Genomic DNA, 144,179 nt, shown 5'->3' with positions numbered 1-144,179 from the left:
CATACAGGTCCACAGTTCCTTGAAAGTAACAGCACAAGTGGATAAGGTGGTCAAGAAGATATATGGCATACTTGCTTTTAGAAGTCAGGGCACAGAGTATAAAAATTGGCAAGTTATGTTGCAGCTGTTATAGAACTTTAGTTGGACTACATTTGGAATATTATGGACAGTTCTGTTGTCACACTACAAGGAGAATGTAGAGGCTTTGGAGACAGTACAGAAACGGTTTACCAGGATTTTGCTCAATTAGGAGGATACTTGTTATGAGAAGAAATTGGACAAATGTGGCTCGTTTTCACTTGAACAAAGGATGAGGGATGACCTGATATAAGTTTACAAAATTATGATATGTATAAAATGGATTGTCAGTCTTTTTTCCCAGGGTAGCAATTTCAATTACTGGGGACGTATAGATTTAAGATAAAAGGGAGTAAGTTTAAAGGAGATGTGAGAGGGAAGTCTTTTAAACAGAGGGTGATAAGTACCTGGAATGCACTGCTGATGGTGGTGCTGGAGGCAGATACAACAGCCACATATCAAAGGTATCTTGATCTATATATGAATAAGCAGAGAAGAGAAATATAGGCTGCACAGAGGCAAAACGTTTTTAAGTTTAGAATGGTATTTGGCAGCACCGTCTTATTGGCCAAAGGGCCTGTTCTTGTCCTGTACTGTTCTTCGTTCTTGTCAGCTCTTTAAGACGTTAGTCAAACCACACCAGAAGTACTGTGAATAGTTTTGGTCCGCTTTACCAGGGAAGGGTATACTGGCATTGAAGGCAGTTCAAAGAAAGTTCATTAGGTTGATCCTGGGTACGGAGGGCTTGTCTTAGGAGGAGAGGTTTAGCTTGTAGTTAATGAAGATGAGAAGAATGAGGGGTCCTTATTGAAACATACAAAATTCTTAAGAGTGTGTGTCCAGGACTACAGGGCATAATCTCACAATAAGGGGTCATCCATAAAAGGCAGAGACGAGAAGAAATTGTTTTCTCTCAAAGGGGAGTGAATTTTTGAACTCTTTAGCACAGAAAACTGTCAAGGCTGGATCATAAGTGTATTCAAGGCTAAGATAGACAGATTTTTGATCAGTATGAGAACCAAGGATTACGGGGATAAGTCAGGGCAGTGCATTTAAGAATTATCAGATCAGCAATGATCTCACTGAATGGCAGCGCAGACTCTGGGGCCAAATCGCCTGCTTCTGCTCTTACATTTTCTAGTCTTACGGAAGCAGAGACAGAGACAAAGACAAAGATTTCTAAAGGAAACTGGATGGTTACTTAAGGAAAAGAAACTTACAGGACTATGGGGATAAAGCAGGAGAAAGGGGCTGACTGGACTACTGTAGATAGAGACAGCATGGATTCAATGGGCCATATGACCTCACTTCTGAGCTTTCATCCGAGACAGCCACAAATCTGAAAATATTAAATCTGTTTCTCTCTTCATAGATGCTGCCAATCCCGAGTAGTTCCAGTATTTTCAGTTTAATCTGACCTATAGCACACGGAACTGAAATACAATTAGAATGTACTATGGAATCCAGTAAAAGCACTGACATGATGATCAATGCAATTCCAAATTTTGCAAAGTAAACTAATAGCTTTCCTCAAGTAACATTTTGTGAATTATTTCTTGATTAAATTGGGAATTGAGTTTAGATATCCAAGTTTAGAAGAGATTAGAAGCTGGGGATGTTTTGGTAGTTAACAGAAAGTTCAAAGGTATGTTGAAGCATAAAAAATCCTAAACAGTACAGTAAGACAAACAATGTGTTTAACAGAATTTATGACAAAATAGTACCTTTGAAGATGGAAGACAAAAACAACCTTTATACAGAGAATGGCAATGTGTAGAAAACACTGTCAGACAATGTACGACGTGAACTGGTTATATCACCACTACCATCCAGAAGGACAAGGACAGCAGATACATGGGAAGACCATCACCTGCAAGTTCCCCTCCAAGCCACTCACTATCCTGACTTGGAAATGTATCACCATTCCTTCACTGTCACTGGGTCAAAATCTAAGAATTTCATCCCTAATGGGATTTTGCATCTACCCACAGCACATGGACTGCAGCAATTCAAGAAAGCAGCTCACCATCATGTCCACAAGGGCGACAAGGGACAGGCAATAAATGATGCCCAGCCAGTGACACCCACAACCCATGAGTCAGTAAAAAATAAATTAACAACTAAGCATTGGATGAGTACTGGAAACAATTTGCTCAGAGGCAGATATGAGTGTAGTGCATGCTGTTATTTTCTGGAAAATGGGAAAAATTAGAGGGCAGTAACAGGATGGTCCATTCCTGTCCTACATAGTCCCATTACATATGAACAAAGAAACAAAAGGTTGTGGGTGCGCTTGTGTCAAAAATAGCAAGTTAGGTTTCCAGTTTTTAAAAAACTTTTATATTCAAGTATCATACCTGACATACTGGCTTCGTGAAAATACTGAATCATTGTTAATAAATATAGGCTTGAGGGAAGAGGAAGAACTTCCACTGTTCTGTTTGTAATTAAACAGGAAGCGCACTTGAAGCTTTTTCTACAAATAGCAACCAAATAAAATATACTCCCCAAGTGATATTGATAAATCATACAATGGAAGCACTTTTCAAATGTATTATTTCTACATACAGATGACAGCAGATACACAACACCAACTGAGGCAGTCCATGCCACACACCTTCCTGACATGGCATAATATCATCATTCTTTCAGTTCCACTGGATGGCAACCCTGGAACTCCCTTCCTAACATTGCCATGGATGTTCCTGTGACTCAAGGGCTGCAGCAGCTCAAGAGCACAGTTCCCCACTACTTTCTCCAAGGCAATTAGGGATGGGTAACAAATGCAGGCTGAATCTGCCACACCAACAACCCACGAATTAATTTTAAAAACGCTATTGCCTGGGCTTTAAACTACAGGAACACAATGATAAACTAATTAGAAACAGCATAATAGTTCCCAACACCACACTCTACCCTCAATCCACCGAAGTCTACAATGGTTTGCTTTTGCTTAATGAGCTTACACCATTCTGAAAGCTACCTCTCTGATCAAAGTTGCAGTATCATATTTCCCTTCTGTTCAAATACAATTCCAACTAGCTGTATATGTGCAGCAACAATACATGACAGAATCCTAGAAATTTATTAATTGCCCACAGCACTGTCCCATCTGAAATAACTTTCCTTGCTACCGCCTGAGCACATTACCTCCCAGATTTGTCACGACTTCAAAACCTTCAAACGCAATGTCACATCAGATTTCAGCACTTTCCAGAGCATCAAAACCATATCAATAAAATAATTAATGATTTTCCCTGTTCCAACAAATGTGATGCATTATCCATCCCTTCCTTTCTGTTGGCTGATTTGGTCGAACATGCTGGTGTAATGAGCCTCCTCTGTCACTATGCTCACATGGGACTGCCTTCATTTGGCTTCAAACCTCCCTATCAGATTGCAATATGGCTTCTCTGCACATCCTGCCAAGTCCAAAGGGTACATTGCAAAATCCAGTTTCCAATCTCAATGCTGCCACTTGGCAATGATATTTATAAACATTTATTCAGCTTCTATAAGTACTTTAACTCCAAACTTTACATCTCCATCACAATTTACAGCTCTTGCTCCATGTTACAACTCATCTAGCATCAACGTGTCCTTTCATGACAGGTTGACAGGATAAACCACTGCTTTCACTTCCATCCACAAAATCCTTAACCCACCTCTCTGCCTTTCCGGTCGCCATATGGAGGATAAACCAAACAAACAGTCCACCACAGTTCACCACCTTTGACATTCTATTTAGCATTGATCCATATCTTGTCCATCACAAAAACCACCTCTTTATTCAGTCTGCTGTTGAAGTTCTCATTCTGCTTTTACAGCCTCTAGCCTTGGCCAGTCCTCTGATGGCCAACAGGCTTCCCGTCTGCATACTCCGTTACTTTCAGTTCATCAAAATGTCTACAATTAGGATCCTACTCCACATTAAACCCTGCTCGCCCAATGGCTACCAACAGTGCTGTGTACTTAGCCAGGTGGAACTTTATCACTAAATTCCATTGTTGCTCCATCTCCTTGTTGCTGTCCAAGGCCCTTCTTAAAAGACATTGCTTATTGCCGCTCAAGATTATATCAGTTAAGAGGAAAATGAAATGTTAAACAAAGTGGGCTTTTTAAAATTTTTGGCGATTAACCTTACATTCGCACAGTCGGAGGAAAAATCAGAGGCAAGCATGTGTAGTCAACATTTGTCATGGAATCACAGCATCAGCAGACATTCTCAAAACTGTCCTCTTTAACTAACAGTTTTTAAAATCTTTTTCAATGTGCCTCGAGATTTTTTTTGCTGAATGTTGCAAAACAAATGCAATTTGGTGGGTTTTTTTTTTAAAAAGTCAACAAGGATCACAAAAGCATATTTTCCATCCAATTAGTGTCAAAAGTACACTTCAAATCATTTGCTATAAAATGTTACAGGCTCCAAAGTTTTGATCTCTCCTTCAATCATATCAAATATTGACCTGTAAGCTGGTAAAATATTACAATGACATACTATATGGCATCCCCAACGTTAGCAAAATATGAAGCCTTCAAGGTAGACATGTCTGGACAGGACTGGACATAATTGTCATACCATCCATAAGGTTCTCAGCCACTGAAACCTGTTTCATCAGGCATTTCAAAACATTGTCAAGAATTGTTTTCTGCAACAGCTCTACCTTGGAATTATCTACAGCAATTCTTCTTAGTGAGTGAGCTGTAACAGTTGTGCAAATTTATTGGCAATGTTTGGACCAGCCCTTGACTCCGAGACTGAAACTCAACTTCTAGCCAGACTGACTCTTCAAGATCTAATCTCCAGACTGACTTTCAATATGACTGTTCATTTTTTATACTTTTTAATTGCTTGATGCTTCATCTCCTGTAGTTGGAATCCCTACTACCCTTGTATTGTTCACTGTTTCCTGGGTATCTGGGTCTTTTTGTGTGTTGCAGAACTTTAATGAACAGATAATTTGAAATCACGTGCCTGTTCTCTCTCATGTCTCCACAGGATTCCTGGCCTCCGGAAAATAGAAAAATAACACAAACCTAAAAATAGGCTCAGAACTGTCAACAAGTTTATGAATAATAGAACACGTGGTTAGCAGCAACAAAACAGATGTTTACAGTTGTTAGCAGCCATACAAGCTTCTCTTAGAATATAAAAGATGCTTCACATAACTGTGTTGAATGGTTTTTCATTTTGTATTCTTGCTTCCATGACCATTATCTGATTCAGCTCATTCTCTTCAGTTGGTTAACTGATGGATGCAAGAGATCCCAAGCTAGTTTTTGAATGGGGGGGGGGGCGGAGTTTTCTATGGTGTCCTAATCAATATTTATCCCTCAAATCAACCAATTCTCAGCTCATTGTTGTTTGTGGGAGCTTGCTGTGCACAATTTTTAAAAATTTATTATTTTTTGTGGAGTGTAGGCATCGCTGGCTGGCCAGTATTTACTCACCATCTCCAGTTGCCCTTGAGAAGGCGATGAGCAGCCTCCTCCAACTGCTGCAACCCTCCTACTGTGGTTTGATTCACAATTCCATTAGGGAGAGAATTCCAGGATTTTGACCCAGTGACAGTGAAGGAACAGCGATATATTTCCAAGTCAGAACGGTGAGTAGCTTGGAGGGGAACTTGAAGGTGGTGATGTTCCTACATATCTGCTGGCCTTGCCCTTCGATAGAAGTGGTTGTGGGTGAGGGTTTGGGTTTGGAAGGTGCTGTCTGAGGATCTTTGAAGAAGATTCGGTGCAATTTGACCTGAACAACCCTCAGCCCTGTTCCACTGAGCATCGGTGGTGGAAGGCATGGATACTTGTGGATGTAGTGCCAACCAAGCAGGCTACTTTGCCCTGGATGGTGTTTCTCGAGTGTTGTTGGGGCTGCACTCATCCATGCAAGTGGAGAGTATTCCATCACAGTCCTGACTTGTGCCCTGTAGATGGTGGTCAGGCTTTGGGAGACAGGAGGTGGGGGGGGGGTTCCTCGCTGCAGCACTCCTAGCCACATAGTCACTTTTATAATGTTGGCAATCCTTTACAAGTGCTTTATTGGAAATAAAGCAGTTTGGGACATGCCTGATGTTATGAAATGTGCTCTATAAATGCAAGTCTTTATTCAGATCAGATTATACAACAAAAATTAGAAGCAGGAGTAGGCAATTCAGCTCCTTGAATCTGCTCTGGCAGTTGATAACAATCTTGGTTGATCTCATCTCAGCTTCAGCTCGACGTTACTGCCTGCCCTCCATACCCTTTCAATCCATTACTGTATACATCCAGTACTGATTTTGTTGACATAGTGCAATAAAAAACATGTTACTTGCATTGACAGCTTCCTTTTAGGAGTTTGAGAAGGTTTGACTTTCTAAGCTAAAGAAATAAAGTTGAAAACAGACCATGGTCTTCATTAGCTAGATGTCAGAAATACAGGCAGTGCTGACAGAGAAGACTAAAGCAGTTATTTCATAAAAGCAACACAGCAATCTGAGTGAATACAAGTTGGACATGAAAATTCTGTCATTGTTGGGACAAGCCCATATTAGATTTCCCTAGATTGAGGGTTGTTCAAGTCAATTGCAGCATGGGAATTAGACCTGCATACCAGAGTTTAGGAGCCTGGAGTTTAAGAGTAAAGAGGTTATAGTGGAACTATATAAAATGTTGATTAGGCAATGGCTAGAGCATTGTGTATTTCTGGAATATAGCAAGGGCATATTTGCACTGGAGAAGATGCAATGGTGATTTATCATGATGTTGCCTGGCCTGGTAAGAGTGATCAATGACCAAAGGGCATAGATTATAATGTAAGGGGCAAAAGGTATATAGGGGATGTGAGGAAAAACGTGTTCAACAAGAGGGTGGTGGGAATCTGGAACTCACTGCCCTTAAGGATGGAAGAGGCAGAAATTTCAGAACATTTGAGTATTTAGATGTGCACTTGAGATGCCAAAGTATACAAAGTTATGGGTTAATTGCTGGAAAACAGGGTGAGAATAGTTAGATGGTTGTTTTTGACTGGCACAGACATGAAGGGTTAAAAGGGCCTTTGTATACACTTTAAATCTCTTTGACTCGATGACACCACATAACCAACGTGTCACAGCCAGTAACTAGTCGAGCATGCCCCACAGAGAACTAATGCCTAGTTATCCCAAAATTTGAACAATTAAGTTCAAATTTAATTTAATTGAACCTCAAATGAATTATTTTCAAAAACATCCAGCTTTCCAGGTTTTAGATGACCAGGCATACCATTCCCTCGATAATAAAATGTGAGGCTGGATGAACACAGCAGGCCAAGCAGCATCTCAGGAGCACAAAAGCTGACGTTTCGGGCCTAGACCCTTCATCAGAGAGGGGGATGGGGTGAGGGAACTGGAATAAATAGGGAAAGAGGGGGAGGCGGACCGAAGTTGGAGAGAAAAGAAGACAGGTGGAGAGGTAAGGAGGGGATATGTCAGTCCAGGGAAGACGGACAGGTCAAGGAGGTGGGATGAGGTTAGTAGGTAGATGGGGGTGCGGCTTGGGGTGGGAGGAAGGGATGGGTGAGAGGAAGAACTGGTTAGGGAGGCAGAGACAGGTTGGACTGGTTTTGGGATGCAGTGGGTGGGTGGGTGGGTGGGGGGGGGGGGGAAAGAGCTGGGCTGGTTGTGTGGTGCAGTAGGGGGAGGGGACGAACTGGGCTGGTTTAGGGATGCAGTAGGGGAAGGGGAGATTTTGAAACTGGTGAAGTCCACATTGATATCATTAGGCTGCAGGGTTCCTAGGCGGAATATATGAGTTGCTGTTCCTGCAACCTTCGGGTGGCATCATTGTGGCAGTGCAAGAGGCCCATGATGGACATGTCATCTAGAGAATGGGAGGGGGAGTGGAAATGGTTTCCTCCTGCACTGCCACAATGATGCCACCCGAAGGTTGCAGGAACAGCAACTCCTATTCCGCCTGGGAACCCTGCAGCCATATGGTATCAATGTGGACTTCACCAGTTTCAAAATGTCCCCTTCCCCTACTGCATCCCTAAACCAACCCAGTTCGTCCCCTCCCCCTACTGCACCACACAACCAGCCCAGCTCTTCCCCTCCACCCACTGCATCCCAAAACCAGTCCAACCTGTCTCTGCCTCCCTAACCGGTTCTTCCTCTCACCCATCCCTTCCTCCCACCCAAGGCACACCCCCATCTACCTACTAACCTCATCCCACCTCCTTGACCTGTCCGTCTTCCCTGGACTGACCTATCCCCTCCTTACCTCCCCACCTATACTCTCTCCACCTATCTTCTTCACTCTCCATCTTCGGTCCGCCTCCCCCTCTCTCCCTATTTATTCCAGTTCCCTCTCCCCATCCCCTCTCTGAAGGGTCTAGGCCCGAAACGTCAGCTTTTGTGCTCCTGAGATGCTGCTTGGCCTGCTGTGTTCATCCAGCCTCACATTTTATTATCTTGGAATCCTCCAGCATCTGCAGTTCCCATTATCTCTGATACCATTCCCTCTTCCTGTTTTATTGGCATTACAATACAATAGGTCAAAGTCATCACTTGCAAGTATGCTCAAAGGAGACGTCAGGTGGTCTAATCAATTAAAGTACAAACATCATATATGTAATGTATGGAGGAAGGGTCACTGGACCCGAAATGTTAACTGTGTTTTTTCTTTCACAGATGCTGACAGACCTGCTAAATTTTTCCAGCAACTTCTGTTTTTGTTCCCGATATACAGCATCCACAGTTCTTTCAGTTTTTCTTAAGTATTCAAGTATGTCTGATTTCATACAATCGTCTAGTTCAGCACAGCGTTTAGGGTTGTAGCTCAAAATTATTACTCTTATAGCAACATGCTCATTTTATATTAATTGAAAAAGATGTAGAGTGACATTTTAAATCACGGATTAAAATCACAGAATATCTGCAACAGCTTAACATATTTAGTGAAAGCAAAAACAAACATTTTGTTGAAATAAACAGGTTCTTCATCTTTCTCTTTTCTCTTCGGTTATCTCTACTTTTTTTCGCCAAAGGCATTGATTCATTGCTAAAATAACAATTGATGGGTTGGGGATCCAGACAGGAAATTTTCACTTGAGCTGACATGCTATTTGACTCAGAAGACTCTCAATCTTCACCCAGTAGCTTGTCACAGTCATGATTTTTCAATAATTTTTCAACAGACAATTTTCCCCTCCCAACACGGTACGTTTAAATAAATTTGAATTATGCCAACTGTCGGTCAGTATTTAAAAAGTGGGATTTATAACTTCCACTTTGAATCTGGTATCTTATGTTCATTGCTCATTTAAACTAAAAACTCTCAAATGCTGATTCATTCAGCTTGCTTCTAATGGTAGAGAAACAAAAATTACAAGAGTAATTTTGGCAAGAACACAATAGGTTTCAGATGTGCACATAAATAGCAAAATATATTGCAGTTTATATAATGCTTGGCAACAAACATTATGGTGAAAAAATCAATGTTTTAGTTTCCAAAGGCAGCTTAAAGAAGAGGCATGCTTAAATGCTTTATAAAGATCAGTAGAACCCAGGTAAATGGACAATAGGTTTCTTCTTTATAAGTAATGGATCTCATGGTTTTGCTTATTGCACAGGGAATATGGTTTTAATCCCATCAGCAGGAATGGAAAATATCTGGTGTATTCCAAGGATCTATAGTGGTAGAGGATTGCATATTGCCAGTCATCGACCTGGACAGAAAATGGATAAGCCTCCAGAATTTGGCAATAACATGATTAAGCTCTTGGGATTTGGCAATACGAAGGGATTGTACGGGCTCGTATTTATTATGTTGCCGAAGGTGAGGCAGAACTAGAACTAGGCAGGTGGTGGGAGGTATTTTATAAGATTTAACTCAATGATAAATTCCTGGGGCCTGTGATCAGCACAGGGAGCAAAGCATGGCAGCACTAGGTGAGTGCAGGTGGTGATTGAAGTCTGCTCACACTTGTCGGTAATTCTGCAATCTTTCTAAACAGTACGTTGGTGTCGTCTGCTTGGTTCGTGGAATTCTCTGTCTCTCACCGTATAGTTCAGATGTCACTCTCTCACGGATGTTAATAATTAGGATGTTCCCACTTCATATCAAGGAACAAAGTGTTAGGTGATAAAACCTTTCCTTTTGCATTCAAAATTCAACTCAAATTAGGATTAGTATTGACAATGCCTATGCTACCTCTTTCTCAATTAAAAACGCTTTCTAAAGCTTTAGTTATAAAACATTTGACACATGCAATCATCACAGCTCTGACTCTGTTACAATGCACTCTCTGTTTAAAGAAAACTTTTACTTGAATAAACTTTCTGAAATGTATTCTTAATTTTTCATAAAAGTATTTTGACAAACAACTGTATATATTTCCTATGGACAATACCTGCATGCAATGAAACCTATGCTAACAAGGACACCAAATAAGCAAGTGGAAAGCAAGACACTCAGAAATTGGTTCCCATAACTCAATCTGCTTCATGTCAGATGGCAACATGGAAAACTGTAACAGAAGTTCAGTCATGACCTTGCTGAGTGGGAAAGCAAGCTCAAAGGCCCAAATGGTGTCCTCCTGATCGTAATTCTCATCTTATATACATCAACTCCTATTTTTATTTACTTTCAGAGTAAAATGATACAGCACTGAAAAAACAAATAGCAGTGCAAGGCTGTCATAATTAATATATAATGCAAATATTAATTTGAACATGTATAGAACGCAAGTTCAGGAAAAAAAAATTTAGAAACTTCAGAAAACTTATAAAAATGATTTACAAAACCTTGTCAGTATAATGTTCTTTTTACCGCAATTAAATACCTGCATTGCCTTTGGGTTAACACAAAAGTGAATTGACAACGTTATTTTATACAGTGAAGCAAAAACATTTAAGATATAAAAACATTAGCAAAGTTAAAACAAGATAAAACAAACCGCTTAACCTTGACTTATGCCCATTAACTCAAAAAAATTCCGAAATAAAAGGCGAATAGGAAATGTTGTTTTACAGGCAAGTTTAGATCCCAGATCAGCAAAAACCCTTAAAATAAAGAACTTTCCCTTCCTTCCCTGCCAATAAAATTGCTGCGCAGCATGTCTGCCGGGGGAAAGTTATAGCTCCTTAAATCATAAAGCACTATAAAATAGCAGGATAAATTTCAAATATTTGACAACATCAACATAAAAACATTGGTCCTCTTGCAATTTGGCACAACTCAATATTTACAGCGAATGTTAAGAGTTACTATTACGCAGTAAACATTATTAATTTCTTGTTGCTTGTCCTACTTTTACCATACATGGGGAAATGGAATTAGCAACATTACTCTGACAAAGAGCCAAAATGAATACGACAGCTAAATGGTCTCCTGTGCTGTAATTTTTTCTGCGAATTCTTGTGTCTTACAAATAGTACAATGGGTGAAAGATTAAAAATGCACACAATAACTCTCCTGCCTTGCTTCCAATTATTGATTCATTGTAAATTATGCCCAAAATTGTACCTGCATTTGCTAAGGTTCCACAAAAATTAATTTTGCATATTGCTGAACGCACAATTCATCCTGTACCAGCATAATGCAGCAATTTCAAAATTTAATCTTTTTCAAACCAAAATTCTATCAGAAATTGAAAACAGTAGAAAACTGATCACCATCTGAGTAATTCAATGTTTCAAATTACACTGTGGGATACAGTTTTTGATGTTCCTCTTTAATTGCTTTTAAGAAGTTGGTGGGCTACCTTCTTGAACTACCGTAGTCTATCTGGTACATTTTTATCTTATGCACAAAGTTCTAACAGTGCTGTTCTGGAGAAAGTTGAAGGATTTTGATCCAGTGACAGAGAAGAGTAGGGATATTATGAGGAATTTTCCCACACCTTGAGTGATGTTGGTAACAGCAAGAAAGGGGAAGCCCTCAATGAGTTTTTTGCTTCGGTTTTCACTAAGGAAAGGGACCTTGTTGTGAATGAGAACTTTGAGGAGCAGGAAAACAACCTTGAACAGATCAAGATTGAGGAAGTTGATGTGCTGGAAATTTTGGCAACATGAAGATTGATAAGTCCCCAGGGCCAGACCAGATTTATCCTACGTTGCTCCGGGAAGTGAGAAAGGAGGTTGCTAAGCTGCTGGCAAAGGTCTTGGCTTCCTCACTCTCCACGTGAGTCGTACCGGAAGATTGGAGGGAGGCAAATGTTGTTCCTCTTTTCAAGAAAGGGAATAGGGAAATCCCTGGAAATTACAGACCAGTCAGTCAGTCTTACGTCTGTGGTCAGCAAGGTTTTGGAAAGAATTCTGAGGGATAGGATTTAGGACTTTTTGGAAAAGTGTAGCGAGATTAAAGGGAGTCAGCATGGCTTTGAGAGGGGCAGGTCATGGCTTACAAATCTTATTGAGTTCTTTGAGGAGGTCACGAGACAGGTTGATGAGGGTCGAGCAGTGGACGTGGTGTACATGGACTTGAGCAAGGCATTTGATAAGGTTCCCCACGGCAGGCTCATTCATAACGTCAGGAGGTATGGGATACAGGGTGATTTGGCTGTCTGGATTCAGACTTGCTTGGCTGACAGGAGGCAGAGAGTGGTTGTAGATGGTAAGTATTCTGCCTGGAGGTCAGTGCTGAGTGGTGTCCCGCAGGGCTCTGTTCTTGGGCCTCTGCTCTTTGTAGTTTTTATAAATGACTTGGATGAGGAGGTTGAGGGGTGGGTTAGTATGTTTGCTGATGACACAAAGGTTGGAGGTGCCGTTGATAGTATTGAGGGCTATTGCAGGCTTCAGCGAGACATGGACAGAATGCAGAGCTGGGCTGAGAAATGGCAGATGGAGTTCAACCTGGATAAATGCGAAGTGATGCATTTTGGAAGATCGAACTTAAATGCTGAATATAGGATTAAAGGCAGGATTCTCGGCAGTGTGAAGGAACAGCGGGATCTTGGTGTTCAAGTGCATAGCTCCCTCAAAGTTGCCACCCAGGTGGGTAAGGTTGTTAAGAAAGCATATGGTGTTTTGGCTTTCATTAACAGGGGGATCGAGTTTAAGAGCCGCAAGGTTATACTGCAGCTCTACAAAACCCTGGTGAGACCACACTTGGAACATTGTGTCCAGTTCTGGTCGCCCTATTATAGGAAAGATGTGGAAGTTATGGAGAGGGTGCAAAGGAGGTTTACCAGGATGCTGCCTGGACTGGAGGGCTTGTCTTACGAGGAGAGGGTGCCGTACTTTTCTCTCTGGAGAGAAGGAGGAAGAGAGGTGACCTGATTGAGGTGTACAAGGTAATGAGAGGCATGGATAGAGTCGACAGCCAGAGACTTTTCCCCAGGGCAGGATTGACTGCCACAAGGGGTCATAGTTTTAAGGTGTTAGGAGGAAGGTATAGAGGAGATGTCAGAGGGAGGTTCTTCACCCAGAGAGTTGTGAACACATGGAATAGTTTACCAGTGGTAGTCGTGGAAGCAGAGTCATTCGTGACATTTAAGCGATTGCTGGACATGCACATGGACAGCAGTGAATTGAGGGGAACGTAGGTTAGGTTATTTTATTTTTGAATTAGGATTATTCCACGGCACAACATCGTGGGCCGAAGGGCCTGTACTGTGCTGTACTTTTCTATGTTCTATGTTCTAAATGGAAAATAGAGTGAGAATGAAAAAGTCCGATTCTAAATGTCGAAGGATTAAAAAATTTAATTTTCACCTTAACGTTTCAAGTGAGTTCAGAATCTCATTTATGAACAACAATAACCTCTTTCCCAAGTATTTATATCTCATTAATACCTAACTCATCCCTTACAAACAGCTTGCAATTCCCCTTCCTGTCCTGAGGAATTAGACAGTGACAGCTTTCAACCTGGAAGTCAGAGTGATTGCAGTTCACTGCTTGCTTGAATGGTGTCCATCAATCTCCCATTCACTTTCTCTGTTCCAAAAAGATCAATACTAGCCTCTCCCATCTCTATCTAGCCCAAGTCTCTCATTTTTATACCATTCTAGCAAGTCTTCTCTGCTCCCTCTCAAGGTTGTTACTAAAACTTGATGCCATGAATTTGCCGTAAAACTTCTGCTGAGGTATAACTGCACTTTTATACAGATTTGGCAGAAATTTCTTGCTTTTCATTATTTATAAAGCTAGAGAACCTTTTATACTGAAACAGCCTTCACAATGTACACAGCCATCTACAAAACTTTGGTTACATGCAATTTCAAGTCCGTCTGTCCCTGCATCTTGTAAATTGTATCAGTTTACATTACCTCTACGCAATGTATGTACAACTGCTTTGTTTGAAATCACAAGCTTTCACAGCATGGCCCCTTTGTCAGGTGAAGTGAAAGAAAAGCACACAGGACACAGAATTAATGGGCAGAGAGATCAAAAGATCATACAAATGGTGCGAGTGGAGTTTCAAATAAAAGGTCCCTGCAAGTGACCCAAAGTGTTAGATGGTGTGCGTTAAGTGCCAACAGCTGGATAACAAGGGAAGGGATGACCTATAATCTGATTAAATGAAGCAGAGAAATAATTCAAAAATTAAAAATAAAGATGGTGCTGGAGACAAACCAAATGACTGGAATGACACAATGAAGGGACTGGGGGCATTCTGGCGAAGTCTGCCGATGATATAAAGTTAGTTGGACAGGCAGGTAGTACTGAGGAGATGGGGAGGCTATAGAAAGACTTAGACAGTTTAGGAGAGTGGTCCAGGAAATAGCTGATGAAATTCAAAATGAGCAAATGCAAGGATTCGCACTTTGGAAAAAAGAATACAGGCATGGACTATTTTCCAAATGGTGAGAAAATTCATAAAGCCGAAGTACAAAGGGATCTGGGAGTGCTAGTCCAGGATTCTCTAAAGGTTAACTCGCAGTTTGAGTCCGTGATTAAGAAAGCGAACGTAATGTTGTCAATTATCTCAAGAGGGTTGGAATATAAAAGCAGTGATGTTCTTCTGAGACTTTATAAAGCTCTAGTTAGGCCCCATTCAGAATACTGTGCCCAATTTTGGGGCCACACCTCAGGAAGGACATACTGGCCCTGGAGCGTCTCCAGCAGAGATTCACACGGATGATCCCTGGAATGGTAGGCCTAACATACGGTGAACAGCTGAGGATCCTGGGTTTGTATTCATTAGAGTTTAGAAGGTTGAGGGGAGATCTAATAGAAACTTACAAGATAACGTACGGCTTAGAAAGGGTGGACGCTGGGAAGTTGTTTCCGTTAAGTGGGGAGACTAGGACCCGTGGGCACAGCCTTAGAATTAGAGAGGGTCAATTTAGAACAGAAATGAGGAGACATTTCTTCAGCCAGAGTGTGGTGGGCTTGTGGAATTCAATGCCACTGAATGCAGTGGAGGCCGGGACGTTAAATGTCTACAAGGCAGAGATTGATAAATTCTTGACGTCGCAAGGAATTAAGGGCTACGGGGAGAGTACAGGGAAGTGGAGTTGAAATGCCCATCAGCCATGATTAAATGGCAGAGAGGACTCAAAGGGGCAAATGGCCTTACTTCCACTCCTATGTCTTATAAGTATTAAAGTCATATGCTGAGGATCTAACTAAAGTAATAAGTAATCCAAAACTGTACAAACTCATTGAGGTGGAGAGATCATAATTTATCTAGGTGATGGTGACAACACAAGTCAATAAGGAAGATTTTACAGATACAAAACAGTGTGGTGGGGTCACATGTAGCGTGACATGAACCCAAGATCATGGTTGAGGCCACCTTCATGGGTACTGAACTTCGCTATCAGTTTTTGCTTGGCAATTCTGCACTTTTGTGTATCGCGAAGTCTGCCTTGGAGGACGCTGACCCAAAAGGTTGGGAGCTGATTGCTCTTGACCGCTGAAGTGTTCCCCTACTGGGAGAGAACATTCCTGCCTGGTGATTGGTGCGCGGTATCAGAGAGTCTTCGCCATGTTCTTTACAGCCTTCAACATGTCATCAATAATGATAAGCATCTCATCAACATCATCCCTACACCCCCATTTCTCGCCTTCAAACATCCAAACTTTAAATAGACCATTGAGACACAAACAGCTGTAGATGCTGGAAGCTAGACATTAAAAACAACACTCTGAGCTGGAAAACCACAGCAGGTCAGACAGATTGAGGAGCAGGAATGTCAACATTTCGGATAGGAGCCCTTCTTCAGGACTGGGGATGGGGAGGGAAGCCCAGAGTAGAGTGAGAGGATGGGGCTGGGGGAGGGTAGGTGAGATGGAGATAGGTGGATGCAGGTAGGAAGTTGTTGCGGTTGGTCAATGGGAAGGGTGGACTGGATAGGTGAGTCAGAAGATGGACAAATGGGGCGAGGAGAGATTTTAAAGCTGGTGAAGTAAATATTCAGGCCATGGGCTGTAAGCTCCCAAGGTGAAATATCACATATTGTTCATCCGGTTTACATTTGGCTTCACTCTGACACTTTGGACTCAGCCATGACAACCATTATCTACAGTATCTCCATGGTCTCCAACAATGGTTCTCTCTGCAGATTCTAACCTCTACACACACATCCACGCATCAATATCTACTCTCCCCGCAGTCGACCCTACCCCAACTCTAGGCTTTCCTTTCCCAGATTTGGAGGGGATGCCTACTGTTCATAGTGCTCAGGAGGATCCACACCCTCAATAAACATTTTTTCTCCACCCTATCAGACATCAAAATCTGTAAGTACACCAAACTCTCTTGTACTTACCTGCTGATACAGACTCCTCAATTATTCAGGAACTTAAGCTTCTCTCCAACCTCCCCCAGGGTATCCCCGAAGGCATTAACCACACAGTTGCTCCAACCACCCCCTTGGATCACGCCGGCCACTTCCACTGACACCGCCAAGCACGAGATGGCCACATAACTTCAACTTCCACCCACTTGACCACTCCTGTACACACCCCCACTCCTAGTTCCAAATCTGCACCCAGCCCGAGCCCCAGGTCATGTCAGGTATTCACCATCCCCTCAGCAAAGGACTCACCTTCATCCTCCGCTGCGCACACGTGAACAAATTCCACACACACCTCGACATCAAGCTCTTTCCACCGCCTCTGGCTCTGCACCTATTTTTGGCAAAAAGAATCCAACTCACCTTCTGACAACCTCTTTCCCCGCTTCCAACAAACTCCATCTTCCTGGACACCCCCTCCTGGCCTCCTACCCTCCCTCGGCTTTTTCAGCTCCAACTGCAGCCACAACATCAATTGCCTGGATCTCTCCACTCCTCTCACTTACACCTTCCTCTCTCCATCAGAACACACGGCCCTCTGCTCCCTTTGCTCCAACCTCAACCTCACCAATAAATCCACCAACGGGGGGTGGGGGGGTGAGGAAGAGTGGTGGTGGTGGTGGTTGGGGGTGGTGGGGTGGGCTAGTATGGCCCACTGACCTCTACATCGCTAGATGCCAACTCACTGACCTCACCTCCTATGGTCCCCTCGATCATGACCCAACCTCTGGTCACCAAGCCATCACCACCCAAACCATCAACTTTACCACCTCAGGTGGTCTCTCATCTACAGCCTCCAAACTGACAATTCCCCAACCCGGCACCGCCTGTTTTTATCTCCTATCCGAAATCCATAAACCTGACTGCATCGGTGACCCATTATCCCTACTTACCCCTACTCATCTCCTCTTCCATGGACTGCATTCTTTCCCCTTCAGGCAAGGAACTTCCACCCTTCGTTCGAGACACGATCCGTACCCTCCACCTTTCCCTAGGTCTCACTTCCAACTACATTTCTGCACTAACTTTTAACAAGAAGTCCACCACTAAATAAGTGAGAGAGTCAGAAGGCAAACAAGCTGAAAAGGAGTATAAATTTAAACTAGCTAACATACCTCTAAACTGTAAATGTTTGGGTAACTGCTAAAGATATTGCAGAATATTCTTCTTCACCTGACATAAAACAGGCTCAATACCTTCCGATCTTCTTCAGTAATTATTCATATATGAATCGCTCTTACACTAACAATTGGTAAAATAGTGGAATTATTAGAAGCACGTGGTTTACATATGGCAACTTAGTAACTGCCAGCACACTTAGAAGAGATTCCTGACTTAGTGATTAGATTTTTTTAAAAGTCATATCTCAGATCAAGCTGAAATTCTATAATGATATTCCGAGAAAATATTTTACACAGTTCTAAAGGCTGTTTCAGAAAACTGGCTGCAGGATGATCTGGATTGGAACCTGAATTTTGAAGGGTACAGAACCACCACAGTGGAGGCTATTAGACCTGGCCTTACGCAATGAGATGGAACAAATTAATTATCTCAAAGTGATAGCATTTCTAGGTTGCAGTGGCCATAACTGATTTTCATATTCAGTTTGAGGAAGCGAGGAGTGGATCCGAGTGTGCTTTTCAAAAGTATTTTAAACAAGGCAATTATGAGGACATGAAAGCAGAATTGGATGATGTGAATTGGCAAGTTAGGTTACAGGATAGATAACAGAGGGGCAGTGCTAGGCATTCAGTAGGATTGCCAGAATATTCTGTAATTTATTTATTCTGTGCAAGAACAATTCCAAGAGACAGACGCACAACTTTTGGCTAATTAGAAAGGTTAAGGATAATATCAAACTTGTACAAAAAGCAAAAAACTATACAAAAATAGGAATATGGTCAAAAAATTTTTAAAAAGCCGAGAATGATCAAAACCAGAAATAAAACCAGATATGGGAGTTTCTACAAACATCTAAAAGAAGTTAACAAGATGAGCATTGGTCCTATAGAAAGTGACTCTAAAGAATTAATAATGGAAAACAAGGAAATCGCAAATGCATTGAACAGGTAGTTTGCAGCAATCTTCATGATAAAGGATACAAGTAACATCCCAGAAGCAACAGCAAATAAGGCAATGGAACAGAGGGATGAACTCAGGAATAAAATAACCAGAGGAGTGTAACTGATTAAACTGGAGCTATGCATGGAGAGGATCCCAGGCCCTGATGGGCTTCAGTTGAGTTAAAAGAAGTGGCTAGGGAAATAGTTTTTCATTTTCCAGAATTCCCTTGGCTTGGAGGTGGTTCCATTAGATTGGAAGATTACAAATGTAATTTCTTTCATCAGAAAAGGAATCAGAAAGCAGGAAACAATAAGCCCGTTACCTTAATACAGAAAATGCTAGAAGCTAAAGTTACAGTTGGGCACTTAGAAAATTTCAAGGTTATCAGACAGAGTCAACACGGTTTGTGAAAGGAAAATCAGGTTTAGCCAATACATTTGGAGTTCATTGAGGTAACACATGCTATGAATAAAGGGGAATTGGTGAATGAATTGCACTTAGATTTCCAGAAGGCATTTGATAAAGTGCCACTTCAAAAGGTTATTGCAAAAATAACAGCTCATGGCATAGGGAATAACATGTTAGCCAATCTTCTATCCAGGCTATCTGAAAGGAAGCGGAAAATGGGCCTTTTTCCAAGTTGGCAAGATGCAATGATTAGTTTGCCGTGTAGATCAGTGCTGGGATCTCAACCATTCACAATTTATATATAAAATTCTTGAATGAAAGGACAGGGGAATGGTTACCAAATCTGCTAATGACACAAAACTGGGTAGCAAAGAAAGTTGTGCAGAAGACACAAAGAAGCTGCAAAAATACTAGACAGGTTATATAAATGGGCAAAGATGTAGCAAATGGCATACAATGTGGGGAAAATGTGAAACTGCCATTTTTGGCAGTTTATTTAAATGGTAAGAGATTGCAAAGGTTATTTAAATGGTAAGGGATTGCAAAGCTGAAATGCAGAGGGATCTGGGCATTCTAGTGCATGAATCACAAAAGGTTAACATGCAGATACAACAAGTAACTGGGGAAAATGCACTGAATATAATTATAGAATCAGGATCATAGAATTATACAGCACATAAACTGACCTTTCAGTTCAATTTGTCCACGCTGGCGAGATATCCTAAACTGATCTAGTTCCATTTGCCCTATATCCCTGTAAACCCTTCCTATTCATATACCCATCCAGATGCCTTTTAAATATTGTAATTATACCAGCCACAACTTCCTCTGGCAGTTCATTCCATAAATGTACCACCCTCTGAAAATGTTGCCCCTCAGATCCCTTTTAAATCTTTCCTCTCACCTTACATCTAGGCCTTCTAGTTTTAGACTCCTCTAGCTTGGGAAAAAGACCTTGGCTATTTACCCTATCCATGCACCTCGTAATTTTATAAACATCCACAAGGTCAGCCCTCAGCTTCCAGTGCTCCAGGGAGAAACATCCCAGCCTATTCAGCCTCTCCTTATAGGTCAAACCCTCCTAACCCAAGCAACATCCTTGTCTCACCCTTTCAAGTTTAACAACGTCTTTCCTAAAGAAGGGAGACCAGAAGTGAATGTAATGCTCCCAAAGTGGCCTCAATGTACTATACAGCTGCAACATAATGTCCCAGCTCCTATACTCAATGTACTGACTAACAATGGCAAGCATGCCAAATGCCTTTTTTGCCACCCTGTCTACCTGTAACTCCACTTTCAGGGAACTATGCATCTGTACCCTTAAGTCTCTGTTTGGCAACATGCTTAGGGCCCTACCATTAATTGTGTAAGTCTGCCTTGGTTTGTTTAAATAAAAGAGCAAAAATATGATCTATCAAGCCAGATTTCAGATTCCGGGATTTGATTTACCCAACAGTCACATCAGCTGGGATTACAGCAGTAACATGAATTTTAAAATGAAAAGCTCTGACTCCAACTCTGTAGATTTTACATGAAAACGACAGACTAGCGACAAGATTCTTTAATATCAAATTGGCAATGATTTGGATACACAAACTCAAAGGAAAGTCAGTCAGATTGACAATTGTTTTTAAAAATGAGGATCATGTGAGCCAAGTAATAAAATCTGATTAGGTCTATCACAGGAACTGAATAAAAACATTAAATTCAGTTTGGATGAGCACAGGGTACCGTAAACTAAAAACAAAATGCGTGACTAACACCAAAAATTACAAATTCAGTGTGAAGCCATGAGATTTAAGTGTGTTAGTAGCTGCAAATTAATAAATCTGAATACTGCACTGTAACAATCAAAACAAAGGTGGTGTGGCGGTGGGGGGGGGGTAGAAAGTGGTGTAATTGTAAGTACAGTATAAACCAGAAACCCTGACAAATGCTCTGGGTCATTGGTTCAAATATCACCAGGACAGGTGGAATTATTCAATTCATCCGGAATATAAAGCCAGTGTCTGTAATGCCCACAAATGTCCTCGGTGCCTTTAGAGAGAGACGGACACCACAGTGGATATGATGCTTTATTTCCCCTCCAACTTTTTTTGATTTAGCACCTTCCCGCTCTTTCCACCCTCCTTCACTTTTGATGGCTTGCATTGCCCAGAGTGGGCATTCCATGTACAGGAAGTGTCTAATTGGCTAAGTGAATGATTTACTGATAGCAGTTAATAGTTTAAAACAAACAAACAAACAAACAAAAAGAGTCAGGGTAATTTGGTGGTGGGAAAGCCATTCAGTTGTGTGTAACAGCACTTCAGGACAGAAGAAAAATATATAAAGCCAGTCGCAGGGTGTGACGTCCATTAACTTATTATCAATTGTCGTAAAATCCGATCTGGTTAATTCATCCCATTTAGGGTCAGAACTCTGTCGCCCTTACCTGATCTGGCATATATGTGAGTCCAGACCCACAGCAACGAGGGAGCAGGTTGCTTAGTTCATGTACAAATAAGGATGGCCAACAAACACTGGTCTTTGCATTGATAACCACATCCCATGAAAAAATGAACAGTATATACTTAAGGCAGCACTAATCAGGAGAGATTCTGAAATTACAGAATGCACTGAAAATCATACCCAGAATAATGCATCTAGGTTTAATTTCCATATTATGAGTCAGGCTTGAAGACATGGAGGCTGAAAATACTTGGAATCTTTGGCCTTTTAGAATTATCAAGGGAATTTTATAGAGGCTTCGTAAGCCACTAAATCATACAAACAAGTCAATCCAATCTACTGCTCACATTAAAACAGGGTATGAGCTCACAATTTCAAATTATTGAAAGAGAACGTACATGAATGCAGGCTTGATTTGTTTAAGCTTTGATAGGATAAGGTAAATGGTATGTAAGACATTCTATATGGATGAGCTCAGTTAGGTCCAATGGCTCTCATTGACAACTGAATGGCACTGTGATACTACAAAATGGCAACATAAACAAACAATTTTATTTCTAAAGCAGCTCTTAACACCAGGAAAAGAAATCCGAAGGTCCTTCACAGGAGGGATGGGGGGTAGAGAGATACAAAGATGGGGGGAGGGAAAGAGGGGGAAAGAGAGAGATTGGGAGGATCAGAAGACAAAGAGAAAACAAAATTGTGGCCATTAATCGGGTTAGCCATGATCTTAGTCAAAAGATGGAGCACACTCGTGGGCCAAATGGCCTCCTCCTGCTCCTAATTTGTATATTCAGGTGTACGCATGCATCTTAGACACCTCCAAGAGATATTAGCTCCAGCAGCAGTTTCCCTCAAGCCTAAACATTCACCGTCTAGACAGCATAAAGTAATGTTTCACATTTCAACAAACATCCCACCACATATACTTAATTGTGTGGGAAATTTTCCAAAACATTTACTACGTAACCTCCAATTTTACACAAAATTCTTCTCATTCTGCAACTCACGTAGAATTTGTTTCAAGTGAAATAGAGCATTTGGAAGAAAATTAGGTTTGGAATTTTAAAAATTTAAACAAGTACTGCATGTCACATGTGTTACAAATTGATAAAAGGCACCAGGCCAAAAATGTAAAATAGGTTGAAAATAATTTTTTTTTAAAAACAAAGACTTGATCTGGAATAATGATTTTGTACTTCAAATTTTAAAAATTGGTCATTTACTAGCTTAAGAGTTTTCGGTTTGTTCCAGTTATTGCAAACTAAATTTGAGATTGGAAGAGAGTTAGAAGCACCTAATCCACATACCAACAACAGAAAAATATCATTAAGGTCTATAAATGGTTTTATGATGAAATCAGTCATCCCGATTCAACTCCTGCTAACTCTGTCAAAGCTGTTAAGGAATTTGGAGATCCTAACTGGATGGACAGAGGAATAGCAAAATATTCATACATTCAGCACCTTAAAAAAGGAAACGGTTATATCTTGCATGTTGGTTCATCAGGACTGGAAACCAGAAACAGATGTTTCTGCAATAAAAAATCGAGACAAGGGTGGCAGAATGAAGAAGGCAGAAACGAAAAGCTATGCAACCTGACTCCTATCAAAGATGGCATGACAGTTTGCACACAGATTTTCCCAAAATTTGAAAAGGGCAAAAAAAATCTGATTTACTCCAAAATTTTTGAAATAGCATCTGATGAATAAATAGGGATGAACAATCCCATCCAACCTGGGAAATGAAAAAGACACAAAAATAATCAAAGTAGAAGTTTAAATAGCTTCATGCCAAAGGGAGATTAGCTAGCAGAAGAACAGGGATAATTTGAAACTGGTTAGGGCAAAGACCTGGCAAGGTGAAAGGTGAACTATTACTGAAATTTTCTTTGGATGGAGAAATGTCAGAGGTCAAAAATGAAAGGTAGGAACGGGAGGGCAAGTTGAAGTAGAACAAAGAACAAAGAAAATTACAATACAGGAACAGGCCCTTCAGCCATCCAAACCTGTGCCGATCCAGATCCTCTTGAGGATGTGACTAGAAAAGTTGATGAGGGTCAAGATGTGGATGTGGTGTATATGGACTTCAGTAAGGCATTTGATAAGGTTCCCCATGGTAGGCTCATTCAGAAGGTCGGAGGAATGGGATACAGGGGAACTTAGCTGTCTGGATACAGAATTGGCTGGCCAACAGAAGGCAGCGAGTGGTAGTAGAAGGAAAATATTCTGCCTGGAAGTCAGTGGTGAGCAGTATTCCACAGGGCTCTGTCCTTGGGCCTCTACTGTTTGTAATTTTTATTAATGACTTGGATGAGGGGATTGAAGGATGGGTCAGCAAGTTTGCAGACGACACAAAGGTTGGAGGTGTCGTTGACAGTATAGAGGGCTGTTGCAGGCTGCAGCGGGACATTGACAGGATGCAGAGATGGGCTGAGAGGTGGCAGATGGAGTTCAACCTGGATAAATGCATTTTGGAAGGTCAAATTTGAAAGCTGAGTACAGGATTAAGGATAGTATTCTTGGCAGTGTGGAGGAACAGAGGGATCTTGGTGTGCAGATACATAGATCCCTTAAAACGGCCACCCAAGTGGACAGGGTTGTTAAGAAAGCATATGGTGTTTTGGCTTTCATTAACAGGGGGATTGAGTTTAAGAGTCGTGAGATCTTGTTGCAGCTCTATAAAACTTTGGTTAGACTGCACTTGGAATACTGCGTCCAGTTTTGGTCGCCCTATTATAGGAAAGATGTGGATGCTTTGGAGAGGGTTCAGAGGAGGTTTACCAGGATGCTGCCTGGACTGGAGGGCTTATCTTATGAAGAGAGGTTGACTGAGCTCGGACTTTTTTCACTGGAGAAAAGGAGGAGGAGAGGGGACCTAATTGAGGTATACAAGATAATGAGAGGCATAGATAGAGTTGATAGCCAGAGACTATTTCCCAGGGCAGAAAAGGCTAACACGAGGGGTCATAGTTTTAAGATGGTTGGAGGAAAGTATAGAGGGGATGTCAGAGGCGGGTTCTTTACACAGAGAGTTGAGAGAGCATGGAATGCGTTGCCAGCAGCAGTTGTGGAAGCAAGGTCATTGGGGTCATTTAAGAGACTGCTGGACATGCATATGGTCACAGAAATTTGAGGGTGCATACATGAGGATCAATGGTCGGCACAACATCGTGGGCTGAAGGGCCTGCTATGTTCTACCTTCTACGAACCTGTTGCCTATTTTCCAAGGATCTGTATCCCTCTGCTCCCTGACCATTCTTGTATCAGTCAAGGTACATCTTAAAATGACGCTATCATGCCCCCCTCTACCACCTCCGCTGGCAACGCGTTCCAAGCACCCACCACCTTCTGTGCAAAGAACTTTCCACGCATATCTCCCTTAAACTTATCCCCTCTCACCTTGAAATTGTGACCCCTAGTAATTGAGTCCCCCACTCTGGGGAAAAAGCTTCTTGCTATCTACCCTGTCTATACCTCTCATGATTTTGTAGACCTCGATCAGGCCCGCCCCAACCTCCGTCTTTCTAATGAAAATAATCCTAATCTACTCAACCTTTCTTCATAGCTAGCACCCTCCATACCAGGCAACATCCTGGCGAACCTCCTCTGCAACCTCTCCAAAGCATCCACATCCTTTTGGTAATGTGGCAACCAGAACTGTACGCAGTATTCCAAATGAGGTCAAAGTAATGTCCTATACAACTGTAACATGACCTTCCAACTCTTGTACTCAATACACCCTCCGATGATTGAAAGCATGCCGCATGCCTTCTTGACCACTCTATTGACCTGCATTGCCACCTTCAGGGTACAATGGACCTGAACACCCAGATCTCTCTGTGCATCAATTCTCCCCAGGACTTTTCCATTTGTCCTATAGTTCGCTCTTGAACTGGATCTTCCAAAATGCATCACCTCGTATTTGCCTGAATTGAACTCCATCTGCCATTTCCCTACCCAACTCTCCAATCTATCTATCTATCTATCTATATTCTGTTGCATTTTCCAACAGTCCCCTTCACTATCTGCTACTCCACCAATCTTAGTGTCAACTGCAAACCTGGCTATCTACACCATTCTCCATTTTTGGTAAACTAAAGGGGAATTCAAGATCATTTTTGAAGATTGAGTTGGAATGTTTGGTTAAACTATTAAGAACGCCCAAAATAAAAGAAAAATATTGCAGATGCAGTAGAAATAGAAAGTGGTGAAGAAACTCATTAACATTCACTCACAGGATATGGATATCTCTGGCTAAGGCAGCATTTATTGCCCAGCCCTAAGTGCCCAAAAGCACAATTAGGATTCAACCACAAGAAGAGCTGTGGGTCTGGAGTTATATGTAAGCCAGGCCAGGTAAGGGTGACAGATTTCCTTCCCTGAAGGACATAGGTGGAAAAACCCATATGATTCACTATCAACGATGGTTTTATGATCATCTTTAGAACCTTAATTCCAAATTCTTTACTGAATTCAAATTCCACCATGAGCCATGGAGGGATTTAAACCCAGGTCCCCAGAAAATTAGTTGAGTTTCTGAATTCATAGTCTAGTGATAATACCACTAGGCCATTGAGAGCATCAGAGGAAACATTTTGACTCTTCTTCAGAACAGCTGAAATCATCATCTTTGTTCCAATGCATGCTTCACCAGTCAATACAACTGCAGCTAAACTGATTGTGGCCTCAGCTCCACATTCCTGCCCACCCTGATAACATTTGATACCTTGTTAATCAGACAATTAGTAGTCAAGGACAGAACAGAAATATCAGACAGATCACTCTGAGATAAGTGTCTATGAAATGCTTCTGATTGGAATTGAATAATATACTCAAAATGACGGAGAGGTGAGCAATATAATTGAAAAATGAGATTTCAACAAGGAAAATATTCAAATAATGGGAAAAGATGTTGGTCCAAATATTCCGACAGCCAGCCATTGTTAACAGTGTAGACTGGAGTAGCACAACACAACCATATGGAATTCTCAGTGCAGCCAACTCCAGGGGGGACTATCTAGGAAACTGAAAATTCTGATAGGGAATCACTCTTCAGCAGAAACCCTCCAAAAAGGCCTCAGTCTGAGAATTCAGACTGTTCCAAATTACTTAAAACTTGATAAATCTTAAGCTTAACCCAAGAAATGTTAGAGGATTCAAAATCTACCATAATTCGTGGTTAACTATTAAATTGAACCCATGACTCAACAATGGCCCTTCAGACTACAAACTTGAACCCAAAACCACAAGCCCATAGGAAAAATTCATGGGATTGAAAGTTGACAAAGCCCCAGGATCTGAAAAATTTGGCTACAGCAATTCTGCAATGCTGTCTGCTGACTGAAATGTTCCAAATATAATCCTACTGTTTAATAAAAGGTGGAAGAGAGAAAGCAAGGACCTACAGATGTCATTACTAGGGAAAATACTAGAATCTATTATTAAGGATAGAGGGAGAGCAAAGGGGGTTCACCAGCCTGATTTCCAGCATACTGGATCAGTTCTACAAGGAGACATTGAAGAGAATGGAACAAAAACAAAGTTGCTGGAAAGGCTCAGCAGGTCTGGCGGCATCTGTGAAGAAAACAGAGTTAACGTTTCAGTTCCATGACTCTTCCTCAGAACTGATGGTGACTGAGGAAGCATTAGTTAATATGCAGAAAATAGGGAGGTGGGTGGGGTAGGGAATAAACAATAGGATACAGCCCAAAGAGAGAAAGACAGTTGGACAAAGAAGTTGCTAATGATCAGAGTGCGACGGTGAACAGTTATTAATGGGGACTGTTAGTGACTAACAACAGGGGGCGTATAACGGCAGGCTGTGTGTTAACAAGGCCTGGTATGTTGGGTGGGGGGCTGGGACATGGGAGAGTTTAGGCCCTAAGATTATTGAACTCAATATTGAGTCCGGAGGGCTGTAGGGTCCCCAGGCAGAAAATGAAATGTTCCTCCAGCTTGCACTGGCCTTCACTGGAACACTGCAGCAAGCCAGAGACAGATGTTGGCAGGGAGCAAGGTGGTGCATTGAAGTGGCAGGCAACAGGTAGTTCAGGGTCTTTTTTTGCGAGCAGAATGTGGATGTTCTGTGAAGCAGTTGCCAAGTCTACACTTCATTTCCCCCAATGTAGAGGAGACCACATTGTGAGCAGCGAATGCAGTAGACTAGATTCTGAGGAGTGCAGGTGAAGTGTTGCTTCACCCGAAAAGTACGTTTGGGCCCTTGGATACTTAGGAGGGAGGAGGTAAAATGGGCAGGTGTTGCACCTTCGCTGGTTACAGAGGAAGGTGCCGTAAGGCTGTAGGGAGGGGTTGGAGGTGAAGGACGTGTGGACCAAGATGTCCCGGACGGAACGGTCCCTGTGGAAGGCGGACAAGGGAGGGGAGCGGAGGGGAGTGTCTGGAGCAACAAATTGAGAGGTTGTGAGTCTGTGTGTCTCCAGCAAGGTGCCACCACCAGACACACTCCCTCAAGAATGGAGAACAAGCCTGTCAATCTTTCCTAATATCTGTATCCAAAAATCAATCAATTCTGGTATCATCCTTGTTAATCTTCACCCTAAATGCCCTCAAGTGGCCCCACAACAGTTTATAATATGGTGACCAAAACTACGCGCAGTACTCTAAGTATAGTCCAAACAAAGTTCAATGTTTTATGTAAATTTCCCACTTTTCAGCTCTATCTCTAGAAATAAAGATTCGATCTCTTTTCCTTTAGGGCCTTGCTCACCCATCCTGCATCTTTTAGTGACTTGAGTATATTTACTCAAAATCCTTTTGTCTTCTACTCAAGATTCAAAACTTTCAAGTAATAAGTAACCTCCTTATTCAACCTGCAAAACAAATGTACCCGCTCATTTACCTGCTTAGAACTTAATTTGCCAATTTGTTCATTTGTCCATTTGTAAATTTAACAACCTCTCAATTTGAAGGTCTTCTCAGCACAGGCTACACTCTGCCCCTCCCTAAATTTGGGTGTTATTATGAATTTAGAAATTGTTTTCAATTCCAAATCTAAATCATTATTGTAAATTGTAAACAGTGGTCCCAGCCATGATACTTCCCACCACCTTGGGCTCTGAATAACTCACTTTGACTCCTACTCTATCATAAAGTTAGCCAGAAATCCAGTTACTTGTCCCCCAAATCCACCTTTTCCGAACTTATTTATTAGTCTATCATGGAGCATTTTAGCAAAGGATGAATGCAGCAGGTGCAGTTTTTGTCATCTACGCTCTCTTATCTCCTAAAATTTAATACAGTCAAAAGATTTTCCCATCTAAAATCCATGCTGACTATTCCTTATATTTGTTGTCTCTGGATGTTCTTCTGTTTTGTCGGGCTACTTTTATTTTCCCTTGCCAATGATAAAATAACTAGTCTGTAATGTCCTTGACACATGCTGTCCCCATTCTTAAACATCAGAACTGCAACAGCTATCTTCCAGTCCTATAGCACTCCACTTTTTTCCTAAGTGATTATTCAGGAGCCCATATTAGGTTTATCAGCAAAATCGCAGTCCATGAGATAAAAGGAGCAGTGTGGTGCAGTTTTCGTGGAGAGATAAAAAATAGAGTTATAGTAGTAGCTGTTTTTCAAACTGCCATGAGGTGTACAGTGGAGTACTAGGACCGCTGATATCTTGATACACATCAAATGACTTGGAATTGGAGATACAGGATGCAGATGCACATAGTAAATGGACATTGTAAAGTGTAGTCAACACTAAGGAAGATTGTAAGACAGTTAAAGACATTCATAGAATAGGTAGCCATTAGGCAGATGCAAGTCAATGGTGAAAGCAGTAAAGCATGACATGGATAATGGGAACTGCAGATGCTCTCTGAAGAAGGGACTAGGCCTGAAACGTCAGCTTTTGTGCTCCCGAGATGCTGCTTGGCCTGCTGTGTTCATCCAGCTTCACACTTTGTTGTCAAGCATGACAGAGTTTCTGTACAACTAGAAGCTAACCTAATACTTGCAAATGATGTGATCAAGAATTAGCACATAAATGAAGAAGAGGACGAGGGATACAAAGACTTTCGCTGTAAAAGGCAGTACAACAGAATCTCTACTGTGTAGGAGCAGGCCATTCAGCTCCAAGTCCACACCACCCAAACCCATCCCTGTAATCCTGAATTTTCCGTGGGTAATCCACCTAACCTGCACATCTCTGAACACAATGGGCAATTCAGCATGGCCAATCCGCCTAACTTGGACTGTGGAAGGAAACCAGCTCGCCTGGAGGACACCCAGGCAAACAAGGGGAGAATGAGCACAGTCACCAGAGGCTGGAATCGGACCTAGGTCCCTGACACTGTGGGACTGCAGCACTAACCACTGAACCACCATGTCACATGGCCATAAACCTCACTATGAGCCACAATCATTATCATCACAGATAGACCTCAAATTATTAAAAAAAGGCATAATTGTAAAGCAAAACACTCCCTCTCAACAGTTTCCACTATCCATCTATAGAAAGAATACCCCGTAGTACTAGGAAAAAGAAAGAACTGTGGATGCTGAATTCAGTGTCAACACAGTTGAAGGAACGTAGCAGGTCAGGCAGAGGAGCCGGAAAGTCAACGTTTTGGGCTGGGACCACCATCATCCTGATGAAGAGTCCTGACCTGAAACAGTGGCTTCCCTGATCCTCTGATGCTGTCTGACCTGCTGTGTTCCTCCAGCTCTGCACTGTATTGATCCTGTACTACTATACTGCGCTATTACAGACCAATTCAAATGTATTTTGACATTCACATACGATAGTCAGTGAATGTCACACACATTCACAAAAAAAACCTGCAAGGCTTGTTTCAGGGCATCAAACTGCAGGGGTCACTAGCTGTACAATATAGAACTGACCGACTATTACTCTAAACTTCTTTAGTGAAAGCATCCTTCTTTAGTCACATGGCTTCTTCACTCCCATTTATTTCATTGGCAATCAACTGTAGAACACCTTGATTAACTTGTAATAATTGTGTCAAATCTTCAGTGGCTATCATTACACATTTGTATTAATTGAATTAGCAGATAGTGACAAAATCATTTCATTAAAAAGTTTCAAAGCTCTTAAATTTCTAGAATCAGATAATTATACATTCACCTATATTTACTTTACCAATGCATGACAAGTATTCCCCAATCATGTAAGTGCCTTGCAATCTAAGTGGTTTACTCTTCTCTGAACATCAGTGTTATTGCACCCATCGGTAAATTTCTCTTCCAATCAATAGGCCTAACTTTAAGAGCAGCGTAATGTGAAACAATGCCTCCAACACACAGATCTGGATATCACTATTTTCCAACTAGGAGTACAATTTTTAAAAACCAGAAGTTTTTAGAAAGATATTAACAAGGTTAGAAATCTAAAATCATGGCTTTCAAAATCTGAGATTCAGGTGACTAGTAAATGATTTAAATGTAATTTACAAAGTTTACACTAACTCTACATCACTACACACAACTGTTCTAGTTTATATTTCAGCCTGTAGGGATACAGATACAGCAAGTTGAGAAGATTTGTAGCTCAGGTTGAGGTTCTGGATGTGAGTTTGCCCGCTGAGCTGGAAGCTCAGTTTTCAGATGTTTCGTCACCATTCTAGGTAACATCAGTGAGCCTCCAATGAAGCGCTGGTGTTATGTCCCGCTTTCTATTTATCTGTTTAGGTTTCTTTGGGTTGGTGATGTCATTTCCTGTGTTGGTGATGTCATTTCCTGCTCCCCACCACCACCCAGAGGATGGTAGATTGGCTCCAAATCAGTGTGTTTGTTGATGGAGTTCCGGTTGGAATGCCATGCTTCTAGGAATTCTCGTGCATGTCTCTGTTTGGCTTGTCCTAGGATGGATGTGTTGTCCCAATCAAAGTGGTGTCCTTCCTCATCTGTATGTAAGGATACGAGTGATAGTGGGTCATGTCATTTTGTGGCTAGTTGATGTTCATGTATCCTGGTGGCTAGCTTTCTGCCAGTTTGTCCAATGTAGTGTTTGTCACAGTTCTTGCAAGGTATTTTGTAGAGGACGTTCGTTTTGCTTGTTGTCTGTGTAGGGTCTTTAGCTGTACACTAAAACAGCAGCTAATGAACTTAAAAAGACCCTATACAGACAACAAGCAAAACGAACGTCATCTACAAAATACCTTGCAAGAACTGTGACAAACACTACATTGGACAAACTGGCAGAAAGCTAGCCACCAGGATACATGAACATCAACTAGCCACAAACAGACAAATGGCAGGGGGGCGGGGGGACAGGAAATGACATCACCAACCCAAGGAAACCTAAACAGATAAATAGAAAGCGGGACATAACACCAGCGCTTCACTGGAGGCTCACTGATGTTACCTAGAATGGTGACAAAATGTCTGAAACTAACCTTCCAGCTCAGCGAGCAACTCACATCCGGATACAGATACAAAATAAATTATTGTTCCCATGGGCCTATTAGAACAAAAAGAGTGCACATTGCCATTTTGTCCAATTAAAGAATGGTTCAATTCGTTCTGTGCTTTCCCATCTGTGTCAGGTCAATATCGACCTTAAAATATCACTAGCAGCAGAAACCTTTATCAATGGCAGGCATATTGCTAGACATGGTGACATTATTGTGGAAAGCATCTGGGAAACCATTAAGCTTATTTGGAATAATTGAACTTTTATTAATCCTTAAAACATACAAATAAATAAACAAGCACAATTAAATGGATAGGTTACCAACAATTACGTTTGTAATCTTTCTCAATGCCAATTTTCTCAACTAATTTTGATATAAACCAAATACTTGGTCTTCAAAGGATTATAATCTATTTATTTTCAATCAGCTTAATTCTGAAACTCAATTTAGGAATAGATATAACAAATATTCAAGACAGCAGTGTGCAAGAAAATTTAACTAATTAACATACAAGACAGGTGTGCATCTTACTCATTAAATATCATTATTTCAGAATTCTGGAACATTTATTAAACTTATCAGAATCCAGAAAATGTTTTAATAAGCCCTTACAATAATATGGTGGTATAGCAAAACAATGATTATCTATCCAGTGGAGCAGGAATTTACCCATAACTCATACATGTCTGCACAGTCAACAGCAGTCAGCTCTTTTACGAGCAACAGTTGATCAATCAATTCTTATACAAACTTCTAGCTCCAATACACACCCGCACACAAATCCAGGTCCAGACCTGCCACACATCTGAAAGAGCTGGTCAAAAACATTCCCTATGCTAAACATGCTCCCTAGCTACATAGAAGAGTACCAGAATACTTTGAATTCCAGTTCTCCCATCAGCTGCCAAACTGATCTGATTAGAACTTCCTGACTTGAAATCAATGCTGTGTCCATTTAAGTGTGCTCTTTACTACTTTGTGAAGCATGCTGACCAATAAACAGTAACATACACGCTGAACTATCTTCTTTTTCAATTACCAGTACCTAGATAAGATGTCTAGCCTCTGAAGAGCCCATTGACTGTTCTACAAAGAGCAGAATGACCTTCAAAAAGCACGACACTGAGTCTAAGTGTTAAAGAGCCACAGATATTTTTATGTTCTTTGCTACAGCAAAGGAAAACTAATTCCACTCAGATTCTCTCTCCAGAATACTTGATCTCCCTTGACTTCAAACATTTGTCCACTTTAAAAGAGATGTTATGATCTCTATCTTAACTATTAATTGTAGCAAATCCATCTGTGTCTTGATAAGTCTCTTATTGCTGCATCACTTGTCTTGATATGGATCATATCCTCTTTCTCAGGTGATTATTAAGAGTTGGGATGTCATGTTGAGGTTGTACAAGATGTTGATGAGGCCTCTTCTGGAGTACTGTGTGCAGTTCTGGTCACCCTGCTGTAGGAAGAATATTATTAAATTGGAGAGGTTTCAGAAAAGATTTACCAGGATGTTGCCAGGAACAGAGGGTTTGAGTTATAAAAATAGGCTGGGACTTTTTCCACTGAAATGTAGGAAGTTGAGGGGTGACATTACAGAGGTTTATAAATCGTGAGGGGCATAGATAAAAGGTGAATAGCAAGGGTCTTTTCTCTAGGGCAGGGGGAGTTCAAAACTAGGGAGCATATTTAAGGTAAGAGGTGAGAGTTTCAAAAAAAGACACGAGGCAAATTTCTGTTTACAGAGAGTGGTTCATGTGTGGAATGAACTACTAGAGAAAGTGATGGATGCAGGTACAGTTACAACATTTAAAAGGCATTTGGATAAGCTCACAATTAGGTACAATTTGGAGAGATATGGGCCAAGTGCAGGCTAATGGGACTAGTTTAATTCGGGAACATGGCCGGCATGGACTAATTGGACAGAAGAATCTGTTTCCATGTTGTATGAATCTGTGATTCAATATCTTTTTGTACCAAGATAATGGCACAAGTACCACGGTGCAAAATATATCAGTTGCAAGTGATATTGGTGTTGCTAATATTGTATTATAAATAAATATGAGAACTTGTCAGCTGGAAAGTCCTGGTTTTTTTTCATGTACTAGACCCTTGACCATGCCGAAAAAAGGTTTATCTAACAATCTCAGATGCAAGTGAAAATTAATCCCAGAGCATTCCCAAACCTGGAAGATGATCATTACCAATCTATTAATGACATGAACTCATGCACAATTTTAATAACCACAAGAGTGTCCTCCAGTTCTCTCCAAACATCAGAGGTTTCTCAACCCTGCCTAATTCACCATAATCTGAGTTGGTCTTTGCAAAGAATAAATTACATCATTAGTTGCAGGAAGACAATGGCTGCAGGCCAATAGTACAACACTTACAATCTGATACAACAATAAATTTATTATACTCACCATTTTTTTGTGCACTCTACCATTAATTCTTGGTATGAAGCCACAAATTGGAACTTGGATGCATGCTTTCCCACACGTTGCAGCCGTTTCCAAACTGAAGCCATGATTATTATAACTTGGTTTTGGACAGATGAGTTCAGGTATAAAACACAGCTTCAATTTTCCAAGTTTATAATTTAGACATACAAGTGTAGATCCTTTAAGAGCGATAACATTTCTTCTACACGTTCATTGAAAAAAAATCACAAACAGGATGACAGATTCCAATGTGGATTGCCAAGTACTCCAGTAACCTGCATGGCTGTGGCAGGAAGTTGCTGTCAATTCAACCAGTCATTCCTCTATGGGTTCAAATGACGTTGAATCATCAGGCCTGGAAACTGAGACACAGATACCAGTTTAAAATAAATGCAAACAGAACAACTAGCACACAACTACAAGTAACAAAAAAAAACTGGTAGCCAACAACTGAAGCACTTTACCAAAATGTTTTAAATGACCACAAAAAACAATCACAAAAATGTATTTTAAGATTTCAATGACTTGTAAAAGTTGTCGCAGGAGCTAGTGACGTATTATTTAAATTCACCCTCAAACATTGACATTTATCTGCTCAATTGAAACATCAGTGCAGAACATTTAAAATCGAAAAACGTCTAGATTTCACCACCTCAAAAATGCTGATGCTCTTGCCTCTGAAAACAAAGTGCATTATTCATCATTGAAAAAAAACTCACCATCTGTCTTTTTAAAGATATCAGTTTGTCTATTACAGACATTTACACAACAAAAGATTACAATTAACACAAAGCTGACAATCGAAAAAAATAAGTAAGGCATGATCAACACAACACAAGCAAATCAACCCTTCTGAACATTTATCACTGCACAAAACTTGCAGACATTTAGGCCACAAAGACGGGACAGCTAAAGTATGATACCAGAAATATCAGATGGGGCTTTCACTTCCAAGTGAATGCACTCAGACTCAAAGACTACAGACAGTCCACCATATTAAACAGTGACATCCCAACCAATCTAGACCCCCACACCCCCAACCCCAGGGAAATCTTCCTGCTCCAGCGCATACCATCTCAACAACATTCCCACCTCTGTCAACTACATTCTCCCGGAAGAAAATATCAACCCCGACTCCTTTCAGAATAGCATGACCGTCTTGACAGATGCACCCCCTCCACTTCCACCGGCATTGCTCTCCATACACACACACACACACACACACACACACACACACACACAACCCAGATCCTCCCAAGCCAGCGCAGATCTCCCCCTCAGGACACACTCCCCCACATCCCACTCTCATGGTCTACCCTCAGAGCCAACCCCTCAGTGCATGCAGACACACACACACACCACACACCCAGAGTCTACCCCTCAGGGCACACACCCCACCCAAAGCCTACCCCCAACAGAGAACACCACCCCCAACCCCCGCCCAAGAGATTCCTCTTCAGGACGCACAACCCTCACCCCACCCCAGGGTCACCCTCACTAACCTGGCCTTCCTCCTCCCTCACCACCGCCCCCCCGCCGTTTCTTGGGGTTCCCCTCACTGACCAGTCCTGCACCCCCAGACTCACCCTGGCTGATCCCCCCGGCTCCACCTCACTAACCTACCCTAACCCCTCCCCTCCCCCACGTCCCCCCTCACTGCCTCCTTCAACCCCTTTCACCCCTCACTGTCGCCCGCCCGAGTCCCCACTATCAACGTCCCCCCTCCCCGCCACCCCCGGGGGGCGGGGTAATTGTCTGGCAGTTCTCCCCCTATTCCGAGTCCCCAGGTCATAAACCCACCGATTGCGACTTTGTGAAACTCGCTCTCCTTGGCCGGTTACTCGGAGAATGAGAACACGGCCTCAAACCCCGGGGACGGCTGTCGGCGCCGTCTCCATCCTGAGAGGACCGGAGACCGAGGGCTGGAGGCCGGGGACGGGGCAGTTCTCTCAGCCGACCCTGCTGCGTCCGCCCTCTCGCACCAACCTGCCGCCGGTCGCGCGGCAACAAAACCCGCCCATTCCCGCAGCCCATTGGCTGGACTCCGGGCCTGGTGATGTCAATCGCCGGTGTGGGGGCCTACGTCAGTTCCGGCTGTCAGATCCCAGCTCGAGACAGAGAGAAAGACAAAGGAATAGTGGGAAGAAGGGATAGAGGGATGGGAAATAGAGGGAGGGATATACAGATGGGGAATAGAGGGATGGAGACAGGGAGGGATAGAGAGAGAGGAAAGAAGAGAGGGAGGGATAGAGTGAGGGGGGATAGAGAGATGGGGGACAGTGGGAGGGAGGAAAGGTGGGAGGGATACACAAGAGGGGAAGGTAGAGAGAGATCAGAAGGGATAGCGAGAGGGAGAGATGGAGAGATCGGAAGGGACAGAGAGAGGGAGGGATGGAGAAATGGGAGATGGGGGAGGAAGGCAGGAAAGGAAAGAGGGATGGGAGAGAGAGGGGATGGGATAGACAGATGGGGAATAGAAGGAGGGAAGGAGAGAGAGATGGCAGAGAGAGATGGAGTGAGAAAGAGGGAGGGAGACATGGGAGAGGGAGAGATGGGAAATGGAGGGAGAAACAGGGAGGGACGAAGAGGGAGAGATGGGAGATGGTAAGATGGAGAGAGAGAGTGATCAGAAATGGAGGGAAAGAGAGAGATCGGAGATGGATGAAGAAAGAGGGAGAGAGAGAGATCGGAGATGGAGGGAGGGAGAGATGGGAGAAGGAGGGAGGGAGACATGGGAGAGGGAGAGATGGGAGAGGGAGAGATGGGAAATGGAGGGAGAAACAGAGAGGGAGGAAGAGGGAGAAATGGGAGATGATAAGATGGAGAGAGAGAGGGATCAGAGATGGAGGGAGAGAGAGAGAGAGAGATCGGAGATGGAGGGAGAAAGAGGGAGGGGCAGAGAGATGGGAGAAAGAGGGATGGAGGGAGAGATGGGAGATGGAGGGAGAGATGGGAGAGGGAGAGAGAGATGGAAGAGGGAGAGAGAGATGGGAGATGGAGGAGAAAGAGGGAGGGAGAGATATGAGATGGAGGGAGAAAGAGTGAGGGAGATGGGAGATGGAGGGAGAAAGACCGGGGGAGGGAGAGATGGGACATAGAGGGAAAAAGAGGGAGGGAGAGATGGGAGATGGAGGGAGCGAGAGATGGGAGAGGGAGAGATGGGAGATGGATTGAGGGAGAGGGAGAAATGGGAGAAAGAGGGAGGGAGACATGGGAGATGGAGGGAGAAAGAGGGAAGGAGAGAGAGATGGGAGATAGAGGGAGAAAGAGGGAGGGAGAGATGGGAGATGGCGGGAGCGAAAGATGGGAGAGGGAGGGAGAGATGGGAGAAAGTGGGAGGGATAGATGGGAGATGTAGGGAGGGAGAGATGGGAGATGGAGGGAGAAAGAAGGAGGGATAGATGGGAGATGTAGGGAGCGAGAGATGGGAGAGGGAGAGAGATGGGAGATGGAGGAAGAAGGAGTGAGGGAGGGAGAGTTGGGAGATGGAGGGAGAGATGGGAGATGGAGAGAGAAATGGGAGATGGAGGGAGCAAGAGGGAGAGATGCGAAATGGAGGGAGAATGAGGGAAGTAGTGAGAGGGAGAGATAGGAGAAAGAGGGAGGGAGGGAGAAAGAGATGGGAGAAAGAGGGAGGGAGAGCGAGATGGAGGGAGAAAGATAGAGGGAGGCAGAGATGGGAGAAATGGAGGGAGAAAGTCGGAGGGAGGGAGAGATGGGAGATGGAAGGAGAAATAGGGAGGGAGAGATGGGAGATGGAAGGAGAAATAGGGAGGGAGGGAGAGATGGGAGATGGAGGGAGGGAGGGAGAGACGGGAGATGGAAGGAGAAAGATGGTGGGAGAGAGAAATGGGAGTTGGAGGGAGCAAGAGGGAGAGATGCGAAATGGAGGGAGGGAGAGATGGGAGATGGAGGGAGAATGAGGGAAGTAGTGAGAGGGAGAGATGGGAGAAAGAGGGAGGGAGAGAGAGATGGGAGAAAGAGATAGGGAGAGCGAGATGGGAGATGGAGGGAGAAAGAGCGAGTGAGGGAGAGATGGGAGATGGAGGGAGAATGAGGGAAGTTGTGAGAGGGAGAGATGGGAGAAAGAGGGAGGGAGGGAGGGAGCAAGTGATGGGAGAAAGAGGGAGGGAGAGAGAGATGGGAGATGGAGGGAGAAAGAGAGATGGAGGCAGTGATGGGAGGGGGTAGATGGGAGAAGGAGGGAGCGAGAGATGGGAGATGGAGGGAATGGGAGATGGAGGGAAATAGTGGGAGGGAGGGAAAGAGAGATTGGAGATGGAGTGAGAAAGAGGCAGGGAGGGAGAGACGGGATATGGAATGAGAAAGAGGGAGGGAGGGAGAGATGGGAGAGGGAGGGAGAGATGGGAGATGCAGGGAGAAAGAGGGAGGGAGAGATGGGAGATGTAGGGAGAAAGAGGGAGAGAGAGAGCTGGGAGATGGAGGGAGAAAGAGGGAGGGAGGGAGGGAGAGATGGGAGTTGAAGTGAGAAGGATGGTGGGAGAGAAAGGAGAGGGAGGGAGAGATGGGAGATGAAGGGAGAAAGAGGGAGTGAGGGAGATATGGGAGATGGAGCGAGAATGAGGGAGGGAGGCAGAGATAGATGGAGGGAGAAAGAGGGAGGGAGAGATGGGACATGGAGGGAGAAAGAGGAAGGGAGGGATAGAGAGATGGAAGATGGAGAGAGAAAGAGGGAGGGAGGCAGAGAAAGATGGAGGGAGAAAGAGGGAGGTAGTGAGAGATGGGGGAGTAAGCGGGAGGGAGAGGTGGGAGATGGAGTGAGAAAGAGGGAGGGAGACTTGTGAGAGGGAGAGATGGGAAATGGAGGGAGAAACAGGGAGGGAGGCAGAGATAGGAGCTGGAGGGAGTAAGAAGTAGGGAGAGGTGAGAGATGGAGGGAGAAAGAGGGAGGGATGGGAGATGGAGAGAGGGAGAGAGAGAGTGATTGGAGATGGAGGGAGAGAGAGAGATCAGAGATGGAGGGAGAAAGAGGGAGGGAGAGAGCGATGGGAGAAACAGGGAGGAAGGGAGAGATGGGAGTTGGAGGGTGAGATGGGACAGGAAGTGAGAGATGGGAGATGGAGGGAGAAAGAGGCAGAGATGCAAAATGGAGGGAGGGAGAGATGGGAGATGGAGGGAGGGAGTGAGAGAGAGATGGGAGAAAGAGGGAGGGAGAGAGAGATGGGAGATGGAGGGAGAGAGAGATGGGAGATGGAGGGAAGGAGAGATGGGAGATGGAGGGAGGGAGTGAGAGAGAGATGGGAGAAAGAGGGAGGGAGAGAGATGAGAGATGGAGGGAAGGAGAGATGGGAGATGGAGGGAGAAAGTGGGAGGGAGGGAGAGATGGGAGATAGATGGAGAAAGAAGTAGGGATTGAGAGATGGGAGATGGAGTGAGAAATCGGAGATGGGGTGAGAGATGGGAGATGGAGGGAGAACGAGGGAGGGAGGAAGAAGGAGAGATGGGAGATGGAGGAAGAAAAAGATGGGAGATGGAGGGAGAAAGAGGCAGGGAGGGAGAGATGGGAGTTGGAGGGAGGGAGATGGGAGGTGGAGGGAGGAAGAGGGTGGGAGTGATAGATGGGAGATGGAGGGAGAAAGAAGGAGGGAGAGAGAGATGGGAGATGGAGGGAGGAAGAGGTAGAGATGCAAAATGGAGGGAGGGAGAGATGGGAGATGGAGGGAGAATGAGGGAAGTAGTGAGAGGGAGAGATGGGAGAAAGTGGGAGGGAGAGAGATGGGAGATGGAGGGAGAAAGAGAGAGGGAGGCAGAGATGGGAGAGGGGGAGATGGGAGAAGGAGGGAGGAAGAAATGGGAGATGGAGCGAAGGGAGATGGGAGATGGAGGGCCAAAATGGGAGGGAGGGAGAGATGGGAGATAGAGGGAGAAAGAGGTAGGGAGCGAGAGATGGGAGATGGAGCGAGAAATGGGAGATGGGGTGAGCGATGGGAGATGGAGGGAGAAACAGGGAGGGATAGATGGGAGATGTAGGGAGCAAGAGATGGGAGAGAGAGAGTGATGGGAGATGGAGGAAAATAGAGGGAGGGAGGGAGAGAGAGATGGGAGATGGAGGGAGAGATGGGAGATGGAGGGAAAAAGATGGAGAGATGCGAAATGGAGGGAAGAAGAGATGGGAGATGGAGGGAGAATGAGGGAAGTAGTGAGAGGGAGAGATGGGAGAAAGAGGGAGGGACGGAGAGAGAGATGGGAGAAAGAGGGAGGGAGGGAGAGAGAGATGGGAGGGAGAGAGAGATGGGAGATGGAGAAAGAGAGAGGAGGCAGAGATGGGACGGGGGAGATTGGAGAAGGAGGGAGGGAGATTTGGGAGATGGAGGGAAGGGGAGATGGGAGAAGGAGGGAGAAAGTGGGAGGGAGGGAGAGATGGGAGACAGAGGGAGAAAGAGGTAGGGAGTGAGAGACGGGAGATGGAGGGAGAAATGGGAGATGGAGGGAGAAAGAGGGAGAGATGCGAAATGGAGGGAGGGAGAGATGGGAGATGGAGGGAGAATGAGGGAAGTTGTGAGAGGGAGAGATGAGAGAAAGAGGGAGGGAGGGAGAGAGATGGGAGAAAGAGGGAGGGAGAGAGAGATGGGAGATGAAGGGAGAAAGAGAGAGGAGGCAGAGATGGGAGAGGGGGAGATGGAAGAAGGAGGGATGGGAGATGGAAGGAAAAAGTGGGAGGGAGGGAGAGAGAGATGGGAGATGGAGGGAGAAAGAGGGAGGGAGAGATGGGAGATGGAGGGAGAAAGATGGAGGGAGAGAGAGATGGGAGATGTTGGGAGAAAGACAGAGTGTTGGGAGATGGAGGAAGAAAAAGATGGGAGATGGAGGGAGAGAGATGGGAGATGGAGGGAAAAAGAGGGAGTGAGGAAGAGAAGGGAGAGGGAGGGAGAGATGGGAGATGGAGGGAGAAAGAGGGAGGGACAGAGAGATGGGAGATGGAGGGAGAGATGGGAGATGCAGGGAGAAAGATGGAGGGAGGAAGAGGGAGAGATGGGAGATGTAGGGAGAAAGAGGGAGGGAGAGAGATGGAAGATGGAGGGAGAAAGAGGGAGGGAGGGAGAGATGGGAGTTGGAGTGAGAAGGAGGGAGGGAGAGATGGGAGAGGGAGAGAGAAAGATGGAGGGAGGGAGAGATGGGAGATGGAGGGCGAAAGAAGGAGGGAGAGATGGGACAAGGAGGGAGAGATGGGACATGGAGGGAGAAAGAGGAAGGGAGAGATGGGAGATGGAGGGAGAAAGAGGGAGGGAGTGAGAGATGGGGGAGTAAGAGGGAGGGAGAGGTGGGAGATGGAGTGAGAAAGAGGGAGGGAGACATGTGAGAGGGAGAGATGGGAAATGGAGGGAGAAACAGGGAGGGAGGCAGAGGGAGAGATGGGAGATGGTAAGATGGAGAGAGAGAGAGAGATCGGAGATGGAGAGAGAGAGAGATGGGAGATGGATGGAGAAAGAGGGAGGGAGTGAGACATGGGAGAGGGAGAGATGGGAGATGGAGGGAGAAAGAGGGAGGGAGGCAGAGAAAGGAGATGGAGGGAGGGAGTGAGAGATGGGGGAGTAAGAGGGAGGGAGAGGTGGGAGATGGAGTGAGAAAGAGGGAGGGAGACATGTGAGAGGGAGAGATGGGAAATGGAGGGAGAAACAGGGAGGGAGGAAGAGGGAGAGATGGGAGATGATAAGATAGAGAGAGAGAGTGATCGCAAATGGAGGGGGAGAGAGTGAGAGATCGGAGATGGAGAGAGAAAGAGGGAGGGAGAGATGTGAGATGGAGGGAGAGATGGGAGAGGGAGGGAAAAAGAGGGATGGAGGGACAGATGGGAGATTTAGGGAGAAAGAGGGAGGGAGAGGGGAGAAAGAGGGAGGGAAGGAGGGAGAGAAGGGAGAGGGACGGAGAGATTGGAGGTAGAGGGAGAAAGAGGTAGGGAGAGAGAGAGATGGGAGATGGAGGGAGAGAGAGGGAGATGGGAAATGGTGGGAGGGAGAGATGGGGGAGTCAGAGGGAGGGAGAGGTGGGAGATGGTAGGAGAAAGAGGGAGGGAGAGATGGGAGATGGAGGGAGAAAGTTGGGGGGAGGCAGAGATGGGAGAGGGGGAGATGGGAGTAAGAGGCAGGGAGAGATTGGAGATGGAGGGAGAAAGAGGGAGGGTGCGAGTAATGGAGATGGAGGGAGAAAGAGGGAGGGAGGGAGAGATAGGAGTTTCAGTGTGAATGAGGGAGGGAGAGATCGGAAAGGGAGGGAGAAATACGGAGGAAGGGAGAGATGGGAGATGGAAGGAGAAAGAGGGTGTGAGGGAAAGATGGGAGATGGAGGGAGAAAGAGGGAGGGAGGCAGAGATAGGAGATGGAGGGACTAAGAGGGAGGGAGAAGTGGGAGATGGAGGGAGAAAGAGGGAGGGAGAGATGGGAGATGGAGTGAGAGAGAGGGAGGGAGAGATGGGAGATGGAGGGAGAAAGAGGGACGGAGAGAGATGGGAGATGGAGGGAGAAAGAGGGAGAGAGAGATGCAAATGGAGGGAGAAAGAGGGAGGGAGAGCTGGGGGAGTAAGAGGGAGGGAGAGGTGGGAGATGGAGTGAGAGAGATCAGAGATGGAGGGAGAAAGAGGGAGGGAGAGATGGGAGATTGAGGGAGAGATGGGAGATGTTGGGAGAAAGAGCGAGTGTGGGAGAGATGGGAGATTGAGGGACAGATGGGAGATGGAGGGAGGGAGGGAGAGATGAGAGATAAGAGATAGGGAGAGGGATAGGAGAGAGGGAGGGATAGGAGAAAGAGGAAGGAAAGAAGAGTGGGAGGGATCGAGAGATGGTGAGGTAGAGAGGGGGAGAAAGCATTCGCAGGGGACAGAGTGAGAGCAACAGAGAGGGATAGAGAAAGAGCAGGAGGGGGTTAGAGAGTGAGCAGAGTAGGCAGTGAGTCGAATAGAGGGAATGAGAACAGTAGAGTGAGACTGATTAAGACTGTAAGAGAGGTAGAACGAGAGAATAATAGTGAGTGGAATAGACGGAGGTGGGTTGAGAGAATGAGAGATCGCTGGAGATGGATAGAAAATAAGGAATAGAGAGTGAGGGGGAGTGAAAATGGTCGAGAGAATGAGGGGAGTGAGAGTGATAGAGAGTGTGAGAGGGATTGAAGAGAAAATGAGACATCGAGGAAACATCCTGTCTGTGTCCACTTTGTCAATCTGTTCTACCATCTCATATACCTCAATTAGGTCTCCTCCCATTCCTGTAAACTCAAGAAAGAACATGAGGAGAGAGCAGGATGAAGATAATGAGGAAACAAAAGTGGGTGAGTTAGAGTAAACGGTAATATTCTACATGGGTAATCAGTAAGCAAGAGGGATCCTCCTTTAACCGACTATTGGGAAATGTAGGTACAGCATAAACAGAGAGATGATGTTTCTAATAATAGATCTGGGGACTGTAAACATGAGTTAATCACTAATCAACCCAGCTAGGCATTCTGGAGAAAATTCAGCATTGAGAGATTGCGGAGAATGTGGAATTGGCATTCAAAGGCAGTGATTGAAATGAGTAATGAAGGGAAACCAGATCAACACCAGGGTAATAGGAGTGGGAGGAAAGGCCAATAGTCTGATATGAGGTAAGGTGGAATGAGGTTCAGGTGAAGCAAACAGAAGTAAAGTGTCTGCTGGAATAGCCGATTTCTGTGCACATGTCAAAGGGGCAGTGCTCCAAAAGCTTGTGATTTCAAATAAACCTGTTAGACTATAAACTGGTGTTATCTAACTTCTGACCTTGTCCACCCCAGTCCAACACTGGCGTCTCCACATCATCGACATGATGAGAAAGGATTGCACAATCTGAAGAAAAATATTCAAAGTTATACGTTTCTATTTCTCCACTAGTTTTCATTTGTTAACAAATTGGGAACAAGGTAAAAGTCATAAAAGAAAGTTAATGCTTATTAATGCCTATTTAACAGTTATCAATCGTGGTGAACAATTAAGCAACTCACTGGGTGCAGAGGCTCCGTAAATATCTTCATCCTCAACAATGGAGAAGCCCGGCATTTAAGTGCAAAAGATAAGGTCAAATCATTTGAAATAGTCATCAGCCAGGAGTGTGAGGTGGATGATACATTTCAGCCTGTCCAGAATCACAGATCAACCAAATTGAACCGTTCTGTGATATCAAAATGCACTACGAAAAAGACACTGGACTCTCTGAAGGCTATGGGCCCTGACACCATTCCAGCAGCAGTACTGAAGACTTGTGCTCCAGAATTGACTATGTCTCTAGCCAAGATGTTCCAGTACAGCTACAGGACCGGCAGATATCCCAAGTATGTCTATATACCAAAAGCAGGACAAATCCAAACAGCCCATTGCTACCCCATGAATCTACTTTCAATCATCAGTAAAGTTTTGGAAGGTGTCATCAACAATGCTATCAAGCAATACTTGCTTAGCAGTAACCTACTCACGATCGCTTTGTTTGGGTTCTACCGGGACCAATCAGCTCCTGACCCTTACAGCTTTGGTTCAAACATGAACAAAAGAGCTGAATCCCAGAGCTGAGAGATACTGCCCATGACATCAAGGTTACTTTTAAATGGGTGCGGCTTCGAGGACCCTAAGGAAAACTGGAATCAATGAGAATCAGTGGGGGGAGGGACCCTGCAGTGTTGGGAGTCATACCTGGCACAAAGGAATATGGTTGTGGTTGTAATAGGCCATTCATCTCAGTTCCAGGACATTTCAACTATAGTTCCTGAGAGTGGATAGTCTTAATCAACCTGCTCATATATGCTCACACTAGTCTGGATGATGTCCTAGGCCCAACTCTATTCATTTGCTTTATCAGTGACCTGCCCTCTGTCATAAGGTCAGAAGTGAGAATGTTCATTGATGATTATACAATATTCAGCACCATTTGCAGCTCCTCAAATACTAGACCACATCCAAAAGCAGCAAGATCTGGATAATAGAGATAATGGGAACTGCAGATGCTGGAGAATCCAAGATAATAAAATGTGAGGCTGGATGAACACAGCAGGCCCAGCAGCATCTCAGGAGCACAAAAGCTGACGTTTCGGGCCTAGACCCTTCAAGGGTCTAGGCCCGAAACGTCAGCTTTTGTGCTCCTGAGATGCTGCTGGGCGTGCTGTGTTCATCCAGCCTCACATTTTAAGATCTGGATAATACCCAGCTTTGGGCTGACAAGTGGCAAGTAACATATGTGCCACACAAGTGACAGGCAATGGCCATCTCCAGCAAGGCAGAATCTAACCATTCATCCCTGACATTCAATGGTGGTACCTTCACTGAATCCCTGTCTTCAATATATTGGGTGTTTCCATTTGCCAGAAACTGAACTGGACCATCCATGTTAGTACGGTGGTTAGAAGAGCAGATCAAAGACAAAGAATCCTGCAATGAATAATTAATCTCCTGACTCCGCAAAGCCTGGCAACAGGACAGGAGTCTGATGAAATACTTCCCACTTGCCTGGATGAATGCAACTCCTGCAACACACAGAAACACAAAAACAATCCAGAACTAAGCAGCTCACTTTGTTGGCACCGTGTATACAAACATTTACTATCTCCACTGTTGATGTTTAGTAACAGCAGTGTCTACCATTTATAAGTTGCACTGTAGAAATTCACCAAGGCTACTTAGCACCTTTCTCACTCTCAAATGTTTCTCAACACCCACAATCTGAGCTACAGATCTATCCAAAACCTGAGAGCCCTTTCTCAATCTCAAAGACAAGGGCAGCAGATACATGGGAACACCACCCCCTGCAAGTTCCCCTCCAAATCACTCATCATCCAGTCTTGGAAATTTATTGCTGCTCCTTCTGTGTTTTTGGGTCAAATCTTGGAACTTCCCAAGTAACAGAACTGTAGGCATACCCACACTAAATAAACTGCTGCTTTTCAAGAAGGCAATTCACCTCCACCTTCGCAAGGACAACTAGAAATGGGCTAAAACAGTTTAAAAAATACCCAATGTAGCTAAGGTGGTAGCTAAGCTATTAGCACTCAGTTCTGTCATGTCACAATGTAGAATCTCTATAATGTGGAATCAGGCCATTTGGCCCATCAAGTTTTTATCAACCCTCAAAATCGAGATCCACTCTATCTTATTTCTGTAACCCTGCATTCCCCATGGCCAATCCACCTAACCTACACATTTTTGGACTGTGGAAGGATACCAGAGCACATGGATGGAACCCCATGCAGACACAGAGAGAATATGCAAACTCCACACTGACAGTTGCCCAAAAGTGGGATCAAACCTGGGTCCCTGGTATTGTGAGACAGCAGTGCCAACCACTGAGACACTGTGCTGCGGCACATATATAGTTGCAAACAATTAAACGCAGTGAAAATATTCACTGTAACAAAGTGTGGGGCTAGATGAACACTGCGGGCCAAGCAGCATCTTAGGAGCACAAAAGCTGACGTTTTGGGTCTAGAGCCTTCATCAGAAGATCTTTTTCTGATGAACGGTCTAGGCCCGAAACGTCAGCTTTTGTGCTCCTGAGATGCTGCTTGGCCTGCTGTGTTCATCCAGCCTCACACTTTGTTATTTTGCATTCTCCAGCATCCGCAGTTCACATTATCTCTGAACATATTCACTGTGACAAGATTTTATAGACCTGCTTCCGAGTGATCATGTCTCGCTATCTCTCATCTCTATAGTTGTGAATTAGGGCATTTCCCACACTTAAATTACGGTTAGCTACGAGATAAATATGAGTAAAAATCAAGAATTCTATATTGCATTTGGATTGTTAATTAATTGCAGGTGCATTCTCTTCACTCAGTATAAAAACCAGCATTTCATCACTGCCTTTTATTTCTAAAACTGCTTTACATCCAACGTAGTACAGTTACTTTTGTGCTACAGGCAAACACGGCATCACATTTTCACATGACAAGATCCTACAAACAGCAAATGAATTAATCAAGAGATAATGTTTCTGAAGGTGTTATTTGAGAGGGCATGTTGGTTAGCACAGCAGCCAATCTTCTTTCTTCAAATGAGTTCTAAACTTTTTTGTGCATCTGCTCTAACAGAGACATAGTCAGTATAACCCCTTGATCACAAAACTCCTCGGTGTAACACTTCCACAATGACACTCCCTCGTTATAACAAATACCTCCACAATGACACTCCCTCAGTATAACACTGCACTGCGAAATTCCCTCAGTATAGCACTCCATCATGACACTCCCATGGTATAACACTGCACTATGACACTGCCTCAATGTGTCAAATACCTCCACGATGATGCTCACTCAGTATTATAACTACATAGTAACACACTCTCGTATAATACCTCTGCCACAACACTCCACTGTCTAACAGACCCCCTGTTTAACCCTAACCCTATCCCTAACCCTTGTTTAGCAGTGTCCTACCATGTCTAGCACTGCCTCTGTTCTCCCCTGTTTAATATGTTCCCTGTTTAAAATTGAGCACTTACCCCACCCTGTCTAACATAACCTCTGTTTAACACTTCCCTTTTGTAACACTCTCCAGTCTAACATTAACAGTCACACTCCATCTAACATAACTTATGTTTAACACACCCCCATTTAACTCTGCTTCAGAGATAGTAGGAACTACAGATGCTGGAGAATCTGAGATAACAAGGTGTAGAGCTGGATGAACACAGCAGGCCAAGCAGCATCTTAGGAACAGGAAAGCTTTACATTTCGGCTTAGACCCTTCTTTGGAAATGGGGGAGGGGAAGGGGGGTTCTGAAATAAATAGGGAGAGAGGGAGAAGTGGATAGAGGAGAAGATAGGTGGAGAGGAGACAGATCGGTCAAAGAGGCGGGGATGGAGCCAGTAAAGGTGAGTGTACGGAGGGGCTTTCCTGCTCCTCTGATGCTGCTTGGCCTGCTGTGTTCATCCAGCTCTACACCTTGTTATCCCATTTAACGCTCCCCACTTACTAGCCCTCCCCCGTAAAATACTCTTTCTGCTCAACTCTGCTCCGGTGTAACACTGCACTTATTTAACACTCTTCTTGTTTTACTCTCCTCGGTTTAACACACTCCCAATAAACAATCTGCTATTCGACTCTGCTCCTCATGCAGTTTGACACGCTCATTCATTTGACATTCCCCTCTCTCTAACACTGACCCTTGTCTCACCCATTCATTACCGCACCCCCCCCCCCCCCCAGTCTGATGACATGTGAGCATGTTAAATGTAAAATTTGGTGAATATTATTAAAATGCTCAGAAACGTTTAAGTTGTGTTTCTAATTTTAAAATGCTCTGTATTCTGCAGATTGTGCAATGTTGAAGCAATGTGATGAGTAAGACTTCAAAGTTTGAAGGATTTTTGCAGTTGTTTAAACTAAAAGGGCATTTTTTTTGTCTACTTCATTAAATTTTTCAAAATTGAGAAGAGGTGCAGAGCTATGCTGACTTACCCATCCCGCCCAGCCACAACTGCTTCTCCCTATTGCAATTACATGACCTTAGATTGTCACATACCTTCTCAGTGGTGAAAGTATGAAGAAATACTGATTAGCTGAAGGTGCTCCTATCCTTTGAGGGATCAGTGTACTTAAAAGACAGTGATGAAAGAAGACAACGATCAGGGGAAGAGTAGGCAGCCTGATGTGTGCATTACTGTCACATTCTTTCACTACAGTTTTCTTCAATGCCTTAAACTTTTTAAGAATGTTGGAATGTGAAACACCAAGTAATGTGGGTTTGAGTTTCAAAATTTTGAATCCACACTAAAGCCTATAACAAAAGAGATATTGTTTCTCTGACTACAAGAGAGTTTACTGATTTAAAGCTTGTCAATGGACCTCAAATATGCAGAAATCATCTGAAGCAGTGTTCTTGCTGAATTGTGTGAAAACAGTTCTTAGGCTGAAACAAACACAGAAAAAAGCTGGAAAATCTTAGCAGGTCCAGCAGCATCTGTAGAGAGAGAATCAGTTAAAGTTTCAACACCGCTATGATTCTTCTTCTGAATTCAGTTTTAGGCCGGCTATTGACGTCACAGATCATTGCTTGTTATCAGAAACTTTATGGGTATTCAGAGATAATGAACAAAGGAAGAGACCTTGAACATTGGATTGGACAATCGATGATGTCTGTATTTTCAAATGGAAAAATTGGAGGAAAAGTGTTTGCATTTATATAGTACCTAGATACAATATCAATAATTTCATTAAGTACCTTTCGAGTCCTCAGAATATTTTAAAGCAATGTTGTCTTTTCCTGATAACATTTGTATGTATGTTTGTGCGCCTATCCTTACACTAAGTTCCTTTTTTATTCATTCATGGAATCTTGATATTACGAGCTGGGCCAGAATTTATTGCTCATCCATAGTTGCCCTTGAGTAGGTGGTAGCCAGTTGACTTCTTGAATCACTGCAGTCCATTTGTTTAGGTAGACCCACATGCTACTTGGGCACTTTTCAAAATAACAAGACTCAGTTAGGTGAGCCAGTGCTGAGTTTGAGAAATGTTTTAGTCTAAAACTTACAGATTGTCACTAGAAAGCACAGGATGATTTGAAGTATGATCAGAGATAATGGGAACTGCAGATGCTGGAGAATCCGAGATAACAAAGTGTGGAGCTGGATGAACACAGCAGGCCAAGCAGCATCTTAGGAGCACAAAAGCTGACATTTCGGGCCTAGACCCCTCTCTGATGAAGGGTCTAGGCCCGAAACGTCAGCTTTTATGCTCCTAAGATGATGATTTGAAGAATGGTGTGTTTTTAAGACTAATGTTCATGGTTTCCCTTATGTCATGTTTCCCTTATCCTCATTTCAACAGACTAAATAAATGAACAACATGACAAATGAAACACTGTCAAGTGCAAATTAATTTTTTTTCATTTATTATGCATTTATCAGCAAACCTATTAGATTTAGTGGCTGAATTTAGCGGTCATGCACAGTGTGATTATGAGTTGAAGTAACTGGAATATTTAAAAACCAAAAGAACTGCAGATGCTGTAAATCAAGAACAAAACTAGAATATTTGCCTGTGTTGAGTTAGTTTGATGAAGTGGAGTCATTGGCTTCAGTTTATGTGGGTTAGAAAATATTGTGAGCTGTTGGTTAAAACAATGAGCTAGTCTATTCTAAGTTGCCAACTACGAGCTCTTCAGGAAAGTAAGGATATGTGCATATTAAGTGGAGGCATAGAACATAGAACATAACAGCACAGTACAGGCCCTTCGACCCTCAATGTTGTGCCAACCTGTCATACCGATCTCAAGCCCATCTAACCTACACTATTCCATGTACGTCCATATGCTTATCCAATGACGACTTAAATGTACCTAAAGTTGGCGAACCTAATACCGTTGCAGGCAAAGCGTTCCATTCCCTTACTACTCTCTGAGTAAAGAAACCACCTCTGACATCTGTCCTATATCTTTCACCCCTCAATTTAAAGCTATGGCCCCCTCGTGCTCGCCGTCACCATCCTAGGAAAAAGGATCTCCCTATCCACCCTATCTAACCCTCTCACAGCTCAGCTGTGATACTGCTCATGGTCAAGTGCCAGCAGCAGCTATCTCAGCAATCAAAGGAACAATAGCCACTCAGGTTATAGGAATATCATTGTACCTCAATGCATCATTGCTTTAAATATAAGACAAGAAAACTGAAAATAAGTAAAATGGCGTTAATTTTTTGCTACTTTTAAAACTGACTCATGGTATTTGTCACAACAATGCCATTTTGGTTTTCAGTTTTCACAGAAACCTTGGCAATTATTATCTAAATAATTAGACGAAAATAGTCTACAGAATACCTGGTAAAAATCCCCAAAACCAGTGAATTAAAAGTAGAATTTGACCCAATTAGCCATTGTAAGCCATGGGTCTCACTTTAAGGAGTAACAGCCCCTTTGTATATTGTAAGCAGGTCTCCTTGATCTTTGGGTTCTCAGAAAATTGCAGGTAAATAGTCTTTAAAATACAAGCTCAGACTACAAATAAAAAAACAATTTTCACATATTTTGAAGTATTAAGTCACCATAAAGCTGTGTGCCTCATTATAAAGGACAGATGCTTCTGAATTTCAGTGTTCAATGTTAAACAGGTTATCACAGACAGTGCCAATCTTGATGTACAAAATTATGGGCTGAAGGAACTGTATTTTTAAACAAGACGGTTATTTTTTTTTGCCAAAGGTCCTGTTTTTCCAGATTTGTATATTGGCATCATTAATAGAATCTCTATGATATCACACTGATCTAGCATAAAAAATTCAGTTTGTTTTTGCTAAATAATTTCATTCATTGAAGCACTTCTATTACTTTCGTCATAACTTTCCATCTGGTTATTTTAACTCAGTTGACATTTTATTCCATATCCCAGACAAGTTAGCTGGTGTTTGTATGGATTTGATCAGAGATACTACCTCAATTGTCTAATCTAAATCATTCCCATTAAATTATCAGCAATTTATCCACTGACCATTAGACTTTGACAAATAACAACAATGATTCATCTATCATCACTGCAACTGCAAACAAATTATTCCAGGTCTTATTAAAATGTTGAACAGTTTTAATTTATGTCTTTTAGTTACTAAAATTTGTCAAATTTGTGACTCAATTGTTAAGGTCAGAAGTCAGATGACATCAGGCTACAGTCCAACAGGTTTATTTGAAATCACAAGGTTTCTTAGCACTGCCCTTCAGCAGGTGAATTGAGATAGAGGCATACAGGTACTGAATTTATAGGCTGACAGACCAATGGGTTGAGAAATCAAAACATCAATTGTTAAGTTGAGCTTAATACTTTGAATAAACCTATCGTTTTGTCACTCATTCACACTGTCGCCTAAGTAATAGCTTGCGTCTGTATGGAAAGCAATAAGTATATATCTGATAATAAAATGTGAGGCTGGATGAACACAGCAGGCCCAGCTGGGCCAGCTGTGTTCATCCAGCCTCACATTTTATTATCTTGGATTCTCCAGCATCTGCAGTTCCCATTATCACTGTATATATCTGACAGTGTTCTGGGGTTATACTTGTTGAGTTTCTGCTTTGCATTTTGAATTTCACCCAGTGATTGTTCTATAATTATCCCTTCATTTAAATTTCTGCCATGAATGTCACATAAACATCTAATCAATGGTTAGCAGAACACCAAGCCATTTAAAGTATTTGGCTCTATTTTAGAATGTGATTTAGGAACAGAATGCCATCACAGCACAAGTGAGAGAATTACTTCATCATAAGATCATTCAGGGAACTATAACCAGGAAATGGCAAAATATTTTGAGATGAGTCAAAATTTAACATTTCTGATAGATATTTTAATAATATCCACACAAATTTGAACTTATTATATATTTATATGGAGGCTTTCCTGAAGTGGGAGTATTAATGCATTTTTCACAGAGCAATGAACCACTTAACAAGCAGTAACACCAAATCACAGTTATTCAAACCCGTTTCCTCAAAGGACTGAAACAGAACAGATTTTAAATATCAATGTCCATTCATGAATAATGATTATGTACAGCACCTGTTTGCCCTAAACTGAACATAACTCCAAATATACACTAGACTGTCTGAGGCTGCTGATACAAATCCCATCACCAACTAATTAACACTCATCTTGGATGGGAGGAGACAAGGAGGCAAGGGACATTACCTCCTACTTCATTAAAAAATGTATGCAAAGATCATTCTTTCCACAGGGATTGGCCACATCATCATTTGGGAAGGCTCCTGAAATCCTGGAGCAGGATAGGAGCTGAGTCCTGAGTCAACATTTCCAATTCCACTTTGTTGTACATCCACATTTAGGATTTAACTTTCTTTGTGTGTGACAAATTGCTAAAAATGTGAATGGATATTGTTATAGTGAGAGAAGCAGGGCACCAGGAGTCTGAGGGAAAATTAATCTCAAACAGTAAGGTTTGTGAAAGTACATATAAATGAGAGAGTTTATTCAATATCAAATAAACATACAGAAAGAGCAAAAATGACAGTGTAAGCAAATTTGGATTGAGAGATGGGAAAAAGAGAAAGAAAAAAGGAATTATTTAAATATCTCAAAATTGATACCTTTAAAAAAATTTTTAAATGAAAGATCAGGATTCCATACTGGCATGTATTAAGTTTACAAGCCAGAGAGGTTGTAACAGTGATAATGGGAACTGCAGATGCTGGAGAATCCAAGATAATAAAATGTGAGGCTGGATGAACACAGCAGGCCCAGCAGCATCTCAGGAGCACAAAAAGCTGACGTTCCGGGCCTAGACCCTTCATCATCAACGTCAGCTTTTTGTGCTCCTGAGATGCTGCTGGGCCTGCTGTGTTCATCCAGCCTTACATTTTATTATCTTAAGGCAGAGAGGTTGACTGGTGGTAATTAACATTAATTGAACCATTAAGAGGATGCTTTGATTTGCAGTGACAAATTTTACATTCCTGTGGTGAGTTTAGTTGTTGTCTGTTGTGAGGAGTGGTATTGATGTATTGGTAGTGTCATTGGATTAGTAGTCCAGAATGCCATGATTCTGGGGACATTGGTTCAAATCCCACTATGGGAGCTGGTGAAATTTGAATTCAATGAAGAAAAGCTCACCTAATTGTAATCAGATATTAAAAAAACAGTGTTAGAGAAGGAAATCATGACTTGGGCTAGCCTGCAAGTGACAGCAAAGTGATTGATTCTTAATTTCCAGCTGGGAAGTTAGGGCAGTAAATGCTGATTTAGCCAATGACACTGTTATTCCATGAATGGGTCTGCACATGCTGACACTTTTAGTTCTGGCTTCCCCAGTCTTGAAGGTCCTTGCATCAGCTGGGGAAATTAGAGGGAACATTTGCCATGATCCAGCTATTTTTTTTGGCGGACTTCTATTTCTTCACAGTTACTAACAGCCCAGCAATACCAAAACAATTCATACATTAACACTGGAAAAAAAATCACAGAAATAGCATTGTGATAACCATTTACAACAAATAGATTAGATCATTGATCAAATATAAGTAATTGCTGAACAGTCACATAACATTCACCCCTGTAAACTGACAAAGTTAAAGCAATGCACATTAATTCATATTTAATTCTTCATCATTGTTGCATGGAAACAGAACAAGCCCTTTCAGCCACTGTGGCCTTTTGTTTCTGGGATGTTAGGCTAGCATTTATTGACTTTGATGTCTGCCTGTGGTTGTGAATTCCACAGATTCACCACTCTATGGGTGAAGAAGTTTCTTCTGAATTCCCTATTGGATTTCTTGATGACTATCTTATATGGATTCTCTGTAGTTCTGTTCTTCCCCACAAAAGGAAGCATTCTTCACACATCCATTCTATCAAAATCTTTCATAATTTAATGACCTCTATTAGGTCACCCTCAGCTTTTTTTCAAGATAGAATGATACCCTGCCTGTCAAGTCTTCCTGATTTCTGTAGCCGCATATTTCTGGTGTCAACCTTTCAAATTTTCTCTGCACTATCTGCAGTGCCTCTTTATATTTTTTATTACATGGTGACCAGAACTGCGCACAGTATTCTAAATATGGTCTCACCAACCTTTGCTAAGACTCAGTACAATGTTTGTATTTTTCAATTAAGCCAACATGTTCGATTACATTTCTCAATATGTTTGTTTTATGTTAATTAACTGCACTATAAATTGGCTGATCATTTGAACCGCCACCTTAAACAAAACATTTCCAGTTCATCTTTAAAAATAACATGATCAACAAGCTGGCTGTTTTTCATTGGATTCTTCCACAGTTCCACGACAATTGTACAATTCCCACTTCAAATTTTCCCTCATTCAGGAGGCTAGTTCCGGTACTCATTTCCTCCAGTTTTACAATCGCCCTTGGCATATTCGACTGCTTTGATTGATTTAAGAGGCTGAATCATTTCTTCTTTGTTTTTAATCTTCAGAAAAAAATTCTCATGTCCCACTTTTGCCGTTTCTTTCTCTAAACCCTAGCAGTGTTGTTTCGAAATTGTTTTTCCAAAAATACAAATGATATGAGAAATATGCTTTCCAAATGGAAAATAATCTGTTTAGACTTATTAGTTGGTAGATGCCTTGAGCCCTGATTTTGAAGTCTGATGAAGGGTCTAGGCCCGAAACGTCAGCTTTTGTGCTCCAGAGATGCTGCTTGGCCTGCGTTGTCCATCCACCTCCACACTTTGTTATCTCAGATTCTCCAGCATCTGCAGTTCCCATTATCTCTGATCACTCTTTAACTTTATATTTTGTTTGCTGTCCCTATGAGCTTTACAGTTACACTTTATAGTTATCTAGATTAAAATTCCATCTTTCATTGCTGAGTCTGTCCAGTTAGTTTATCAGATTTGTTTTAAGAATCTAAGCAATCCTTTTACCAGATCTTGAAAAGAACTCTGCAGAATTCTACCAGCTGCTATCTACAATCTCTTTTAACTTGTTCCTTCAGCTTTCCATTTACAAACTAGTTTTACTAAAAACCCCATTAATCTTAAAAGTTACAAGTGAAAATATAGAGTGTTTCCAGCCCCTGCCCCCCAGAATCAAAGTGTATTACCTTTGGCCCATCTTAAGGAATTTCAGTAAATTCATGAGAATGATTCATGGCTTCTTTGTTTATTGCTCCCTCTAGTTACCGCAGAATGACTGAATAGTTGCATTGGCACTGCAAGATAGTTTTTCTCATTTAGAATAGTTAATGATCACAAACCACTGAGTTTTTGCAGCGCAGAAGGAGGCCATTCTGCTCCTCATGCCTGCACTGGTTTTTTGAGCATTTTAGCTTAGTGCAATCTCCTGCCTTATTTTTAGTTAATTATCCAATACTCTCATGAATGCCCCAATTTAACCTGCTTCACCACACCTCCTGGCAGTGCATATCCTAACAATTCGCTGCTTTTCTCAGCACACATTTGCTTCTTTTGCAAACATTTCAAAACTGTGCATTCTGGTTCTTAACCCATTTAGATTAGATTCCCTACAGTGTGGAAACAGGCCCTTCGGCCCAACAAGTCCACACTGCCTCTTGAAGAATCCCACCCAGTCCCATCCCCCTATAACCCACACACCCCTGAACACTATGGGCAATTTAGCATGACCGATCCACCTAGTCCACACATCTTTGGACTGTGGGAGGAAACTGGAGGACCCAGAGGAAACCCATGCAGACACAGGGAGAACGTGCAAACTCCACACAGACAGTTACCCGAGGCTGGAATCGATCCCAGGTCCCTGGTGCTGTGAGGCTGCAGTGCTAACCACTGAGCCACCGGGCCGTTTACAAGTGGGAACAAATTGTTCCTATCCGCTCTGTCCAGGCCTCTCATGATTCTGAGTATTTCTATCAAGTCTGCTGTTAGGCTTTGCAAGGAAAACAGTCTCAAATTTTCCAATCTTTCCTCATAACATTTGTAATTATTGAGTTCATGTTTTTTTTAATCAGTGTTTGTTCTTCAGTATTCAAGCTCTGTTAGTGATTGCAGTTCGAAAAATGTGACCATTTCAACTCCAATTTATTTAGTGACTCTCAGGTGTATGCAATTACTCTGGCTACTCTACAGTTCATAAGAGAGGGCCTTCTTGTGTTGCAGCGGTAGTGTCCCTACCCCTCTACTGAGGCTGGGACCAAGAGACCAGGGTTCAAAGTCCCAGCTACTCCAGAGGTGTGTAACATTTCTGATCAAGTTGATGAGAAAAATAGGTTAAAAAAATTGTAGTTTGTAAGAATTAGGAACAAGAGTAAGCCATAACATCCCTTGAGGTTGCTTCACCATTCACTAAGATTATGAATTCTTTTTTAAATTACTTAGTAGATTAGCTTGGATTAGATTCCCTACGGTGTGGAAACTTATGGGAACTGCCTATCTTGGCCAGCAATTGTCGCCCATCCTTAGTTGCCCTGAAAGAGGTGATGCTGAGCTGATTGTTGAACTGCAGCAGTGCTCGTGGTCTAGGGACACCCACAATGCTTAGGGAAGGTGGATGGGATTTTGACCCAGTGACACTGAAGAAACAGCGATTATATACTAGCGAGATGCGTGTCCTTCCAGATGGAAGTGGCCATGAGTTCTGAAAGTGCTGCCCCTAATTCTGGCTTTAACTTCAGTTTCCTTTCTGCACAACCATATCCCCTATTGCACTTTTGATTCCTCTATAGATCAAAAATCTGACTCAGCTTCGTCCCAAATTCCTTGTCCCAACTTTCACTACTTTCTGAGGCAGAGAATGCAAGACTAATGACCCTCAGAAAGAATAAATTTTGAATAATGAGAGATCCCTCATTTTGAAACTGTGTCCTCTAGTTTGAAACTTCCCCATGGCAGGAAACATTCACCACAATCCATTCTGTCAAAACCCTTCAACATCTTAGATTCTTCCATAAGATCACTTCTTATTCTTCTAAACTCTAATGAATAAAGCGATACCTTCATCCCTGGAATCAGCTTCACTCCAGCTCACTGTTTGTACCTTTGGACCTTCATCCTGCACACCAGGCATTGACATCTCAATGGGCATTGACTGCACACATCCCAAAAACTCAATGCTGACACTGAGTGTTGAAATGATTTCTGTTTCCCAGCACTGACATTGCTTACTTTAATGAGTACATGAAAAAAATTAAATGCTTCATCATTGCTTTTTTTCTCTCAAATCCATGACAACACCAAGATACAGCTCCAGTTCTTGAGATTGATGAAATTGATACTTAACTCCTGAACTCCAACCTGAAATGGTTCACCTTCACTGCTGTTCCAACAATCTCATCTTCAGCTTTTATTCCAATGTAATGGGAAAATGTTGCTCATCTGTCTTCCACTGAAGCTTCAATGTATTTCCTGCCTAATTCTGTTTTATGTGATAACTCAACATGCATTTAAAAAGTCAAGACAATATGAAGCCAATGGGAGGGACTGTATGAAATTAATCAATAGCAGAAAGAGCAAGTTGTTTAATTATGGCAACATTTGAAGGAAAAGATAAATTATTAATTGATGTCTTTAGAGAAAAATCATTAAATAAGTGATGTAATAAAACCTGTCATGATCAATACATGTGAATGATAGTTCTGGGTCTTCGTCTTTAGTAGACACATGATAAATGTGTGAAGTTACAACTTGGAAATAGACTCTTCTACTCTTCTGGTCAACATTGATGCTTATTCTCCACACAACTGCTGATTGTGTAAAATGTGCGATGTCACCAAACTACAGGTATTTCTGCTAAAATGAGTGTTTCATTCCAGCAAATTGACTGTAATGCAATTGATAAAAAATGGATGCTGTTTGGATAACACAAACTTTCTACAGTACAGGTATAGCGATTTCCCTATAACAAGATTTTCTAGTGATTTTGTATAGCATGAGGTTGCACAAGAACGTAACTATTGTGTTATAGCAGAACTGCCTGTATATCTGAAACTATGAGTTACAGCATTTAATTCGTCGTCTGAATCCATCAAGAGGGGTGCAAGCCTGGAGACTCCAGCTCACTCTTTGTTCCTTTGGACCTTCATCCATGAGATGATTGTCTCCTCAAGATGCAGAAGATGTCGAAGGTGCAATGAGACAATAGTGACTATTCCAGGCAGAGAACGACTGCAGTTCAAAGCATCCCTGTACATGGATGATATCACTGTTTTCTGCTCAGATCTGCCATCAGTATGCAGACTTGTGAGCTTCTATGATCAGCTCAAATTGGCCTTGGGAGCCAGGGTAAATCAAGGCAAGAGCAAGGCCATGTTCTTTGCAAACTGGGCTGACCAATTCTTTATGCCCTCACCACCGAGGCAGATTGCCTGAAGGTGCTAAGAATATGGTGTGGAGGGGCTGGGGCATGCACAATATCTGGGGAGGAGTGTATCACCAAGGCAAGGAAGAAACTGAGCTTTTGGGAGCTGAGGAAGGGTCACTGAACCCAAAATGTTAATTCTGATTCCTGTCTACAGATGCTGCCAGACCTGCTGAGCTTTTCCAGCAATTTCTGTTTTTATTCCTTCTGGAAGGTGTCTTTGAAAAGGAAGTCTGGAGAGAGACGCAATGGTTACTGTTGAGCTTCATCCTGAGCAACTCCATGATGCAGCACTCTGTGCCATAAGGACTGTTCCCCGGACTGCACACTGAGACAAACATTGACTGCACCTGGAGGACCATTTACTCTGTGAAAGATGCTGTTTGGTCTGCCTGGTACTTGTTGGTCTTCCAGACAATGAAGTGTTACAGACTGGCACATTCTAAAGTTCAGCACTGGTTACTGAGGGACACACTAAAAATTGGAGCTGCTGTCGCCAAGGTGCAGTGGGTAAAGACCACTGTTTAAGATCTTTCTGCCAAAATACAATGGGGGCCTGTTCAGTTATTGGACATCTCCTCAGTACCTCAAATATATACAAATATAGTCCTGTACAGGTTAGAAATGCCTTGGGTTTATGTGATGATACTATAGCTTTAAGAGGTACACATTTTTGGAGAAAGTTTTAAGGTAGAGATCTGAGCAGTCTACCAGAGTCACTAGAATAAACTGCTTATAAGGCCTTGGGTTTTTTTTAAGTTGGAAGTACAGAAGCAGCCCGAATGGATGTTGTCAAGCTCACACAATCAGGATTTTTAGTTTCATCATTCGGCACTGGTTGCTGGGGTCTCAAGAGTGTTTGGAAGCTGCAGTAAATCTCTCCTGGCTGCTACGTTCTCTCAGAATTTTCTCAGTTTTTTTTTCTCCTGGGCTGCTGGAGCTGCATGTGAAACGATCTGTTTTCTGAATTTGCCTTTGGCCGAAACATGTGTTTATGGGATGTTACAATATCGGAGCAGTTGATTAGAAATAGTTACGTATCTTTTATTCTGTTAAGTTTTCAATAGAGTCAGAGTATTCCAATTCCTTCTTTCTTCTATTATACTTCTAGCCATAGTCGATAAATAGATGGTGTTTGGCTGAGTGTCAAATAGTTTGACCAATCAAGTTTCATCTGGAATGTAATACCTTATATTTACCTTTAAAATAAGAAAAAAGTAAGGGTCTAGACTATCTTCTGAATATTTTGAGGGGTTTTGGTCTGGTCTGTAACAAATTGGGGGCCTTTGTTAGGATCAAAATCTCTATTTCCAGGTTGGGTTTACAAATATTGGACTCAAAGGCCGTAAGTAGTGGTAGTGTTTTTTTTAATTTCAATTGTTGAATTTGTTTCATTTAAACAGGGTGTGCCTTGTGTAGTATTGGCTCTTTCAGTGACTAAGGGTTTCCTGGATGTGGAAGAAATTACTTTGGGAGTTTTACAGCAAGTGAAAAAGGCAAGGCTTTTGGAATTAGCAAAAAAAAGTTGGAGTTAGGGTTTGCCTGCATCTGTGAGAAAAGTGGAAATAATTGTGGCAATGGTGCAGCATTTACAATTGCCAGGAAATGCCATTGGATTTGGCTAAACTTCAGTTACAGTAGCTTGAATTAGAGATAATGGCACAGGAAAAAGCAAAGGAAAGAATAGCCCTCACTGAACAAAAAGAAGGAGAAAAAGAAATGAATTAGTTTGAGTTGTAGTTTAAAGAAAAGAGAAAAGGAAGGGAAGCTCATGGCAAATGAAAAACAGAAAGAGAGAGAGTTTCAAAAGTCGGCAGTTAGAGAGGAAAAACAACTTAAAAGAAGCAGAGGCAAAGGTAGAAGGTAGGGTTAGTGAAGAGGATAGTGATGATGAGCAAACTCACCCTAGCTAAAGGCCTGGTGGGGATTGGTTTAAGTATGTCTAAGTGTTGCCCAAGTTCAATGAGAAGGATGTGGAAGATATTTTCACTTTACTTGAGAAAGTGGCCAAACAAATGAAATGGCCGATGACAATGTGGGTTTTGTTGGTCCAAACAAAGTTGGTAGGTAGAGCTAGTGACGTAATTGCATCATTATCAGAGGAGGTATCCGGGGAACATTATGAGGTGAAAATATCATCTTAAGTGCATAAGATCTAATACCAGTAGACTACAGACAATGTTTTGAATCTAAAGGCGGACCCTGGTCAAACATCATTGAGTTTGAAAGGATCAAACAAAGTAATTTGACAGGTCAATAATTGAAAAAAATGACACTCTTAGACAATTATTTCGGAGGAGTTCAAAAATTCACTTCCCAGAATAGTGAGAACTTAGTCAGAAGAGCAGAGAGTGAAGGCTGCAGGATTAGCAGCAGAACTGGTACATGATTATGAACTGATTCACAAATCAAAGTTTGGCTTCCAACATCAACGTTCAATCTGTGAAGGATAGAAATTGGGGAACAGAGAAATTGTTAGGTGGTAAGAGAAAATATGATCTCATTGAAGATCATAAAGTCAGCTTATCATGGGATAAAAAGGAAATCCCTGACAGGGAAAGAGAAATAAAAAATCTCCAGGTATTTTCTCTGCAACAAAGTAAGCCACTTGAAGTCACTGTGTTGATGATTTAGAAAAAGCACTGGGAAAATGGATAAGGCTCAAGAGCCCAATGAAAGGTGATGAAGCGCTGATAGGAGCGGCAGAGAAATTCTCAGTTCCAGGGATACAGTTTATTCCTGGTAATGACATAGTTGGATTACAGGTGGGAGTGATGCCGACTGTGGTTGAAAAGCTAGTGAAAAATCAGCCAAGGTCTTACAGGAAGTATACTGTGGGATTTTTCCTGACCAAGGGGTAACTAGGTCACAAAGTTGAGGCAAAATCAAAGGATAAAGATAAGGATGTTGAATACAATTATCAGAGACTATGTTTGATCAAATAGTTGAGATAAAAACAAGGACAGGTGGAGGACAAAGTGAATATTTTTAGTTCTGGGAATTTAACTGAATTATAACAGAAAGACAAGAATCTAAAGCAGTTGTATCTCAAAAATGTACACAGAAGAAGAATCTGAGTGTATTCCAGAATGTTACTGTCTTGATGAGGAAATAAAGACCATCACATCTTCAGGTGGATGAGAAATGGGCAGAAGTTCATCAGGTTGTATTACCAATAGGTTATAGAAAGGAGCTACTGTGGGTAGCACATGAAGTAGCAATAGGAGGTAATTTGGGAGTAAGGAAAACTCATGCCTAAATACAAAAACATTTTTATTGGCCTGGACTACATAAGGATGTGGTTAAATTTTGCCACACATCATACGTGTCAGGTAATTCGAAAACCTCAGGCAGCAAAGAAACAGCACCCTAACACCCATTCCTGCATTTGAGGAGGGTCTTAATTAATTGTATACAGGCCCCTACCTAAAACAAAAAAATGGGAATCAGTATCTGTTGACAACAATAGATGTGTCTACTAGATTTCTAGAGGTCATTCCATTAGTTAGCATCTTGGCTAAAAGGATAGAAAAGGTACTTAAATCTTTTCTACATGTGGACTACCCACAGAGATACAAACAGATCGAGGGTCAAATTTTACATCAAAATTATTCAAGGAATTTATGGATAGCTTAGGAATAAAGCACTTCAAATCCACTTTGTAGGTTACATGGAACAGTCGCAAGCTATGCCTGCCTCTTTGTAGTTTACATGGAACAGTCCCTCTTCCGTACCTACACTGGCCCTAAATCCCACCTCTTCCTCCATTACATCAATGACTGCATCGGCGCTGGGGAGCTTGAACAGTTCATCTATTTCACCAACACCTTCCGCCCCAACCTCGCGTTCACCTGGGCCACCTCCAACAAGCAACCGATATCCATTTCAAGCCCACCGACTCCCACAGCTACCTGGAATACATCTCCTCCCACCCATTTTGTTGAAACTTATTGAATTTTTTAAAAAATTATTCATGGAATGTGTTTTTCGCTGGCTGGCCAGTATTTATACCTGTCCCTAGTAGCTGTTTAGAAGGTGGGGGTGAGCTGCCTTCTTCAACTGTGGCCGTCCACTTGCTATGGGTTGACCCACAATGGTATTAGAGAGGAAATTCCTGGATTTTGACCCAGCGTCAGTGAAGGAATGGGGATATATTTACTGATTCAGGGTGGTGAGTGCCTCGGAGGGGAACTTGCAGGGGGTAGTGTTCCCATATATCAGCTGCCCTTGTCCTTCCACGTGGGAAGTGGCCGTGGGTTTGAAAGGTGTTCTTTAAGGCTCTGTAGTGAATTTCTGCAGTGCACCTTTTAAATATTACTCATCGCAGCTACTGAGCACTATTGGTGGATGGAACTAATCAAGTGGCTGCTTTGTCCAAATTCAGTCCAGGGCAAATCTCTCCCCAGAGATTTGTTAATCTAAAATAATTAGGTACAAAACATTTTTGACATATGAAATCATGTTGCTTGAATGAAAAACACAATTTGTACGTAGCTTTTTTTCCTTTTTCATGTATGCTCCTGTCCCTTTAATGCCACAGTCACACAAAGTTTTCCAATAACAACATTTACTATGTTTGAACTCTTATCTGTGATCCTGCATCAAGGTAAAAATTGATGCATTGCGCAACCCTTGAAATCTGGTTCTAATGTTAAGATACATCACTTTGACCCTCTGGTTGAAACCTTTTCAGGTATCTGTTTCAATAAACACTGTTATAAGACTGTGTATTGAAGATTTCAGTATCTGTCAACATATCTGAACAATATTGGAGATATAACAGTACAAATCTCAGTCAATTCCTTATAAACCTATTTCATTCAAGAAGTTTACTATTATAAATTATTGCAATGTCCTGATGTAGCATTAAACATTTCAAAATAAATGTTACAGCTGAATTATGAAACAACTACATTTCATTTTTTCAATCATATACAGGCTTTCTTATTTTTGGTACTTATTTTTGAGGTACGTTTCAGTAGAGTCTTAAAGGAAGAGCAGAAATGGAGAGGTGTTTAGGGAGGGAGCTCCTGAACTTCGATGTGGAAGGTACTATTGCTAATAGTAAGAGGATGGGAGAGGGAAATTCAAAATGTTGAAAATATTCCTGTCTCCTGACATGGGGTGTGGACTCACCAGTTCCCCAGATTGTAACCAGAGTCATGCAGCTGCAGGGAATTGACCATAAGATCCTTTACTTTGATGAAGATTTTATGCCTGAAGGAAGCGAGCTTTGGTCTGATTCTAGATATACCCACATAATAGTTGCAGATAAATCCTAGGCCATTTGCAAAGAAAGAGGAATATGATTTAAATCAAATGATTCTTGAATAGATTGGATACATTGTGATCTGACATTACAGTATTACATAAGAATAAATGCTATTTAGCAGAAAATGTATTCCATAGATATTAAAAATGTTAAGCCTGTCTTAAATCAGCAAAGATAAAAATGTTCAGTGTCCTAGATTTTAACCATATGCTGAAGAAAAGTGAAAGCATGTCGTCAAAATGAACAGCAATCGCACAATTGAAGTAAAACACTATTACAAACTTGCTGGAGAATATTTGGTTTATGGCTTAACTCTTGAACTATAAGACTTTTACTTCAGGAATAGCTGAAATATTTCATTCACTAACAGGGTTAATCTGCTTACAGTTTAGCAGGCAACAAAATAAAGAAACTCATTGATGTAATTGAACATCAAAGCAACTAATTATCCCTCCAAGATAACAAAGTGTGAAGCTGGATGAACACAGCAGGCCACGCAGCATCTCAGGAGCACAAAAGCTGACGTTTTGGGCCTAGACCCTTCATCAGAGATCCTTCATCAAGGGTCTAGGACCGAAACGTCAGCTTTTGTGCTCCCGAGATGCTGCTTGGCCTGCTGTGTTCATCCAGCTCCACACTTCGTTATCTTGGATTCTCCAGCATCTGCAGTTCCCATTATCACTAATTATCCCTCCATTTGTTCTGTCTCTACTTCCTGCTGGATCCAATATTTTCTATTCTTTTGTGCAATCTGCTAATTCCATTAAAAAGGTCTGGTCAATATAAGTGATTAAATAATACTTCTGTCTTCAATCAAAATCACCTTTTTAAGTCGCGAGAAGTTAATTTTACTAATTCTCATTTTTTAAAAGATCTTCCAGTATTGATTCTTAGCTTCTGTGCATCTGACTATTCCAGCCAAGTCTGGAAAATTCCATTTTACAGCTAACCTGTATGATAGTAAACATTGACTAACCCACTGAGTCACAACAGGCTACTTACAGTTTATATCATGTTAATGTTAAGATTAATACAATGGTATTTTCAGAAGCTCAATTTTTAACAAAATATTCAATGAACAAGCTGAAAATTTTCACCCATTTGCAACAGCTATTCTTGTACTCGCTAAAGAATTATCCTTTCCCTAAACAGTCCACTGAGTCCGTGAAGTCTCAACGTTATTCTGTAACTGTTGTGTCTGTGGTTAGCTTCAGATGGCAGCTGACTGTGATGACAAAAATAAAGCAGCACCATGTCTTTCATCTGATCTACATGGCTGGACAAAGTGGGTTGAATAATCATTGCCAGAGCATGTTCCAGCACTCAAGTGCGTTGACATCCACTAATGTTTCTTATTGTGAAAAGTTCTGCAACTAAGATTTGTACATACGTTGAACAAACATGTTTATCTTAGACTACATTCATCATTATGTCTCAACTCTTGGAGCTGAGACAAAGAATGAGTTCATGTTCTAGCTAGGAGTTAATGACTGACTTCAGATCATTCTGTGATGTGGTTATATTACTGTAGATAGTGAGACAGTCACTATCCTTAGTACCACATATTCTACAAAATGTCTCGGTCAGTTTTTCCAATAATTACAATGTCAAACATATGGTTGTACATATTTAAGAATCTAAAAATAAGAAATGCTCTTGATTTAAATTAAAATGAAAATGGCTATCTCCACGGATTGCTGTTTGCTGACTGTAAATCATTTTTTTCCTGGATACACAGCCTGTTAGAAATTTGTATATTATACAATTAACAGAACCTATTAATTGTGCTGTGCACGAGAATATTATTCACAAAATGCTTTATTTAAGATTTATTCTGATAATTATATCAGCCATTTTGCAGAATATTTTTGGCCAAAGTGGCAGCAGACTGTCCACATGTCCCCAATATTATGATGTCAATACCAACACAAGGTCAATTTCAACAAATACTGAAACAAAATGCTTTAAGTCAGATATATCCCAGATTAAGCAATGGTGATATTACTGAATCATTTTGAGTAAAATTTGCCAGTGGTCACTTTTCTGCTGTCAGTCCGTATGTTCCCCATTCCTCACTTAGTGAGTCCAGTAACATTAACACTAAATTACCATCCCCACTGCATTACCACACTTCTAGACATTGCTGCACCGTAACCCTATGATTCCCCTGTAACATACGTCTCCAAAGTGCCCAGTCCATGTTCATTTCCAGTACCTTAAATTTACAACTTATATGTGTGGAAACTTTGGAGGTTTGCATGGAAATATTTCAGTGAACATAGAAGACAAGCATGACACAGAAGGGGAGAACAGCTATCTTGAAGGTGAAGATAATACGTAGAAGGCTGTGCCACCAAGAAAGGCCAGTAGAGCAGCTGTTGATTCTTGCTTTTGTTTGTTCCTGAGCATCATTGGCTGGGCCAGCATTTCTTTCCCATTCATAATTGCTCTTGAGAAGATAGCTGTGAGCCACTACCTTAAACTCTTGCACCAACAGTGCTGTCAAGGAGAGAGTTCCAGAATTTTGACCCAGTGACACGGAAAGAATGACGATATATTTCAAAGTCTACGTGCTAATGGCTTGGAGGGGGACATGTAAGTGATGGTGTTCTCTAAGGTGATAAGGATTATGGATTTGAAAGGTGCTGCTTAAGGAGGCTTGGCAAGTAACTTGAGGTCATCTGCTGCTCTTAACAGGGTATTGTCATATAAATTCTGATGTAAAAATAAATATTCCTTACTGCACCCACTTCACACAAGATGTGGTTCTTTTTGCTCTGAGGATTATCTGCAAATATATTTAGGAAAAAGGGCAAAGATTGCAACAGTGTGAATCTCTAGTGCTTCAAAGCAAATGCAGAAAGCAGCTGTCATGCTAGGAAGAGTCTGACGTGAGAGAAACTGCATGTTTGCAAATTGTCAAAATCTTCATGCTCCCTGGGGAACCAATAGGGGCATCAACCACCCCAACCCAGCCAGAGTGCAAAAAGACAGAAACGTCTGATTAGCTGTAAAGCTTAATGGAAAGCAACAAGAAAAGCTGTTTCTAGTCTCTTGCTGTGCAATGTTTTGTAATACCCAGTTTAATGAAGAATGTGGTAATGTTGCTTACTTCACAGCCAAAGCACTCCAGACACCTCTGCTTAAATAAGAATTGTTGATTACAATATTCCTGTTGTGCTCTAATTTTTAACATATCAATGATATCATTCTTACATATCGATAGCCACAGTCACATTTGTCTCAGTGTATCTGTGTTGGCCTAGATACATTGGAAAGTTTGAAATGATAGAAAATTTAAGATCACAAAGAAGCAAATGTCAAATTTGTTAAGAGGGAAAATAAAATAACATTTTAGAATGACCGATTAATATTTGAAAGATTTGGTGAGTCTATGACGGGGGGGGAGAACTGTGTTATAAAGATAACACTACCTCATTACTGCAAAGGCAACAGATGATGGAACAAAACTGTCTCCAGGTATCTACAAACTGGAAACTTAGAAGCAAGTTATTGTCACATGAATTGGTCTTTAAGAGCTTCCATTTGCTTTAAAAATATTGTTAATCATAAATGCAGCCCCAACTTCCCTGTTTGTCATCTATTTTCTAATTCTCACCTCAGAATCCCTTTCCCACCCTCTCATCTTGTCACAGTCCCTGCATGTGTAAAAGCAGAAGTTGTCTGAGATTCAGTGATGTTTAATTTTGTAGCAAGCAGTTAGTCTGTGCAGATTGCACATTATGAAATGTAACATTTGTTGACTTTTGTTACTAAATTTCATATCTCTAAGTATTTGCAGCACAGAAATAGACTTTAGGACAACTGGTTGAAGCTGGTCCTCATGCTGGACTCAAGCTCATCTGTAACACCTCACTTGGGTATCACACTGGAAATCAATCTTCACAATTCTTAGGCTGTTCATAGAAGTTAAAGATCTTTAAAAATAAGCAGAGTTCCCAATTTACCCATCAATCTTTAGGTTATTTTAACTTTTCATGTACTGATGTACCTGCACCTGCTTCCCCAGCCCCTGAACGTCTTTTGCTAGGGTAAAGTGCAACCTTTTCCTGTCCCTGAATAATCTTGGAAACTGTGCTTCAAAATTTTAAAAAATGTACAGCTATTGATGTCAGTTAATAAAATTAATGTAGAAAGAGCTGTTTGGACATTTGAGCATTGCAAAAGTCACTGAAAGTCGGGTCTGCACAGCCTTCTGTAATAAGGATTCAAAAAATTGTTAATTCTGGAGCAGAAATATATCTATAATAAATGTGAGAATGCAATTTTCTGGATAAAGAATAGTGTGTGGACCATGAATACCACTACCAATGTGTAAATGACCAGCAACACGTGCAAAGAAGATCCTCTGTGGATTGAGAATCTCACATTTAACCTTGGTGCAGATTGGTGACTCCAGGACCATTTGTAATTGAATTATAAATAAATTGAACATCTGAGTGAATGCCTTCAGATTTCAGATACCCTCCTGAAGCGGGGCCATTTATAAAAAAGTAGAAACTCAATTAGAATAAGTTCATTCAACAGCTGAAAACAGTAAGTTTCTTTCATAAGGTAATTTGAATTTAAATTTAAATGAGCAGATTAATCATTATTTAACAATGGCCTCATGAGGACAAGAACTAAAATGATTATTTGCATACTATATTTTGGATAGATTGTGCGGACCTAAAATGCAAAGTGTGGACTTAGAACATGGAACATATAGAACATAGAACAGTAATAGTATAGCACAGGTACAGGCCCTTCAGTCTACCTTATCTGAGCTGATCATGTTACCACTCTGAAATAATCCCACCTGCTTGCACATGGTCTGTATCCTTCTATTCCCTGCCCATTCATGATTCTGTCCAAATGCTTTTTAAAAGTTGCTATTGTATCTGCTGCTGGGAGCACATTCCAGACACCTGCCACTGTCTGCATAAAAGCCTTGCCTTCCACATCTCTTTTAAATTTCCCCCTCTTGCGTTAAACCTAAATCCCTAGTATTTGACATTTCCATCGTGGGATAAAGATTCCAACTATCCACCCGATCCATGTTTCTCAAAATTGATGTACTTCTGTCAGGTCACCCCTCAGCCTTCGATGTTCTAGTGACAACAACTCAAATTCATCCAACCTCTCTTTATAGATAATATACTCCAATCCAGGCAACATTTTGGTAAACATCTTTTGCACTGTCTCCACTTCTTTCCAATAGTGTGGCAATCAGAACTGCACAAAATACTTCAGATGTAGTCTAACTGAAGTTTTTTCAGCTGCAACATGACTTGCCAACTTCTATACTCAATGCCCTGACCAAGCATGCCACATACCTTCGTTACTACCTTATCCACTTGCATGGACTTGCACCCCCAGATCAATGCTCCTAAGGATTCTGCCATTGCTGTATACTTTCTTCTTGCATTTGACCTCCCAAAATGTATCACCTCACACTTGTCTTGACTGAACTCCACTTGCCAGTTCTCTGCCCAACTTTCCAACTGATCTACATCCTGATGTATCATTTGACAACCTCCTGCACCACCCACAACACATTTTCATATCGTCTGCAAACTTACTAATCAGACCACCTACATTTTCATCCAAATCATTTATACATATTACAAATAACCATGGCTCCAGCATTGGTCCTTGTGGAACAGCACGGTTCCAAGACCTGTCAGTAAAACACCCCTCCATAACTATATTCTGCCTTCTATGACCAAGCGAATTTTGTATCTAACTTAGCAATTCACCATAGATATCATATGATTTAATCTTCTGGACCAGACTGTCATGAGACAGCTTGTCATGTGCTTTAGTAAAGTGCATGCAGACAACATCCACTATCCTACCTTTATTAATCATCTTCACTACTTCCTTATAAAACTCAGTAACATTTGTGTTACAAGACCTCCCTGACACAAAGCCACACTGATGATCCCTATTAAGTCCATTCTTTTCCAAATATGAGTAAAACTGTCCCTAAGAATCCTTTCTAATAAATTCCTTACCACTGATGTGAGGCTCACTGGTCTACAATTACCTGAATCATCCCTGCTGGTCTTCCTAAATAAAAGGAACAACACTGGCCATTCTCCAGTCTTCTGGGACCTCACCTCTGGCTAAAGAGGATACAAAGACCTCAGTCAAGGCCTCAGCAATCTCTTCCCTTGCTTCCCTCAGTATCCTGGGATAGATCCTATCAGACCCTGGGAATTATCTACCTTGATGTTTTTCAAGAACTGTTCTGAGGAAGGATCACTGGACCCAAAGCATTAACTTAATTTCCCTTCGCAGATGCTGCCAAATCTGCTGAGATTTTCCAGCAATGTCTGCTTTTTTTTTCTTGTCTCTTGTCATCCAGGCGTCCCACTTCTTACCATCCTTACCTTCAGGAACAAAAATAAAATTGCTGGAAATGCTTAGTAGGTCTGGTAGCATCTATGAAGGAAAAAACAGAGTTAACATTTCAGGTCCAGTGACCCTTCTTCAGACCCTTCCTCATCCTTACCTTCATCCTCACTAGAACATATCAGTCCCGAACTCTGATCAGTTGACCTTTAAAAGACGCACCCCCATGTCAGATGTGAGTTTGCTCTCAAACAGCCATCACCAATCTAATTTCTTCAGCTCCTGACTTAATACTGTTGTATTTAGCCTTCCCACGATTTAGCACGTCAATAGAAGACCAGTCTTATCCTCAGCTATAACTATCTTGAAACTTATGGAATTATGATCACTTCTTAAAATGCTCCCCCACTGAAAATTTGATCACCTCGCTGCTTTCATTCCCGAAAAGAAGGTTTAGTCCAGCCCCTTCCATATTTGGAGTACCTACATATTGTTTTGGGAAACCCTTCTGAATGCACCAACCAAATTCTGCCCTATTTTAGCCTCTGGTACTTACAGAGTCCCAGTCAATACTTGGGAAGTTAAAACCACCCACTATAACAACCCTAGATAACAAAACGTGAGGCTGGACGAACACAGTAGGCCCAGCAGCATCTCAGGAGCACAAAAGATGACGTTTCGGGCCTAGATCCTTCATCAGAGAGGGGGATGGGGAGAGGGTTCTGGAATAAATAGGGAGAGAGGGGGAGGCAGACCGAAGATGGATAGAGGAGAAGATAGGTGGAGAAGAGAGTGGAGGTGGGGAGGGGAGAGGTCAGTCTGGAGAGGACGAACAGGTCAAGGAGGCAGGATGAGGTCAGTCGATGTGAAATGGAGGTGCGGCTTGAGGTGGGAGGAAGGGATGGGTGAGAGGAAGAACAGGTTAGGGAAGCGGAGACAGGCAGGACTGGTTTTGGGATGCAGTGGGGGGAGGGGACAAGCTGGGCTGGTTTTGGGATGCAGTAGGGGAAGGGGAGATTTTGAAGCATGTGAAGGCCACGTTGATACCATTGGGCTGCAGGGTTCCCAAGCAGAATAGGAGTTGCTGTTCCTGCAACCTTCGGGTGGCATCATTGTGGCACTGCAGGAGGCCCATGATGGACATGTCGTCTGAGGAATGGGAGGGGGAGTGGAAATGGTTTGCGACTGGGAGGTGCAGTTGTTTGTTGTGAACTGAGCGGAGGTGTTCTGCAAAGCGGTCCCCAAGCCTCCGCTTGGTTTTCCCAATGTAGAGGAAGCCACACCGGGTACTAAGGATGCAGTATACCACATTGGCAGATGTGCAGGTGAACATCTGTTTGATATGGAAGGTCATCCTGGGGCCTGGGATGGGGGCAAGGGAGGAGGCACCTCCCAGTCGTGAACCATTTCAACTCCCCCTCCCATTCCTCAGACGACATGTCCATCATGGGCCTCCTGCAATGCCACAATGATGCCACCCGAAGGTTGCAGGGACAGCAACTCATATTCCACGTGGGAACTCTGCAGCCCAATGGTATCAATGTGGACTTCACAAGCTTCAAATCTCCCCTTCCCCCACTGCATCACAAAACCAGCCCAGCTCGTCCCCTCCACCCACTGCATCCCAAAACCAGCCCAGCCTGTCTCTGCTTCCCTAACCTGTTCTTTCTCTCACCCATCCCTTCCTCCCACCTCAAGCCGCACCTCCATTTCCGACCTACCAACTCATCCCGCATCCTTGACCTGTCCATCTTCCCTGGACTGACCTATCCCCTCCCTACCTCCCCACCTATCTTCTTTTCTCTCCATCTTCGGTCCCCCTCCCCCTCTCCCCATCCCCCTTTCTGATGAAGGGTCTAGGCCTGAAATGTCAGCTTTTGTGCTCCTGAGATGCTGCTTGGCCTGCTGTGTTCATCCAGTTCTACACTTTGTTATCTTGGAATCTCCAGCATCTGCAGTTCCCATTATCTGTAATGATGGATAGTTGTTTTACACTAGGGTTAGCTCAGAGTAGTGTTCTTCATAGCTTAGTTTTGGGTGCATTACTCTTAGTTTTTATAAATGTTCTATTATCAGGCGTAAGGAGCAGCATTTTGCAGCTTGCAAATGACATGTAACTCAGTAAAATAGTAGATAGTGAAGAGGATCATTTATAAGCTTCAGTATGAGGGGACAATGAAATGGACAGAAGTCCGTAAATGAAGCTCAGGGCACAGAAGTCTGAAGTGATATGCTTTGAGAGGTATAATGTCAAAGGCAATGTACATGGTGCAGCTTTGGAAAGTGTTAGTGAACAGAGTGACCTTGACATCCACATTCACAAATTTTTGAAGAAAGAGGATGTGTTAATGAGGTACTTAAAAAAAACCACATCAATTACATGGATTTATAAAAAGAGGAGAAGAAATCAAAAGCAAGAAAAAAAGACATGCTAGCAGTTTATTTATCACTGGTTAGGCTTCAAGGAGATTATTGTGAACAATCCTGGACTCAACTTCAGGAAATGTAGAAAGACCTTAGAAAGGGTTCAGGAAAAGTCTGTTTAGGATGCTACCAGAGATGTGGAACTGCACCTACAATATAAGCAGAAATTGAAATATTTTGGACTGTTTTCAGTGAAACAAAGAAAATGTGATCTCTTAAAAGGCTTTCAAGTTGATAGATTTTGAAAAGGTACAGACATAAAAAGCATGGATGACGAATGAGACATTTAGTGTTCCCTTTCCTCAGGTCTAGCACAAGGATGATGGGTGAACGACCTTCCATATTTACTGATTTCAGTGAATAAATTACAAATTGTTATGTACAGAACTAGAAATTACAATGTATGTGTATCTTATTGTTACCACATATCTACCAATTGGTTCATGTATAAACAGCATCGTAACCCCTATTGTAAACACCTGCAAAACTCATCAATAAAGCAAGGTGACAAGTGAATACACAAGTACAATTGGAATTGGCTATCAATCCCATCAGTTACAAATATATACATTGTTCAATACTTTAAAACAATGATACTTAGAGCATACCAAACAGACAGAGTGTTTTTTAAGAGTCCTTGTAAATCATAATTAACATAAATACGATTTCCGTCTTATTACCACAAAATCGCCACATCTCTATTTTCTTTGTGTGGAAGACAGTGATGTTGTTGCTGTTGTATTTACTATTATTATTGCAGTGTTTCAGCCCCTGAAAAACTAGTGGGAAGAGAGTAGTTAATGCTGAGGCACAATCATACATTGCAATTACTAACCATTGTATGAAAAAAAAATTGCAACATTCCACAATGCTCATTGTTCTAAATCGGGCATGTTTGTGCAAAGCTACAGCCCCTGCTTTGTGAACAGCACATTAGGAATTGCAGGCACTCCTGGCAGTTTATTTTCACATCGAGATTCTTACATATTTGTCCTCCTCCTTTGCTTTAGTGTGAAATGAACTGTGTTGCCTAGCAACAGCAACTGAGATACCCACACAGAAAAAGAATAAATGCTTTCTAAAAGTACTGTCCACTTTGTCCTCCGAACACGCTGAGGTCTGAGGCCAACAAATGGAATGTTCAGAGTTGAGGGAGAAATTTTGCAAAGTTAGATGTTATTATTGCAGTGCATACAGATCTAGAAACACATTCTCCTTCGTGCCAATGGAAATCTTACTCACTATTGACTTTTAGGTTTGTCATTAATTGTCTTAACAATAACTCTATTGACTGCAACATGATGATATTCTGATCAAAAATAATCAGTTTCATGTTTGTACCATACATTTTTCTTAAATGCAAGTGCAGTGCTATACTGAATGAAGATGGAATTGCAAAATACAAGATCTTGTCTCATTTCTGGAATAGAAGAATTATTTGATCATACTGTGTGATCTGCTGAGAAAAACAAACCTGTTAATATTCTAGTAGCTATCCTGTGATACAATATACCTTCAGGTGCAATATTACATTGACCTGTCCTTGTGACTGTGGGTTTGAGACAGTACAATACAACAATGAGGAAAATTACCTCTGTCTCAAAATCCATGTATGAATATAAAAAGTATATCTGGGAGTGAGTCATGGATTTTTTTTGGCCTTCATGTACTATTGCAATTAAATGATATGCCTGTAGGTCTTTGCAGGGTAGTTCTTGTTTTGTGTAAATTTCAACTTTCTCTTGGATACTATGGGTGTCTTCATCACTTTACAGATACATTTATATCTAGGTTCAGTTTCCTGATTTGTGCGAGCATATAAATTACAGGGCATTGTCTTAATTAGACATCTCAAAATCATAATCTGGTTATGCCTCTTATTGATGAATATTCAAATACCAGATTCATGGGGAAGCACCTCCATGTAAAATGTAGGTGTGTGGAGTGCGACAGGGGAGCAAATCTGGCTTAAAAGTTAGAGATGCTGATGTTATTCCAGTACAAGTAAACAAACACGAAATTACGAAATTCTTTCCAAAAGGAAAAGGCTAGCTGACAAAATCTGAAATAACGACAGAAAACTTATTTGTCTCGTCTTAATCTGGTCTTCACAGACATTCCCGTTTGATTTTTCCTTCATGTCACTCTATATTTGCTGAAACCAGTGGTTAGCAATGCAGCCTCACAGCACCAGGGACCTGGGATCGATTCCAGCCTCGGGTAACTGTCTGTGTGGAGTTTACACATTCTCCCCGTGTCTGCGTGGGTGTCCTCCCTCAGTCCAAAGATGTGTAGGCTAGATGGATTGGCTGTGCTAAATTGCCCATAGTGTTCAGGGGTGTGGAGATCAGGGGGATGGGTCTGGTTGGGATGCTCTGAGGTTGGGTGTGGACTTGTAGGGCCTGTTTCCACACTGTAGGGTTTCTATGATTACTCCAGTCCTGATGAAAGCTCACTGAACTACAAGCTGTCAGAGATAATGGGAACTGCAGATGCTGGAGAATCCAAGATAACAAAGTGTGGAGCTGGACGAACACAGCAGGTCAAGCAGCATCTCAGGAGCACAAAAGCTGACATTTTGGGCCTAGACCCTTATTAGAAGAGGGTGATGGGGTGAGGGTTCTGAAATAAATAGGGAGAGAGGGGGAGGTGGATCGAAGGTGGTTAGAGGAGAAGATAGGTGGAGAGAACAAGAGAGTTGCAGTGGGAGAGAGATCCCCTGGAGGTTTGTCTGGAGGAAGGGTAACTTCTTCAGGTTAGGCATTCATGGAAGAGGCTTTGCAGTGAGGTTAAAATTGTATCAGAGATAATGGGAACTGCAGATGCTGGAGAATCTGAGATAACTCTAATGAAGTTTCAAGGCCTGAAACCTCAGCTTTTGTGCTCCTAAGATACTGCTTGGCCTGTGTTCATCCAGCTCCACACTTGGTTATCTCTGAAATATACGCTCTGTTTCTTTCTCTGCAGGTGCTGCCTGATTTGCATTTTCTGTTTTTAGCTATGATATGCTTGATCACATTTAAACTCATAATAAACCAAAAAATAAATCAGATGAATGTTGAATTCAATTTAATGTAAAACATGAAATGAACATATAGCAAACTTCAATCATTTCAAAAAATGATTCAAAGATGTCAAACTCATTCAACTTTCCGCATTTTAGGAATTTTGTGACCAATAATGTTATCAAGTTCATTCCATGCATCTATGATGCATTGATACAATTTAGTAGTTCAGATTCTCTCATATTTCCATCTTTAGTGAAGATTTTCATGCCTATCAATGTCCAGTTGCACCACAAATGCAGTATAAAATAAATGAGAGACTTATTCATATTCACATCCAAAAAATTGAACAATGCTCACGAGATCACTGGGAACAACCAGTTAGTTAATCTCACATCTCAACTGCATCTCTACAAACTTAGCGTTGAACGCATGTCCCTCATGATCAACTTTCTTCTTTGTGTAGTCCTTCTGATCAGATTCCGCAACTTTTTGATCCATTTATTTGAACTATCTTCATCCATTGCAGCTTTTCCCATGAACATCAATAACACATTTCTGAAATCTATTTAGGAAGATATTTTCATTAGAACTTGACCCTCGGGTTTAACATTGTACCATCTGCCACTCTGAGACCCCCATCCTTGTGGCCAGTCACCTTCACAAAGACAGCTTCCTCTCTGCTCTTGGTAACTGCCTTATTTAGCAGCCTGTTGAAAGTTTATTGCCATTTCATCTATATTCCCAAAGCAAACCAATTAATACACATTCTCATCATGTTGAGTGACAAATTGATGTAATTTTATGATTTTATTGTCAAGCTCAATTGACAACCTTGGTGACATGCTGTTGCTCAGAAACAACTGACTCACAACATGCATGGTACCTAGCACTGGCCTCGACCTGTCAAACACTTTCATTCTTCACTCCCCTGCAAGTGTAGTTCGTGGCACCTCGGATGATATAATTTCTATTTTGCGTCAATTGTTAATAGAGTCTGCCACTTCCTCATCCAGGCTAAATTAAGCCATGCTCTTATTAATCTTTCTCAAAGATATCACCATTGTGGTACTCATGAACCTTAAATTGTTTTGGCCATTTCCACTAAATTTTCCCTCTGCTCTTTCACAAGTTTCCTGTGTACATCTCTTATTCACTGAGTCTTCCACCAGCAAGGTTACAGTAACACTGCATCAAAGCAGTAGGGCAGGCCAACATGAACAGAGAGAATTTACTTGAGTAATTATTTGGAGATCATATACAATTTGGCATCCTTTAATTTGTAAATTTGGTTTGGAACTTTTGGTGTTGGGTTTTGTTTCTGCATTGTGAACTGGAGATGCCTGGAATCTTATGAAGAGAGGTAACAAAAGTTGCAGGGAATTGGGAAGTTCGTACTTTATTCACTGATATAGCAGGTAATGGGTTGTTCACACACGCAACACAATTAAAACAGAAAATAATTATGTAGGTTGCCTTCTTCCTCATTCTCCTTATCTGACCCTGGTCACGTAGCTAGCAAAAGGAATGCGTCCTCATAGCGATATGTGCCCGAAAGACTCACTCCTTTAGAATCACACATTTTCTATTCACTCCCTGCATTTTTTCCACCAAAATGTATAGTCTCACATTTTTCTACATTGTAGAATGATGAAATTCAATGACCTCTGCTATCTACCATTATCCTCCTTACACAATGTCCTGTACAGGTCACCTGCAGGGTCTGTGTATTACAGCCACCATTAAAGCTATAAAAAAAGAGAAGACTAGCTCTCTCTAGTGACCTCGTTGACAAACTTGCAAATTCAAGGGGAGTCTACTATAACATGTGTTCCAGCAATTGTAATTGGGGGACTATGAATAGGATAATGCTATTTCTAAAATAGAAACTTGCTTTGGCTATAAAACGGTCCTCATTCTGGATAACACACCAAACCATCCTCCCACCACTGGAGAGCTTTCTGAAAACACCAAAGTGCTACTGCTACCCCAGAAACAATCTTTGTCCTTCAAGCCATGGACCAGAGCGCAAGAGCAGCTTTTAAAGCTTATTATTTAAAGTGCACATTTAAGAGACCTATTGCAGCCACTGAGGGGGATAAAAGGACAGTGTTCTTCAATTTTAACATCAAGAATGCCATTAACATTATCATGGAGGCCTGTGGTGATGTTATGAGGGACTGTTTGTATGCAGTTTGGCAGAAGTTGCTCCCAGAATTTATTTTTCCCCCCAAGATTGAAACCTTTGAGCCATCAGAGGAACACCCAAGAATCGAAGAATGTTGTGTTGATCTTGCAAAGCAAGTTGGATTTGAAGGGGAGAGAGTGAAGATGTTGAAGAGCTGTTTGAGTGCCACTGTGAAGACCACTCTACAGCTGATCTACACCAACTTGTCACAGGGCTGGGGTGGGGGAGGGGAGGTGTGGTGGAAACATGGAAGGTGGAGATGAATGAGCTGAAAGTCCATGATAGAAAGCAAAACAGAAGTGGAAAACTATGTGGAGGGAAAGAGAGCTGGAACTGCTTCTCATCACCGAGAACAAATAACAACTATTTGTTGTTATCCATCCTATGACGACGATGACAATGAGTTAGGTCCTGCCTACCCCCAAGCTTGAACATGGTGTTTAGTCAAAAATCCATCTACTGCTGCTTTGAATTGATCACTGAATGTGTTTTCAATCTACAGTTCCATCATCGCAACAGCAAGCAGATTCTAACATAATTCCAAAATTTGTTTCCCAGACATCTATTCCAAGTAACTTTGACCAAAAACAAACCCTTTTACAAGTTGAACTAAAGTGACTTAATTCCCACCCTTACTGTTTCACTATTTCAGATGATCAAGTTATTTACAGTTTTACAAAAAGACCACTCACTCTTAGTGAAAAAGATATTGGATTTTCCAATTTACTGATCAAAAGTAAAAAGTATCAAGCCAAAATTCTAACAACTTGCAGGTCAGAAACAGGATATTCAGCTCAACTGAAGACTTCTCCCAGCTACATCATTTAAGCCAGGGTCCAGACCGGAAACATTGACTTTCCCGCTCCTAAAGATGCCACTTGGCCTGCTGTGTTCATCCAGCTCACACTGTGCTACCTCAGTCTTCTACTCTTTTCCTTGGTTTTATCTCCTTTTCCTGAACTGCATCTTTTATTATTCAAATAAACTCTTCAGGGAGAAAGGGTGACATGGTAATTGCTTTAGGAATAGAAAAAGGAGTCAAAGTAAGTGTGGTTGGATGATGGTGGGTAGGAGATTAATGAGCACTGTCTGCCAGCACCACAGCAGCTTGCAAAGACAGAGAGAGATTTGGTGCTGTAGCTACAGCACCAATCGAGGCTACTGCACTGAAGATACTGGCTTATAACCCACCACAGCAACTGAGGGTCTGGAATAATGAGATAACATGGTGTAGAGCTGGATGAACACAGCAGGCCAAGCAGCAGAGGATCAGGAAAGGCTGACATTTCTTGCCTAGACCTTTGTGGAATAAGCTGCTGGTCTCAGTAATGATGAATGTGACAACTATCACTTATTACTGTAAAACTCCACCTCACTCACGGGAATCCTTTAGGAAAGAACACATCACCCTCCAGAACCAGGAGTCACAGATTAAAGGATATGGATTGCGCCATTTAGGACTTTTTTTTTTTAAAAAAAAGGAGAAATTTCTTCACCCGGGCAGGATGAGCCCATAGAATTCTTTGCCACAGATAAAGTAGTTAAGTCAAAACATTTAATAAGAGAGATGTATAGTACTCTGCGCAAAAAGGGTGTAACGGGGAGAGAGTTGGGACAGAGTAAAATTAAAACAGCCAGCCACGGTCATTCTGACTAGTGGAGCAGGCTCAAGGAGGATAGAATGGCCTACCCTCGCTTCCACTTGCTCTCAGACACAAACTGAATGATTAGTTAGGCCAAGAACAATTAGAGACGTACAACAAATGCTGGATCTTACCAGTGTTACTAACATCCAAAAAAAAGTTTAAAATAATGCAAATGCACTATATTTCTACATTCTCACCCCTCATGAGGAAGTAATTTTGCCCTGAAATCCTTGTAACTTTGGATGACTCCCATTTCTTGTCTTCCCCAGAAGTGAAAGCATTTTACTGCAGTCTTACTTTTTTGCACTCCCTCAAAACGCTTGGGCCCACATCTTTTCAAGGCTGCAGTCTATTTTCACTCAGCCCTCTGCTCCTCAGTTCAGTGTTATTATTGTTCCCAGAAATACTTGTATAGCCTTTTGGCAAATTCCGCTCTCAGACCAAAGGTCAGGAGCAAAACCCAAGTTTAAATATTTTCCTGTGACTTTTTAAAAACAGGAGAAGTTGGTTACAAGCTCAACATTTCAGTTGCTGCAATTTGAACTTTGAACAGTGTATTTCAGAAAATGCTCCACTTTTTATTACTACTTTCCAGCTGACAAATAACACATGCACAGTTCACTCAACATAGTTTTGCAATAGCGATTGATTTATTCGCTGTGCTGTTTTCAGTGTCATCTCCCACCCATTCCCTCCGGATCACTTATTTGAGCAACTCACCTGGAAATTCTGAATCTGAATCTGTTGCAATGGGATGAAATCTCCAAGTCTTGGGGTTCAAGTGTGCATAGCTCTCTGAAAGTGGCCGCACAAGATAGGGTGGTATGGAAGGTGTATGGCATGCTTGCCTTTATTGGTTGGGGAATTGAGTACAAGAGTCAGGATGTCATGTTGCAGATTTGTAAGATTTTGGTTAGGCCATAGTTAGTACTGCATTCAGTTCTGGTCGTTCTATTACAGAAGAGAATATGGCAGCTTTGGAAAGGGCTCAGAAGAGGTTCACCAGGATGCTGCCTGGATTAGAGGGTATGATCGATAAAGAGGCTACAAACACTCAGACTGTTTCCTCCAGAGGAGGTTGGGGGGGGGGGGGGGGGGGGGGAGTGGAGGAAGATGCTGAGGGGAGACTCGATAGAAGTCTGCAAAATGATGAGATGCATAGATAAAAGTTGATGGTCAGAATCCGTTCCTAACACCCACCACCACCCCTTCACCTCCAAAATTGAGGAGTCTAGAACTAGGGAGCATGCATTTTAAAAAGTGACAGGATAAAAACAAAGGTCAAAAAAAGTGGTGTGAAGGGCAAGTTCTTGTTCAAAAAAATTGTGGTAAGAGTGGAAGGCCCTGCTCACAGTGGAGGAAGAAGATGCAATAAGGATGTTTGAGAGACTTTTAGATGAGCACATGGATATGCAAGGAATGAAGGGATATGGACCAAGGGCAGGCAGAAGGAATTAACGTCAGTGTCATGTTTGGCACAACATCATGGGCCAACAAGCCTGTTCCTGTGTCCTACAGTTCAGGTCATGTGTCTTGCTTCAGTTCTGCAGAGCATTAGTGGGGACCATGCCAGAGTACTGTGTCCAGCATGGGCCTGTAATGTTGTTTACCCTAAAAAGTATCTCAAAACCCACCCTTGTTATATCCCAAAATATTCACAATAGTTGCAACTTAACTACCCAAGCAGTTATTTCCAAAATAATCAGGAGGCAGTTTGAGTCTAAAACTCACTGGATTGTGTTTTGGGAATTGCCTGTCAGTCATTAAACAAGAAACACTTGAAGGTCAGCTACAAGTAATCAGTGATATTAAGCACAAAATCTAAACAGGGTAGAGGAGCAAAAATTCACCATAGACAAACTTGTAGAGTGATGTGTGCAATTTCATTCACATGACTAATTTACTAACGAGTGCGCTGGAATGCAGCTAAAATTTTAAACAAAATAAAGAAAATGGCTGACAAGAGCTCTTTGAATTTGGAGAATGCTGCTCCCTGCTGGCAACGACATGATCCAGCAACAGACTCAGTCAGATCAGATTTTCTAACAGAGTAAAGGCAGACCATAGAACACAGGACAGCCAGTGCACTATTCAATAGATATTTAATAATTCAAGTCATCCCATTCCTCAAAGCTTCTAATTCAATGCTGACTCCCAGCAGAGTTGTAATTTACACAGGGATTGAATTTACCCTCAAAAACACACCAAGTTTCGGGTTATTCTATTCAACTGTAGGGAAATCTAATGACAAAGTGTGGAGCTGGATGAACACAGCAGGCCAAGCAGCATCTTAGGAGCACAAAAGCCGACGTTTCGGGCCTAGACCCTTCATCAGAAAAGGGTCTAGGTCCGAAACATCAGCTTTTGTGCTCCTAAGATGCTGCTGGGCCTGCTGTGTTCATCCAGCTCCACACTTTATTATCTCAGATTCTCCAGCATCTGCAGTTCCCATTAAATCTGACAGCTTGTAGTTCAGCGAGCTTTCATCAGGACTGGGATAATCAGAAACGCTACAACATGGAAACAGGCCCTACAAGTCCACACCCAACCTCAGAGCATCCCAACCAGACCCATCCCCCTGATCTCCACACCCCTGAACACTATGGGCAATTTAGCACAGCCAATCCATCTAGCCTACACATGTTTGGACTGAGGGAGGACACCCACGCAGACACGGGGAGAATGTGTAAACTCCACACAGACAGTTACCCGAGGCTGGAATCAATCCCTGGTGCTGTGAGGCTGCAGTGCTAACCACTGAGCCATCGTGCCGTTTACAAGTGGGAACAAATTGTTCCTATCCGCTCTGTCCAGGCCTCTCATGATTCTGAACATTTCTATCAAATCTGCTGTTAGGTTTTGCAATAATTATTGCCAAGCAAGGTCACGTGTCTGAAGATGTACTTTTAATCACTCCTTCAGATGTTTGTTAGCAATTTCCCCAAGAATAAAAATACATTGAGAGACACATCTCCATTTCAGAGTCTGGAGTTGACTTCATTATCCCAGCGTGCACTTCCCCAAATAACTCTTTATTATTGTGACTTGAAGAATCACTTGTCCAGTAGGGGAGGATTAAAAACAGAAGAAGTTGCTGGAAAAGCTCAGCAGGTCTGGCAGCATGGCTGCAAAGAAAAATCAGTTGACTGACTTATTTTCCTTCAGAAGCTGACAGACCGGAAAACTTTTCCAGCAACTTATTTTTGCTGCCAATTTACAGCATCTGCAGTTCTTTCAGTTTCCAATAGAGGGGAGTGTGCATTAATAGATACAAGCTGCATTTAAACAACCCAGGGCAAGAGTTGTGCACAGCAAGCACCATTTTTCCAGCAGAAACCAAAAACATTGCTGCAATTCACATTTTCCCTGGAGATGGGCAATCTAACCATCTCCTCTTGACGTTCAATGGCTTTCTTATCACTGAATGCCCCATTAACATTTTACGGTGAATCATAACACTGATAGAACATAGAACATTACAGCACAGTACAGGCCCTTCAACCCTCAATGTTGTGCCGACCTGTCATACCGATCTCAAGCCCATCTAACCTACACTATTCCATGTACGTCCATATGCTTATCCAATGACGACTTAAAATGTACCTAAAGTTGGTGAATCTACTACCGTTGCAGGCAAAGCGTTCCATTCCCTTACTGCTTTGAGTAAAGGAACCACCTCTGACATCTGTCCTATCTTTCACCCCTCAATTTAAAGCTATGCCCCCTCGTGCTTGCCGTCACAATCCTAGGAAAAAGGCCCTCCCTATCCACCCTCTGGTTATTTTATATGTTTCAATTAAGTCACCTCTCAACCTTCTTCTCTCTAATGAAAAACAGCCTCAAGTCCCTCAGCCTTTCCTCGTAAGACCTTCCCTCCATACCAGGCAACATCCTAGTAAATCTCCTCTGCACCCTTTCCAAAGCTTCCACATCCTCCTTATAATGCGGTGACCAGAACTGTACACAATACTCCAAGTGCGGCCGCACCAGAGTTTTGTACAGCTTCACCATAACCTCATGGTTCCAGAACTTGATCCCTCTATTAATAAAAGCTAAAACACTATGCTTTCTTAACAGCCCTGTCAACCTGGGTGGCAACTTTCAAGGATCTGTGTACATGGACACACATCTCTCAGCTCATCTACACTACTAAGAATCTTACCATTAGCCCAGTACTTTGCCTTCCGGTTACTCCTACCAAAGTGCATCACCTCACACTTGTCTGCATTAAACTCCATTTGCCACCTCTCAGCCCAGCTCTGCAGCTTATCTGTGTCTCTCTGCAACCTACAGCATCCTTCGTCACTATCCACAACTCCACCGACCTTAGTGTCATCTGCAAATTTACTAACCCCTCCTTCTACGCCCTCATCCAGGTCATTTATAAAAATGACAAACAGCAGTGGACCCAACACCGACCCTTGTGGTACACCACTAGTAACTGGTCTCCAGGATGAACATTTCCCATCAACTACCGCCCTCTGTCTTCTTTCAGCAAGCCAATTTCCGATCCAAACTGCTATATCTCCCACAATTCCATTCCTCCACATTTTGTACAATAGCCTATCGTGGGGAACCTTATCGAACACCTTGCTGAAATCCATATACACCACAACCGGTTTACTCTCATCTACCTGTTTGGTCACCTTCTCAAAGATCTGGACATGCCATCAATACCCGTGGCTATGATAGTTCAGAGGCTGGGAATTCTGCTGGAACTCACCCTGACTCCCCCCAAAGCCCATGATCTTCTTTGCTAGCACCTTAATCAAGGTTTTACAGGCTTCCATCCCAGTTCAATAGCTTCAGGAGATGATTGGCAAGTCCAATGCATGACCAACTATCACATGGGGTGTGATGGTTAAGAGAGTTGGAGGGGAGGAAAATAGGGAAATGGATTCTTGATGTTTCCATCCTCCTTCAGGTGCCTTAACCCACACCTCTGCACAGTGTATTCAAGTATAGAGCACATTCATGAAGAAATGTTTCCCATTTCAGTCAGCTTTGTTTGTTTACATGGCTGTCAGGATTTCTAGTCTATTCTGGGGACAAAATGGAATTCAAATCAGATCAACCACAACCTTGAGTGACAGAGTAGGCACAATGGCCTGCTGGGGTTAAACATCAAACACTGGGACTTGCTGATATTTGCACCATGAAAACAAAACAAAAATACTGACTGAATATCCTCAGTTGTTGGTTCATGTTAGAACATCTTACTGAGGTAACAATATAGACCAGTTAATGATGCCATCTTCATCTGCTTTAAAAAGTAATTGTGAATACTTGACCAGTATGCAAGGAAAGAAATAGAAAGAAAAAGCGTCCTCAGTCAATGCTTTATAAAATCAACTGATAGTCAACATTTACTAGCTATCAGCAAGTAGCCTGGAAGAAAATTTCAAGCATTATTAAAATTCTAGTCATCCCTCCTCTGGTAATCAGTCAGGGAGGTACAGGAACAGCTCCACGAGATTTAGCAATTTCAGAACCAGAGAGCGAGTGAGCTGCAATTGGTTGAATCCTCTCAGCTACACTTTACAAAAAATTGACTTGTGCTTATGGAATTCATTTGCACATTGTATACTGTGACCTGCCATAGACATGTGAACACTGTTGTAGTTCTTGTTTGAACAATAATTATTACACAAAACAAACAAGTCATACGAGAGTACTCGGAAAAGAGACAGGGATGTGTCTCCAACACAGAATGAGAGACATTCATAATTAAAAGTCCAACAAAAGGGATACAGTAAGGAATCGCTGACTTTAATTTTTTGGCAAACTGTAAACAAAGGTCTTTGACAACTTTCAATTAATAGTTCTACAGGACATTTGGAACAGAACAGCAAAACAAATTAGCTAAAACAATGAGTATGTTGAATTCCAAGAAACTGAAATGGAATTTGGCCTTTTACAAGTGAAATGTTTTAAATGCAGGCTGGGGTTTCATTTCATATGGGTTGGTCATCTCATAATCAATTTCCTGTCCATTTGAATCTTCAGGTATTGGTTGAAATTTTGTGAACGATATATAACTGGAAACCCTGTGGGGTACAGTGAACAGTGACTCCTCACTTACCAACTCATCTGATAATGACAACGGAACCCTTGTAGGCACCACACCTAGATTTAGGTCACAAGCTCTGAAGTACTTGTTCTGTGATCTTTTGTATACTACAAAGCACAGAATCAACATCATAGCTGTGAGCAGGAATGCACATATAGCAGAACCAATTAGGGTTTCCTGCAAACCAAACGAAGACCAAAAACTAGGATCTGAAAAGGAAAAAAACCAAGTTATCTGGTAGTTTCTTTATTCTACATCCTTTAACTACACCATGTAAATTAATATACATAAAAACATTTAAGATGATAGACAGATTGAACAGGTTACTTTGTACTGAATATGGAGTGCTGTCAAATTTGCATCTAAAGGGCAAAATTCCACACTGTATTGTAATGTCCGCCACATTTAAGACAAAAATCAATAGTTGGAGACCATTGGAATCTTAAACTATCATGCTCTATTTCTGTAAACTAACTGTACAATATCCTTTGACCAGAGCTTATTCCTTCTTCCAATTATTCGGGATTGGAATGGGCAGATAAAAGGTGTGCAATCCAGGCTCAAGTATTCAGAGAAAAGCAAAACTAAATATACTAGTGTTTTGGAACCAAAAAGTTAGAACTGCAAAAATTAAAGCCATATCCAGGAGAGACTCACTCGGGGTTTAAATTCAAGATTTTGAGTGAACCCAAACTGTTGTAATTTCCTGACCCAACTAGAATGTCAAGACCATACTTTCCAAACCAAACTTTAAGCACTATTTTGGACAATAGCACTTAATAGGCAGTGAATATTTTTAATATTTGAAAATGTCAGCTGAACTGGAACACTGGTATAATCCTGCCTTCAACCAGACAGACAATTGAAAGGGGTTAAAAAAAGGGGACAGGTTGGATAGAATTAGGTTGTTTTTAAGATTAGATAAACACAGCTGAAAATGTGAGATTGGTGTCAATCTACAGGAAAGGAAATATTTCACTTGTTTCTCAAAAGCCTCTTAAGTGTAACAGCAAGGTTTTATTTTCCTCTTAGTGAGGATGGCTGAAGTGCACATACCTGATTCTGATGGATCAATACAAACTCTACTGTGTCCCAATGAACGATCTTCAAAATCACCTTCACACTGGCAGAAATAGGAGCCAACAGTATTCAGGCATTTTGCTTCCTTGCTACATGCTCCAATTTCAGATTGACATTCATCAACATCTGGAAGAGTCAAAACAGTAACCAAACTGTTAGTGAACAAAGGCAGGAGCACATCATCTGCTGTCCTTTAATCCCTCACAAATCAAATTTAATGGATAAAGAAAATGTTTTCCCTTAAGAGGGCTGCAGCTTTGGCCTTTCAACAACTGTTTTCAAAATTAAGTCCCACCTTGAAAGCTAATAGCACTGACAGAACCAGTCATTGAAGCCAAATGACCTGCTCCCACTCACTACGAGAGAAATCAGGGAGAGTGATTAAAGAACAGAACCTGCTGTTGTACTGTAGGGAGAACAGTCACTGCAGAAGCCATAGACACTGGAATGTCTGTCATAACAGATGGACCTCAAACCACAGTAGGATTAGCTGAGCAAAGCTATTAAATTTGCCAAAGCTCCAGTTGGGAATGCCTGAATTCGTTGAGAATGGGAGAAACAAATCATTCCTGCAGCTTCTGTATGGAACTCAGGTCACTACTGGAGAGCATGGGGAGTGCCCCAGGACATGATATACAAAGATATACATGAACAGCCAGTATAATATGGTCAGGCGATTGTAACTGATCCTGGCTGAACACACATATGAAGGGTCTAGACTCGAAACATGAGCTTTCCTGCTTGGCATGTGTTCATCCAGCTCTACACCTTGTTATCTCATGGTTTCACAGAACTGGCAGGTCTGCAATTGACATGATCTCCTCTGTACAGCAGCTGTAAGAGAAACATGGTGAGCAAGGAGCCTTGCTCATCAGGAATTCAACACAATAATAAAAAAAGTTGAAACCATAGAAAAGTTACAGAACAGAAATGAGGCCATTCAGCCCATCATGTCTGCGCTAGGTGAGTAAGCTAGCCATGCATTCTGTTCTTACTTTACAGATCCTGATCTGGAACATTGGCGTTTCCATCACTGTGGGTGAAAACTCCTTTTAGATAAATTGGAGGTTTCCACGTAGGCCACAAGACCAGGCAGTAAATTCTAGACACCCATCACCTTGGTTAAAATAAAGCTTTTCCCATGATCCCTCTAAACAGTCTAGCAATCACCTTAAAACATGTCTTCTCCCCCCGCCAGCCTGACAACTGACCTCTCCAAGGCAGAGAAATAGGGCTTCCCGTTCTACCCTTTGGGAGCCCCCCCCCCCCCATCGTTTTGAGCACCAGTTACCTGTCGGTCTTCTCTGTTCCAAAGAAAAGAAACCCAGTCTAGTCGGTTTTACCGCAGAACAATTTTCAAGCCTGACAAAATCTTTGTAAATCTCCTCTGTACTGGGGAGGTAGATAAATGCTCAGAGAGTGAATGTGACCAACAGAACTGTACAAAGCTCAAGCTGTTTCCAAAACCAGTCAAATATTCCTGCTACTGAAAAATCAATAATCTCACCCAATAACAGAAATAACACTCTGTCGCACATGTTCTGATGCAGCCAACTTTGACAAGGGAGCCTCCGAAAATGTCCATCATCTTCCTCGACCAAGGATTCCCCAGCCCCGTTGTTGACAGGGCTCTCAACTGGGTACAACCCAGGCAAGAACAAGAGGAACCCTAATCATCCACATCCAGAGGATCAGACACCACTTCCACCTCCTCCAGCAAGATGCCACCACCAGACACATTCCCTTTTCCTCCCTTCCCTCGTCTGCCTTCCACAGAAGGTTCTCTCCAGGTCATGCTGATCTGCTCTTCCTCCTCCGTCCCCCAACAAACACCTCCTAGGACCTACAGAAGGTTTAACACCTGCCCATTTACCTCTTCCGTCCTCAGTATCTAAGGTCCCAAACACACCTTCCAGCTGATGCAAACTTTACCTGCACTTCACACAAACTAACCTATGTATTCATTGCTCACGATGTAGTCTCCTCTAGTTTGGGGAAACAAAACTCCTCTGGGTGACCACTTTGTGGAACATCTACGTTTTGTTTGGAAAAAACCTTCCAGTTGCCTGCCACTTCAAACACACCTTGTTCTCTGGCCAACATCTGCCTCAGGCTTGCTACAAATGTTCCAGTGATCCTCAGCACAAGCTGAGAAAGTGACACTGTTTGGGGACCCTGCAGCCCTCTGGATGTTAGAGTTCAATAATTTTAGGGCCTAAATTACCCCATGTCCCAGCCCTGTTACCAGTGACTAACAGGTGTTGTATAATGGCAGGCTAACAGTCCCCACTAACAGCTACTCACCCTCCCAGCCTGATTGTTAACCACTCCGTCAACTGGTCATCTTTCTTTAGGATCTATCCCCACCTATTGTTTACTCCTTACCCACTCCCCAACCTAACTTGGGCATGTAAACCAACATTTTTCCAAGCTACCAGTGCTGAGGAAGGGTCACTGGAGCTGAAACGTTAACTAAATTTCTCTTCACAGATGCTGCCAGTCCTGCTGATCTTTGCCAGCAATGTTTGTTTACTTTACATCATCCACTGTTCTTTCAGTTTCTAGTGAGCAAAGAATCCCACGTGCCTTTATCAGCTTTTCTACAAAAAAAAAGGACCAGTGATCATGCATTTAAGATCTGACTTCCTCTACCTGCCTCAATGCCATCCCACTTTCTTGTGTATTCCTTTGCTTGCCTTTCCTAGATGTACAGCATCACACAGACTCCACTCAACCCTTAACTGCAGGATGCCGCCAGGCATCCTCTTCACTAACTACCTGGCCATCTCCGGTCATCCACAATTTCCCCAATTATCATTTAAGTCTAAATCATTAATAGATACAATCTATTGATCTAAGTCATTAATAAAACAGCAAAGAATTCAAAATCAAAACACCATTTGAAAAATCATTGCAAGCTATTTTCCATTTACAAAAACATCCACTGTTATTGGTCAGAACCACAACTGCTCCCCACATTCTCCTACATTTCACAAGCTTTACTCACACCACCACCTCCCAGCCCCACCCCCCCCTCCCACTGAGGGGTCTTTCACATGAGACCTTGTCAAATACCTTAGGAAAACCCACATAGATAACATGCACTGCAATAACCTCAATCCTCCTTGTTATTTCTTCATAAAATTTCAATTAAGTAATGAGACATTACCAGCCCCTAAAATCCTGTTATCTGATTAATCTGTACCTTTTGAAGGCACAGTTAATCTTACCCACAGGGCAAGTCAGTCAAAATGACTGACTATTTGGCCCAGCCACTTACCCTTTGTTGGATGAAGGCACTTCTGCAGGCTTCCAGGTCCTTGCAGTCTCGTTTCTATCTAGTGGGAATTGGGCTCAAAAGGACTTGGCTCCTCCAATGATTTCCTTCATTAGCCTGGGGCAACCAACCCTCAAGATTTAATCCATCTTCAAAAGGGGTTCAGTGCCTTTCGTACATCCCTTCTCCTTATGGAAGGGAACGTACTGAGAAACATCCTGGATCGTGAATGTTAATGTGGTGATGGAAGTTATTGAGAACTTCCTACATCTCTGCTCCACAAACAACTACCAGATGTAAATTTTTTAACTAGTACTTATTTTGCTAAATCAACTTGTTCAGAGGTTATTACACACTCTGAAGCAAGTGGGACTTGAACCTGGATCTCAGTGTCCAGGGGTAGAGACACTAGCACTGCTTATCACTGGGCACTGAAATAGAGGGGGTAGTGCAGGCTTTGTATTGTGAGGGACATCCAAGCTGTGGGAATAATCTGACAAGAGCACTAAGCTGTGAACTGAAGTAATGTGCATGCTCAGGCCACAAAAAGTCCACTACGGTGCCAAGCACTTAAAAAACTGTAGGCAGAAAAGTCTGAACGGATTCCACTCTCCGACTGACATATCCTCAGCACGACACTATCAATAAATCCTATCCTAACATTCACTTCTTCAAATCAACCTACGCTCCTGCTGAGCCAATACCACCTGCACTAGTTTTGCTAGTACCAGGCTATGAATTGGCCACTGAGTTACCAACTGCAACTCCACTACAAGGCAGCTTACAAGCATAATACAAACCTAGGCTGTGGTGACAACTGGGAGATAATTGTTGAAGGCCATCTGCAAGAGCAGTGGAAAAAGGTGAGGTAAAACAGAAGCAGAAATCTCTGCTTTTAAGTACCTAAGAAAACAAAAGCCAAAAACAAAACATGCACCTTTTCATCCAGTGTGTGGATATTGTCAGAGCACAGCAAAACTTCACCTACACCAATATTTAACACTGAGGAAGTGACCACAGTACCGATAGGAGACCACAACCCACAACCCACAACCCAATCTGCTTTAGCATTCATAAAAGATACCGTACATCTGCAATACAGATGCAGAAAACGTTCTTATGTTACAAACTTTAGATACCAAAATGAACAAAGTGCAGCCAAACCACTGAATGCAGGTTTGACAAAATGATTCAAAGCTAAGTCAAGTTTGTCAAACACTGCAAAGTGAATAAATTCTTAATGTAAAGATTATTTCCATGTACTTTATAAATGACCACTGCTTGTGGAACACAAATCATTGACAAATATTTGCGGGTGACACGGGTGAGGTCCCAGAGGACTGGAGACTTGCTAATGGTGTCCCCTTGTTTAAAAAGGCCAGCAAGGATAATCCAGGTAATTATCGACCGGTGAGCCTGGTGTCAGTGGTAGGGAAGCTACTGGAGAAGATACTGAGGGATAGGATCTATTCCCATTTGGAAGAAAATGGGCTTATCAGTGATAGGCAACATGGTTTTGTGCAGGGAAGGTCATGTCTTATCAACTTGATAGAATTCTTTGAGGACGTGACAAAGTTGATTGATAAGGGAAAGGCTGTAGATGTCATATACATGGACTTCAGTAAGGTGTTCGATAAGGTTCCCCATGGCAGGCTGATGGAGAAAGTGAAGTCACATGGGGTCCAGGGTGTGCTAGCTAGCTGGATGGATAAAAACTGGCTGGGCAACAGGAGACAGAGAGTAGTAATAGAAGGGAGTTTCTCAAATTGGAGACCTGTGACCAGTGGTGTTCCACAGGGATCTGTGCTGGGACCACTGTTGTTTGTGATATATGTAAATGATCTGGAGGAAGGCGTAGGTGGTCTGATCAGCAAGTTTGCAGATGACACTAAGATTGGTGGAGTAGCAGATAGTGAAGGGGACTGTCAGAGATTACAGCAGAATATAGATAGACTGGAGAGTGGGGCAGATAAATGGCAGATGGAGTTCAATCTGGGCAAATGTGAGGCGATGCATTTGGAAGATCAAATTCAAGGGCAAACTATACAGTAAATGGAAAAGTCCTAGGGAAAATTGATGAACAGAGAGATCTGGGTGTTCAGGTCCATGGTTCCCTGAAGGTGACAACGCAGGTCAACAGGGTGGTCAAGAAGGCATACGGCATGCTTTCATTCATCGTGCAGGGTATTGAGTACAAGAGTTGGCAGGTCATGTTGCAGTTGTATAGGACTTTGGTTCGGCCACATTTGGAGTACTGTGTACAGTTCTGGTCACCACATTACCAAAAGGATGTGGATGCTTTGGAGAGGGTGCAGAGGAGGTTCACCAGGATGTTGCCTGGTATGGAGGGTGCTAGCTATGAAGAGAGGTTGAATAGATTAGGATTATTTACATTAGAAAGACAGAGATTGAGGGGGGACCTGATTGAGGTCTACAAAATCATGAGGGTATAGACAGGGTGGATAGCAAGAAGCTCCCCCCCCCCACCCCAAGAGTGGGGGACTCAATTACTAGGGGTCATGAGTTCAAAGTGAGAGGAGGAAAGTTTAAGGGAGATATGCGTGGAAAGTTCTTTACACAGAGGGTGGTGGGTGCCTGGAACGCGTTGCCAGCGGAGGTGGTAGATGCAGACACGTTAGTGTCTTTTAAGATATATTTGGACAGGTACATGGATGGGCAGGGAGCAAATGGACACAGACCGTTAGAAAATAGATGACGGGTTAGACAGACGATCTTGATCGGCACAGGCTTGGAGGGCTGAAGGGTCTGTTTCTGTGCTGTAGGTTTCTTTGTTTCTGTGTTTTATTTCTTTGGAACAAAACAGCAAGTGTTTAATGGCCTATTGTTACTTTTACTCCAGATCCTAGAGACTTGTTTTGTTTCAACTGAAAATTATAAACACGCATGGATCCAAAGTGTTACTAAGGCTACCTTGAAGCACAGGAATATCAGGTTGATGAGTGGTTTCACTTAGAAAACATGATTCTAATAAAAAAGGAGAAAAGGCACCTGAAACAGTGAACACAAGAACAAGTGACATATTTTGTTTAAATACTAGTCCTGCAAACAGGCTATGAATGTGTAGGCATGTGGGTGTGAGACAACTCTTTGGATTATAAGAGATAATGGGAACTGCAGATGCTGGAGAATTCCAAGATAATAAAATGTGAGGCTGGATGAACACAGCAGGCCAAGCAGCATCTCAGGAGCACAAAAGCTGACGTTTTGGGCCTAGACCCTTCAGAGAGGCTTTGGATTATAAAATTACATTTACTGAAAATTTTCTACAATTTTCCTTAGTGGGAAAGTGAATTCACAACCTCTCAGGTGTTAGTCTGAGGTGGAGGCAGCAACAAGAAATTGGCTCCTTCCAGCGAGCCATTCGATACTTGTGGGCTGAGACCCCAGACCAAAAAGACTAAGATCTGGACTGTTACCTTTTAGCCCTTGTTTTGAATTTTAATTTTTATATTATAGTTTTGTAACCAAGATGGCACTAGTGAATGGCAACTTTGTTCACTTTTCATTGTACTCCTGTGTTCCTATACTCAAGTACGTGTAGCTAAAAAAATAGAATTTAAAACAAGCTGGGAATAGGCCATTCAGCCCCTTGAGCCTGCTCCACTATCATAGCTGATCTCACCTTCATCAACACCACTTTCCTGCCAACTCTCCATATCCCCTCAGCGTGTTACTAGCTGGAGAATGAGAAAAGACATTTTTCAGTGGTATTGTTATTCCCTTGGCATTGAGCTCGAGTATTGCTGATGGGACCTGAACTGGTCCTCCATCAGGAGGGAATGCAGTTGTACTAAATATCAAAAAGGGGACATTTTGCATTGATTGAGCAGATGAGCTGGTCGGAAAAGGGGGTCAAGGCAGTGTCATGGAAAATGCACCAGGGAACAGTTGTCCCAAGCTTTTGTTTAATGCACTAGATTTGTGCAATGCCTGAACAAATTCCTTTTGCACGAAACTGGGGCCTGTACATGAGAACTAAGGACTTCTAAAATGAAGATTACCCAATGGGAGTTATGTTTTTCTAAAAAAATTAGGGCAGTCAGGTTCAATTCAGACCTCAGCTAAATTCTTCAAATTCACACTTTATGACTAGCAAAAGGTGTTGCGTTTATTGGAATAAATCCAATTTCTTGGTTGTGGAAATTCCAAAAAAACAGGAAACTGCATTGTGATGGCACTTAGAAGACGCACTTGCTTTTTAAGACATTTTAGATCTCCATATTAATGCACTGCAAAAGAAAAAACCACAATAGTTCACATTCAGGATACATGAACGTCATCTTTCACAAAAGAACAAAACCATTGGAAATGCAGTCAAATTCAATTATTCTCAGTGATCATGAACTAAACAAGATTCTATATCCACATTCAGTGGCACTATCCCAGAAGGAGGGCCAGCTATACAAACACCAACACAAAAACATGTTTCATTGTAAAACATTTCAACTTGATGAGCCGAATGGCCTAGTTTTGCTCCTGCAACTTATAGTTTATGGTTTATGCTGGATGGCTCACATCCATTTGAAGGAGGTTTTTAAGAAATTGCATCAATTTCAAATAAATGGCATAACATTACTCTTTTTGAACTCATTCCTTCAGCTCCAAACTAGACAAAAACATACATGGTGAGAAATTAGCAGCTTGAAAATGGGATTTTGAAAGGTCCCTACTAAGAAAAAACAGCATGCATTAAGGGTCCTTATTGTGGACAGAGTTTGACCCATTGAAGCAGGAGAGCAAATGCAGATCAAAATCTGTATAGTAGCATTTATGATAAAATTTCAACAGGGTTCATCCTTTAGCCATTCAATCATTCAAAATGAGGCTGAAAAACAGGAATTCCCTCAGTTACCTCCAACTAAAACCCAAGACAAGTAGACTCTTCCATTCCTTAGGTTTACCACCGACTTGTTCAACAACTTATTCAAGCGAATCTGTAGTGAGTGGGAGATGTTCTCTCCATTGACACCAAAGTAAAGCTCATAATCAAAGGCAAAACCTGAAGAATTTATCCTGCAAGAAACATGATAAAACTGTTACTACATACTGAACAGGGTGACTATTTCTCGCAGAGATCCAAATCAATGTAGTTGTCAGAGATTGGCATAACAGCCTAGTAAGAACAATTCCATTATGGGGTGTCTGGTTAGACATTAATTTAATATCACAATTCTAGCTCAAATATTTTACATCTGAATTTATAAGCTACAAGGCAGAATTTTAACATCTTTTTCAAGATCAGTGATCACTTCTTCCTGAAATAAATTGTTCCTTTTAATCACTTATGGGATGTGAACATTGCTAGCTGGCCAGCATTTTATTGCCCATTCTACAGGAAACTGTCCAATTGCACCAGCTTAGTGTAACAGTGAGTAGATTAGATACGGGCCAATTGTCTTTAAAAAATAAAACTAATCTCTGAACAGAGCAGCTTTTTGCATCATACTACTTTCCAGAAGTTTCTTTCTGGGCACAGCAAGCGAGGGAGGGGCTTATGCTTCCAGCTGGACATAAATTTCACAAGTGTTAATTGGCAAAATTATTTGCGCCCCTAACCTAGACAGTCAATAAAACAGTAAATGCTCTGACAAAGAAGGTAATACAGCATCCAGAGAGCTGAAGTTTAAAAACATGAAAAGTGGATAAGGGTTGTGGGGAGGTGGAGGAGCCAGGAGGTCAGGAGTCGAGTTACTCACCACAATATTCCTAGCCTCTCACCTCTTGTTTATGTGGCAAATTTCTGCTCAATAGTAACCCCCAAAATGTTACCAGCTGTTAATAGCGGGGAAGGGGGTCAGGGGTGGGGGGAGGTTTCAGCGATTATTGCAATACCTCTGCATGTCAAAAGGGCAGTGATAATGTTGTCTCTTATTGGTGATGCCCACTGCCTGGCATTTGTGTGGCATGAATATTACTTGCCACTTGTCAGCCCAAGCCTGACTATTGTCCAGAGCTTGTTGTAGTTGAACTAACACTGAAGCAGTTTTGAGGAATCATGAATGGTGCCAAACATTGCACAAACATCCCCACTTCTGACCTTATGATGGAGAGAAGCCATTGACAAAGCAGAAGATGGTGGGGTTTAGGGAAGTGTGTGGAGCTCTTGCAATAATATTTTAAAAAGTGGAGCTGACTGACCAATCATCTTCCTACATGCCAGACAATTCCAACCCGAGGAGAATTTGCACCCCGACCCATCCAGATACCCACCCGGTTCCAGGTTTTGCTCGGGCTCCTCAGTCCAACACTCGGCCCCCGACATCAAGGTTGCATGTGACTGTTATACTCACTCCACTAATTCAGCTCTTTTGTCCAGGCTTAAAGCAAAGGCTATAAATGAGAATGGGAGCAGGAGTGGTCCTGGCAAACCCCCCCCCCCCCCCCCGCCCCCAAACTAGGGGTCAGTAAGCAGGTTCTGCTTCATATCACTGATGATCATATTTTCCATTATTTTACTGGAAGTGTGTGGACTGATCAGGCAGTAACTGGCTATGTTGATGTGCTGCTGTGTGTACAGGGCATACCTGGGCAGTTTTCCACATTACAACATTGGCATGTGACAGCTGTACTGGAATAGCTTGGCTAAAGGAGCAGCAAGTTCTGGAACACACTATTTAGATATTAAATTTAGATAAATGCAAGGTGCTGCATTTTGGTAAGGCAAATCAGGGCAGGACTAGTACTTAACAATAGGGTCCTAGAGAGTGTTACCAAACAGAGACCTTGGGGTGTAAATCCACAGTTGCCTCAAGAGTGGAGTCCCAAGTTGACAGGGTGGTGAAGGCACTGTTTTGGAACCCCTGCCTTTATTGGTCAGTGCATTAAGTATAGGAGTTGGATGGTCATGTTGTGGCTATACAGGGCACCGGTGAGGCCACTCGTGGAATAGTGCGTTCAATTCTGGTCTGCCTGCTGTATGAAAGATGTGAAGCTTGGAAGGGTTCAGAAAAGACTTCATGTTGCCACCAGGTTTGGAGCAATAGGCAGAGTGTGAATAGACTGGGATTAATTTCCCTGGTGTGTTGCAGGCTGAGGGGAGACCTTATCGAAGCTCAAAATCATGAGGGGCATGATAGGGTGAATAGTCAAGGTCTCTTCCCCAGGGTGGGAGGAGTTCAAACACTAGGGGTTGTTTTTGTTTTAAAAAAGGAGTGTGGTGAAAGTTTAAGAAAAAGGACAGGGAGCAACTCAGTCATGTGGCACAAACTACCAGAGGAAGTGGAGAATGCAGGTACCATTACAACATTTGAGACATTTGGATAAGTTCACGAATAGGAAGGGTTCAGGGTGGGGGGGTGGATACAGACCAAAAACTAGTTGAGCTTGGGAACATGGTTAGCATAGACTAGTTGGGCAGAAGGGTCCGTTTGTATGCTGTATGATTCCTGGGATAAAAGGGGCTCTCTTTGCAAAGTTAAAGCGAATCCATTTGAAGTTCAGAAGGATGGGAGGCCACCAAGTACAAGATTGAGAAGATTGGACAGCATGGATTCTAGAAGAACATTTTCTCTCGCAGGAGAGAACACAACTTGAAGGTCAGAATTTCAGATGAGAGTTGAATTTGTTAAAAAAAAAATTAAAGATGAGGAGGCATTTCAGTCTTAGATAATTGTTAGTCTGCAGAATTCTGTCCACCAGAGAGCAGAGATAGTGGGTTGAATTCATTCAACAAGTTAGAGATTTTGGACAGGGGAGTAAAAGGGCAAGGAGCTTAGAACTAAAAAGGTGGACACAGTCAGGAGAAGGGAATCAAGGCCATAATTGAATAAGCCATGATCAAACAGTAGGGTAGGGTCAAGGGGCCAGGGGCCAAATGGCCTACACCTGATCCCAATGCTTATGTTAATCCGGAACTGAACTTGGCTGATTTGCAAGTATTGGCAGCTCAGAGCTATTCTTAAGTGACAGACATGGCTTGATTTTTGGTAAAAGCAGACAGTGCTGAACCACTGATTTACAAACTGTAATAAGTGTGTCTTGGTCAAAGTTTGTTAACAAAGTGTTAATAGTTGAATTTCATAACCTTTGTAATCACTGCAAAGTCTAAAATGGTGACTTAACTATCATCTTATTTTTGAAGGAGTTGATCCACGTAACATTTAGTTACACATTTCAAATTTATTTTTATAAAAGACAAAAGAGAAACAACAAGAACAGGAAGAGATAGCAAGAACTGCCGATGCTGGAGCCAGAGAGTCACACTATGAAGCTGGAAGAACACAGCAGGTCAAGCAGAGGAGCAGGAAAGCTGACTTTTCAGGTCTGCACCCTTCTTCAGAAGTGGGGAATGCACAGTATGATACTGGTTTCACTCAATGCATATAGCCTTTCACTATCTTTTATAATTCTTTTAAGATCTTATACTAACTTTGAATTTCCCCAGACCTGATGGAGGGTCCTGACCTGAAACGTCAGCTTTCCTGTTTCTCTGCTGCCTGGCCTGCTGGCGTTCCTCCAGCTCCACACTGGTCTTGGACAAGGACAGGAAGCCTCTTTACACGAGGACCAGAGAAAAGGAGAGAAAGTAATAGCTCTCCAAGACTGGGTAGCAAGAACAAGCGTTTAGGCAAAATGACTGGCAACCCAATAGTAAACAACTAATTTTTATAGCACCTTTAATGCAATACAAGGTTCCAAAGTGTTTAAACACCATAAAACAAACAGCTATGAGTCAGATAAGCAAAAACCTGCAGAGTTGACTTTAAAAGGAACATCTTGAAGGAGAGATAAAAGCTTAGTCAGAGGGAAAGATTTCCAGAGCTTCTGGCCCAGGCAGTAAAGAGGACATTCAACATTATTAAGAGTTGGATCACCGCTTTAGTTCCATCTTTTTGGGAAAGAGGACTGTAGGGAAGGAGGATAACTGAGCTGAGCTGAGGTGATGAATACCCACCAATGGATCCAGGACCTTCAGCATGAAAAGGCTTGTAATTAAAAATCTTTGAAGCAATGATTTCCATTTGGTCTCTGGAAGCATTTACTGGTTTACTTTTATAACTATCACAGCTGCATCAATATAGATGTATCTCACTGTGCCCTTATTGAACAAATATACGGATGCTTTCATAGCTTGTTTAGTAAAAACTAAAGTGCTTTCAGCATGAAGAATGCAAATGTATTCTGTTTGAAAGCTTTGCCTCAAGTACCGTGATCTGACAGAATGACGGTCCACTTGCAGTCTCCCTAAATTTATTCAAGAATTCCAACTTCACTCAGAACACGAGGCTTTACAAGTGAAGTTAGTGTGCAAAATCGTTAACTGATACTTTTTCTAGTTTCTGGGAAGAATGGAAATAATCAATCTAAGAGGAGTGATTAGATACAACACGAGTGTTTTTCATTCTGCTGGACCTGTACTCCGAGCTTCCCAGTTGCTCAGGTACAAACGAATACCAATTTATTAGAGATAACCCACCGTGAAGCTGGATGAACACTGCAGGCCAAGTAGCATCAGACCCTTCTTTGGAAGGGTATTTTCTGAAGAAGGGTCCTGCTCCTCTGATGCTGCTTGGCCTACTGTGTTCATAGAACATAACAGCACAGTACAGGCCCTTCGGCCCTCAATGTTATGCCGACCTGTCATACCAATCTCAAGCCCATCTAACCTACACTATTCCACGTACGTCCATATGCTTATCCAATGACGACTTAAAATGTACCTAAAGTTGGTGAATCTACTACCGTTGCAGGCAAAGCGTTCCATTCCCTTACTGCTTTGAGTAAAGGAACCACCTCTGACATCTGTCCTATATCTTTCACCCCTCAATTTAAAGCTATGCCCCCTCGTGCTCGCCGTCATCATCCAAGGAAAAAGGCTCTCCCTATCCACCCTATCTAACCCTCTGATTATTTTATATGTCTCAATTAAGTCACCTCTCAACCTTCTTCTCTCTAATGAAAAGAGCCTCAAGTCCCTCAGCCTTTCCTCGTAAGGCCTTCCCTCCATACCAGGCAACATCCTAGTAAATCTCCTCTGCACCCTTTCCAAAGCTTCCACATCCTTCTTATAATGCGGTGACCAGAACTGTACACAATACTCCAAGTGCGGCCGCACCAGAGTTTTGTACAGCTTCACCATAACCTCTTGGTTCTGGAACTCAATCCCTCTATTAATAAAAACTAAAAACACTATGCCTTCTTAAGAGCTTTGTCAACCTGGGTGGCAACTTAAAGACCTGTGTACATGGACACCGAGATCGCTCAGCTCATCTACACCACTAAGAATCTTACCATTAGCCCAGTACTTTGCCTTCCGGTTACTCCTACCAAAGTGCATCACCTCACACTTGTCTGCATTAAACTCCATTTGCCACCTCTCAGCCCAGCTCTGCAGCTTATCTATGTCTCTCTGCAACCTACAGCATCCTTCTTCACTATCCACAACTCCACTGACCTTCTGTCATCTGCAAATTTACTAACCCATCCTTCTACACTCTCATCCAGGTCATTTATAAAAATGACAAGCAGCAGTGGACCCAACACCGACCCTTGCAGTACACCACTAGTAACTGGTCTCCAGGATGAACATTTCCCATCAACTACCACCCTCTGTCTTCTTTCAGCAAGCCAATTTCCGATCCAAACTGCTATATCTCCCACAATTCCATTCCTCCACATTTTGTACAATCCAGCTTCACGTCGGGTTATCTCAGATTCTCCAGCATCTGTGGTTCCTACTATCTCTGCCAATCTATTACTCCTTTTGGAAAAGTGTTTTATGCAAAGTCGTACAATCTATTTTTCAGTGCAGCTCAGTTCACATTTCATCAGATCCAATCTTGTTCAGTTTTAAGTAGCCTGTCCTCACTTATTGAACACATGCAGTTTTACCTTTGAACTCCTTGAAGGAGGATTTTTTTAAGTGGTGGAGAAAACGATGCCAGCGTGTCTGTTAACTGTTTAAAATGAAACAACAGATTAATAAAGAAATATTAAAAACATTTGTCCTGTTCCACAGTTGGATGTGTGCAAGAGGGAAGTTTATGGGATGACTTAATATTCTCAAGTTCTTACCACAGCCTTAACTGATTGTAGAAGTCTCCTCTTTAAATGCTGAAGGTTCTTGTAAACAACATTTACCAATTCAATTCCAATAGATACCGCCAATAAGTGACCTGCATATAATCCCAGCGAGAGAGAGAGAGAGAGAGAGAGAGAGAGAGAGAGAGAGAGAGAGAGAGAGAGAGAGAGAGAGAGAGAGAGAGAGAGAGAGAGAGAGAGATCAATTGCAAAATTTCCCTGTTTCACTATCCCCATAACAGTTTGATTCACATTCATTGTCCTCAGTCATTATTCCAGAGATCCTGTAACACAGCAAATGCAGAGACCAGCGCTTCCAATAAAAAGCATTTTAAATGCGTCAACTTAAACTTACGGGTCTCTCCAAAATACCTCATTCACCTCAATCAGCCTGCACAATCTGCTGATTATACAAAACAAAGTCAATGGAATTAGTTTTAGTGAGTTAGAGAGTTATTCCCCCCTAGCACTTAAATCACACAAGTTGACATGATCTGTTCCAAAGAGTCAATTCTGGACAGAGTAATTTGAAGAGAAATTTAAAACATAAAAAAAGCACTAGGATATAGATCAAAGCACAATTTTATACTAGATTGATCTACAATAATGAAGTTGACGTCAGGGTATTTAATATTGAAGAAGTATTGTCAAAAAGTTAGAGAATATTTACAAGAGTAGGCAAACCCTTTTTCAAAAAGGGGAGACAAACCAAAAGTGTACAAAGACATGCCAACTGCCATAAAACCAGGAAAAAGGACACCAAGAGCGAAAATTGCACAGGGCTCCCAAATATTTTTGCCCAATGTTTTTTAACCCCGTCTCCCCCTTAAAAAAAGTACTAATAAAAAAATTAAGATTTAAGTATTCGAAGCTATCAGAAGTTTGTCACCAAAAAAATCAACCAAAACCCATGCCATTGCATCAATGACCCTGTTGCAGTGATCCTCCAACATTTTAGGTTGTGGGAAGCTAAGCAGTTACCAGGAAAACAGTCCAAATCAAGATGAGAGGGATAATAGATGGTTCAAGTGAAATTTGTCAAGGAAAATTGCCAACTGTAAACATTTTAAAAACTTAATGGCTAGTTCAATGTGACATATCAAGACTGTAGTTGAGCCATTTTGAAATAAAAGCCAAACCCTGAAACGTGGCATCCATGGAGAGAAAAAAATCAGATCTCCTGGCTACTTCTAGCATTTAAAACACACTTTCTAGTTGTCAAGTATTCACTGGGACTAGAAACCGTAGACAATTGCTTCTTTCATATCCCAGTAGTAAATCCTGAACATTGTGTTCTAGAGTTTAGAAATGTACATAACCTTAAACCCTAACTTATTAAAAAGTGTCACAAAAAAAATACACAATTATTAAAACTCAGCATTTTGTCCCACTGAAGCAGACACTCACCAATATCTTCGTGTAGTTTTGGTGCTACTGTTGTCCATGTTGGCGTCTGCAAAATGGTGGTGGATGGATCCACTGGATAGGCAGCTTCTAGAAGGCTGGTTCCATCAATCTGATTGGTAGTAACTTCCACAGCCCATTGGGCAGCCAAAAGGAGGCTAGAACTCCACACACTGTTTGTTCGCTGGTCTCCTCCGTAAATCAGGGGCTCCCTTCCAGTCACCACAGTGGAATTTGCTCTGGAAGTTATGTCTACGTGGGTTGGTATGATCACTTGAAGTTCCATTTCGTGGGTTTGATGTGCAGTCTGAAAAAAACCATCACTATACAAATTCTGGCTTTCAGGCATTGTCCCTAAGTCACTGTATAATGAAGGAGTTAGCAACATCCCATCCAAACAGGTCAATGCAGATTCACTCATTTTATCATTGCCAGGTCCAGTTGCGTTTTTAGGGTCACAGAGCACCCTGTGTTTGATTTCATTCGGTATGTGGCTAGATGATGAGATTTCTAACAAATGTGTCCTTTGCATATGAAGACTTGGAGTATCAACATTACCAATGAAGACCTCTGAATCTTCAGACCGGACACCAACGTTTTGCTTTTCTCCCTGTTCTTCTGTAGGGAGAAGCCAATTTAACAGGCTTGTGATCATTGCATCAGAACACACAGAACTCCCCCAATACTTCCTCTGGGGAGTTTGAACAGGTTGGGTAGTTCTGGGGATAATATTATTATTTACAGGATTAATGGCTAGATGCTTGGAATTGGAGATATCGTTCCGAGGATCAGAATTAGAGCTCAGCTTTACTCTGCTTCTAGAATAATTTTCAACTCGTGGTTTTAGGAGTGTGTCAGTTGGGAAGAAATTCCCTGTAGGATTTACTTCCCCCAGAAAGGGGCTTACAGGAAGAGACCAGAATCCTGAAGAAGCAGCTGAGTAGCTGATTTGCCACTGAAATGGAGCAGAGTGGCCCAATTTGTCAAACTTACAAATAACTGGATTCCTTTTAATCCTGGAAGGTTGTGGAATATCCCCATTGTGTTGGACTTGAGGATTGAGCCATTCAGAAGTAGCTGTGGACATCTGTAGACTTCTGGCTGGTTTCAGAGGTGATGGTCCAGGTAAGTGAGGCTGAGCCTGAGAAGGCCTCACTATGCCAGAGAGTGTTGTGAAGTGCACTGCAGTAAAGAGGCGCTGTGGATTGGCGGTGTAGGGTCCCTGGGGGCCTGCAGTGTTCCCCAGATGAATATGTGAAAGGCCTGCTGCCTGGTGTTTGATAGAGAGGCTCTTGCTCCCCGTAGCAAGTGCTGCTAATTCAGGAATGAGCTGGGAATTAGTGGTTGGCTGTTCTCTCCCAGGATGCTGCTGCAAAGCAAGTTCTGCTGCTTCAGCCTGGAACAAGTTCTTTGTGTGAATCCTCTGCCATGTCTCATGAACCATGTCCATTTGCTGGAATCTTTTGAAAGATGCTGGTGGTAGTAGTCCTGGACTCAGTTCAGGCTTTTGATGCTGATGTTTCACATGCAAGTGTCCGAGAGAGCGCATAGGACCTCCTTCCAGAGGGAGAATGAGGTTTATTACTGAGGGACCAACAAGAAGGTCATGACGAGGTCAATTCAAAACAAGCTCTTAAACACAAGAGTGCGCAAATTGCTTAACAATTGGATCCACATTCTGGTTATACGCAGTTCCTGGGACTGGGGCTCTCCATCTCCATTGGCCTTTAGTGTGGGCCACCTACACCACACAGCCCTTAGAGGGGTGGGGGCTGGTTCAGATAAACTGTGAGAAAAACCATTTATCACCAGAAGTATCTCTGAAAGTAATAGGTCAGCTTCTCATTGGAGGAAATCTCAGTGGAAACCTTAAAAATTTCCTTTCAGAAAAGTAAAGTGGCTTACTTTTTAAGCAAGGCACACAGAGTGAAGCAATATCTCAGAAATACACTCCACATTCTAACCTAATGGGACCTGTTTCTTGATACTAAGGTTGAAGTAGACTAAGATGTACAACAAAGTTAATTAATCCTGGAACAACCAATTGGGAGGTGGAGGTGAAGTTACATGGAATAAAACAAGATGTTTACATCAGATAATCTCATGTTGATTTGTTTAAAATATTCCTGTTTTAATAGGTCCTGAGCAAACCAGAAGGTGTTTTATCATTTAAACTAACCCAGATCAGATTCTGTAGCATCCAAATCTCAGAATTGGTGTAAGGGATTTAAAAAAAGTCCTTGCTTCAGATTGCATATCAGAGCAAGAGACCATTCAGCTCTTAAAGCCTTCTCCAATAAGATCTCAGCAAAATTTATTTAAATTCTGTATTCCAAATCCTTAATTAGCTAAATATTAAAAAGGGTTGAAGTAAATTTTACAACCCTCTGCCTCAGAGTTCCAAAGTTGCACAACTTAAACACTTCTCAGGGTGCTAAGAAAGTCCAACAGCCCACCCCATCCAAGCTTTAAAACATAGTCCCCTGGCTGTAGGGAATAATCACAACAGGAAGCATCCTTTACATGTCCACCTTGCCAGGGTCGTGCAAGATCTCACGTTTCAAATCAACTCACCCCTCACTCGAGCAGAAACAAGAAAACCCACTCATTGCAGTTATTGATCTAGTAAGCTTCCTCTGAACAGCCTCCAGTGTAAAGTGAGCATTTCCTTATTGCTTGGGCTTTAAAAAAAAAGTGTTTAACACTGGGTTAAAAAAAATCCAAAAATCTGCTGCTGCAGAACCCAGATAAAAATTATGCCAGTGGCTAATTTGACTTTCAAAAAAAATAGGTAGTGCTCAAGGTTGAGATAAGCTTGTCTTTATATATCATACAAAAAAAGGTACTTCACATAAAAATGCAAATCAGACAAATAATTGCTAAGCCAAAAATAGTTTACCAAAATGGTTTGGTGACAGAAGAAACTCACAGGACAATATACAAGTGAATTATTTAATTGGTTGATGAAATATTCCACAGATAATGCAAACCATTGCTGGTTTAAAAACAAAAAAAAACTTGATTGGCCTATTATTTCAGAAATAAGCAGAGGTGCACAAACCAAAAGCCCTCTCTCAACTGCCCCCATAAAAGACACAAACAGATAATAGAACCAAACTCACATCTGCTGATGCTTACCTTATCCTCCCATCGCTTGCCCCAAAGTTTAGCTTGAAAGCCTGACATCCTAATTATCTAGACAGGTGGTTTCATTTCCTCACTATCGTTAGCTGGCAATGAGTTTCTCTTCAATTTCTTCTTGGAGATTTAAGGATTTGCAATTGAGCATTCACTGAAATAGTAGCTGCAGCATCATTCTGCTGCAGAACTGAAATGAAATGATCAGCTCAGTCCAAACAATTGAACAGGAGAGTCAAGTTCCAGAGACATAAAAGGGAGGCAATTGAGTGAGAGACACCAAGTAAACCTGAAGTCAAATGAGAGGGAAAACTCTCATGACTGGAGTGATACCTTAGACAAGAAAACTCAAAAAAACAGATAATGGGAACTGCAGATGCTGGAGAATCCAAGATAACCAAGTGTGGAGCTGGATGAACACAGCAGGCCAAGCAGCATCTCAGGAGCACAAAAACTGACGTTTCGGGCCTAGATCCTTCATCAGAGAGGGGCATGGGGAGAGGGAACTGGAATAAATAGGGAGAGAGGGGGAGGCGGATCGAAGGTGGTTAGAAGAGAAGATAGGTGGAGAGGATAAGAGAGAGTTGCAGTGGAGACAGATCCCCTGAGCTTTGTCTGGAGGGAGGAGGGTAACTTCTTCAGGTTAGGCATTCGTGGAAGAGGCTTTGCAGTGAAGTTAAAATTGTATCAGAGATAATGGGCTGCAGATGCTGGGAGAATCCAAGATAACTCTGAAGGGTCTAGGCCTGAAGTGTCAGCTTTTTTGTGCTCTTAAGATGCTGCTTGGCCTTCTGTGTTCATCCAGCTCCACACTTGGTTATCTAACAAACAAAAGGTACCTTGTGGTGGTTGTAGGTGAAGTCATCTCAAAACACTAGTACATCCTACAGAAATCCTCAGTGACATCTTGGGTCCGTTTTCTTCAGCTGCTTCAATAACTTGCTGAACATACAGGTCAGGAGCAGGGAGATTCACTGTATGGTCAGCACCATTCATAATGGAACGTGCCTGTGGCCACATGTAACAGAACCTAGGGCAACATTTAGCTACAGCAAGGTCGTATCTAACTACAAAAGGCAATGACTACCTTCAACTAAAGTCTAACTAGATCAGAGGCTAAAAATTCTGCAGGGGATTAACACCTCCTGACACCAATGCAAATTTGATAAAAGGGGAGTTAGAAATGTGATGAATAGTCTGGCTGAGTACAGCCCATGTAAGAAACACTACACCATCCAGGCCAAAGCAGCCCACTTGATTTGCATTCCACGTAACCACTAACACTTTGACATTCACTCCTTCATCACTAGTGCCCAGTAACAAGTATACCTCTTCCCACTTGGATAGCACCTTGTAAACCTCCATTCTTACATCTCTTAAGAAAAGGTTGCAGATACATGGAAACAAATGCCTGCAAAGTTACACACCATTGTGTCTTGGAATCATATCACCACAACAATATTGACCCTGGGTTAAAACTCTTGAACATCCTCCCCAACACAACTATAGAAGTCCCTGCACTCTGAATGCAGCAGATCACCATCACCTTTCAGGCAACTAGATACAAGTTTAAATACTGGTCTTACCTCTGCCACCCATACAGAAGGATTTGAAATCCAATGCTATTGGAGCAGAGCAATTGCTGAACAGTGTTATTGGACGAGAGAAATGGTAAAAGGTAGTGAGTGATGAACTTTGTCAGGGTCAATGCAAACTAATTATTGAATCAAATCAGGACAGAAAGTACATCAGTGAGAGCAAAAGAAAATTTGCCCCCACAATAATCCTGACATTTTAAAAAGGCAAAAATGTTTAGAAAAGGGACAGAATCAGGTGCAGCACATGATACAGATTGTGCTGTTGAGGATCAAAGGGGGGGGAAATGTTCAAAGACAACAGCAATTCCCAAGTTACTGCTGCAATTTTTTTTGGTGGGGGGGGGGGGGTTGCGGTTTGGGGTGTGTGGTGAAAAAGCATAGTATGCCTTTAGGGGAGCAACACTTCAAAAAACAGATTGAACACAAGCTGCACAGACCCAAAAATCAGACTTATTCATAGTTGAATAATGGCTTGGTCACAGGATTTATATTGGGCCAAGGAAAATTGACAAAAAAGGCAATATAATTTACTTAAATGTAAAGCAAAGTGACTAAATTTAATCTTTGACTTAAAGTGCAGCTAGCTCAACTGGGATAGTGCAGTATAATAAAACGTGAGGCTGGATGAACACAGCAGGCCCAGCAGCATCTCAGGAGCACAAAAGCTGACGTTTCGGGCCTAGACCCTTCAGAGAGGGGGATGGGGAGAGGGTTCTGGAATAAATAGGGAGAGAGGGGGAGGTGGACCAAAGATGGAGAGAAAAGAAGATAGGTGGAGAGAGTATAGGTGTGGAGGTAGGGAGGGGATAGGTCAGTCCAGGGAAGACGGACAGGTCAAGGAGGTGGGATGAGGTTAGTAGGTAGGTGGGGGTGTGGCTTGGGGTGGGAGGAAGGGATGGGTGAGAGGAAGAACAGGTTAGGGAAGCAGTGCAGTCATGTGTTAGGTGATTAATGACATGCAAATGTCTCCAGTGCCATTTGAAACGCTGACATGAGGCTTTCAAAACAAATACAAAAATGCATTCACACAACTGAATATTTCTTTTATATAAAAAAAAGAGGGGGGCAAGTTTCAATACAACAGTTTGTTTTATGGCATTTTTGACCTCAATGTCAAAAGCAATTTTGAAGCGGTTTACAGAGATAATGGGAACTGCAGATGCTGGAGATTCCAAGATGATAAAATGTGAGGCTGGATGAACACAGCAGGCCAAGCAGCATCTCAGGAGCACAAAAGCTGACGTTTCGGGCCTAGACCTAGCTCTCTGATGAAGGGTCTAGGCCCGAAACGTCAGCTTTTGTGCTCCTGAGATGCTGCTTGGCCTGCTGTGTTCATCCAGCCTCACATTTTATCATCTTGAAGCGGTTTACATTCAGTTATAGTGGTATAAAAACTCTGCAGCCCAACATGCAAGAGACCAGAAACCTTTGAGAACTGAAGGATAAAGAGTGGTTATGAAGCCAGGAACACTTCTTCAGACACTGAATTTTATTTCCAAAAAAAGATTTCAGTTCATTGTTAGATGTCAGCTTCTGATCCCTCAGGCTACATAATCTTAAACCAATAATGTAAACTAGGTAAGAGATCAAAATAATCTCCATTTTTAATCCAATATGGATTGCAGAAGTACAATTTAGAAATTGGACCCCAACCCATGTGAAGCAAACTATGGTTAAAAGTCAGCCTGATCTACAGTTTTTAAATTAATAAAGTGCAGCACTTTGTAATGTCTGATACAAGTGACTATAACACAAACATGTCGAACTGTTACAGAGATAGTAGGAACTGCAGGTGCTGCAGAATCTGAGATAACAAGGTGTAGAGCTGGATGAACACAGCAGGCCAAGCAGCATCAGGGGAGTAGAAAAGCTGACGTTTCTTTTCTCGACCTTTCTTCAAAAAGGAAAAAAAAAGGGGTCTAGACCCAAAACATCAGCTTTCCTGCTCGGCCTGCTGTGTTCATCCAGCTCGATACCCTGTTATCTCAATGTATAACTGATTTTTGAGAGAAGGTGAATGATTACCAGAATTTCAGAGACGAACATTAGTCATTAACAGTATGTGGAGTATTTTAGTTGTCAAAGTAAAAGGCAAGACTCATGCTCAATAGAAGTTTAGATATTAAGCCTCCTCATTAAAATAAAAATTTAGCAAAATAAAGATATTCCCTGTGAGGAATTGTGCGAGTGATATAAAACAGGAATTTCAGAGAGAATAGTTATGATTGAATTCAATTAGAGAGAGTGTTCTAGTTCAGATTTAAATTCAAAAAAAATGAAAACATACAAATATTTTGAAGGAGCCATTTATTTTCATATTCATAAAATGCATTTTAAATGAATATGTGGGGGAAAAGAGTTTGTTAGAAGGGCTGTCAAACAAAATTCAGGAAAACCAAAACAAGACAAAACTGCAGCCAAGACCCAAATGAAGTGGATAGTTCCACATTAAAAACAAACTGGATAAAATTTCATGCATTTAGAGACAAATATCCTAATAATAGAAGCAGCCAAAAGGCCACAAATATTCAAAACACGAAATAAAGCTTGTAAATCCTCAATTTTTAGATGATTCATCAAGAAGTTTACATTCACAGATTTCTATGAACATGGACTAATACCCACCAGTGAAAGAATGTGGTTTTTAAATAGCTTATGACCAAAACATTACATATTAGAACAGCTGAATTAATGCTCTCTAGATTTATCTACACTCTTCATAATGAAAACCTTGCAGCTCAATCATCTGCAGGGTTTGCAAACCCTGCAGATGAGCAACACCCACAATTTATATCCCAAATTCCCTTAGTTATTCTCATCTTTAACCAAATTAGCATAGATATTTAAATCAGATCTGAAAAATACACTGATAAAAAGTTAGAGAATCCTGATTTAAAGAGCCCATCTTGGGGATATTAGATTTAAATTACTTCCAATCTGCAGTCCTTTCTACTGAAGCATTAACAGATTATGCAGATTGCTGCCAAATATAGTGTAAGAAAGAATGCCAATTATAAATTGGCATTGTCATAGCAGAACCTCAGCTTTTGCAAAGAAAGTCAAAACACTGGATGTCTCAAGTTAGAAAAGAAAAGCAATTATCCAATTACTTTCCAATCCTAAAACTATTTTCTTTTAAAGATGAAGTCACAGTTAATTTTTTTTGCACTGTGTCAAACTCAGGTGATTAAGTTACTGTCCAACCATATCTTCAAGTGACTCCAGAAGTTAAAATTTTGCTTACACAAGCTGTAAAGCCTAATGATCCTTTCCTCCTTATTTCTTCTGGAAGTAGTGAAGGTTGATATCTTGCCATGAACTAACTGAATTTTCATTACGAGCAGAGACTCTCTTTCGTGTTTTACTCATCATAGAGAGGAGAGTTACGATTATTGTCAGGATCAAAACTACACAGAGGATTATAGCAAATAGAATTTCTTCAAAACCGAGGGAAAGCTTCATGTCAGGCTCTGAAAGGAGAAAAACATCTACATGATTCTCTGGGAACTTTTTTGTTTGAACGAGTGCATTAAAATGAAACCACACAAGTGTTACTTCCAATAACCTCCCATTTCAAAAGTGGGTAAAAGTTTTTCCTGAAGGTTTACATGTTCTGTATTTTGAAGTTTAGTTGACACATGTACCATTTAAGCAGTGGCTAAGGACTGTTTTCACTGATGATACTATTTGTATGAAAGAATAATTGAGACAATGTGATATTCTGAAGAATGGGCTACAGCATAGAAAGAATAGTACTGTATTTCCCCCGGAGATAAGTCTAGGGAATTGATAATGGAAAGCAAAGAAATGGCAGAGGCTTTGAACAGGTATCGTATGGCAATCTTCACAGCAGTAAACTTCCCAAAGATAAAAATTGAAATAAAAAAGGAGGTTAGAAGGAATCTTAAAACAAGGAAGAGCACTAGCAGCATACTATTTAAATTAAAAAAGTGTAATTGCCGGATTGGATGGCATGGAGGGATCTGGGTAACCTGCTACCTGAAAAAAAAAGTCTGTAATCATTTGCCGTGCCTGCACACCAAGACCAACATAGGAGGTTATTGTTTACTGCAGGGACAATAGAATTTAAGTACGATTTTGCTACAGCAGTACTAAAGTATTGTGGAGACCACATCTGAAGTACAGAGCACAGTTTTGATCTGCTTAAATATTGCATTAGAAGCAGATCATAAAAACTTCATCCAACTCATTCCTGGGATCAAAGGTTGTACAGATTGGACCCTCACTCATTGGAGTAAAAAGAAAGCTCGTGATCTTATTGAGTCAGGATCTTGAAGCAACTTCATTGGGTTGATACTTGGAAATCTAACTTTTTCCTAAAAATAGAAACTAAGATATTAGTCTGATACTAAGTGTTCCTTTAGGGAGGAAAAGAGGGAGGGGAACTTTGAGTTAGGACTCTTTCTCCAATGTCTGAAGAAGGGTTTTTTTTAAATTTTGAGACCAGATTACATTGATTTGGTAGTCAAGCAAAAAGAAAGATTATGGGATACAAAGGAAAAGGAAAGGAATGGAGCTGAACCATTCTCTTATCAAGAAGGGGGAAAAAAAAAACAGACTTGTAAAAAGGAACCAGGAGATCCTACTCCAGAAGTCCAATTTTTAACAGCTTCAGACCAATGTTCAGAGCATGGCACCAAGATTCACAGATCAAATAAAACCAGAATTAAACAAAAAAGTCTTAATCAAAATTATTTCACATCCACTAAAACTTTGTAGATCTGCTGTTCTCAACCTTCAAGTTTTTAAAAACCCAAATCAAAATGCACAACAGTAATTTTACAAGAATGATTTGTTGCTCAATTAAAAAAAGACACCAGCAGGAACTTTCATTGATATTTGACACAGAAGAGTTCTGTTTTGCAGGCAGGGACAAGATTTAAACTTCACCTTCAAATTTGACAAACAGACAACTTGCACAAGAATCAAACTAGAGACTTTTTAGTATTAATGGAAGCTGTTCAGAGGAGGTTCATTAAATTGATTCCAGATGGTGAGGGGTGAGAGTTATGAGAGATTGAGTAGTTTAGACCAATAATCTCTGGGTTAATAATTAAAAGGAGAAGATTAATTGAGGTATATAAAGATGCTGCAAAAAGGGGATTGACAAAGTAGAAGAGAGTTTTTTTTTCCCCACATGGGGAAACATCCTGTCACTTTTTTTGTGTCCTGTTTTGGGATAGTGATAACAGATTTTAAAATAGATGAAAATAAATTGTTTCTCCTAAAGGGTCATGTATCTGTGGAATTCACCAGTGGCAAATTCCAGAAAATGGATTAAAATTAGAAGCGATCAACAGATTTTCACTTGGTAATACATTGCAGGGTCGTGGTGAGCAGGCAGGAAAGGAGTGGAGGTAGAGATGAAATCAGCCACAATTATAATCCAATAGCACAGTAGGAAGAAAGGGCTGAATTTCCTGCCCTTGTTCCTTTGTCTCATCTTAAGTAGTAGGGTCAAGCAACACTGTTGCAGGAAAAACATTTTACAAATAAAGAAATCTGAAAAATCCAATCTGCTGATTTCCAATATTCATCCATCAGGGTTCATTCAGAAATCTTATCACCTTTACATACATAGCTTAACAGTTGACAAGTCTGTTTAAAAGCAAATAAAAAAACACAGAAGGATGAGACAATATAGGGGAAGATAATTCAACATGTTAAATTTACAAGATTAAATACCATAGGAATTTGGAATAATACATTGAGATTCATAAGGAATTCTGAGAACTGATTCAAATTAACAGACAATTGGGAAAAAAAGCCACTGAACTGTTAGTTGTACTAAAAGCAGGAATATTTTGCTAGCATTTATACTAGATGAGACAGCTGTGAAACCACGACAGTTAAAACAATGTAAATACCTGATTTTTCATTCTTGACACAGTCAATGCCAGAACCATTTAGTGAATGGTCTTCAAATCCCTCTATACATTGACAAGAATAGAAACCAAAGGCATTGAAACAATCAGCTCGAGGATCACACATTGAAAGTCCAGAGGAACATTCATCCACATCTGCAGAATACAAGTTTAATAGTAAGCAGCCGCAAAGCCCAACTCAAAACCAAGAAATCAGGGTCTCACCTTTAAAAGGTCAAACTTGCAGCCAGCATGGTGTCTATACTGTTTTGTTTAACGTTTTCTTAAACAAGTTCTTCAAGCATGAGTTACCTTCAACTGATTTGAAAAACAGTGTGGCTTTTCCATGTCGGAGATTAGCTACACGCCTAGCCTTCAGTTGGTTTAGGCGAGTTTCCAGTTGACCACGGATGTCCTGTCCGCCAGGATTGAAATACAGCCAATAGGTCAAGAACAGAACTGCAGCATCGATTCTGAGGTTGAAGAGATAAAGAATGAAATTACGGTGATACTTAAGTGAAAGTTAGGAGTCTCTGGATTAGTCCATATTTAAAGGTTAAAAGTGTATCAGTGATAATGGGAACTGCAGATGCTGGATGAACACAGCAGGCCAAGCAGCATCTCAGGAGCACAAAAGCCGACGTTTCGGGCCTAGACCCTTCATCAGAGGAGAGGGGGGGGGGGGGAGGAGAGAGAGAGAGAGAGAGAGAGTATAGGTGGGGCGGTAGGGAGGGGATAGGTCAGTCCAGGGAAGATGGACAGGCAAAGGAGGTGGGATGAAGTTAGTAGGTAGGCGATGGAGGTGTGGCTTGGGGTGGGAGGAAGGGATGGGTGAGAGGAAGAACAGGTTAGGGAGGCAGAGGCAGGCTGGGCTGGTTTTGGGATGCAGTGGGTGGAGGGGAAGAGCTGGGCTGGTTGTGTGGTGCAGGGGGAACGAGCTGGGCTGGTTTTGGGATGCGGTGGGGGAAGGGGAGATTTTGAACCTGGTGAAGTCCACATTGATACCATTGGGCTGCAGGGTTCCCAGGCGGAATATGAGTTGCTGTTCCTGCAACCTTCGGGTGGCATCATTGTGGCACTGCAGGAGGCCCATGATGGACATGTCATCAAGAGAATGGGAGGGGGAGTGGAAATGGTTAGCGACTGGGAGGTGCAGTTGTTTATTGCGAACCAAGCGGAGGTGTTTTTCACAAAATTTCCAATGGAGAAAACATGCAAATCCACATCCCAAAACAACTCCCAGAACATAAGACCAACCACAGAGCTATTGGATTGACAAGCACCCAAACGGTTTACTCGGTACAACTTCCTCTGGGCCTGTGTACAGTTTCCAGACCCACACTAACTGTTAACCAGCCTTACAAGCACTCGGCTGAATAATGTTGCAAGAACATTGCAGTGGTTCAGAAAGGGGGAATGAAAGACTTGCCATAGTACCTTTCACAGCCTCAGGTTATCCCAAAACATTTTGTCGTCAGTTAAGTGTTTTTCAAGTGTAGTTACTGTTATAATGTAGAAAACACAGCAGCTAATATGTACAGAGCAGATTGCAATAAGTGGTTGTAGAACACAAGGTCCAGGATCAGAAGAAGTAGGCAATTCAATCTAAAGCCTGGTCCATCATCATGAGACAGACTTACGGCTGTCATCTCAGCCTCAATCCCACTTTCCCGCCTGCCCTCCACAACCTTTTAATCCATTACCGATTTTAAAAAACCCTGAACAGACATGAGGAGATAAACAATACCCCAGCATCTGCTGCACTCCAATAGTCAACACTAGAGAGATTCACAACCTTTGAAGGGAGGCATTTGTCATGCAAGTACCTGCCATCCCTTAACCTAAGGTAAGGCCTCTCAGTCTAGGTTGTCTAATGCAGGGAAACATTTGCTCTGTGTCTGTTTTGTCAATCCTTTTTGACAAGTGTGTACCTCCATATTAGATCTTTTCTCTTTAGAAAGAGCACAAGAGAGTCCAGGCCTAAAATACACTCTTCATAGCACAAGCCCCTTGTCTCAAATCTATCTAGTGGACCTCCAAACCAATGGCTTCCCTCCTTAAGCAAGGGAGGCCAAAAAAAACTGTACACAGTCTCACTCATGCCTTGTGCAATTGCAACGCTAGCTGCAGTCTATTCTTCATGGAATAATTATCAAAAATTCCATTTGCCATATTACCTGCTGTACCTGTGCACCAGTTTTCTGTGACTCATGCAAGGACACTCAGGTTCTTCTGCACTGAAACAACTAGAGGTCTTTCAAAGTTAGGTAATAAAAGAGTCACTTTTGGCCAAAAAAGTAGATAACCTCAATTATCCACATTAAACTCCATCTGAAGGATTTTGGCCCATTTACCAAATCCATCAGGATCATTTTGTAAACTTCATTGCAACTTTTCCCCCACATTTTTAGGTGTCATCTAAAAGTACTCTCACCAAACTTGTAAAGTTCCCACATCCAAGGTCATTAGTATACAAGATAGTAAATAGTTAGGATTCAGTCCTCTAGTCCTGTTATGGCCCTACCAGTTGCAACTCGCAAAATAGAAACAGACCATTTGTTGCAATATATGACGCAGACATTGGATTGACAGGCCAAGGGCTGGAAAAGGGAAATAATACAACAGATGCTCGATTACTAGTGTGGACACTAGTCCTACTTAGAGAGCGAGCAAGTGTGCGAGAGTGACTTTGCAACATGTTGGACCAGTAGGATGAACAAGCCACCCACTTTTGGGCAGACCAAAAGGCACATTGTCACTACCAGCACCAGAGACCAGGACTAAAAACTGATGCATTGACTCAATAGATGCAAAGCAGGTGATTCAATAAAACAAGAAAAAAACCAACATTGAAAAATTGTGGATGCACCCTCAGCCCCTGGGACAAGGGACATAACACTCTGCCACCAGCCTATCAATTGCTCTCACTCTGAGGTGGTGACCCATTCCAGAGTTCCTTGGAATAATTCACATGGACTGGTTGAGCCAGAGACTTCATCTGGCCTGACCCCACCAAGTCAGTGACACGTTTCCTGCCATTATCATAGCCTGCAAGTGCTGATGACCAGTCTGGTGTAGCACTGTGATACCACCACCCAGGGTCTTTCTCAAGCAACTCTAGTGGAAGAGGTCTAACTTGCATCTTGTTGGTACAGATGGTAGTAAGTACTATGTACTACATAGACATGTAAGTTGTTAGCTTCACGGTCACACTGATCATGCTGCTTTGTCAATTATGTGACTATTAATTCTTACACCACACTCTCTGGAGATGTTACTTTTTACCTCAGAAGTGGTTGACCTCTGATGTTCTATTGCTTAAAAATGAGAGTGTGATGGGGAAAAATGGGAGGGACTTTGCTACCATACACATTCATTGAATGTCTCCTAGATCAACCTTGGTGCTATGAAACAGGTTGTCATGTCTCCACACATGAGGCGTCTGGTTAAAAGCGTAAGATTATCTGCAAGATCCAGGTGTGTTAATGGTGTAGCCATCTCAAGATCACTCATCATTCTCTCCGTGAGGAGAATGAATCAATGGTGTGCGCACACTGATCTTAAAACGCAAGACTTGAAGATATAGTGCAAAACTGAAGTTATAGTACATTGCTCCATATCCCACCAGGCACCAAAATGACTGCCAAGCAACACTATTGAAAGCCTTCTTGAAATATGCAGTTAATCCTGTGGCTTCTGATCCTTTAGGCCCTGCTGTTTCTGATAATGAAGATGTGCTCCCAGGATGATCTGCCAGCCCAGAAACCTGCTTGTTATAGTCATAGAACCATACAGCACAGAAACAGGCCCTTCAGCCCAACTCCATGCTAAATAGGTTTCATAAGCTGAATCAGTCCCTTTTGCCTGCATTTCACCCTCAGCATGAAAATGTTGCCCCTCAGGTCCCTTTTAAATCTTTACCCTCTCACATTAAAGGTGCGACCTATAAAGTTGGGCTGTCCTTAGTGGGACAGAGGATCTTGGCTATTCATCTAATTCTTCCCACTTTCACTCTGAAGAGCAGTTTGCTGGAGAACTTGCCCAGCTACTGATAGCAAGGATTTACCAATCCCAATGTCGCACTCACAGGTTCTCTCTTTAGCAGCGGTACAATACTCCTCATCCATCACATCCTAGATTTTGTTCAACAGTTCTTTAAAAAAGATCTGCTCTGTGTTCTTTACATCTTGCAATCATTTTGTTGACTTCTCACCTTGATCTCACGTACATCATGTTCTTTCAGCCTCATAGCTGGTAATTTCTCCCAGGTTGACATTTAACTGCTGAGCTAGTTTAGGATCTCTGGCACAACACCCCTTTGCTTCTTGTCCAGAGCATCAATATAGCCTCGTCTGTTTAACTGCTCAGTGAACACTTTCATTTGTACAGAGCCCTTCACAACCCCAACATGATGCAGTCTCCCGCCTCCTTAAATGCTTTATGGAAGGTATTTGGAATTTACCTCTCAGTACTATGAAGGTGTAATTTCTTAAGTGAAGGAGAAAATGTTGAAAACTTGTGTTTAACCTGGGAGAGAAACAAACAAAAAAAGTAAGAGTCAAGTTTGCAGTGAACCCCTTGGCACAAAACGAATACTAACCCACCAGATTTTCAATCGATCTTGCAACCCTTCTCTCAAATCCTTCAAATTCCTTGAAATTGTCACCTTCAAACTTTACTCCAAAAGTTACTTGGAATAAGTAACCTAAAAAAAATTAAATGTTTAGATATTTGGGAATACAGGTATAAACAGAACAAAAAAACAAACAGTCAGCATGAAAAAACCTAAACTTCTGCCTCACAACCGATTCCTTGTGATTCGCTCAAATTCTATTTCACTAAAGATGGGACCTGTATCTACTTTTTGACACGAGTTGCAGAGGCTTTGCTTGATCAACCCATTACACATACAGAAAATCTGAATGTACCTAGTTACTCACTTACCCTCAAATTTAAACAATTAATTGAGACGCTGCTTAGAGTTGGAGTTTAAATCTTTGTTTAATGATTACAGCCCCAAATTCATTAGTTTGGTTTGGTTTCACAGCTAAAGCCAATCATTAAATCATCTTTAGAACACTTATGGATTCAATTACATCAGCTTCCTGCTCAAGGCCAAAATAAAGTTAAAAACAAATATTTTAAAAAACCACAGGTGATAAGCTGACTACTCCACAGTCATGAGGGAAAGAAAAAGTTATTTCTAAACTATAGTGGAGCTGCCAAACTCTCACAGTAAGAGGAGCAGCACTGCCTGAGGCCAATGCTAGGCATGTCCATCTTCAGTGTTCGTCACCTCCTCTGCTTCATATCTGGTTTACAGAGGTTCTACAGGATCAATGAACACAGATTTCTGCAATGAAATTGGCCCACTGTAAAAGATTTGCCCTAGATTGCGATCAATCCTAGTAGTCCTATAAAAATGGGAGCAAAATCTGGAAATGGAGTTCAGACACGATGGAATTGAAGACAAATGGTCCCAACTGGAAGGAGGGCAGGGATGAGGAAACGGTTTGGATTGAGAAAACCCATGATTTTATACAATTATGGAATGTTTACTCATGTCTAACTGGATTTATGGAATTTGAATTTAAAATTCCCTGCCATTTCAATTCCCAACTTTTACAATCAAAATTCCTAATTTTTAGGAGTCAAATACTTGTACTAAATTCAACATGTTTAATCATCAAATTCTACAAGTTGCCTCTGCACTAAATCTTCAGGATTTTTTAAGAAGTTACCTCCAGGATAAGTTTTGCTTGGATCAGATAATACATGAACGACATCTGAAAAGAAAAAGTAATTTTTGAAGTTTTACAAATCATGAATTGACACTAACTTTAAACAGGTTTGGATGCGAAAGTTACATCAGCAGAAAGAATTATTTTGGTTGGATCTGTCCCAGCAGTATCTTAGATGCAGACTTGTGTTGAATAAAATGTCAAGGCTTTTCAAATAGTTACAAAACAATGTAATTCTAAAAAGGCACCTTCAAACATTTGTATTAAGCAAATTTAAAGAGTGCAAACTAGTGTTTGCACCACACAAGATCAAATCTCACCTTCAAATCATGCAAAAACAATATATGCCTTTCAGCAACTTGATCAAGCTTTGTAGCAAGTGCTCAGAATTTTTTTAAAAGTGCTTCTTGAAGTTTAGTGTCCACTCCTTCAATTCTTTAATTCAACTACTTATGTCTAAGTTCATTTATGGGACATGGGTATTGTGGATTTTACCTATTTCTAAGATAACAAAAAAGTATAGAGCTAGATGGACACAACAGGCCAAGCAGCATCTCGGGAGCACAAAAGTTGACGTTTCGGGCCTAGATCCTTCATCAGCTATTGTGCTCGAGATGCTGCTGGGCCTGCTGTGTTCATCCAGCTCCACACTTCGTTATCTTGGATGCTCCAGCATCTGCAGTTCCCATTATCACTGATACAATTTACCTAGTTCTAGTTGTCCTTTGAGGTGGTGGTGAGCTGCCTTCTTGAACTGCTGCAGCCTGTGTGCTGTATGAAGACACAATGCTCTTGAAAAGAGGGGATTTCCAGCTTTTTGGCCCAATGACCAAAAGGAACAGCTATATATTTCCAGATCAGGATGGTGAAATGGCTTGGAGGGGAACTTGCAGATCATGTTCCATGTTCCTGCTTTCCTTGTTCTTCTTGATGGATGTGATCATGAATTTGGAAGGCACTAAAGGGTCTCTAGTGAATTTCTGCATTACATCCCATAGAAAGTAGCACCAAGTGTAAGTGGTGGAGGGAGCAGATGTGGTACCAATCGAGCAGGCTGCTTCGTCCGAGACGGTGTCAAGCTTATGCTGTCGGGGCTGTACTCATCCTGGCTTCTGCCTTGTAGATGGTGGACAGGCTTTGGGGAGTCTGGGGCTAAGTTAATTGCTCTTATCTATTTTTGTAGCTTCTGTGTTTGTGTGTTAGTTTTGATTCAGTGGTAACCCATTGTTCATAGAGAGGGGGAAAATTTTGTGTTGGTAAGTCCATAGTCTGTTACTGGAGATGGTGGTTGCCTAATTTGAGGTATCAATGTTGTAATTTTTCAGCCCAAGGTCAGATATCATCCAGATCTTGTTGTATTTGAGCATGGACTACTGCAGCGTCCGAGGAGTTGCAAATGAAGCTGAATATTGGTGCCAGTGAACATCCCCACTTCTGACCTAAAGATGGATGGAAGGTCATTGAAGCAGCTGAAAAAGTGGTTGGGCTTAAGATACTACCCTGAGGAACTCCTGTAGGGATGTTCAGGAGTGGAGACAGCCAACCCTCAACAACCACAACCATCTCCCTACATGCCAGGTAGGGACTCTTGGAGGACAGCAAATTTGTCCAAGTTCCCATTGACTTGATTTGCTAGTGTTCATTGATGCCACATTCTGTTGAATGCAGCCTTGATATCAAGGGCTGTCTCAGTCTCTCACTCTGGAATTCGGCTTGGCTGTCCACCTTTGAACCAAAGCTACAATGGGATCAGGAGCCGAGTGGCCCTGGTGGAACCTAAACCGGGCTTCACTGAGTGGGTTGTTGCAAAGTGCGGTTTGATAACATTTTCCCAGTGATCTAGAGCAGACTGATAGGACAGTAATTGGCTGGATTAGATTTGTCCTGCTTGTTGTGCACAGCAAATACCTGGGCAATCTTCCACGTTGCTGTTATAACTCTGGCTTCAATCGGACACTGGAACAGCTTGCCCAGGGGAACAGCAGACACAGTGCCAATCCCTGTGGAACATTGCTGGTCACAGGTCTTCAGTCTAAAATACACCCCTCCACCACCCTGTCTCCTACTGCATCTAGCTGGCAAGCTCTCCCTGAATCCCATCTGATTTAATTTTACTCATTAGTCTACAGCACAGAACCTTGTCAAAGGCTTTAGTAAAGTCTATGCAAACAACATCTACTATTCTGACCTCAACCTTTGTTTACTTCAAAACACTCCAGTTTGAGACAGGATTCCCCTCAGCCAAAGCCATACTGACTGTCCTTAGTCAGTTCTTGCCTCTCTAAAGGCACTAAATTCAAATCTGTCAGAACAACTTATCATTCATTTCAGGCTCTCAGGTCTGAGTTCCCAAGCTTCCCCTTATGGCCTTTCCAAAACACACAACATTAGTTACTCTCTGGTCCTCCAGCACCTCACCAAGGGTTAATTGATAGCAAATATCTCTTCTTGGGTCCCTGCCGTTTAGCCTTCCACAGTGACCTGTGAGGCACTTGATCAGAGCCCAGAGATTTACCCACCTTTAATGTATTCCAAGGCCTCCAACATTTCCTCTTCTGGAATGTGAACTGTTTTCACAACAATATTATTTATCTTCAAGTTCTCTAGCCTCCATTTCATTCTCCACTATAAAAGCTGGAGAAATAATCATTTAATATCACTCCCAACTTCATGGTTCAACATAGATAACCTCAAATGATTTTTAAAAAGGGGACGATTTTCTCCATGGTTGATCTTTCAGTCCTAATATACTTCTAGATTCTTTTCCTACTATCCTTTATCTGCCAAACTTCTCAGCCCATCTTTGTCTTCCCAATCTCCCTCCTAAGCATTTTCCTGCACATTTTAATACTGTTCAAGTGGTTCATTTGATCCCAGTCACTTAATCTATGCCAAGTCTTATTCTAGACTAGAACCTCATCTGTATTCATCCATAGTTCCCTCTTACCAGGCTTATATTTCACTAACAGCAACATATTGCCTCAGAACTCACATTGACAAGTGGGAAGCTTTCAAAAGTGTGTCAATCATCCCTTTATCTGCAGAGGGTCTACACCAAGTGGCATTTCTAAGTTCTTGTCTCACGCTAGTAAAATTTGTGTAACTCCAATTAAAAACTTGTACGGCAGTCTCATCTTTTATTCATAACTATTTTAAAACTAATAGAATTACCATCACTAGTCTCAAAAAAGTGTTTCCATGCTGACATCTCAGTCACTTGCCTGGTCCTTTAATTCTCAAGGCTACATTTTGCTCATACTGAGTAAGAAAGTTTTTACACGTTTAACTTCCTTACCATCCAAGCTCTTAACACTGTGGCTGTCTCAGTTTGGAAAATTAAAACCTCCTATTACAGGCTTGTTTTAATGATATCTCAGATCTGTTTATTTGTTCCTCAATTCCCCCTGAGTGTTTGGGGTGGGATGGCTTTTGGACAGTCCCAAATGTGACTATCCCTTTCTTATTTCTAAGTTCAGCCCATGTTTTAGGTAGACAGTCCCTCAAATGTTTTCCTTAAATCAAAAATCCACTCTCCTTCTAGCTTTCCAATAGGATCGAAAACTCAGAACATTGAGCTGCCAGTCTTGCCTTTCCCTCAGCCAAGTTTCTGTATTAACTACAACCTCTCAGTCCCATGCATGCCACCTTCAGCCTTAACTACAAAGAAATAAATAAATGCAAGTTAATTCAGAGTCACTTCATTCTGACTAGCTCTTGCCTGCTTGTCTAGTTAAATGTGCTTTTAAGTCAAATACCATCATCAGCCTTTTTATTCCCATTGCGATAGAGGAACACCCCCAAACCCCAATTCCTGACATGGCCGTCCACACCCGACAACTAGTTTAAAGGATCCCAAAAAAAAACGAGCAAATTTTTCCACCACAAAGATTGGTTATTTTCCTGTTCAGGTGAAACCCATCCCTTTAATAGGTCTTTTCTTCCCCAGAAGAGATCCCAATGATCCAAAAGCTTCCAATCATTGTTATGGACTGATGCATCTGCAACTAGCAGATTAGAACGGGGGAGGTCAAGTGTGTTTTTCCATCTTGTTGGTCTCCTCACCACCTGCTACAGACCCAGCCTAGTAGTTATGAACTTTAAGACCTGCCCAGTTCAATCAGTAGTTCTGCACATGTGGGGCATTTCAATGGCCAGAATACATTGTGATGTTGCCACCGTCAGTGCTGAGCACTGTTCAATGTGGAGGAGTAGAATTAATTTGCCAGGAGAGGATGGTACCAGCAGGTTCCCTTGGCCACTTTTAATCTGAATGCATGAGACTTCATGGGGTCTGGAGCCAAATGTTAGGGACTCCCAGGCGAGACCTGCCTGACTGTATACTACCGTGCTGCCACATCTGCTGGGTTCGGCCAGCAGGACAGGACATATCCAGCGATGAGGGGTCAGTCATATTCAGACTTATACCCGACAGCATCTGGCTGTTATCTGACTCATCCAAGAGATGCTGTCCCAATTTACACACCAGCTCCCATGTGTTTAGTGAGGGGGACTTCATGGGGTCTAAAAGGGCCGTTTATGCTGCTTCTTTTCTGGTGCTAATGTTGGTGCCAAGTTGTCTGTCCTGTTTCATGTCTTTAAAGCCTCAGTATTTGACACAATTGAGTGGCTTGCGAGGCAATGGAGACAGCCACGTTCATATGGGTCTGGATTCACATGTAAGCCATGAGGCTGGTCAATTTCCTTCCCTGAAGGACATGGAGTCACATGGGTTTTTCCAATATTGATTCATGGTAAATTAGTGGATTCTTAGTTCCGATTTTTACTGCTTTCAAGTTCTACTGTTTTCTACTTAAAATGAAGCAACAATCCAAGAGACAGTTGCTTGAATGATCAAGTGGCAGTAAATATTTTTCACAGAGCTTTGTACATTTTATGATTCAAAAGAATCCTAGAGTCATACAGATAGAGTTAGTTCAAAGGGTCTGTGTCCAAGCTAAACTAGTCCCACTTGCTTGCATCCACTTACAACATTCCAAAAGACATTTGGACAGCTAATTGTACCCGCCTTCACCATTGCCCTCAGCAGCTCATTCCAGACACACACACACTGAGTGAAAAAGGTTGCCTTTTAGGTCCTTTAAAATCTTCCCTCTCACCTTCAGCCGATGCCCTGTAGTTGGTGACACCACTACCCTGGAGTATTTGCTTTATCTAAGTCCCTCGTGATCTCAAGCTATGAAAAGAAAAAGATCACCCCAGATCCTCATAAGCTCTAGTGAAAAATAAAAAAAAAAAAAAAAGAGTCCCAGCCTATCCCTTTCACTGAAACATCCCAAATCTCAGTAACATATTTGTAAATCCTTTTACACCCTTGCTAGTTTGATATCATCCTTCCTACAGCAGGGTGACTAGAGCTGAATGCAGTATTCCAAAAGTGACCTCTTCAATGTCCTGTACATCTACAACATGACATTCCAACTCCTATACTCAATACAGTGACTGAAGGCAAGTGTACAAACACTTCCTTCACCACCCTGGCTACATGCAACTCCACTTTCGAGGAGCTGTGCATCTACATCCCTAGGTTTCTTTGTTCAGCAATATTCCCCAGGGTGCTACCATTAACTGCATAATCCTGCCTTGCTATGCCTCACCAAGAGTGCAAATCAGACTTCTGAGCTGAAACATTATGTTAGTTTCCACAGGTTTTGCGTGGTCAATGTATTTCTAACATTTATTTTAACTTTCCTCTAAACAAGCTTTTGTCATAAAGTGTTATGTATTTCTCATATTACACAAGGGAATGGAGGCTGTCTCGTCCTCAGTCTGAAGGGATGGTGGGCGAGTTTTACTTATACCTGAAAACAAGGGTTACCTGTTTATAAAGTGTTCTAGACTTCACCTTCCTTTATCTGGTACAGTGAAGCATAAAGATTGGACAGTGCAACTTAACAGGCAAAAGGATGGGTTTTGTTTTTTTTAAATTTTAATTACTTAATTGCTTTTACCAAGAGTCTTAACATGTGACAGTGCTAAACAATTGAATTGTGCAATTCTGAGGAAGTTGGAGGAGTTTCAGAACGTCAAGTTTCTAGTTGACCTGCATTTTACTTTGATAATATTGGTCACTCCAAAAACATCTAATCTGATAAGTTTTTGATTTTTAAAAATGGCAGTGGGTGCATGTCAAGCTCATCTGGATAGTGTCACCGGGAGTAGCTGGATGTAACTTTGGGGAAAAATACAGGCCTTCAGTGCCCTGGTTTCAAAAACAGCACTAGTATCTCCATATTCCGCCTGGGAACCCTGCAGCCATATGGTATCAATGTGGACTTGACCAGTTTCAAAATCTCCCCTTCCCCTACTGCATCCCTAAACCAGCCCAGTGCATCCCCTCCCCCCACTGCACCACACAACCAGCCCAGCTCTTCCCCCCCACCCACTGCATCCCAAAACCAGTCCAACCTGTCTCTGCCTCCCTAACCGGTTCTTCCTCTCACCCATCCCTTCCTCCCACCCCAAGCCGCACCCCCAGCTACCTACTAACCTCATCCCACCTCCTTGACCTGTCCGTCTTCCCTGGACGGACCTATCCCCTCCCTACCTCCCCACCTACACCCTCTCCACCTATCTTCTTTTCTCTCCATCTTCGGTCCGCCTCCCCCTCTCTCCCTATTTATTCCAGAATCCTCTCCCCATCCCCCTCTCTGATGAAGGGTCTAGGCCCGAAACGTCAGCTTTTGTGCTCCTGAGATGCTGCTTGGCCTGCTGTGTTCATCCAGCCTCACATTTTATTATCTTGGAATCTCCAGCATCTGCAGTTCCCATTATCTCTAGTATCTCCATTGCTTGCTTCAACCAAAACTATCTTGCTATCGTCACAGGTCCCTGACTAAATTCCATCCAGATTCCACTCAGTTCAGAGATGAAAATCCATTATTTCATGTCATTATGCTTTCACTTACCAGGTGTAACCCTATCGCAGGCACCCTCAGGTTAAAATGCTGTTGTAAACAGGGCAGGACAACAACTTACTGGACTCAACTCTTCACGTTATAAATTAGCTAAGACGAAGGACACAAATCTTAAAAGATCCTTTAAAAAGGTACCTCCTGGCCAGGCTAAACCTGCACCAAAACTTTGACCAGCTGAAATCTGAAATTTGATTTGAGAATTGTTTTTTCTTAAATTAGGTATTTAGCACCATTGGCTATAGATGGAGTCCTCAAAATTAAACCCGAGTTTTCAAACCTGCAAAAAATTGTCTCAGGGTAAAACATTACTAGGTATTTTGTAGCAGAAATAACAGTTTACTAATATCAGCACTTGAAATCCTCAAATTATTTTCTACATGTGGGCTCTTAAGATACAAGCATTTAACTCAATACTTGGGGTATGGATATTTAGCTTAAAACCAATGAGATAACAATATTTTAAGGCAAAATATTCTGAAAAACAATTAGCAAATCAAACTTCAGATTTCAGCTGGTCACAATATTCTGAAACTTAATTATTATCACTTCATGCAATGAGTGACTTAAATATTAAAGGCTGCGTTCCCTAATTAGGGTTGGTTATTTAGTCACAGATAAACATAGAATAATCATTATTAAATGAATATCAATTAAGTTGGTAAATAATCCTTTGATTTTAAAAACTTAATTCAGCAAAGCTTCTTGAAAGGGTCTGTCTCAAGCTTTAAGAATTGGTGGCAAATTCAACTTCTGGTCACAAGATAGCTGACCTCTCCTCAGGAGTCCTGTATCAGACATGATTATTAGTCAAATTTAATGTCTGAAGAGCTAGTTATTGAGCAGGTTTTCATTCTATATCCAAAAACATTTCCCCCACCTGCCAAAATTAATTGTTTTGTTGAATGCTTGACAATTTGCTGATATCTCTGTCACAGGTATTCAGGGGAAAAAAAGCTTATACAAGTTACACATTTCTATAAAATTATTTGCCCACAGCTTCTAGGCACTTATGCAAAAGCTGCCAGCTATTTTCAGTTTATTACTTTAATTGGACAAGTTGACTACAAAATGAAAAGACCAAACACAATGTGGGTTAAAATAAAGTTCTGTGCTAATTTTTTTTGCTCTAAATCAACATTTTCACCAGCTGTACATGTTGGCGGGCGGGCGGGCGGGCGGGCGGGGGGGGCGGGGGGGGCGGGGGGGGGTAGAGGGCATGCAGAATTACTTTTCTGCAAGTATCATGAGCCTGTAGAACTCACTAAAATCAAGTCCAGTGGATGCTGGGATCTTGAGGGGAAAAAAAAGTGAGATAAACAGATTTTTAAAATTTGCAAGTGTTATAGGGAGCAGGCAGAAAAAAGGTGTGGTGTTAAGGCTGTGATATCAGTTATCATTGTATCAAGATAGAGCAGGCTTGAGCCTAAATTGCCACCACCTGCTCACAGTGCTAGGAAGAAAAATCCATGGCTGTGCAGAATTACTTCCTACTTTCTGTAACCGTGCATAAGCTCCTGAAGAGTTAAACTACCAGACACACACCACACACCGTAGTTGATGAGGCAACATTTTCTAAATTGGATATTTTCACTGAACAACTCAGAATTAGATTTTTAAAAAAGTGAACCACAGTAAACCAAGTGTGTCACTACTCTCCCAAACGTCCTCAGAATCTAGAGGTCAAGAAAAAAAAAGTGACGAACCTGACAAAAACCATATGTTTGATGTCATTAGGGCAGAATAGTTCTCTTTAATCACAAGCCAAAACTATCCTCTTTGGGAAGAAATAAGCTGTTTCTAATGTAGGCCTTTCGGTTCACGTTTACTCAATCAGCATAAACCAAATACCAATATGTCTAGTTATTGCAAATTTCTGTGTTCAGTTTGTCAGCAGCAATAAAATCACCAACTCTTGTCTTGAGGAGGTTCCAAGTTCAGAGTTGAATGAGCAGTTGTAACGTATAGTGCAGTGTACTAGCTACATTTCATTATGATACCAGATCACAGAAAAGCCATAAATTCAAACAGGATTTAGTCTCATTCTGGTGTATATTGGTCCACCCTCCAGTGAAAATTAACTGGCAAGTTAAGTAAATTTAGCCACTGGAGGATAAGTGCAATCCTCCCTAAAATAGGTATCCAAAAATTCCCATGCAGCCCAGTCAATCTCAATTAGAAATGAAAAAAAGGAAACACTTATTTGGAATGTTGATAAGCCAAAAATATTCCTTTAGATCCAAATTGCCCCAAAACGAAAAGTACTGGCTCTTGTCAGTAGAGCAACATACTTGAGGGTGAGGATGGAGAATAACCCAAAACCCAGCCCAACATCACCATCTTACTGACGGAAGGATTTTCAAAAACGCCATTGATTTCTGATCCACAAGCTATTTCATAATTAGCTTTTTCTTAAAAAAGAAGATATTACTGAATTAGTGATTATGCCAGGGTGTAAGTTATTCCTCAAGAATGACAAAAAGTAAAGTAGAAAGAACATTAAGAGCTCAATGGCCAGCATTGATCCAAACCAACAAAGCATTTTCCCGAAAACCCCAGGAAAATGTTAGATAGCAAATAAAAAATCTGTCCACCCTTCTCTCAATTAAAATAAAAAAAAGTGTTACACAAGGCAAGCTGGTAACTGAAGGCAAATATGTTTGCCAAATTAAATATTGGTTCATTCAGACAAAGATCCAATAAACTTCTCCTTGGGGAACTTTAAACCCATAGTATAATGAGGTGTTAATAGATAGCACTGGCAGGGAAGAAAGTATATAGGGATTGATTTCTGAATCTGTGCAATGTAGTAAAAGCAAAAAAGTCAAACTGTACATTGAAAGCCTGTTGTAAAAACGAGGTTTTGTTACTCAGTCAGATTTTTTTAAAAAATCTTAAAACAGTGGTTTTAAGTTCCCTTCTAAAGATTACACTGTTAATTATTGATCGCTGCTGTAACAAAATATTGATCATTTACAACTCACAACAGGGTATCCCTGAAGAGATTATAAATTGTTAATTTGGTGCCAAACCTCAGTACTGAAGAGGCAAAAAAGACATATCAGAACATCTCTGGAGAAGCAGCAACAGGAAGCTTAATAAGCCAAAAAGTTCAGTGCAATCTCACCTTGCCTCGATTTCTCAGTTCGCTCACGCTGACTTTTCTAGGAGCAAAAACAGGTTTAAGTCAGTCTTTAATATCATTTGCCAGAAATTAGGCTTAAGTTCCAGTAGAAACAAGCTATCACTGCAGTATATAGCTGACTATTTCAATCTAGATCTCTCCACCCGAGGGTGGAGCAGTTTAACTGATGTTAGCAGTTACACAAAATATTCTATTATATCCAGCAGGTTGCCATCCACTCAGAACCAATAACTCTAGTAAATTGACTGATGGACAGCCTGATAAAGTAACCTCACCCAGCCCAACATCACCATCTTACTGACGGAAGGATTTTCAAATACGCCATTGATTTCTGATCCACAAGCTATTTCATAATTAGCTTTTCCTTAAAAAAATTAAGATATTGATGAATTAGTGATTATGCCAGGATGTAAGTTATTCCTCAAGACTGAAAAGTAATTTTCAAGTAGAAAGGAAAGAATTCACATACCCGACAAGCATGTGCATCAGCTTTGCCAGGACTGGGTGTCAGATAAGCAACCTGACAGTCTAGCGATAAGAAATAGTTGTAAGGTAAAGCTGGAGGCCAGAAAAAGACACAGCTGACTAGCACCATGAGCAAAAGAAATGCAAGGAGACCAGGCAACATTAGAAACAATGTTCTAGGCGTAGAGAAGATCACTCATAATTGTTTCCCTTTCTACGAGCAGATCACTAGCAAAACCCAGTCAGTCAGAAATCCCATCTGACTGGATCATGAAGAGATTAAGAAAATTGATCTCACGATCATCCCTTAAAAGGGTGAAGGAAAGTTTCTGTTTGTCAGTGACATGGGCTGTGATCAAAAGCAGGGACAGAACCTCTCCCATTGTGGGAGACAGGAACTGGTTTTGGTTACTATTACTACTACAAAACATTTTCTCTCCACATATTTTAAATCTAGCCTATCATTTTACTTTGCCAGAGAGTCTGTTTAAACTTGTGTTAAAAAACAATCCTCATTCTAATATCTCCATGGTGTTTTAAAGTGTGCTGCAATACCGCCATCCTTTTAATTCTCAGAGGACAAGAATTCAGGCAAATTACTTCATCCAATGCACTTTCAGCACAAGTGCAGTAGAACATGGTGCTGAAGAACGGCAAAGTTTAGTATTCTAAAGTCTTCTGACCCAACATCACTATATGTAACCGGAGGATGAAAAGATTTGTTAGCTATGCACAGATTCAGCTAATCTGGACAAATACCAAGCTGTCACCACACCTCAAGAGATTGGGGGGCGGTGGGGGGGAAGGAAAGATACTGAAAGTAACCCATAGACAACATGTAAAATTAACCTACCACACAATTATTTAAACAAACATTCAGAGCTTGGTCAGAAAAAAAGTCAGTTTATCTCTGACGGTGATCAGATGACAGATGCAGAGTTATGTTCTCACAACAACCTGACTAACACATGATAACAAAACAGATCCATACACTAACCTCTCTCAGATTAGAGAGAGACACACACACACACACGTGATATAACAGCCATGAGGTATAACATTACTACCATCCCAGATGTTTAAACATGATTACTCAACTCTCTCAGGGTCCACAGACAAAAAAAAAAAAATCAGCTGTTAGAAACATTTCTACAACATACAGGAAGAATAAAAGTTTCCAAAGTAGGAACAACATTTTAAAATTTAGAAGAAAAAAAAATTTGTTCAAAAAGATGAGTAGTAAACTTCATAATTAACAAACCATAGTTAACAAAAGTTTTCAAATGAATGAATCAAGAACAGACATTGAAAGTCAAAATCCAAGAAACAAAACAAAAAAAACAGCAAAACCAAAAACAAAAACCAAGAAAATAGATATACACCTTCCTGTACAAATCTTAAAACATTGCATTTTGAAAAGAAAAATAACAGATTTAATACACCTTAGAAAACTCACTCACTTTCCCACTTTCCAGTGCTGTCACCTCCCCACCAGTCCATAAAATCCTTGGGTCAGCAGCCAATGTATGAAAAATTACAAAGAACACAAGTAGCATACTAAAGTTGGAAAGCATCAGAGGGCCCATCCTAGCACATTGGGAAATAAAGCACAAGAATTTACTCTAAGGGCTGAACACAGCTGATAACACCTGGACAATTTGTTTTTATTAAACTCTAGTCCCAGAAAACAATTTAACTAATTGATAAATTAGATGAATCAGCAGAAATTAAATCAGAGGAGTCATGCCCTCTGAATGTTAACCATTTGTTGGTAGGAGGGAGCTTCATAAGGCTAGGAAGATAATGTGGAAACATTTTCTGTTGTTCAGCATAAACAAAGCAAATAAAATCCAACACTTTGTTCTCTTTTGAGTATCAAACAAAACTTTTCAACTAATAAAACTTAAAATACAACATATACAAAAGAGGCTGGCAAGTTAAATAATAACACACATCTCTGTGTCCACCATACAGTCTCGCCCCAGCAATACCTGCCAGCAAGTCAATTTGAAGAGAAAAGACATTACAATGGTTGGGAAGGAAAACATTACAAAAACTAATTCAGCCTTACACTGAAAGGTTACAAATGACCTCTTCTCTTCTCAACTCCACAGAGTTATTGACTGACAGAGTGACTGACAGAATAACTGACCAACAGAACAGTCACTCACCAACAGAGTAACCCATCTGCAAAATCGCTAACTCGCAAACTGAGTGGCCATCAGAGAGAATGAGCAGTACTGTGCATGATCATTAGACCGACTGGAAAACAGGGTGACTGACCAGCAGAGTTGTTGGAGTGTGCAATTTCAGAGTTGGAGTTGGTCATTTGACTCCTGGAACCTGTACAACAAAAACAAATAACATCATGGCTAATCTGGTCATAGTTTCATTTCCATTTTCGTGTCTGTCCCCATAACCCCTGGTTCAGTGAGCAGTCGAGTTAGTGAGTATAGTGAAGGTGGCTGACTTGACAAGTGATTTTTATCAGAGTGCAGTTATTTCAGCAGCAGGAGCAGATATCCCAGAAACTGCAAGGCTGGAAATGTTAAACAATTTACAATTTGATGTAAAGACTAGGAGACAAAATGGTAACAACTTATTCTTCAAATATCAAATATATTTATTGGTCATTGTCTGTAAGGCTGAATAATAATAAATTAGAAATAAAGCCTTTGTGAACAGAGCAAGCAGAACAAAATGCTGAAGAAATCAAGGATCTTTTTATCATGTTCCTCCTGCTTTGGGATCTGGAGTCAGGGATTCTGCAGAAAGTCTCTCATACTGATCACCTTCCAATTACTCTAAGAAATATTGGCATCAATCTGCCAAACAACATTCCTGAGGTTGAAAATCTGAGTTTCAACAACTTAAAACAGCTCCCCTTGTCTTCCAAAATTCTACCCTCTGTTACTCAGTGTTTTACTCGTTACCTTGACTGCTGGTGAACTTGATTACAGAAAGTGTCCCTGTCTTCTCTTTCCGCAGTGGGTAGATCTGTGAGTGATCTGTAGATTGTTTAGGGCACTGGGTGAAGCCGTGCCAAATATCTTTTTACTGCTCAGATTGCCAAGCCCCTTGGCACACTGGCATTCTGTAATCTGTGTCTGTGAAAGGGTAAATGAGTTGAGCAAATTAAGAAATGTCTAAATGAAGAACGAGTTTGGCAAATAGTTCCACCCTCCTCTGAATCAACAATCTGCAGTTAAATTCCAGTCAAATGACGCTTTCTCCAGAATTGAGATTTAAAAGGTAAAGTATTGTGACTGATGCTTAATCTTGGGCAGGATGATTTCCTTCTTTACCAGAATGATTGTAATTGCTCACATCAACCACTGACTTTTTTTCTCTGTTTTTAAAAACATGGTTATTTCACAGGTATTGTCATCATTGATATTTCTTGCCCACTTTTGACAATTACTTAGAATTACATAGATGGTGGCAAGTCTTGTGGGTCCAATTCTGATGATAAGATATTGTCCTGAAAAATTACACCATACCTGGCATCAGCCTAGTGAACCTTCTCTGGACTGTCTACAATGCCAGTACATTTTTACTTTGAATAGGGGTCCAAACTGTTTTCAGTATTAAATTCTGATTGGAAGACAGATTTTGCATGGTCATAAATAGAATTTTGTTACTTTGTATTGGAAGATTTGCACAAACATGGAGCACTTCTGTATATTTATCTACAGATAAAGTACTCAAGAGCTAGTCATTACTTAATGGGATCTCGATTTAAATTACCACTAAGTTTTGAGACAGGTATTATTCATAGTGTATGACTTTTTTGACATTGTTGGGAATACATTGTCTTTAAAAGTAATTTCATGAAGCAAACTAGAAAATGAGAAAGGATTTGAAGTTTGTGAATTGAAAATGTTTTGAAAGGAGGTGTGATTTATGAGAGTTATGTTCAGCAGTAATTACTGAAGTTAAAGGTTTTACGTCGGCAGTTAGCCACCTGTTGTTTTGATTGAAAATTGACTAACTTTGGAAAGTAGGTAAGCAAAACTTTTAAGAAAGGGATAAAAGATAGGCTTTAAGGGCTTCAATTGTGGACGCACTGATTTGGGAAGCCCAGTACTGAAGGTTGTCTGGCAACAGCCTCTGAATTAAAGTAGGTGTTTAAATACACACCCAGTGTGTCAGCTGAAAGAAGAAACCTCCAAGAAGTTGACAGTAAAAACAAAGATCACTCACTTCTGAAGAGAACTGAAGAAACACCGCAATAGCAGTAGCTTCACATATCTATCCCAATAAAGTATCATCTGTGAACCTGAGAAAGTTCCAGAAAATAATATCTTTAATGTCCTCATAAAGTCTGAAAGCAGAACTGTTACTTCCATTCAAATACCTAAGTTTAACTGATTTGCTGTTGAATTAACATCTGATAATCAAAGATTTCCCATCTATTCTATGGCTGTCTGTATCACAATCTTGAGGGCAGGAAGTTGACTAGACTATGAAAAGTCTGATTTTTTGATTGTTTGGCATTGATCATTGGCCCATGCATTTTGTTAAACCCATTTCATCTCTGCAAAGTTGTATTGTCTTCTGAGCCCTGTGATTGTATGCATTTGGGACTAAAGGGACATAGTTTGATCTAAAAAAAGTTTAGTTGAAAACCAGCTTTGATACTTATTGTAAGAATAAATTTGTTTATGGTAAAAATGTTATGTTTGAGGTTGTTGAAAAAACTGGTGAAAGCCACTATAGTTCTGAATTAAATTGACCAGTTTGATGATTTACAAACATTCTGAAAGGAGATCTGCAGTTGGATTGTCACACTGATCTGTCTCACACCATTCTCACACATCCACTGTAGTCAGCCTGGAACCACTCTGTAACATCAATCATCCTGAGTCAACGCTTCTTCGAGCTGTGTTTGCCATCTCAAGGACATCCCTATGGCTTTTCAGTTCTGATCATAAGCCAAAATACTAACATTTTTTTTCTGGGTGTCACTTTTTACAGTTACTTTTGCTGTTACAATTTCAAACTCTTCATCATTTGTTTTATGGCTTGTAGATAGAATATGCACTATCACTAAAAATGACGTACATTTTTGCAAATACAGCGAAAAATTGTAACTTAATGTAACAGGGATCGGTTCTAGATTGTCTTTTGTTTTCTCATTTATATAAATGATTTGGATGAGAATATAGGAGGCATGGCTGGTAACCTAGCGGATGACACCAAAATTAGTGGCATAGTAGACAGTGAAGAATGCTATCTAGGATTACAAAGGAATCTCAATGAAATAGGTCAGTGGGCTGAAAAATAGCAGACGGAGTTCAATCTGGATAAATATGAGGTATTGTATTTTGGAACAACAAACATGTGTAGGACATACACAATTAATGGTAGGGCCTTGGACAGTGTGGTAGAACAGAGGTGCAGGCACCTAATTCTTTGAAGTTTGCGTCACATATAGAAAGGGTAATTAAGAAGGCAAACAGGAGGCCAGAAAAACATAACAAGCCAGGCAACATCTGGAGGAAATGAGCAGTCAACATTTTGGGTATTACCCTTCTCATGCTTGCCTTCATTGCTCAGACTTTTGAGTAGAGGAGTTGGGACGTCATGTTGAGGTTGTACATGACATTGGTGAGGCTCTTCTGGAGCACTGTGTCCAGTTCAAGTCACCCAGTTACAGGAAGGATACTATTAAGCTGGAGAGGGTTCAGAAGAGATTTACCGGGATGTTGCCAGGCATGGAATGTTTGAGTTATAAAGAAAAGCTGGATCGGCTGGGAGTTTTTTCACTGGAGTGTAGGAGGTTGAGAAGTGACCTTATAGAAGTTTATAAAATAATGACAGGTATAGATAGAGCTAGTGGCAGTTGTCTGTTGCATAAAATGGGGAATTTCAAGACAAGGGGGAACATTTTTAAGGTGCAAGGAGAAAGATTTTAAAAAGACAGGAGGGGCAATTTATTTTTACACAGAAGGTGGTTCACGTGCGGAATGAATTCCTGAGGAAGTGCTGGATGTGGCACAATGACAATGTTTAAAAGACACTTAGGTGGGTACATAAATGGAAAAGGTTTGGAGGGATATGGGTTCAGAACAGGCAGTTGGTACCAGCTTAATTCGAGATCATGTTAAACATGGACTGATTGGACCCAAGAGTCTGTTTCCGTGCTGTATGAATTTATAACTTTATAGCTGTAAACAAATCTAAATAATAAGTTAGAAAGTCCAGAATTTGTACTTTCTGATAAATTGATTGTCCATCTCAGTAAGACAGCTTTCTGCCTTTAATGTCTCAATGTTTACATGTTAACCGGCGGCACGGTGGCTCAGTGTTTAGCAATGCAGCCTCACAGCGCCAGGGACCTGGGTTCGATTCCAGCCTCGGGCAACTGTCTGTGTGGAGTTTGCACATTCTCTCCGTGTCTGCGTGGGTTTCCTCCCACAGTCCAAAGATGTGCAGGCTAGGTGCATTGGCCATGCTAAATTGCCCCATAGTGTTCAGGGGTGTGTGGGTTATAGGGGAATGGGTCCGGGTGGGATACTCTGAGGTTCAGTGTGGACTTCTTGGGCCGAAGGGCCTGTTTCCACACTGCTGGGAATCTAATAACTTCGCAATTTTAAGTAAGCAACTTTGATACAAGGCATTCTGAAACATTTCTAGTAAACTTTGTAAAAACGAATTCTGTCTTCTCAAAGCGATGCGAGAACAAACGAGGCGAATGTTTTCGTGACTGGGCTGGTGCGAAAGTTGGTAGGTTCTGATTACAATAGTCCGGGTTCTCGGTCCGAGGCAGATCTCAAAATGTTTACGAGTCCAATTCAAACTTCTCTTTAAAGCTACACTATAGACTGCGCCACATTTCAACCGGATTGCGATATAATTATAGATTAAAGGCGGCAGCGACGTCAGCGCTGACACAGGGAGGTGGGACCTTTCTTCCTTCAATTATGCAAAGGAAGAATGTGGTCATCGCCTTGAAACAGAGTAATGACCTTTGTACAGTTTTACAACGTGACTTTAAACCACAGTCCAGTGTTGATTTTACGAGGTCCCACTGAATTGGTTTGATTTTTTTCGCATTGACTTTGAATCCTTTCTCTCCTGTGGTTTGTGACACACTGGATTCAATATGAGACTCATCGACTCCAGTGAATTCACTGAGAAGATAGAGACAGCAAGAACTGCAGATGCTGAAGTCACAGTGGGTTACAGTGCGGAGCTGGAGGAACACGGCAGGTCATGGTTGCACAGTGTTGAAGAAGGGTCCCGATCCAAAACGTCGACTTTCCTACTCCTTTACTGCTGCCTTACCTGCTGTGTTCCTCCAGCTCCAACACTGTGTTATCTCTAAATTCACTGAGAATATTGTCAGCCATTGCGATGCCTCTTGTTTTCCGAAATTTCCGACACTGCATCTTTTCTCATGTTGCAGGGATCAAAGGGCCACATGCCTTAGCAGACTTAGTGCAGATGGGAGCATTACTGTTTTTACCAGAACTGCCTTCGGGGCACTTGAGGGGAAATGAGTCACAAATTTTATGGGAATTGACCAATTCCGCCTCAGTCTCCAATGAACAATTCGCCCGTGTGAGTCAGCGATAGAGACATTTGCTGACGGTTCATTGTTCAGGTCTGACATCCTCAGCATCTTGTAGTCCAGCTCTATACTTTGTTATTCTCCGATTTTCCAGCATCTGCAGTTCCTATTATCTCTCACCCTCAACAGCTTCACACGTTCTCCCGTTCTCCTCCTACAGGAAAGTAATGATCTTTCTCGGTCAGTTCCCTGCTCTAAGTGAGCTGCTGTCCTGGGTACCGTGCGTAAAGCGATCTAGACCCAGGTGGAAGTTATGTCCAGAAGCCAGCTCCCAGGTTAGGATCACTGAACTTAGCTCTATCCCTAGCCAGAGTGCAGGTTTGTTATTGTGTCAGGCCAACTCAGGGTTGCTGCTATGCGATCAAAAGTCTGGCCTTGAACAATAACACCAACTTACACGTGTATAGCTTCCCGAACTCAGTGAAACGTCCTTGACCGAGTGGAGACATCTCTCCCTAATTATTATGCAGCCCAATTACAGACTGACAAATTGTTGTGAAAAATGTGCTAACAGCGAGCCAGAACAAAAATATCCATACGGGAGTAACCACTGTTTGACTCTCACACATGCATACCAACCTTCCACGTCAGTTTCCAAGTAGCCAGCTCTTCCCCAGCCTACAACGTACCTCACATTCTAGACATTTGCCTCTTCATTCCTACAAAGCACCCCTCAGATTGTCTTTCCCTCTCTTACGTTGGAAACTTGCCTGTAATTGTCCTCCCATTTCTCATATTCCCTCATTCAAGATACAAACAAATCAGCATGATTTTATTTAATGGTACAGCAGGCTCAAGGGACTGAATGGCCCACCCCAGCTTCTAATTTGTGCATTCACTCCAGGCCTGAGTCTGTGACTGTGCAAATAAATGAGAGCAAATGGGAATGTTGTTGAGACGTAGACATTGATAACATTTGGCATCAATTCTAACTTATAATAAATGATAGTCTAATTTTTACATAGTACATTCAACATAAATAGTACGCACAGACTGAAATGTGTCTCATGAAGCACACTATTTCTATACACTTTAGAAAGTTTACAAGTTTACAGCTTTCACAGAATTGTAGACCGTTTGATCCCTTGGCACTCGTAAAACAAATCTCAGTACACTCCTTGCTAAAAATGGAATTTGACTTTATTGAGTTATTGTAAATCTTTGCTCTCAACTTTGCAAGTTACATGGAAACATCTGATGTTATAAACATTGTATTTGGCTCACCATGAACGGTGCTACCACAAACTGATACTATCTATGTCAAGTCAAACACAATTCACATAATTCATCCACAATTTAAGTTCATATTGATAGGTCTTTGTTCAATCCAGTTAAAATTCTCTTCTCATTAATCAGAGCCCAGGTTTGGTGTGGATTTACAATTTGGAAATGGGACTGTTCATTTTTTAATGATGTTTGGGCTTTTTAAAAACAAAACTAGTGGTTATAATGTTCACCGACCCTTATTCTCACTGTAATTTTGTTATGATGAAGGATTGATCTACAACAGAAATTGATAGGATATTTAATAAATTTGAAATAAACTATTTCCAGTTTTCTATTGAAACCATAATTACCTTGTTTGCAAGTTATCTCAATAGCATAAAGTTAAAGCTTGAAGTGGAACCATGAAGCCAGTTATTTCAGAGATCAGTAACAGAATTATTTTGGTTCAGCAGAAATCCCTGAGTTTCTTTTTTGGGTGGGGCATTTCAATTTGCTACATTTGAAAAACAAGTTAATCTTGGCCTATTTCGCAGATTTATGTATCAGCAACCATGAGGTTTATGACTTCAGGCATGTGATTCAGGTTCACATTGCTTTCTCATGATCCCTCAAGCACTGAAACAGATGTTTTCCCAACAGATCCAAATATACACATTTTAAATGCATGCCCAGCCTGAGCCTATGTGATCTTTTAAAAAGCTTTTGTTTACTTTTGTTTCATGACTTAGAATCTGGAAGCAATTGAAGGTTTATTATATTCTAAAATCATGTATTATTTTACAGCAATTATTTATAGCACAAAACATCACCTTATAAATAAATGTTTGAGCTGTAAGCTTTCTAAAATGTATACAAATAAACAACATTTCATGAGGCACATTTCAAAATTAAAGGACTTCAGAAAAGAGAGAGAAGGCTCAGCAACGAGGCAGGTACCAGTCAATATAGTGCAGAGACAAAATGCTTTCATGGGATTCTGAAGGAGGAGATAGAAAGGCTGTGGGATCAAATGGAGAAATGGCTCCAACAAACAACTTAATGACTGATGGATTGGCCTTAATAATGAAAACGTGAGAAGCAGCAGCAATCTAATATCAGAAAGACAATAGATAACACGGTGTGGAGCTGGATGAACACAGCAGGCCAAGCAGCATCAGAGGAGCAGGAAGGCTGATGGTTCAGCCCTAGATCCCACCTCGGCTTGCCCTTGAGAAGGTCAATAAATGCCAGCCAAGCTGCGGGGCAAGCATTTCTCATGGACGAATAAAAAAGGCTGTGGCTTGGAATATACGTTTGGAGATGATCTGGGATAGTTGTTGGCCAGAGTGTTGAAACTGAATAGAAACAAAAAAAATGCAGACGCTGTAAATCAGGAACAAAAACAGAAGTTGCTGGAAAAGCTCAGAAGGTCTAGCAGCATCTGTGAAGAAAAATCAGAGTTAACGTTTCGGGTCCAGTGACCCTTCCTCAGAACTGAGCTGCTGCTGGACCTGCTGAGCTTTTCCCGCAACTTCTCTTGAAAGTCAATGGAGCTGGCGTTGAACAAGTGCAACGCTGTGCAAGGCACTGCATGAATGGATTCACAAGCAACCATGTTCTAATTTAGAAACAGAGAATGCTGGAAACCTTAAACTCAAACAGCACCTGTGGAAAGACAGAGAGAGAGAGAGACAGAGTTCATATTTAAGATCCTGTGACCCTTCAACAGAACTGGGAAACGTTTCAGATGCAATAGACTTTTAACAAGGAGTGGATCAGTGAAGGGCAAAGGTAAGTCTGTGACAGGAGGCAAGACAGATGCAACTGAGCGTAGAGAAGTTAGTCCTCCAGGACCAAAGGGATGGTGATAGCTTAAAAAGTAGGCCATAAAATGTTTAATTGAAAGAACAGGTGCTGTACCTCAGTCTTATGTTGATCTTCCATACAGCAGTTTTAATTTAATTAGACTGGTAAAAAGTGGAAATGATACCATCAGGAAACTATCGGAGAAATCTCTGCACCAGGATGAAAGCATAAATTAGGCAAGAGAAATGAGATCTAACCTGGCCATATTCCAGACAAGAAAGACTTACATTTATATAGCACCTTTCACAATCTCAAGAAATCCCAAAACACCTCACAGCCAATAAAATTATTTAGAAGTACAATGATTGGGGAAATGTAGGAAACATGAAGGTCAATTTTATGCAGCAAGCTCTCACAAACAGCAATTTGAATGACCAACTTCTGTTTTAATGCTGTTGACTATTCACTTACGAGTGGTAACAAAGTGTGAAGCTGGATGAACACAGCAGGCCAAACAGCATCTTAGGAGCACAAAAGCTGACATTTCGGGCCGAGACCCTTCATCAGAAAAGGGGGATGGGGAGAGGGTTCTGAAATAAATAGGGAGAGAGGGGGAGGCGGACCAACAATGGATAGAAGAGAAGATAGGTGGAGAGGAGAGTATGTGTGAGGAGGTCGGGAGGAGATAGGTCAGTTCGGGGAGGATGGACAGATCAAGGGGGCGGGATGAGGTTAGTAGGTAGGAAATGGAGGTGCGGCTAGAGGTGAAAGGAGGGGATAGGTGAGAGGAAGAACACGTTAGGGATGCGGGGACGAGCTGGGTGGTTTTGGGATGCAGTGGGGGGAGAGGAGATTTTGAAGCTTGTGAAATCCACAGTGATACCATTGGGCTTCAGGGTTCCCAAGTGGAATATGAGTTGCTGTTCCTGCAACCTTTGGGTGGCATCATTATGGTACTGCAGGAGGCCCAGGATGGACATGTCGTCTAAGGAATGGGAGGGGGAGTTGAAATGGTTCCCGACTGGGAGGTGCAGTTGTTTATTGCGAACCGAGTGTAGGTGTTCTGCAAAGCGGTTCCCAAGCCTCCGTTTGGTTTCCCCAATGTAGAGGGAGCCACAACGGGTACAGTGGATGCAGTATACCACATTGGCGGATGTGCAGGTGAACCTCTGCTTGATGTGAAAAGTCATCTTGGGGCCTGGGATGGGGGTGAGGGAGGAGGTGTGGGGGCAAGTGTAGCACTTCCTGCGGTTGCAGGGGAAGGCTCAACAATTCCACACCAAACCTTGGAGCATCCCATCCAGACCCATCCCCCTTCCTGCGGTTGCATGGGAAGGTGCTGGGTGTGGTGGGGTTGGAGGTGCGTGTGGAGCAGACAAGGGAGTCGTGGAGAGAGTGGTCTCTCCGGAAGGCAGACAAGGATGGGGATGGAAAAATGTCTTGGGTGGTGGGGTCGGATTGTAGATGGCGCAAGTGTCAGATGATGATGCGTTGTATCCGGAGGTTGGTGGGGTGGTATGTGAGGATGAGGGGGATTCTTTTATGGCAGTTATTGCGGGGATGGGGTGTGAGGGATGTGTTGCGGGAGACGCGGTCAAGGGCATTCTCGACCACTGCGGGGGGGATGTTGCGGTCCTTTAAGAACAAGGACATGTGGGATGTACAGGAGTGAAATGCCTCATCCTGGGAGCAGATGTGAAGGAATTGGGAATAGAGGATGGAATTTTTGCAGGAAGGTGTGTGGGAGGAGGTGTACTCTCGGTAGCTGTGGGAGTTGGTGGGCTGGAAATGGATATAGGTTTGTAGGTTTTTGCCCGAGATGGAGACAGAGAGGTCCAGGAAGGTGAGGGATGTGCTGGAGATGGCCCAGGTGAACTTGAGGTTGGGTTGGAAAGTGTTGGTGAAGTGGATGAACTGTTCGAGCTCCTCTTGGGAGCATGAGGCGGCGCCGATACACTCATCAATGTACCGGAGGAAGAGGTGGGGTTTAGGATTGGCTGAACCAGTGGATTTGGTTGCAAACATTTCGTCACCCTGCTAGGGAACGTTGTCAGTGCACCTCCAGTGAAGTGTCTGTGTTCTGTCCGACTTGTTATTTATATTATCAAAAACATGTAAATATGCTCCTCTGATGCTGCCTGGCCTGCTGCTCCACACTTTTTTTTAATAGAATAAAATCCCTACAGTGTGGAAACAGGCCCTTTGGCTCAACAATTCCACACCAAACCTTGGAGCATCCCATCCAGACCCATCCCCCTATAACCCACACACCCCTGAACACTACGGACAACTTAGCATGGCCGATCCACCTAGCCTGCACATCTTTGGACAGTGGGAGGAAACTGGAGCACCCGGAGGAAACCCACACAGACACGGGGAGAATGTGCAAACTCCTGCTGTGCAAACGCAGCTGGTGTAGGAGGGAGGGTTTCAGATATGTTGATAATTGGGATGCCTTCTGGGGAAGGTGGGACCTGTACAAGAAGGACGGGTTGCATCTGAACTGGAAGGGGACCAATGTCCTGGGTGGAAGGTTTGCTCGAGTAGTTCGAGAGGGTTTAAACTAGTATGGCAGGGGGGTGGGAACCTGAGCTGTATACCAGAGGTGAGCGTTGATGCAGGTGAGGCAGTAGCAAGAGATAGACCAGCTAGTGGGAAGGATTTTCCTGGGAAGGAACCAAGGGATCGGTTAAAGTGTGTTTGCTTTAATGCAAGGAGTATCAGGAATAAAAGTGATGAACTTAGAGCATGGATCAGTACCTGGTGCTATGATGTTGTGGCCATAACAGAGACATGGGTTTCTCATGGGCTGGAATGGTTGCTGGATATTCCAGGGTTTAGAACATTTAAAAAGAATAGGGAGGGGGGAAAAAGAGGAGGGGGTGTAGCACTACTAATCAGAGAGGGTATCACAGCTACAGAAGCTTCCATTGTCGAGGAAAATCTGCCTACTGAGTCAGTATGGGTGGAAATTAGGAACAGCAAGGGAGTAGTCACCTCGTTAGGGGTTTACTACAGGCCCCCCAATAGCAGCAGGGAGATTGTAGAAAGCATAGGTCGACAGATTTTGGAAAAGTGTGGACGCAGTAGGGTTGTTGTAATGGGTGACTTTAACTTTCCTAATATTGATTGGAACCTCCTTCGAGCAGAAGATTTGAATGGAGCTGTTTTTGTAAGGTGTGTTCAGGAGGGTTTCCTAACGCAGTACGTTGACAGGCCGACGAGGGGAGAGGCCATTCTAGACTTGGTGCTCGGTAACGAGCCGGGGCAGGTATCAGATCTTGTGGTGGGAGAGCATTTTGGTGATAGTGACCATAACACTCTCTCATTCTACATAGCTATGGAGAAGGAGAGGATTAGGCAGAATGGGAGGATATTTAATTGGGGAAGAGGAAACTATGATGCGATTAGACACGAGTTAGGAAGCATGGACTGGGAGCAGTTGTTCCATGGTAAGGGAACTATAGACATGTGGAGATGGTTTAAGGAACAGTTGTTGGGAGTGATGAGTAAATATGTCCCTCTGAGACAGGCAAGAAGGGGGAAGATAAAGGAACCTTGGATGACGAGAGCGGTGGAGCTTCTAGTGAAAAGGAAGAAGGTAGCTTACATAAGGTGGAGGAAG

At 41.9% G+C, this 144,179-nt stretch overlaps 2 protein-coding genes and 1 long non-coding RNA gene across 12 annotated transcripts in view; all 3 read right to left on the bottom strand.

The window, feature by feature from the left end:
* The window catches only part of ehbp1 (EH domain binding protein 1), a 344,052-nt gene extending 307,504 nt beyond the window's left edge, over positions 1-36,548 (bottom strand). For all 5 annotated transcript variants that reach the window (XM_048536029.2, XM_059648293.1, XM_059648292.1 and 2 more), the window contains exons 1-2: positions 36,350-36,548; positions 34,532-34,911 (exon numbers count right to left, since the gene is read on the bottom strand). In XM_048536029.2, the coding sequence (XP_048391986.2) occupies positions 34,532-34,635 (104 nt within the window). In that variant the 5' untranslated portion in view covers positions 34,636-34,911; positions 36,350-36,548. The remainder of the gene's footprint in view (positions 1-34,531; positions 34,912-36,349) is intronic.
* Positions 36,549-76,406: 39,858 nt separating this feature from the next.
* Positions 76,407-80,601, bottom strand: LOC125455216 (uncharacterized). Its single transcript, XR_007248175.1, has 2 exons — positions 80,489-80,601; positions 76,407-76,922 (listed from the first exon to the last, which is right to left on the bottom strand). It is a non-coding gene; the product is annotated as an uncharacterized LOC125455216 (long non-coding RNA).
* A 5,460-nt stretch (positions 80,602-86,061) lies between these two features.
* On the bottom strand, positions 86,062-132,231 carry zgc:66455 (uncharacterized protein LOC393502 homolog). 6 transcript variants are annotated; one of them, XM_048536435.2, is made up of 14 exons: positions 131,958-132,023; positions 131,427-131,553; positions 129,484-129,520; positions 119,425-119,469; positions 118,288-118,388; positions 118,146-118,210; positions 113,996-114,156; positions 113,687-113,839; positions 103,066-104,646; positions 101,653-101,753; positions 101,470-101,534; positions 95,492-95,652; positions 87,318-87,467; positions 86,062-86,470 (listed from the first exon to the last, which is right to left on the bottom strand). In XM_048536435.2, exons 2-14 carry the CDS (start codon positions 131,550-131,552, stop codon positions 86,106-86,108), a joined length of 3,111 nt encoding a protein of 1,036 aa, XP_048392392.2. In that variant the 5' UTR covers position 131,553; positions 131,958-132,023; the 3' UTR covers positions 86,062-86,105. The 6 variants fall into 6 exon arrangements, with proteins under 6 accessions (XP_048392392.2, XP_048392391.2, XP_048392393.1 ...); XM_048536434.2 differs by lacking the exon at positions 131,958-132,023 and having other exon boundaries at positions 131,427-131,581; XM_048536436.1 differs by lacking the exon at positions 131,958-132,023 and having other exon boundaries at positions 103,066-104,619; positions 131,427-131,581.
* Between the last annotated feature and the right edge of the window lie 11,948 nt (positions 132,232-144,179).

Source organism: Stegostoma tigrinum, chromosome 9, assembly GCF_030684315.1.
Source record: "Stegostoma tigrinum isolate sSteTig4 chromosome 9, sSteTig4.hap1, whole genome shotgun sequence".
Taxonomy (NCBI): Eukaryota; Metazoa; Chordata; class Chondrichthyes; order Orectolobiformes; family Stegostomatidae; genus Stegostoma; species Stegostoma tigrinum.
This window is presented reverse-complemented; position numbering and strand designations above follow the sequence as displayed.

What these genes read in the sequence shown, in the direction of transcription:
- zgc:66455 (XM_048536435.2), bottom strand. Translation starts at nt 131,552, where the DNA reads ATGGGCCCTCTGATGCTTTCCAACTTTAGTATGCTACTTGTGTTCTTT. An exon ending in CAAGATCGATTGAAAATCTG is followed by an intron (nt 118,211 to 118,287) that starts GTGGGTTAGTAT and finishes TTTCTCTCCCAG; the next exon opens with GTTAAACACAAGTTTTCAAC. An exon ending in TACAATCAGTTAAGGCTGTG is followed by an intron (nt 101,535 to 101,652) that starts GTAAGAACTTGA and finishes CATTTTAAACAG; the next exon opens with TTAACAGACACGCTGGCATC.